The 144,179-nt window shown below is 32.9% G+C and overlaps 2 protein-coding genes and 1 long non-coding RNA gene across 3 annotated transcripts; 1 reads left to right on the forward strand and 2 right to left on the reverse strand.

Moving 5' to 3' along the window:
- Positions 1-11,554: 11,554 nt before the first annotated feature.
- On the reverse strand, positions 11,555-12,433 carry LOC140438646 (histone-lysine N-methyltransferase SETMAR-like). Its single transcript, XM_072528301.1, has one exon. The coding sequence runs from the start codon at positions 12,431-12,433 to the stop codon at positions 11,555-11,557; it is 879 nt and encodes a 292-aa protein (XP_072384402.1).
- Positions 12,434-23,272: 10,839 nt separating this feature from the next.
- LOC140438229 (carboxylic ester hydrolase-like) lies at positions 23,273-79,421 on the forward strand. Its single transcript, XM_072527930.1, has 11 exons — positions 23,273-23,383; positions 28,748-28,885; positions 31,337-31,468; positions 35,354-35,507; positions 38,320-38,517; positions 48,748-48,941; positions 53,743-53,935; positions 71,078-71,235; positions 75,269-75,392; positions 75,481-75,607; positions 79,133-79,421. The coding sequence occupies exons 1-11, from the start codon at positions 23,330-23,332 to the stop codon at positions 79,305-79,307; spliced, it is 1,647 nt and encodes a 548-aa protein (XP_072384031.1). The 5' UTR covers positions 23,273-23,329; the 3' UTR covers positions 79,308-79,421.
- Positions 61,956-62,479, reverse strand: LOC140438228 (uncharacterized). Its single transcript, XR_011950462.1, has 3 exons — positions 62,431-62,479; positions 62,257-62,368; positions 61,956-62,175 (listed from the first exon to the last, which is right to left on the reverse strand). It is a non-coding gene; the product is annotated as an uncharacterized lncRNA (long non-coding RNA).
- Positions 79,422-144,179: the final 64,758 nt, after the last annotated feature.

The following is a 144,179-nucleotide window of genomic DNA, read 5'->3' on the forward strand; positions in this document are numbered from 1 at the left end:
AGATTGAGGAGAGAAAAAAGATAGAGTCAGTTGGTTTCCAAGTCTGTAAGAGGAACAGGGATTATTCTCTGGCGGTTCCTGAAATGTAGCAAGCAGTAGTGTGGAATGTTAGTGAGTTTTTGTGGAGTTAGTGTATCTGACAGGAGCTGAAGCAGCAAAATATTGTAAGTCATATTTCTCTACTTATATTCCAAGAGTCACTGTTCAGGCCAACGAGAGATTCAGTTTATCGTAAAGAGAAGATATTCCAAGAGTCATTTTTCACTCGGGCCAACGAGAGATTCAGTTTATCGAGAGGAGAAAAGGCTATCATAATTTGAATGATTTGTGCTTTTGAAGGAGATCATTAAGGACGATATACTTGCAACAATCTGTGTAAGATTGCTGATTACATAGGGAGCGGTTGAGAGGAGATAACACAGTCTATAAGGAACAAGGATTTGGACCACTCATCATCAGAGAGAGATATTTTGTTTTCTGCAGTTTTTTCTTTTATTGATAACACAATTTTTACACTTAATTTAGAAAGGATATAAATATTTTGATTAGGAGAGTTAGAATAGTTCGGAATTTTGAGATTTCAATTAATATTGTTTGTACCATTAAATTTGATGGTTCTCGTATGTAGAACAAAATTTTTGAGAATCATTATATGAGATTTGTTTATTGAAAACTTTTGAGTGTGAATTATTTCATTATTTTTATTTCAATATATAGTGTTAGATCCTATGTGTTTTTATTATTCCGGTATTCTCTGGACCTTACCTTTCACATGTAATAGCATAGATATTGAAGCACGAATTTAACCCTGAGATAAAAGAATTAAAAATTGTGATAGAGTCATAATCATATCATTTAAATAATTTTAATTAATCAAAAAAATTAATTAGCTAATTATTGCTTGGCGCACCAAGACTTTAAAAATCACAATAACTGGCTTCCAAAACGTGGGGCTTGAAAATATCGCAGCTTTACATTTGAAGGAAGGGAAAGAGATCTGGAATAAGTACAGGTGATCCAGAGATAAAAACATATAACATTGAGGGAATTTGAAAGTATTTTGACAATTTTTCCAGAGAATATAAATTTGATTTATTGATTGATCGTAGTTAGTGGATATTTACTGCTTTTGAATTATTTGATTTTATTTTCTTTACCAATCGTACATTTGATATTTATTTTGAATTATTTGAATTTTACTGATTGCATATTTGATATTTGTCGTGAAAATTTAATACATTTGGGGAGAAATATTGTCGTGTTCTGAAACATATAGAGTGTTGTAAAATTTCACATTTGGCGGGGACAAAAACAGTAAAGAAAAGAAACAACATGTCGACCACAAGGAGTCAAAGCAAAATGCAAGAAAGGAAGGAGGATAACAGAGAAGAGGAAACAATTGTTGAAGAAGGATCGGATAATGAAGGAAATGTTACAATAGTTGAGGAAAAAAAAGAATTATCAGGAATAGAGAAATTATTAGCAATGATGCAAATACAGACACAAACAATGAATGAAACATCACTAAAAATGGATAGAAATCAACAAGAAACAAAACAAACAATAGAGAAAAACCAAAAAGAAACATCACTAAAAATGGAAGAAAACCAACGGGAAACAAAACAAACAATGAGCAATATAGAGCAGCGTCTGGAAAACTATGAACAGGAAATTAGAGGATGTGTTGAGGGGATAAAGAAAGAACTGATACAACAAATAGAAGAGATTAATGAAATTAAAAATGATATGAAAGAACAAGAAATGAGAATTAAAGATAATTTGGAGGAATTAGAAAGCAAACTTGAAAATGTAATGAAAGATAGTAAGACGGTCCAGAAAAAGGAATTAGAACAGTTAGAAGAAAAATTTGAAATGGCATTACAAGAAGACAGGAAGGAAGTAGAAAGAAGATTAAAGCAAAATGAAAAACAAATGGCAGAAATTGAACTAAGAGGGGTAGAGAGAAAAGAAGTTATCATCCATGGAACAAGCGAGGCGAAAATACAATTTGGCGGGGATATTCGGAAAACACACCCAGTACCGTTTGTTAAAAATTTGAAAACCAAATTACAACATATTAGATATTTTGACGATTGCAAAGAAACAATTAGAAACCATTTGAAAGAAGGAGCAGCGTTATGGTATGAAAGCAAGGAAGATGAGTTTGAAAATTGGACAGATTTTGAAAATAAATTTCTCAACTATTTCTGGGGGAAAAATAAACAGAGAGAAATCAACCAAGAGCTACAGAATGGAAAATATCACGAAAAAATGGGAATATCTGAAGAAAGATATGCTTTGCAAATATATAACAATTCAAAATATCTAGAATACAAATATTCTACCGAACAGCTGGTAGAAATGATCAGCAGACATTTTGAGGAAACGTTGGAAGATCACGTGATTTTGAGAAACTATCAAGATATTGATAGTTTGTGCCAATTCCTTCAATTAAAAGAAGCGAAAAGAAAAGAAATGAGAAATAGAAGACAACATGACCAATATAATGGACCGGAAAGAAGGTATTCATCAAATTATGACCAGAGAAACCGACATCCCAGATCAACAAACGAATATAGGCCGAGAAATTACAATAATTACAATAGACAACAAAATTACGATAACAGGAATGACACACAACAGAGAACATATGAAAATCACAACAGGAATAGAGATGCACAAAATCCTCCGAATAGGAATACTAACGAACAAAGGGCTGAACAAGAAAATAACCTATATTTTAAGAGGGTCGATGGTAAAGAACTCTATGTAATCACGGAGCAAATGGCAAAAGAAGTTTTTTTAAAGTTACACTGTGACAACGGACATATTGGAAGTAGAAAGGTGTGGCTTATGTTCAGGGAGAACTACATTTGTCGACAGGACTATACAATAGCCAAAGAGGTGACTCGAAATTGTGTGACATGCCAAAAGTGTAAAAGTAGGAACTTTAAAAATGAAAACGTCACAAAAAACGTCGTAGCTCGGAGGAAACTGGATATTGTTGCTATTGATATGTTGAGCGATTTGATACCAACAACTCAACGGAATAAACACATATTAGTTATGGTGGATCTTTTCTCAAAATATGTTAAATTGTACGCATGCAGAACCACAAAAGGAATTGAAATACTTAGGAAAATAGACAATTTTGTAGAAACGGTGGGAAGACCAGACAATATTTTATTGGACAATGCGACATATTTTAGGAACGAACGTTTTAAAAGGGAATTAAGAGAGAGGGGCATCGATACAAAATTTATAAGCATCCGTCATCCACAGAGCAATCCATCGGAGCGTTTTATACAAGAAGTCACAAAATTTCTACGAATTGCCGCGGAAGAACATCATCGACATTGGGACAGAAAAGTGTTTGAGATCGAGACCTATTTGAATTGTGCTCCAAATACGGTTACCAAAGAGACGCCTTTATATATAATGAAAGGAACAATGCCTACAAGACCGTGGGAAGACACCGCCCCCAGACAATACGAAGAAGTGATCGAGTTGGTTCAAAGAAGATTGAGACGAAGTGGAGAGAAATATCTCCAAAGACAAGAGAGAACCCGAAGAAGAAGGCCGATCAAATTCCAGAAAGGAGATAAAGTTTTAGTGAAGGCACTGAGGGTGTCGAATTTACAAAATGGTGTTTGTGCTAAATTGATGCCGATATTTGAAGGTCCATATAGGGTCAATACGGAAAATGGGGTGAATAGTTATGAATTAGCGCACATAGAGACCGGAAATATACGGGGTATTTTTAACATTCACGACATCTATCAATATCATGAATAGATTTTAATAACATAATGAAATGATTTGATCCTGGAAAACTTTTGTCATTTTAAAATTTAACAAAGAGTTTTCGGCAGATCAAATGGCGGGGATTTGTTATGATATGTAAAATCAAGAAAATATTGGTTTGTTTAAAAATATTTCAAAGTTCAAAAACATTAAAATAATTCAGATAAGTAGGATAATATCCAACAAACATTTCGGAGAAGGAAAGTTATTAAATCTTTGAATTACCTGTACCAAACAAAATGTAAGCTTTACATCAATCATTTCTTTGTTATACGTGAGTGACCCGCATAAGTTTAAGTGAAAGCCAAAGAATTGAACGGGGTTTTTCAAAATCCATTAATGCAGTGATTAAAGACAATAGAAGGGATTATAGAAAGAGGTTTTTGTTAGTTTTTAAGATTTATAGAAAAATATTATTTGTAAATAAGTTTTAGGAAATTTATAATTATAGGTAAAAATTTGTTTGTTATCGAAATGAAGAAATGGGGGAATTGTGACGAGTTGTGATTGGCGGAGATTGAAAAAGGTGGGATAAGTGTATGGGAGAAAGTTTAGCGAGATTGAGGAGAGAAAAAAGATAGAGTCAGTTGGTTTCCAAGTCTGTAAGAGGAACAGGGATTATTCTCTGGCGGTTCCTGAAATGTAGCAAGCAGTAGTGTGGAATGTTAGTGAGTTTTTGTGGAGTTAGTGTATCTGACAGGAGCTGAAGCAGCAAAATATTGTAAGTCATATTTCTCTACTTATATTCCAAGAGTCACTGTTCAGGCCAACGAGAGATTCAGTTTATCGTAAAGAGAAGATATTCCAAGAGTCATTTTTCACTCGGGCCAACGAGAGATTCAGTTTATCGAGAGGAGAAAAGGCTATCATAATTTGAATGATTTGTGCTTTTGAAGGAGATCATTAAGGACGATATACTTGCAACAATCTGTGTAAGATTGCTGATTACATAGGGAGCGGTTGAGAGGAGATAATACAGTCTATAAGGAACAAGGATTTGGACCACTCATCATCAGAGAGAGATATTTTGTTTTCTGCAGTTTTTTCTTTTATTGATAACACAATTTTTACACTTAATTTAGAAAGGATATAAATATTTTGATTAGGAGAGTTAGAATAGTTCGGAATTTTGAGATTTCAATTAATATTGTTTGTACCATTAAATTTGATGGTTCTCGTATGTAGAACAAAATTTTTGAGAATCATTATATGAGATTTGTTTATTGAAAACTTTTGAGTGTGAATTATTTCATTATTTTTATTTCAATATATAGTGTTAGATCATATGTGTTTTTTATTATTCCGGCATTCTTTGGACCTTACCTTTCACATGTAATAGCATAGATATTGAAGCACGAATTTAACCCTGAGATAAAAGAATTAAAAATTGTGATAGAGTCATAATCATATCATTTAAATAATTTTAATTAATCAAAAAAATTAATTAGCTAATTATTGCTTGGCGCACCAAGACTTTAAAAATCACAATAATATATATAAATAATATAATAATAATATTAATGACAGTAATTCATGAGATATCAGATATCAATTTTTACTTCTGTCAATTGAGTAATGTCAGGGTCCCGTTTTACTTTTTGGTAAGTTTTTTTTATAAATTTTACAATAACTTTTTGTTCCTAAACTTTAGAATGTTCCTCTACATTTTAGAATTTTGACAAAGGAAGGGTTTCCTGCCGAAATGTTGATTTCAATGGCACAATAAAATCTAGTTTCAAACTTAATATTACTTATTGAACCTAAACCCAACAAATACTAATTTTATATTAAATGGTTCAAGAAAAAACTCCATAAAGCTATATATATATATATATATATATATATATATATATATATATATATATATATATATATATATATATATATATATATATATATATATATATATATTTAATGCGATCTTAAGATATGCAGATAATACCTTAATATTAGCCTGCTCAGAAAAGGAGCTCGTCCAAATAACAAAAAAGTTAACGAAGTTAAAGAGATTTGACTATCTCGGATTCTTCAGTACAAATAAAGGAGGCTGTGACAAAAAAATCAAGCAGACTGATAATAAAATGCAACACATCTAAAAAATTAACTTGTATGTGGAGAAACTCGTAAATTCCAATACAGTAAACTAGTGATGGTAAACGTGGTGATTTTTAAATCACGCCGTGATCAGTAACCTTGATTTTTTAATAACGGTGATTTTAAAGGGTGACCGTTTTACCGTTCTTTTATATACATTAACAGGTAGTTACAGTAATCTTAAACTTAACAATACGATCGCGATTTTAACAAACGCAAATTTACACTACTAACAATAAAGTAATCTATTTAAATTACTATTAAACTTAATTGACAACGCGATATTTTAAAAGGAAACTAAAAATTAACTCCTTACTTTAAGAGTTTCACTTAAATTTTTTTAAAAACTTTGTAGAGTGTTTTTATGATAAAAAAAATATTCAATACGTTCAATGACGCTATTTTAAAATAATCATTTAAATGTAGTAGTAATAGGTAATAACATACAATATCTCGTATATCATTGTTCCCAAAATTTACTTCAATTAAATCTCATGTTAGTCACCGTTTCTCGAATCACGTTCATCGCAAAAATATTTTTTTTGTTCTTGGCTTGGACAATTGGTCATTTAGCCAGTCACAATCAGCATGAGCTTTATTATCGAATTTAAATATGCATATAAATATTTAAAGAATTAGTGAAACATGATTAATATAATAATAATAATATAATTATTCCGTGCTTAGCTAATGTACATACTATGTTAATAAATACTATATTATACGATTATACCTTTATTATAATTCAGTTTTTGACAGACGTGAAATACATAGTATATACATCTTACAAATAAAAATATCTACCTAGGTACTATGTAAATAAATACAACTATGGTAATATATTTTTTTAATCACTACGTTAGGATATAAACCCAATTCAACACCTCGGAGATTTAAATCCTCTTAGTGATTGTTTTACTATATTTTTATTTTTTTTTCCTATTTTTTTCTTTTTTTTTTATTTTTTTTAATATATTTTTTATAATCTTTTTTTTATTTATTTTTTTAATTTATTTTTTTTAATCTATTTTTTGAAGTGTTTTTTTTATATTCCTTTTTTAATTCTTTTTTTTTAATTTTTTTCTAAACATAGGTTACAAATCTAATTACAGGCATATTTTACTATCAGACAAAAAGTTTATCAAGCAGTCAAACATTTTCTTTTCATTAAGTGATAGTAGAAGAAGAATATTAACAGGAAGTAGGATGTTCTTGTCCATCATTCTTTTAATTAGGTTGTTGGTGGGTTGTTTATACTTTTGACATTCAAAAAATATGTGGTTTAAGTCACTTTTAATCTGACATTCTTGACAAATATCGGAATCTAATATATTTATTTTAAGTAAATGGGCAGGATAACATGCATGACCAAATCTAAGTCTACTGATGGTAGGTATATATTTGCGAGGGAGGATGAAATTCTTAAACCAAGGTTTTTTTTGGAATATTTGGTTGTATCAAACTATATTGTGTTGTTGAAATACTACAGTACTTTTTCCAGTGTGCTTTCCAGTTGTTCATTTGTTCAGTTCTCGAAAAAGCAAAAGCATCTATAATGCAAGGATGATAGTTGGTTAGTGTTCCATGAATGATGAAATTTTTAGCTAACTGGTCTACATGTTCATTATATGTAAGTCCTAAATGTGCTTTGATCCACATCAATTGTATTTTTTGGGTGTATTTATTAATTTCAAATAAGCATTTCTTAATTAAAAAAATGTATGAATTAGAAATACTACATGGTAGTTGCGGTTTTTGAATAGCTGTAAGTACAGATAATGAATCAGATAAAACTACTGCTGAACTATATGACGCAAATTTAAAATAAATTAAAGCTTTATATCGCAAAAATCATAATATTGATTATATAAAAAACGTTTTGTGAGATGGTGATTATGAAATTGATATGTGACATATGGGTTACTGATAACGGTTATTGTAGTTAGCACGGAATTGTGACACTGTGTTACTAGTAACCAGCTTAAATGATCTACAAGCCTTACTAGACCGAGTGAGAACTGTGAGCGGAACATACGGACTGGACCATAATATTAAGAAAACCAAATTCATGGTTGTCAGCCGTGCAAATTTAGATCCCAGGGCGTTAATGGCCGGTAGCGAAGAGATCCACTTACCTCGGAACTACCCTTAACTCATAATGAGACAACGTTCAAGAGATTAGATCCAGAATTGAAATGTCACGGTCTACATTTATTCAGTTGAGATCCTTGCTGTGCTGCAGTGATCTCAGTTTGGGAATCAAGATGCGGATAGTGAGGTACTACATTCTTCCAGTGTTACTATATGGAGTTGAAGCCTGGACACTGACGCAAGCCACAGAAAAGCGGATTGAAGCCTTCGAAATGTGGATCTACAGGAGGTTACTAAAAATATCATATGTGGACCATGTCACCAACGTTGAGGTCCTACCGTACATGAGGAAAGAAAAAGAAGTACTTAATTTAGTGCAACAACGTAAGCTTGAGTACTTCTGGTACGTCATGCTGAACGAAGAAAAATATCGAATTCTTCAACTCGTTATGCAGGGTAAAGTATTTGACAGGAGAGGACCGGAACGCCGTCTTATCTCGTGGTTAAAAAACCGTCGTTTGGGATGACCTCCGCGGAGTTGTTTCGCAGAGCAGTTAGCAAAACCATGATTGCCTTGATGATCACCAACATTTGGACCGGATAAGGCACTAAAGAAGAAGAAGAAGAAGAAGAAGAACGGAACTGTTGGTTACTGGTGATTTTTAAATCACCTTGATTAAATCACCGGTAGTAAAATCACGTTCTATTACTAAAATAAAGTAAAACAATTAAACACATTTATCTTTTCTATTGTTATATCTGAGACATGGACGTTAAAACTCGTCAAGCTAATAAAAATATATGCTTTCTAGATGTGTAGGACAAACAGATGTTGAGAATATCAACAAAATAACTAAAGATCAACAGGGAGTAACAATAAAAATAAATGAGTCCTACATTATATATACGTATACTTTGGATACACGGCAAAAATAACAAAATGATTAGAAAAACTAATTATTGAGACAAAATTAATGACAAAGAAGAACATCATGTATTATCCTTTTAATACATGAATCCTCGCAAGCATTCTGAGAAAAAAACAAAGAACAAAAGAAGGATAGACATCCATGATTCCCACAGTTCTTACAGAAATCAAAAGCAAAAAGGAAGGTTTGACATAAATTGCTAGGTGTCAATTCTTATTACACACAAGGTATCTCTACTACCCTCTGGGTATCCATACTATTCGAAAAAGTCCTTAACTATTGATACCAATAATAATACTATTGTGAATAATATCTTATTATAAGAAAATATGATTGATATTCTTCTTCTTCTTCTTTTTATGTAGACATGACTCTGTATGTTTTTCAATGTGACTCCAGTAAGTTGTCGTTCCATCGTCTTCATGGTCTTTCATGATCGTTCCATTCTACTTTTATATTTCTTAGTTCTTATCATTTTTTTAAGTGTTCTCACCTCTGCTGTTTCCTTTTTGTTCTGTCTGTGTCAGGTCGTGGTTCTGCAGCGTGCGTCATTTTATTGATTCCGATACTTGTTTTGTAAATTCTGCCTTTCATTTATTTCACGATGGTGTCGATGATGTCATGTCCCATTTTATGTTTTTCAGCTCTTACTCCAGTTCTATCATCTTTTGGTCTGATATAAGAGTTCTAACATTGTATGAAGTAATATGCATTTGTCGCTCTTTGTAGTAGCCTGATTTTTTCCGGGGATTCTTATCACCCTCTGCTACCTGTTCCAACCGCTACCTTGGTTGGGGATGTTGCCGGAGCCTGAGGGCCGTTCAATAGTTTCGTTTTTTCATGGAAAATAACTTTTGGGGTTTTAAGCCATCAAAAGCTTAGCTAGTGCATGTTGGCGAGTTGGTTTGGAAGTAGGGGGAGGAAAGGGTGGAGATGTGAATGCTTTGGGTTTGGACATGGTTTCCATGGGGATGGGAGGTTGGGGAAATCCATGAGCTGGCGTGGGAAGGTGTGCTATTCCTGAATGCCGAATAGACCATCGCTACACTAACATAATCAAATATAACTACCAAGATGCCACAGTTGGCGTAAGACTATCTGAACAAGGAACAAATAAATTCTGTATACAGCGAGTACGGCAAGGAGACACAGTCTCTCTAAAGCTATTTACGACACTTTTAGAACATACTTGTAAGAAGGCACATCTGAACGAGCATGGTATCAACATAAATGGAAAGAAGCTCAGTCAATTGAGATTTGCAGATGATATCGTCCTTATTGCCAATCGTATGAATGATGCCATAATAATGTTTGAAAAATTATATCACGCTTCCTTGGATGTCGGACTAAAGATTAATATGAACAAGACGCAAATAATGACAAATCTGGTGCTAAATCGAAATATTGCTGTTGATAGAAGGGATATTGTGCAGACTACATCGTATAAGTACCTAGGACATGAAATTCGGTTGGGCAGAGATAACCAGACATGTGAGCTCCCACCTCGCATAGGATTATCCTAAACAGCGTTTGGTAAATTAAACTATGTGTTTAAATCAGATTTACCCATATGCCTTAAAAGGAAAATCTTTGACCAATGTGTGTTACCTGTACCTATAGAGCGGAACTATTAATACTCACAAAAAAGGTAGGAGACCGAATCATTAAAATGAAATTAGTCAGGATACGCCGCCAGATTATCAGACAACCGATGGACAAAACGTATTTTAAAGTTGAGACCAAGGGAAGAAGCAATACGGAGCAGAGGACGTCCACAAACTAGATGGACTGACGACCTGAAGTGCGTTAGCAATAATTGGATGCAAGTGGTACATGACAGAGGCAGATGGTAAGAGCTGAGGGAGAGCTATGTCCAGCAGTGGACGCATAAAGGTTGATGATGATGATGATGATAATGACTTGATCTTCCACTTTACATCCAACCAACTCCAATTTACATCTTAGTAAATTTGCTGTTGTAACCATGCATTTTGTCTTTTTTTGGGAAAATTAACATGTTAAATTTTCTGGTGGTTATATTAAATTGGTGCAGCATGCGTTGTAAATAAACTTTACTTTGAGAGAGTAGTATTGCGTTGTCTGCATAACAGACTATTTGTTGTTGTTTTCCCATTTGGTATCCTTTTTTAGTTCTTTTTTCATTATTACATTCATATTAAAGTTGGAATACAACAAACCAGCATATACAGTGTGGATATTAAGTCTTACCCCCCTTAGTGAACTTCGTTATTTAAGACAAAGATGAAAAACGCCCGGACCCGTCAATTTTTATTTTAATAGAGGTATTTTATAACATAAAAAAAATTTTTACCCCTTTCATCTCCTTCACTTGACAGCTACCCCCTCAGATTTTTTAAATGGCAATGGAGGTCGTGCGATAGTTCGTTGGAAAGGGTTTGAAAAGAAGAATTCTAAAATGTATAAGTTTGAAATTTTGTATGGCATAATGGTTTTATTTAAAATAAAATATACAAAAAATAATGTATTAAATTACATCTTTAAAATTAAAGGAACTGGCAAATTACCCTAAAGAAAACTTAAATTACTGCAGGAGATGCTCGAAATGTTCTCCATTTACTTCGTGGCAGAAGTAGATTCTTTGTTTCGTTGCCTCCCTAACCCTTCATATCAATCCTATCACATTCTTTGATTATTCTTTGACGGAGTTCATCAACTGTCGTCAACTCGCCCCCATACAGTTTGGATTTAAGGTAACCCCACAGGTAAAAATCTAGAGGAGTAAGATCTGGTGATCTTGGTGGCCATTCAATGAATTTACGACGTCCAATCCATCTTCTCGGATACAAATTTTTTAAAAAATTTCGAACGCCAGCATCGTAATGAGGCGGAGCTCCATCTTGCTGGAAAATAATATCTTGGGTGAATTCGCCTGGATTGTTTCTAAGCACATCATGAATTGCAGGAATTATTTGTGTTTCCAATAGATTAAGATAGCTTTCCCCCGTTAAATTGCCTTCAATAAAAAAAGGGCCTATAATGTGATCCCCTAGTACACCTGCCCAAACATTTAATTTAGTGGGAAATTGAGTATGACACTCTCGAAACAATCGAGGGTTTTCGTCAGACCAATATTTTACATTTTGTCGATGTACATGACCATTTAAATAGAATCGGAAATACAAATGTCTTAAATAACTTGGATCTTGTGAAATATTATTATCCATAGTTTCACAATATTGCAGTCGTCGATCTGGATCATCCTCTGTCAATTCGTGTACCATTTTCATCTTATAGGGATGAAATTTTTGCTTTTTTAAAATGTTTAAGACAATCCTGTGACTTAATTCGCATTCGCGAGCAACATTTCTAGTTGATCTGGATGGATTTACTACAAATTGAGACAAAATATCTACTTGCTTTTCCTCAGAAATCTTTTTTCTACCATCCCGTTTCTTGTTTTCGACAGAATCAGTTTCACAAAATTTGGTGTCTATAGTAATGTCGATCAATTGGACGATTCGGAAAACGTTCATTAAATATTCTCACAGCTTCATGGTAGTTACGGCCTGCTTCGCTAAATATTAAAATTGCTTCACATTTGTCTACTAATCTACGAGGTGGTGCCATTTTGATTGTTTTGAATTTTTAATACTAAAAATTTACAGTTTACCACTAAAGCTCACCAAATCTCAAGTTCTTGTCAAGATTCTTTACAATCAACAGTGCTAATTGCTTGGTTTTTGTGACAGTTGTCAAAACCTATACACGCCAACTAGATTATTTAAAAAATTGTTCTAACCATGATATGTTTTAACGACACAAAAGTATTTATTCTGCAAAAAAATAATTCGGTATAAACGTTCAAGAATAAAAATTAAATAAATTTTGTTATACCGAATGTCCGGAATATAACGAACGAATACTTGGGAATAAAACTGTCAAGCTACGGAAAAGTGAAAGAAGAAGTACAAGAACAAGTGAACATGGCAAACAGAGCAGCAGGATGTCTCAACAACACAATCTGGAGAAACAAATACCTCACAACGGAAACGAAAACCAGGATATATAAATCAACAATAAGACCGATAATGACGTACACAACGGAAACAAGAGCAGATACGGCGAAAACACAAAGACTACTGGAAACAACAGAAATAAAAGTCTTACGAAAAATAACAAACCAAACTCTAAGAGACAGAGTAAGAAGTGAGGAAATACGAGCGAGATGTGGTATACAGGAAATAAACGCGTGGACCAAAAGAAGAAAAGTGGAATGGAATCAACACATCGAAATAATGACAGAAAATAGAATATTACGAATAGCAAGAGATAAATCGCCAAATGGAAGAAGATCATTTGGACGAACGAGGAAAAGATGGACAGATAACGTCAATTGAGGCTAAAAACCGAAATAAAACAGGCATTAAGCCTATTTATAAAGTAGGAAGAAGAAGAATATTAAAGTTAAAGAGTAGAAGACTCAGGGAATATTCCTGTCTTATCCCATTGCCAGCTTTAATGGGGTCAGTTAGTTCTTCTTCTAGTTTTACTTTTATTGTGTTGTTTTGGTAGATATTTTCGATCGTTTTGATTATTCCTAGAGGTATCTCTCATGCGTACAATAAGTGAATAACGTCCTTTAATTTGACCTGGTCAAATACCTTCTTAAGGTCTACAAAACATAGATATGCCAGTTTGTTGTATTCTAATGATTTCTCTTGCACTTGCCTCATTATAAAAATATCGTTGGTGCGTGATCTTCCCGACCTAAAACCTTGTTGTTCTTTTGTTGGTGTTATAATTTTATCCAGTTTATTTGTTATCACTTTGGTTGTTAATTTTAGTGTTGTTACCGATATTTAAGGACATAATTATATAATATCGAAATATGTAACACTTATTAGCCTCAATTTATGATTTCATATTAACAAATGTTATATGTACTTACAACAAAACCGTTTGATTTATTTAAGCATTTACAATGATTATTTTGTTTTTTCTAATAAAGTGTTCAATAATGAAACAACAAAGTTAGAAACTATTCGAAAGTGAAGTAGATGCCGTCTGCCAAGCCGGTTCTTCCAGTCTCCACCAGAGAAGTTATCGGCAAATGTCGGACGCCAAAAGTTAACTGGAAAGGCGACTTGTCGACGGCCAAATGTTAAATCACATTCCAAGTTATGCGATTACGTCCCTAATAAAAGTTTTGGTGTTCGGAACTGGTTCGAGTAAAGAAAATTATGCCGGTCACATCTGCTACATCCATAATCGATATTTGCCGGCATTTTACCGTGCGAAGGGATGAATTTTTCAATAGCCCGCACAAATTTTTCTACTGCTTCACCGATCCTTTTCCTATTTTTGCGCCTTATTGGCCGTCAGAAGAGGATTTCAATTATTCGGATTGAATATAAAATCGCAGCGGCTATTTGTTATTGTCATTTTTTATACATACTGCTCCAATATTTTATATGGACGTATACGCGTTAGAATATATAAAAAAGTGCTTTCCAGTAATTTATGAGGTAGGCACAGACTAAAAAATTATATATGGTATTTGTTTATCGTGTTACAATTTTTTTAAAATTTATGTTTTATTGCTGTACAGTGGAAGTATATTAGTAACTGTGTACAAAAAAAGGATATATAAAAAATGAGAGAAAAAAAGAGAAAAGATTTTTATCTTACACAAACATGATTAAACTAAAAAATGACAGTGATGAGTGTCTTACCACCCGGCTTTTTAACGTAAGAGATAGAAAACACAGTTACCTTGTGAAATAAAAAGAGATGAAACTCGTAGAGGTGGGAAATAATCGGTAGAGACCTATAATTTACATTACATTACATTACCACTATCGATAGTCTCACACCTTTAGACGTTAGCTTCGAGCTAAATCACCTCGGTCATAATTATTATGTGTAACGTCGTATGTGTGACCTATTTCCATTTTTTAATTTCGCATAAAGTAAAAATTGATTGACCACAATAAAGCAAAAGTGTGAATAAAATAATTTAATTAATAGTGATTATTTAATCTAAAGTTTTAAATTATTAGCCAAGAATAATTTCTACTATGATTTGAGGAGTTTCATACACTCTTGTCACAGAATAATTATCAATCCTTCGTGGATTAGTGGTAAGAATTCGACACTGCGACACAGACGTCGCAGACGATTAGAGTTCAAAACCCACATGTGGTTTTCTTTTTTTTTTAATAATTTGAAATTATGCGCTGATCGTTTTGCTTTGAATCACTAAACATTTATGTCAGTCGTTACTAGTATTAAAAGTGTTGTTAAACATAAATATCTTATTGAAAAAACAGTATCGTCGTACTTTCGAAAATAAAGTAAAAATTTTTCAAAATTAAAAGAACGTTTAAAGAATGTTTAAATCAGTAAAAATTCTACAAAAATAAACTGTACAGAGGACAGAGAACTGTAAATCTACCTGCACAGAGAAATTTGTATTAACACTGAGAATTTGTTGATGGGTTTGACATTAAACAGTCTTCACCGGATTATTTTGCATTCACAACTGAGGACTGTAAAACTGGAATTGAATTTGAATTATTTTGTATTTCTATTTTATAACATTGGAATAAGAATAAATTGTAAATAATGAGTTTTTCGAAAACTTGTTACGTAATATGTATCATATTTCCTATTATTTTTTGATTGAGTAAAACAAAAATTTTATCCTTGATGTGAATTGAACCCCAATCTTCTTGTCAATAGACCACGTCTCTAACTATTACACCAATTCCACATACAATAATTGTTTTCGGACAGAACATACATACCTTTAGTTTAGTCAAATATTTCAGTTGAGTTATTTTTATTATTAAATAAACTTAAAGATTTATAATTTAAAATCGCTACTAATTAATGTTTTTTACTATAATATATCTTAATTTATTCAATCATTTATTCTAACATCAAAAATTATTAAAATAAAATATTTTCGAGGTCATCCGTATAATTATGACTGAAGTCAAATAGCCACGTCTAATAACTAGCTTTATCTCGTACTATCTCACAACTTAATCTGTCTTCTATCCTTTCCGCTATTTAGCCGGGTGGTAAGACACTCATCTCTATATAGTCAACTTTCTTATGATGAATGGAGTGAGAAAAAGTGGTCTTAATTAAAAAAGAATTTGGCTTGGACACCATTCAAATCTTGAACCCTATAATAAAGTAAAAATGAGATTTGGATCGATAGAAAGACGAAAATAAAAGTTTGGACGGTAAAGGTAGAAAAAAAAATTAATAAAACGGACATACTGAGAAATACATGCATTTAAATTTACCAGCTAAATTGGGTAATTCAACTAACAAAGGCGGTGACACAACTCCCAAATTACAGCTTCTTCTGCAATAGGATTGCCACCGCTGGCCTATTTATAAGAGAAATTCCAATAACAAAGTATCGGGTAAAGTATATTCCAATAACTAACAAAGGTCAATTTTTTGATGATCTGATTTTTGACGGAAAGGATATTTCATAATGGTGTAACGCTTCTTTGATGAATTTTCGATATTTGCAGACAATTCGTTTCTCTAATTAATGAGTTTATTATTTGACGGTTGTTTTCGTACAGAGCAAAAACGATTATAACACAACAAATATTTTACGTATAATTTTGGTAGAACTTCTAAAGCATACAAAAGGATATTATTTCGGTATGAGTATGCTTGAATATGGGTTTTATTATCGGCTTTACTGTAAGTCAAATTGAATGCGTCGTAAGCTATTTTAGAATATATTTATAATAATTAAAGTGTTTATATAGAATGATTTAATATTTACTTATTAGAATAATGAAATTTAGACAAATATATTAACCATCAATTCGGCACGTTACCAAGCAGCTGGCAAAATAAAACAGGAATAATGAAGCCAAAGCTCAAATGGTATGGATTGATCCTGAGACAACGTCCTATAGAGTTTCTCCAGAGGTTCTGTGGTTGGCGGTTACTAAGAAAGAAGGTCCCAAGGAGTATGTATCCAAGAATATTATAAGAGATATGTATAAAGAAGTATCAAAACGTCCTTAGTAACTTTGTTATATACTTTTTTTGATCAGTTTTCGAATTTTATATTTTAAATTCCATCATCCTTTGCTATGATGCAAGTAGACCTGCTGAGCTCTCTAGTTTAAAACAAGCCCTCATTCAAAACAGTTATCACGGAAATCACATGAAAAGAAACATCCACAGTTATCAATCTGCCCCTCAATCTCAATCAAAAGGCTCAGAACCTTATCAACAAAATTCTTAAATCAAGAGGAATCTTCTTCTTCTTCTTTAAGTGCCATCTCCGCGACGAAGGTTGGTAATCATCATGGCTATTCTGACCTTCGAGGCAGCTGCTCTGAACAATTGCCTTGAGCTGCAACCAAACTACTCTCTCAGGTTCTTCAACCAGGAAACGCGTCTTCTTCCTACGCTCCTCCTACCCTCTACTTTTCCTTGAATTATGAGTCTCAAGATGTTGTATCTTTCGCCTCTCATTACATGTCCGAGATACTGCAATTTCCTTTTTTTTATTGTATTTTCCATTTCCCTCTCTCTGCCTATTCTCCTTAACACTTCTGTATTCGTGATTCTATCTACCCATGGAATCCTTAACAATCTTCTAAATTTCCACATTTCAAACGCGTTAAGTCGATTTATTGTATTCCGGTTTAATGTCCATGATTCAGGTCCATAGTAGAGTACACTGTGTACATAGCATTTAACTAGCCTTATTCTGAGGGCCAATGTCAGATCTTTGCTGCATAAAATCTTTTTCATTTTCACGAAGTTGGCACGTGCTTTTTCAATTCTGACTCTTATTTCTGCAGTATAATCGTTATTTTCCGTGATTATCGTTCCCAAGTAAGTATATCTTTTTACTCTCTCAATCTGCTGGCTGCCTACCGTTAATATTTCGTTTGTATTGTTGTTCTTGCTGATTTTCATGAATTTGGTTTTTTTGATGTTAAGAGAGAGTCCGTATTCTCCACTATATCTTAATAATTTGTTCATTATTCTTTCTAAGTCTTCCAAGTTGTCGGCTATTATGACTGTATCGTCGGCATACCTAATGTTGTTAATTAAACTTCCGTTCACTTTTATGCCGACTGTCTCGTTTACCAAAGCTTCTTGTATGATTTCTTCAGAATAAGCATTAAACAATAACGGCGAGAGTATGCAACCTTGCCTGACCCCTCTCCTTATCTCCACTTCTTCTGACACTTCTCTTCCAATTTTCACATTTGATCGTTGGCTGTAGTATAAATTTGATATCAATGTTACATCCCTCACATCCAGATTCTTGTTTTTGAGTACTTCTATTAGTCGGTAATGTTTTACCTTATCGAATGCCTTGTTGTAGTCTATAAAGCATACATAAAGATCTCGATTAATATCCAAACATCTTTGGGTCAGCACATTAAAAGAAAATAGTGCCTCTCTTGTGCCCATTCCATTCCGAAATCCAAATTGGGAATCACTAATATCCATCTCCAGCTTAGCATGTATTCTTTTATGGATAATTTTTAGCAGGGTTTTTAAGGTATATGACATTAGACTGATCGTTCGATAATTACTACATTCTTTGGCATTTACTTTCTTTGGTAGACAAATAAATGTTGATGTCAGCATTTCACGTGGAATGATTCCTGTGGTATAGATTGTGTTCAGTAGTTGGACTAAAAGATCTATGTTTTTTTCATTGACCAGTTTTAGCAATTCACTTGGTATTTTATCTGGACCAGCAGCTTTATTATTTTTCATGGACTTAACTGCATGCATAACTTCTGACTTTGTTATTTCAGGTCCCTCGTCTTTACTCTGATTATCTTCATATATATTTTCCTGTCTCTGGTCATGGAATAATTCCTCTATATATTCTTTCCATCTTCCTAATTTTTGTTCTGTCTCCACTAAAATGTTTCCTTGTTTGTCCAATAGTATGCTTGACGTTTTTTGTTTTGCTACCCCAGCTAATTCTTTAACTTTCTTATGGAGATTGAAGTTATCATATTTGTTGTGAAACAAGAGGAATGAAGACAATATTTACCCCCCAACAAAAACTTTAATCTCTTGTCCGATCAATCAAAGACAACATTCCAAATGAACAACACGTAGTTTATGAAATTCTTTGTGCAGACTGCTCCCGATCCTATATAGGCCAAACAAATCGTATAATCCAAAATAGGATTTATGAACATTCAATTTCCGTTCACAATTCCGACTCAATTTCAGCTCAATACCATCTTCATACGGTCACAAAATTGATTTTGAAAACTTTAGAACCATAGCCTCCACTCCGTTCTATTAACCAAAAATTATTCGAGAAGTCATAGAAATTGAAAAAAGGCCAAATTCTCTCTTTTAAAGCGATGACTTATAAAGCAAGTCCTCTCCACTTGCCAATCAAAACCCTACTATTGGAAATAATCTTATCAACCTCCGCGCCAATCCCTGCGCCAATTTCCACGCTAACACCCACGCCAATCTCCACCCAAACCACGTCACTATCGACCGTATAAATGAATCGTCCTCAGTTCCCAGTAAGAGTAATGCATTAGTTAGTGATCAGTGTCAGGGCACTCAGGAGATTGCGATATCGAAATCCCTGAAGAAGATATCAAAGAGGATGTGGAAAGCTCGGCGCAATGATAATCGACGTTGTTTAACCTGGAAGACAGTTGAATTTAATATTAAACCTTGTAATATTATTAATCTTAGCTCTAGGTTTATATATATATATATATATATATATATATATATATATATATATATATATATATATATATATATATAAATTACTACTGAGTTCTCGGGCAGAACCGCGTTGAGAATTTAAAACTCGACGTTTCGGCACCCATTTTGGAGCCATTATCAAGAGTGATACGGTTCGGTTCGAGTTCGGAGTCTCAATCTGCCTACTCCCCTCACTCGAGACGCACCAGTATCGTGTTCTATATTGCAAGAACTGTCTCTCTGCACTGAGGTCTCAATCTGCCTACTCCTCAGTGTCGAGTGACAGTCACTGATTCAGCGACCTGAAAGACATTAGAATAGGGTATTTTTAGTGAAAAAGTTTTTTCATCGTTGGCCTGTGTATATTATCGTCAGTTACAGTTTTTTTCAATACAAATAATAATAATTAAAGAATCAATTAATATTTAAATGGGAATAAGCCACAATTAAAGGTTAAAATACATTTATTGACGTTTCAATTTCCACTTCGGAAATCGTTCTCAAAATACAAACATTAGTAAATTAAACAAATTTTGTTTAATTTTGACAGTCACTCGACACTGAGGAGTAGGCAGATTGAGACCTCAGTGCCGAGAGACAGTTCTTGCAATAAAGAACACGATACTGGTGCGTCTCGAGTGAGGGGAGTAGGCAGATTGAGACCCCGAACTCGAACCGAACCGTATCACTCTTGATAATGGCTCCAAAATGGGTGCCGAAACGTCGAGTTTTAAATTCTCAACGCGGTTCTTCCCGAGAACTCAGTAATTTTCATTTATCTGACCGCGGAAACTTATCCGAACATATATATATATATATATATATATATATATATATATATATATATATATATATAATATATATATATATACATATGTATATATGTATATATAATATTGGTCTTACGGTGGCTATTTGATTGATTCAGATGCCTTAATTTTCTGGACTTAATCTGTAGTTAATATTCAGATATTGAATTTTCGGTTGAATAATTTTTTGCTACTATTTTGTTCTGGTATCACATTAAATATTGCTGTTATAAAGTTTCTAGCGATAATGCCGACATCATCTACTAGTGCTAGTATCTAAACAATTTTTTATGAAATTTTTTTTATTTTAATTTAATATTACTGCGTGAGCTTTTTTAATAATATGGATTGTATCTTTATTTCGTTTTGAATTAGAAATTTAGTCTGTATACTAAGTATTTTTTAATATATTTGTATTGGGAATAAACCACAATGTTACTTTAAAATACGTTTATTTTAACTTTCGAGTTCTTCCACTTAAAACACCGTTCTCAAAATACAAAACATTAATAAATTAAACGAATTTTGTTTTTTTTTACTTAACAAAAAATTCTTTTTATTTAATTTTATCTGTGGTTAAAGTAGATGATTTTAAAGTAACTTTTCAATATTTTTGAGTTCCGTTTCTGGGATGGATCATTAGATTACATACATAAAATTAACTTTTAAGTGGGTGATCGACGAGCGAGCCATAATACCGCGGTTTTAAGAACGACGGTTTTACTCGCGGCTCGTTGGTGCTGATCGACTAGCGAGCAAAACAGTCATTGTCAACCGTCCACAGCTAACATGTCGTGTTCAACTGAAAGTGAAGTTTTATGTTACCTCGCTATAGCATACTACGAAATTACAAAAAAAAAGCGGAGACGCCCTAGACGTTAGGTATTTAAAAGTTTAACATATGCGGTAAGTCGAGTTGTTTTGTTTTTGTATTCTGGCGATGTACATTTCCATAAACAAACACAGTCTCGTAAACAATATATAAATTCTAATAAAAAGTCGTGGCTGAGAGTTCGCATATCCATGATTAAAAACTGATCTTTTCACTTCAACGATCTTTGAAAACTGCCGGTTTTGCTCGCCAGTAGTGATACACACGCGGTTTTAAATGACGAGCCAAGTAAAAAATAAAACAAACTGACAAGCCGCGAGCCAGGCTCGTAGGTATATAAAACCGCGGTATTGCAATGATACACTGACGAGCTTTACGACGGGCCTTTAAAGGCCATGATCGACAGGCGAGTAAAACTGCGGTTTTGTGGCTCGTCGGTAAAGCTCGTCAGTGTATCATTGCAATACCGCGGTTTTATATACCTACGAGCCTGGCTCGCGGCTCGTCAGTTTGTTTTATTTTTTACTTGGCTCGTCTGAACACAATATGTTAGCTGTGGACGGTTGACAATGACCGTTTTGCTCGCTAGTCGATCAGCACCAACGAGCCGCGAGTAAAACCGTCGTTCTTTAAACTGCGGTATTATGGCTCGCACGTCGATCACCCACTTAAGAAAGCCAGCCAGAAAAGACATGTGATTATTCTTTAAAAAGACAACCACATGCATTGATGGCATTAAAATTCTCCTGTTGATTAACTTATAGTAAATCATGAGAAAAAAACCGGGAAAATTCCTCATGATACTATCTCGATATGGTAAGTATTTGGTCTTACATTTAGTTTACTTTCAATATTAACATCAAACTCTGATTTTGCATGCATGTTATTATAATGTGGCCTCGGTATGTTATTGACTTACTAAAAAGGGTATTTTCTTCTTATTTATTTTCTCTTTTTAAATGGGTAACCAGATGTGACTGCATTATGCCGAGAATTTTGTGGCGCAATGAGTTTCAAATAAGAGGCGCTTCTTTGATCTGTCTTTTTTAAACATCTGTTTCTTTTAGGATTATGCTTGAATTTTTATGCTGAACTCTATGTTCATTTTCCCATGCGTGTTTCCAAATTTAGTCTATAAAGTCTATCAAATTATCTATTTTTGATACAATATTGATGTTTACTTATTTTAACATTTAGTGGTCTTGGCGTTTCACCTCCTAAATAAAAATATTCACACTCATAAGGTATTTTATAAATAAAATTTTTTGTTCTTTTTTGTTCTTTTTTGTTCATTTTTAGGTTTAGATTTAAATTAAAAACATATTTCAATGTGATTGTTGTTTTGAATGTTGTTGAACTGTTAAATTTATTTCCTATCTTTTTAAGTTCTTCCGATAATCCTTTTATGAATGGTACTGCTATTTTTCTGATACTGTGTTTTGTAAGTGTTACAGGATTCCATTCTATGTTAATCTATTCTCTATTAAGACAATAGCTTCAGATCAAAGTTTGTTTTATTATCGCAATGAACTCTGCTGGAATACTGAAGAATGTTTATTTTATGTTCAAATTGTCATAATCAATTAAGCTGTTAAAATTAAACTATAAACAGATTTTTTAAATTCCAAGTGACAGAAAACAAAATAATAAGTTTAGTTTGTATTTTAAGAACGATTTCAGAGGTGAAAGTCAAAAATTAAAGTATGAAATATTTTTAATTGTCATCGCGGTTTATTCTTAATAGTAGTTGAAATCATTGTAGATTATACAGTAAACATTAAATTCACGGTCAAATTCGGGAAATTTGTGTATTCCTAAAATTTTAAAACCTTTAATTAATTATTCTTTGCCTCTATAATCTTCAACAGTCATTTATTATTTTAATTATAATATCAACTTTAAACTGTAATTCGACGGAAGTAAATATGTAGTTAGAAGTAAGTATTTGCTTATATAATGCTGGTCTATATGAATGCATTGTTTATTTGTTATTGTTTTTAGTAAAATACGAACACCATTCTTGTACGGCCATGCATTTAAAAATCGTCGTAGTGTTATTGCAATTAGTGTTTGTAGTTTTTGCAGTGAGTAAATTAAAAAAATATATTGAAGTTACACATAGTTTTATTTTTAAATAAAATATAAAAATTACTTTATATCTGCATTTTCTCTTAAATTCTATTGAAATTATTAATAAATTCATTAGGCGAATTTTAGCATTTTCTGAAATGCCCTAATCTCCAATTTATTTTAGTTGATAGCTTTTTAACCACATCAATTTTGTTGAAGTTGTATAATCAACATCATCAGCGTAATCTAACTATTATGGTAAAACCTCCCTTACATGATCGTTCTTCATTTATCCCACGATGTTATAGTCCCATCTTAAATTGGGAAGCTTTCTTGGTCTCTTGACGCCTCTTGGATACCACAGTGTAAACCACCCACATTAAAACTTTATAAAATAGTTTTTGGTTGCACCTGCTTCTAATTTGCGTTTAAAATCTTTACAGGATCGTTTTTTTACTTCGAATATTACATTTTGTATTATTTTCCTCAGTTCTTTATATTGTTTATAGTTTTCGTTTGCTCTATTACTTATATTTTCTTCATTTATTTTTTTTAGTTGTATTTGACGTCTAATTTTTTCCGGTTATTTTATTTATTTTGTTCTTACTGTAACTTTAATTTAAACCACATATTTTTTGCTGTAGTTAGCATTATGTCTCTCAGTGTTTGCCATTCACTACACATTTTTTGTCTGTATCTGTTTGTGAGTCTCTTATTCCCATTTTTTCATTAATTGATTTAGAGTATTTCTTGGCTATTGTTTTATTTTTCAATCCGTACGATGTTATTGTTTTATACTGTTTTATTAAGTCACTATTATTGTCTTTTTCTTTTGTGTTTTATTTTCTCTTTATTATTGCTACCAGCAGATAATGATAGCTGTTTATTTCTTATCCACGTCTTAATCTCACATCAATTATTTTTTATTTGTTTTCAGTTTGTGTCAGTAAACAGTTTATAATAGACTTCTCCTCTACTGAGCTCTTTTCTTGTATGTTTATATATGTCTTTATTCTCGTAGATAGTATGTCTAACAATTAGGTTATGTACTAGACAATATTCGAGGAGTCTTCTTCCCTGGTTATTTCTTGTTGATTCTCTGTATTTTCCTATTACTGATGTAACCTGGTGATCTCTTTTGCCTCTTCTGCCATTAGGATCTCTTACAACATATTATGTTCCTTGCTAGCTTCATTTAATCGTGATGGTTCTTTCCAAAAATGTTCTTTTTGTTCTGCTTTTTCATCCTTGTTCGATTTATAAACGATGATTAAGATCTTTCTTTGCTCATTATTTTTAATTTTACCTATCTATATTTCGTTCTAATATAGCTTCTCATTACCGCAAAAATAAATTTTATTTTATTGGCGGTCGATGTATAACTTATAGCTCCGGTTGCTCTTTCTTTTTTATCAACTCCATCAACCTGTGTAATATCACAGGTTTTTTTCTAGTTATATTTCTTCTTTGGTTTTTTTTAGTTTAAACAATGGTTTCGTTTAAAGCTAGGGAGTCTTAATTTGTTTTCTAGAACCACATCTCTAGTACTTTTTATTTATTGTGTAATGTTTTGGTATTACAGATCCCTAACTCAGTAACACATATTGCTTTACTTTTTTTATATTTTCCCCTTAATTTTCTTCCATTTTAGTCTTCTGTTCATTAGTGCTACCTCGCTGTTCTTATTCTTGCCAGGTCGTCATCTTCGCTTCGTCCAGTTTGCTATTCAGTTTTCTGGATGCATTCGTCGCGTATATTGTATGACTTTCCAAGAAGTTAATTCATTTCTCGCTTTGTCCCATCTTCATTCCGTATTGTCTAAGTTTCTGGAACGATACATTTCCATTCCTTTCACTGTCTCTTTCTACTTAAACCTTTTTCTTAATTTTCTCTGTAAGACCCTCTCTTTTTTGAACATATCTGGTTGTTGTCTATTTTGGCCCTTTTATTTCCTTTTAATTTATTTTTGTTGTTCATTACAATATTATTTTCTGTTTCATTACTTAATTTTATCAGGCAAATTTTACTTCCTAATCTCTTGGTATCTTTTATTCTTACATTCTTTTTTTCTATTATTACCTGTAAATTTAGTTCTCTTTCTCTAAGGGTTTTCATTTATTTTTTCAGTGTATTAACAGGTATTCCTTGGTTTTAACTGGTAGCCGATGTAGTACTATGTTGTTTCTCCTATCTCTATTTTCTATATTCTCTAATCTTTCATTTATTAATTTAATTTCATCTTTTAATACCTAGCTTTCTTTTTTAATTCTACCGTTTTCTTTATCCACGGTTTTCATGTTCTTCAGATATATTTTATTTAATTTATTCTAATTCTTTCTAGTGTAGTGATTGTTGTATTGGCTTTAATCTACTACATCATGAACACAGTCAAATATATAAAGATTTATAGATAAAGATAACAGTTTTAAATATGTAAAGAAAAGATCTTTAAAATATTTTAATTTATTAGTATTATTGTGATTTCTTATTATTATGATATCCTAATTTTGCTGTTTTCTTCACACTTTATTCTTTGTTATTATCTTTAAACTAAGTAGTATCTACTTAAATACAAGATGCTACGTCCGTTGACCTCCGCTTAGGAATGGTGCCATTTCATACAGCATTGGTACTCAGATTGTTTACATTAAAGTTCTAGTAGCACAGTTTACAGTAGTAAAATATACGAGAGTGCATAGACCAAATAATACCTGTTGCAGATCTACTCATAAAACAAGCATAAATGGATGAACAGTAGCAGTGCTTTTATCTTTACTTAAATACTGATAATTTGTTTCTGCTTAAGAGTACAAAGCTTTCGATCTCGTTCTCTTAAAATATTCCCACGTTTTTCGTCAGTTTTCAAAATAATCATTTTCATGTATATTAATTATGTTAATTAGTGTATATTATTATTATTATTTATGTCTGAACGTGATATTCTAAATTATATTTTAAAATTATTATTAAATATTTGCTGGTAGAATATATAATGCGACTAACTCATGTGCGTAAAAAAACATAAAGGAAATAGTAATAATGAAAAATGATAAGAATGGGCCAATTCTTAATGAAAGAATTTTTAAATTCTTATCCAGGAAGTACATTTCCTGGAATTACCTTTTTATTTCTAATCCTCCTCTATATGTCTGCCTTTTGAACAAGCATCATAGCAAACTGGATCTTCAAAAAAAACTGGATTTTGAAAAACGCACACCTAACAAATATTACAAAAAATGGTGTTTTATGCAAGCACTATTTACAATAAACAACCAACTTATACACAGAATTGAGAAATTTAAATATCTTGGAGCTACCTTAAACAGTAAGTGGTACTGCGACTAATAAGTGAAGATACGAATAGCAATAGTTATAAATATTTTTTTAATGGAAATAAGAAACATTTGAAGGTTAAAATAGGTTTATTGACTTTTCAAATCTCCACTTCGGATATCGTTCTCATAATATAAAATGTATTTTGAGAACGATTTCCAAAGGGGAGATTGAAACGTCAATAAGAAAATAGCTTCAAAACTATAAATACTTTTACGAAATTCAATTACTACCTTTATTGGCGCGAAACTTCTTTGGGTCACCGTATTCGCGTTCTAAAATGTAATGTAACCGTATTAAATCGTTCGAAACGTGATGTCTCAGAAGGTTGCTTAAAATTTCATGGGTCAATTGTATTACAAATAAAGTGGTCTTAAAAAGAGCTTATCATCATTATCTAGACTAAAAGTTTACTGCTGAACATATTTCTCTTGTTTGTGTTTCCAACCCCGTCTATCTTGCGCCACCCTCATCCAGTTTCTTGCTTCTCTTGTTTTGCCTTGATCTTCATTCCAATAACCTCCTTGTCCATTGCCCATCTGTCATTCTAGATATTTGTTCTGCCCATCTTCATTTTAGTTTAACTATTCTTTCGATGACGTCAGTCAGCTTGGTGCTTCTCTTGATCTCTTCGTTTTTTATTTTGTCTCGTAGAGTTATTCCTAATTTAGATCACTCCATTCTTCTCTATGTGACTCTTAGTTTGGTAGCCGATTCTTTTGTTAAAATAAGTGTTTCTGTTCCTTATGACAATACTGGGAGGACGTATTGATCAAATACTTTTTCTAAGTTTTTTATGCTGCCCACCCAAGACCGATTATTCTCTTCAGTTCATGGGTCTGACAAATATCTCGGATATATATGAAAATTACTAAGTTCTCGGGAAGAACCGCGTTGAGAATTGAATACTTGACGTTTCGGCACCAATTATCCGTCTTGATAATGGCTCCAAAATGGGTGCCAAAACGTCGAGATATGTCAAAATATATAGCGTGTCCCAATAAAAAACCTAAGTTGGTATCATATTTGCTTAGTGAGACTCACTAAAAAAATCTTCTAGGCGACTGAATCCTTCCATAAAATATCTATCAAAAGTCCAATAGAGTTTTTTTTTAATTTTTTCTTAATTAAGAACATATATAACCCTATCCTTTCGACATTTTCAATAATAGCCCTATATATTGCAAATGTAGGGAGCGAATAATAAGTTAATGTGTTCTTTTTACTTGGATTTAATTTGATTTGTTGATTGAATCGTTTAACGAAAAAGAAGTCATGACATCTTAACTACTTTTTTTTTATTTTCTCTAGTTTTCGGTTTAGTATGCAAAAGATATCAATTTGGGACACCATTTACTGAAATATGAAAAAAGTTTAATTAATCTGGATTAACTATCAATAATAGAAATGACTAATAAATAGAAATTCAGAACAAAGCCAACAAAGAGAGCAAAAGTGTAGGAGCTTTAAACAGCATATTAAAATCCATAGCTGTGTTAAGGAAAATCAAAGAAGGGCTCTATAGAAAGAAAGACTTAAAAAAAAGGATTTAAATTTGGTAAATGAAAATACTATGCAAGATAATTGGAACGAGCATTGAAAGGTGGTGAAGAAGAACAAATAACGAAATAATGGAAATATAAAACATTACGTCGATTAATCCCAAATCCCAGAAAATCAGGTGTCTGGTTCATGTAGAGAAAATGCATTAAATAAGAATGCTAAAGATTCCAATAATATTAGGAATAAAAAAATAAAAAGAGGAAGATCCGGAAGATTACGGCGAAAGCATACGTTACAAATTGGAACTTTAGGGCACATAATAAAGAACGGGATAAAATCTTTAACCAATACTAAAAACTACATGACGTGTACAATTAAAGTAACATTCAATTAAAAATTTTTGATTTAATGACTATAATATAGATTATTACTATAAATATTTTAACAAATTGTCAAAATACCTTTAATAATTCATTTGTAAAGTAACTAAATATGTTGTCATGAATATTGATGTATTGCTGATATTAATAAATATTTTAAAGGATGACGATGGTACCATTGTAACAATTTCTAATGGTAAAATACAAGGAAAAACAAAAAAGAGTTTGGATGAGCAAAAATACTATGCTTTTGAAGGGATACCTTATGCGGCACCTCCCACGGGAGACAATAGATTTAAGGTAAGTTTATCTAAATATTATTATTTAATTTCTTTAATTTACATGGTACAACATTGTGTGTACTTTTTTACTTAAAACAAATGTTCAATTATTGTATATTGATTCGTTTATTTAGTATATCCCCAGTTGTTTCCGGTTTGCTACCTCATTACAGTTGGACCTGAGTTTTGTGATTTTTTCTCCTTTACTACAACTCAAGTAGCAGAAGTTGGAACTGGCTAAGTATGTAGACTTGGATTAAAGAATCCTAGAACCAATTTTTTAAGTCGAAATGGTAATAATAATGCTTGATGAATTTAAGGGCTCTTTATTTTACGTTGTACTGTTACAAAAGATATTTATGTACAAATGTATTTAACTAAAACTTCTTATTTTTCTGCTATGTGAGAACAAAAATTTACGTAAAGTGCGTGTATTCGAGAAGTGAATTGAAATTTTTACTGTCCGGCCCGAGAACCGAAAGAGTAGTCTGGTGCCACTGGGATGACCATTACGCGTGAGAAACGAGAGAGCAGTCTTTTTACACTAATGTTGAGAGGTCAAGATGTACCTACTGTTAGGTATGGGGACTGAAAATGGAGTCTCTGAATGCCGCTTTAATCCAACATTTTATAGGAAAGAAAACTGCCAAATTTCAACCGTCTTTAACGAACTTTAAACGTTTTAACAGTGAGTTATAATAAGCCACTTTTTCTTAACATTTATGAAGAAATTACATAATAATAAAACAATAAAACTAAAAGATTTATTGCCTTTCTACGAGATCCGAAAACAAATAAACATTACTAATCCAAAAATTGTTTTTTCTAACGAATTAGCGAAGCGGTTGGTACTAGGAAAAAACATTCATGACCATGTGTCGTAAAAATGATAACTTTTATATTAAGAAGAGAAGAATTGACGGTAACATAATATCCAAGCGTGTTTAGATACCAAAAGAAAAAAACTTGTTTTAGGAGGAGGCTTAATAGAAAACGGACGAAACAAAAAACTCTTGTTTGTTTTATTTAAGCTAAGATATATCAGAAATAAATAGAATATATTTTCATGTTTTACTAAGAATTGTAACAAAAATAATAAAGGATAATTGGAGATATGTTAAGACTTTAAAACTAAGGATACAAGCTTTATCAGTTTCTGATGTTTTTAATTCTACCAAACAAGTATACTAATTTTTTTGTATAACGAAATAACGAAATGATTTTCCCTATTTTAGTAGAAAAATTAAAACAACTCACAAGGAACACAATAGTAAAATTTACTGACACAAAATATGCATATTTTGGACTACAGTACGTTACCAAACTATGCAAAGTTACTTAAAAATCATGTTTCCAAAATCTGCACAACCACCATATATAATCATTCGCATTGTAGTTCCATCTCACTATTACTTCTTATATTGTAACTATCTGAACTCACTCACCTACAAATCAGATGGATATAATCATCAATATCATATCATACACATTAGAAATAAAGGAAGTCTGCCCTACAAGAATTTTGGATGTTTCATGCCTTTGATGAAGTCTGACTAAAGCTATGAATTGAAATAAAAATTACCAAAACAGTGTTCTCTCTCTATTAAATACTCGAATCCTATATTTCAGAAAGATACTATATCACTGAAGGGATTAAAAGAAACCATGAAGGTTGGACTGTATATTTGCGCTGGTTATGAACTTCTTGTTGAATAAACTTAAATAAATTAATTAAAACTTTGACAGAATGAAAAACGTGTTTGTCAACTTGAAGTAACAGTTTATTCTCACTTTTACAATGTTGCCGTTCAGACAATTTTGCGCTAATTGGCGTGTAATTTCAAGTCCAAACAACCACTCTTTGGACTAAAACAAAATAATTCTTATTCACTGGAAGTACCCAGGAAAGTGGTGTGGGTCCAGTCAATTTTTTTACGCAGATATATTGTTTCTATGAAAAAAATGACACTATAGCAACTTTATCAAATGATACTGCTAGCCTAACTGAAGAAAAATCAGGACACAAGCTACAAAAAACTTAAAATTAGCCAGGTTATAAAATACAGGAATGTAACAGAGGGCAAACAGTTACGAAATTTGGGTAGACTTACATATAGGAGTGGATGGATTAAGGCTAACAAAGAAAAGGAGAGAAATAGAGTGATAAATCATAAATCACAAAGAGGATAGTATGAAATTCTGACGACTACCTTTCCTGATATTGATTTTTTCAAATAGTTAGTCCTCAACTTTTATTTGGTTTTTATATTTCTTCTACAAAACTATTCTTTATTTCGATGTCGACAATCTTAGGCCAGTTATTCAACTGGATACACTATTGGTAACATTTATTTCTGATTCTCTTAAATGCTTGGCGTGCAACCATTTTATTATTTAAAACCTCATTATTATATATCATATTATTACCTTAAATTTTTGAGTAAAATATTTATATTGTGTTAATTTTAAGGCTCCACAAAAAGTAGACGACTGGGATGGAACTCTAGCAACAAAGAGAAATGAAAAAGCTTGCTTACAAATTATTGCAGTCATTCCACAGGGATCTGAGGACTGTCTGTATCTGAACGTATATACTCCTGCGGTAAGATAAATGAATTACATATTATTACCATATTATAATTAATACAAACATAGATTTTGTTTTCTTTTATATAAGATTCCGTGTAAAACGAACAAAATGTTTTTATTTTTCATTTAAACAGGCGGATATTTTCTGCCATACTAAGTTGTGAATTAAACATACCAGACCCAAACACAAAAACATATACACACACAAAATCAGTAAATCAGACAGTCGCACTAGTGGATAACCTACTGCCTTAAGAGATTACTCAGAGAGTTGGCAGACTCTGGTGATTATAACCTTAGCGTGGTAAGGACACATTGCCCTACCTGCAGTATTTCTTCCCAACTCGAGGGAACAAAGATGGAAAACAAGATAATAAAAAAATAAACAAATCGCCTACAAGTAAGCTTAGAAATGAGATTATAGTGGCGAAGATTCTATCTCCGTCCCAATTACTTAGCCAGAAGACGTTCCGCGAGGAATGAACTTAGAGCCAGGTATCAAAAACTACCTTTCTGATGCTCAATAGAAGAGAATGAAGAGAGAGGCAAAATTGCTGCTGGGACATGTAACACAGCAAATCTACACAAAACTAAATCTGAGGTACTGGCAAAACCTCTATACTGGCAAAAAGAATAAAAGAAAAAAAGAAACCTCAAGAGAATACCATTAACCTTTCCTAGTAACAGAGTCGTTAAAAAATCAAACGACTCTAACCAGAAGACTAAGTCGTATAGCAGTGTCACAAAACAAACTAGGATTGCAGTAACCTGATTGACAAGCTGGAACAAAAAGCTGCAGTTCCATAAAATATTATTTTGAGGAGAGACCATGTGGGTTAACTGTGCTAGCGAGTGCAAAAAAATTAACAATAATATGCTCAAAAAAACCAAAAAAAAACCTTAAGATAAAACACTTGTTGGTAAAAAATAGGAAGATCTGGAAAAAGTAACAAATGCTAGTCTATTACAAAAAAAAAAGTATGAAGAAGATAACTCTCGGACTTGCATACCTTTCATATCATGATCCAAAACAACCACCACCACGAGAGTTGGAACAGCTAGTGAGAGAGTACAGAAAAATAGACTGCAATTGATTATCTGCTATGATACGAATGCTAATCTGACCTAGACTAATACAAACACCAACGAAAGAGATGTGTCAGCACTACTGGTTGATATAGGATATGATTAAAACATACCAACTTTAGAAAACAATCCAACTTTCGTATTTCACAAAGAAAGGATGTAATTGATATAACAATGGCAACGACTCATGTAGCTACGACTGTTAAAAAATGAAATGCTACAGATGACGTGTCTTGTTTGGACCATTTAATATCTGTTTTACAATAAAAGGTATTAAGTCTATTAAGGAAGAATATCAATTAGACCTGGAATATTGCTTAGGCCAGTTTGAAGGCAAGTTAAGACATACACTGGACCTACCATGGCCGTCGTACAATTTTAAGAAGTTATCATGCTGGCATTCTCAGACAGTTGTCTGGATATAGTAAGGAATTCCAAAAAAATACTCTAGTAAAATGATAACCGTAAAAATCAAAGGACATAAGTCGGATGAAAATTTAATTTTACCAAAAGATGCAAAAGAATAAAAAAGTGCAAAACATAAGGAGAAAAAGAGAATCGTGAAGAGAGCATTCCAAGGATAGAACAGACTGCAGTCATGTCAAGGATTAATGAAGCTCACTCAAAGAACATTTAGATAACTATTCCTCACTCCAAAATAAGGCAAGTGAATGGATTCAGAGTGTTGAAGAGAGCCTAAATGAATTTTTCAGGGAGCACTCTCCTGAGCCTTAAACACAACTCATGCAACTAGACACATAGCAGCAGACTAGACTGGATATCATGGATATATGGTTTTAAAGAAAATTTGTGTGTGGTAAAGAAAGTGGTAATCCAGGAAAAAATCAAATTGTAAATACGCTTATTTGTGCCATATAAATAATCGGATGCAAATTGGATTTATCCAATATTTTACAAAAATTACCTTCTGTTTAAACATTGTGTATGATCGTACAGGCTACCTTAGGGCTAGAATACATACCAAAAGCATAAAGATTCGTACGGGTGGATTTTATTTTTAAACCTGGCAAATCAGCCAAAAAAAGCCAAGTCTCTAAGGCCAATAAATATGATGTTATTCGTATTGAATATTCTAAAACAACTACTCGATAGGAATTTAAAGATGGTGTATAAGATGATGATAAGAGATGGATAAAGATGAAGTCTGATATATTAAGGACAGTATGCATATCAACAGGGACTTTCTTTGGAAACGGTACTACCCTATGTATAGAGGTGGGAGTACGTTCTGAAAAACCAAGAGGTGATGTTGGGTTCATTTCTTGTTATAAGGGAAGCATTCAACAACTTCTACGAAGCAATCACAAAAGTAATTCTTTAAAAACAAATAGACAAATCAAGCTGTAGATGGATATATCCTATACTCATGAGCCATATGATATAAGTAGTATTACTCACGGATACAGTGTCAGCAAAAGTAGCCAGAAGTTATCCGCAGTGAGGATTCTCATCGTTTCTCTTGTGAAATGTGACACCTAGACTTTGTAATGACAGGAGTAACGTCCTGAGCTATGCGGATGATCTGGTCATTTTAGTCCAATACAAATTTATTGGCTCAGTCAGACATAAAATGCAACAGGCTCTGATTGTAGTTACAGAATGAACTATTAAATATTTTTATATAAGCTTCCAAAACTCCAAAATTATAAAATTTAACAGAAGGATTTTAAAGCAATAGCTGTAGATATAATTAAGTGAAACAACCTGCATTTGTTTTATGTACTTTCGGTTTTATTATTGTATTAAAAGCGATTGATTATGTCTAATTATAAAATTTTATATACCTCTTCTATAAAAAACAAGTATCGCTTAATTTTACTTATACAATTCATTTTAGACAACATTTTAATAAACGGAACAAAGAAGACTTCGTTATTTGGAGTTTTGTTTTCTTTTACATTGGCATTAAAAAATACCATCCTGTAATTAACAAAGTGTACTATTTGGATGAAAATTTAAATGAACAATGGAAACACTCGACGGGAACGGCAATTAAGATAAGGATCAGGAAGGCAAGATCAGCTTTAATCAAAATATAAAAAAAAAACTTAACAGCCACTGATACAATAATAAAAATTCGTTTACTAAAAAGCTACGAATTCTCGGTTTTTCTATACGAAGTGGAATCATGGACCTTAATGGAAGCGTCACTAAAGAGACCCAAAACATTTACAATGTGGTGCTATAAACCACATAGATAGACAAAGTTATCAACGCAGAAGTTCTGCACAGAATGAGTAAAGGAAGCAACATAGTCATATCCATAACATGTCACATATTGGAATACCTAGGTCAAATAATGCGTAATGAATAATAATACAACTCACTTTGGAATATACTTCAAGGTAAGGTGCATGGAAAAAGAAGAAAGAAGAAAGAGGAAAGAAGAAAGAAGAAAGAAAAAAGAGGAATAACAGGAATATCCTTGTTGCACAACCTACTACAATAGTTTAACTTGGTCTCTACCCGACTTATAGTTTAGCAGTCAATAAAGCAAAAATAGCCATGTTAGTGTCCAACATTCGTAACGGATAGAAGATTTATAAAAGTACAAAGTATTTTGTTAAAGAAAAGACATTGTTTTTTGTTATGGTTTCAATTAACCAATATATTTCGAAAAAAATTTCCAGTTAGAAATTACAATATCAACTAAAGAATTTATTTTATAATTTCTGGTATATTTTTAAAAACACATTTAGTAACAGACTTGTAGACCTTAATAGTGTGTGTTTTTATTATCTTAGGGTTTCTCGCGTTTAATTACTTATACTCTACTGAATATGTATTTCAGGATTTAAAAAGCAGCAACAGTCAGTCTCTACCAGTCCTGGTATGGTTCCAAGGTAGTGCATATCAGTCCGGTTCTACAGCAGATGTTAAACCAGTTTATTTCATGGATTATGACGTTATACTTGTAACTGTCAACTATAGACTGGGAGTATTTGGTAAGATTTCAAAATATTTGTCGATCAGTTATTTAAATTTATTGACCAGGTACTCACTGACGCCCAATTCTCTCAGCCTGGACATGATTTTTTCCCATAATGCCGTGCTAAAGGCATTCTTGACGTCAAGCAGGATGAGAGCCACCCATCTCTTTGTATCCTGCGTAACTAAAGAGGTTACTTCTGTGACCGCATCTATGGTGGACCTTTTGGCCCTAAAACTATATTGGCGGTCGCTCAGCGCATGCTTTTCTTCTAGCTCTCACTCAAGGCGGCCTTTTACGAGCTGCTCGTACAATTTAGCTATCGAACTAAGAAGGCAAATTAGCCGAAATCGCACCTCTTCCTCTTCACCTCTACCTTTCGGGATAAGAACAACCTTAGTTTCTTTTATCATTATTGGAAACTGCTGTTGTTTAGCAATCTCAGGAAAACCTGCGGGTATCTTAGTGCGGCGAGTCCTATTCGCCTTTCGAATCTTCATCTGTCTAACAGCCTCGCCGAGTTCTAACTCAGTAAAAGGTTCCGCATCTACGAAACCAATAACCCTTTCACGCCTATACTTCACCTGAGGAAAGAGTTCCTGTATTAATAAGAGTTTCTCCTCCTCGTGCAGGGGATAGGGTGTCTTTTTCCCCTTCCATTCGTTACAGACAATCTTGAAGCCCTGCCCCCAGATATCCCGTTTGAGACCCTGAAGCAGGTAACTCCACCTTTCTTTCTTTGATCTTTTTATCTCATTCCTGTATTCATTCTGCATTCGCTTTACACAAGCCAACTCCTGTAAATCATTCAGACCCTCAATTAATTCTCGCACATCCTCACATCCCGGACCAATCAAGCCAAAAGCGTCTACAAAAACCTCCTCAATTAAACATGTCTTTTATTTGATATCCCCATTTTTACGTTTCTGTCTTTTGCTAGCTATTTCAAAACTCACATACTTCTGTAAGCTAAGCGATTCTTCTTCCAAAACAGTCCAGATTACGACTCTATGTAAAAATGTCGCTGAAACCAGTGTGATATCCAAAAAGAATTCACTATTACCTCTTACGAATATAGGTGCCTTACCGTCATTTAACACGGTAAGCACCATGGCGTGGATTCATTCTGATAGGTATTTTACTCTCCCATCTCGCATGCACTCGTGGGTTACATGGACATCCTTCGCATTCAAGTCACCAGCTATGAGGACCGGTACAGTCTCCATCCTAGCCTCTTGCATAACCGAATCAATGTATTCTTCATATACTCGAAGCGGGATGTTTGGTGAAACATATCAACTATACACTACCAGGTCTCCGACATATCATTCTTAACGGAGTGTCTAGTAATGCAAGCTCCTCGATTCACCACGTATACGGCCACGTCAGATTTCCTATCTTTTTTGATCGCCTGTCGAGAGACCAACTTTACATTGGGCTTCTGAAATAGGATCATGTCATAATCTCTCCTTTATGCGAGTGCCTCTGCAACGTCATGAGCAGCCCTCGTCTTTCCCACATTTATTTGTAGAAACTTCGTAATAAATGGTTCTTCTCACCCACTGTTTTCTCCTCCCTTCTGAAAGGTTCTCTCTTGAGCTTCCGTTTTTCCAGGATGATTTTCTATACTCCCGGTATCGTAATCTGTTGGCTTTGTGCGCGGATTCTTTTTTACAAGTGAGGCAAAAAGCCTCCTTATTACTGCATTCTCGTGCCTGGTGACCCTCTTTACCACATCTGTAGTAGCAGTGCGCTCCGTTTTCTCCTGTGCAGTCGATTTTACTATGCCTGAACTGCAGGCATCTAAAGCACTGCTGGATATGTAGTCTTTATCGTATCTTGCACGAGTTCCAGCCTATAGGTATGTGTTTCTTTATAGTGCTTTCTTTGCTGCGACCCGCGTCAGTTCGACCATGATGTTTGTATTCCCGTCTCTATTTTCCCTTATAAAGATGAGTTTGACGTCATTGGGCCCCCTGCTTCCGGTATATCGCCGGACCTGCCTCAGAATTTCTTCCTTTGTGACATCTATGTCTATGTCAAATATGTCCACCTGAACCTGATAACCCCGGACGTGTTTCCCTCCGTACGGGTCACAATAGTCTTCTTCAGGTACTCGGCCTGTTCTTTCCCTGCTACTTCGAGGATAAGGTTTCCGCCCCTGGTCTTTTTAGCGCTTTTGACACTAATCTCCTGCTTCTTTGTGTCTTCGCTACCCTTTATTTGTTTCAGCAAATCTGCGTAAGATTTTCTGCCTCCCTTCACGATCACCTTCTGCGTCACCGCCCTATTTTCATTACCTCTAAAGGTGACTTCAAGGAGCTTCCTCTTCTGTAGCCGCCCACTGTTTTTAGGGATGCCTATCTGGTCCCTACAATCTCTTTGGCTTCCCTCAATTTAGACAGAATTGCCAGTAGTCTCTTGTCCCTGTCCATTTCTGTCTCCCCTTTTTCCACTTCCGTCTCCCCTTTTTTCTACAGGGACGAGTTAATACAAACGAGGAAGTCGTTCAAACTATTAAAAATCGAAAACTTAAATATTTTGCACATAAGAGGATAAAGACAGAGGCTGCTGCAGTGGATTATGGATGGTAAAATTGAAGCTAAAAGACAGAGAGGAAGAAGGCGAAGACCTCTTAGTTGAGAAAGATGGAAGATCCGTTTAACTTAAGCTCCATCTTACTTTTTAGAGTAGCCATTAAAACTACTAGAAGCAGAAACCTATACCATACTAACTACCTTTATTTGCTTAGTTCGTAATTATAATTACGATATTAATTTATTAATACCTGACCTTTAAAATTTATCATACATAAATTTGTCTTTTAGGATTTTTATCGACTGGTGACGATGTGGCTAGTGGTAACTGGGGTTTAAAAGATCAACGTTTTGCTTTACAATGGGTAAGGAAAAATATAGATCAGTTCGGTGGTGACCCAAATAAAGTAACTATAGGAGGACAAAATGCTGGTGCAAGTTCAGTTGGCTTCCATATGTTAGCAAATACTCGTAGAAGGATAAAGAAAGGTAAAAGAGCAATCATTTTTTTTATAAATTTGAAAAATAGAATAGAACATTGACATGGATTACCGCAAATACGTGACTTTTTTATGTCTTTCTTTATATATACATATATATATATATATATATATATATATATATATATATATATATATATATATATATATAATATACATATATATATATATATATATATATATATATATATATAATGAAATATATATATATATATATACATATATATATATATATATATATATATATATATATATATATTGTGACGATTGGGGTTTATAGAAAATAATTTATAAGTTATATACTACATAATATTAGATATAAAAAAGTATTTGATTATTTTAAATAAGTTATATACTAGAGAAATTTACAAAAATATATTTATGTGAGGGCATTTTAAGAAATTAGCATATAATAATTGTAAAAAGTTGTATTTTAGTAATTTTAATGTTGTAAATAGATGTAAGTGAGCCATGTGCATAGGCAACCAAAAATACTCTCGGAGTGATTGACAGATAGAAATTAATCATAATTGGGAATATAAAGTGGGGTTATAATAATATATTGTTTGAATTGTGTATTTTATTAAATTAGAGTGTTAGTTACTAATTTGAATGTTTATTCTGATCTGAAAAGCCTAAATGTCAACAAAATTATCAATGGAACATTAACGAATTCTCCAGAGTGGAGAGTGTGACCATTGTTTAGAGTCGAACATTCTCGAAATAATGATTATGGCGGTGGATCGAACAGATATTTTTTTCGAGAACATCTATATGAAAGTAATGGAACAAATTAGAACATGATCTCTTACCAGATGGTTCTGGAATATCCAAAAGGATATAAATACCCGTGATTTGGATTCAAGATGGCAGTTTTTAATCAGAAGTCAGGCCAGTTTATTATGAAAATTTTTAATCAGAAGTCAGCCCAGTTTATTATAGAAGTTTTTAATCAGAAGTCAGGCCAGTTTATTATGAAAATTTTTAATCAGAAGTCAGCCCAGTTTATTATAGAAGTTTTTAGTCAGAAGTCAGGCCAGTTTATTATGAAAGTTAGTAGAAAGACACAATTAGTTAGTGAAGTCAATTGTTCACAGTTTTAGTAAGTCAGTCAAGCAGTTTAATAAGAAATATGAAAGTTAGTTGGAGATAGTCCAATTGTTTAATATAGTGAGTTAAATGAAGATTAAAAATTATGCATATATTTAATGCACATTTATAATTATACACAAATAATTATTGAAGATTATAAAAGTATATTAGAAGAATATTGGATGGACATTGGAAGGAATTAAAATTATATTATGATTGGAGATTAGTATAAATCAACTTATAATAATTGGATATTGGTATATTGAAAAGAAGAATAAATATAAATGGTGTTTGCTGGTGGTGTATAAATGCTGGTGAAGAAAACTATATCTTAAATTGGTAGAAGCTGATAATTGGAAAAAGTAATTTCACAAAAAACAAGGATAACTGAAGTACGAAGACATTCAGTGGTGATTAGAATCTATATAGTGGAAAACAGTTCATTTAGGCATTCAGTGAAAGAAAGGTACAAAATTTTGTTAATATAATTTAGTTAGTGTCATAACAATTTCAATTTTGAAGATAGTTTGTTTAAATTTTACATTGTCTATAGAATTTAATTAGTTTTATAAGAGTATCAATTTAAAGATAGTTTATTTTAAATTTACATTGGCTAGGTTAGATATATATGTGTGTTCCATAATAGTTATAATAAAGATAATTTAAAAAAGTACTTACAAACTAATTCTTTGAGAACCGCGATAAAAACCCTATATTATTAAAAATACTCATTGCTCATCATTCAAACAAAAAACACATCATAACAATTTGGCACCCAACGCGGTGGCTCTCTATTTAAAAGAATTAGTTTGGGAAGATAAGTGCTCTCATATAATTAAATTAATTATCAGTAGAAAGAAAAAATTATAGATTTTATTTTTAATTATATTTGAACAAGTAAAGTCTCAAAATGTCTCAAGGAAAGAAAGGTACAAGAAGCAAAAAGAATGAAGAAGATGTGGAAGTAGAAACACAACCTATACAAGAGGAGAGTTTAGTTCAAGTTCCACAAGATACTGCAGAAATGAATCCAGAAAGAGAGGAAAATGTCAATATGGCAGCTTTGATGTCATTAATGATGCAGATGAACAAGACAATGAAAGAGAATACAAAAAAAATGGAAGAGAATACAAAAAAAATAGAAGAGAATTCAAAAGAAGTCAAAGAAGACATGAAAAAAATGGAACAGAAAATGGAAGAGAATACGAAGAAAATGGAAGAGAATATGAAAAAAATGGAAGAGAATTATAGAAAATTAGAAAAGAAAATAGAAGATAATAATAATAAAATTGTAAAGCAAATAGAAAAACAAATGGATAAAAAACTTGAAGCTGCAGAGAAAAAAGTAGCAAATGAAATAAAAATTATACGGAATGACTACAAGAAAAGGATAGAAAATGAGAGGACAGAAGTAAAGAGGATTATTCAAGATAATAAGATAGATATAGAACAGAAAATAGAGTTACAGAAATGTAACTTAGAAGTAAAAATTAACGAAGACAGGAGAAACACAGAAGAAAAATTAGACGATATACAACAAAATATCCAAATAAATAGTAATCAAATAAGAAATGTGGAACAGAGAATAGATGATATTTCACAAATGAGAGACATAGGGAGACCTTACTTAAATTTAACAAATGAGACTGGGATTAAATTCTCTGGTAATATAAAAAATTTGCATCCTAGAGTATACATAAATAGTTTAAAACATAAATTAAGATTGGTGAATAATATTAATGATATTAAAGATTATATTAGAATGACATTAAATGACAATGCAGCAACTTGGTTTGCTAGTATTGAGAATGATTTAGATAATTTTCAAACATTTGAAAATAAATTTTTAAATTATTATTGGGGTGAATTAGAGCAAGCCAAGTTTAGAGAAATTCTATATTTTGGAAAGTATAATCAAAATTTAAAATCAAATATGGTAGATTATGCATTGAAATTAATAACAGTTGCAAAATATTTAGAACCACCACTTAGAGAGGATGAAACAGTCTTAAATGTATCTAGACATTTTGATGCTGATATTGTGCAAACCGTAACTGTACAAAATATTCAAACAATAGATAGTTTTATTAATTTTATTCAAAGAATACAAAGAGGCAATATGACAAGTAATAATAACAACAGAAAAAACAACAATAACTTTCAATATAATAAAAATGGTAATCAACAATATAGACAATCATATAACAATAATACTAGGTATGGTGATAGTTTACAAAATTTTAATAATACTAACAGTAATCCAAATAGACAGAACTTTAATAATAATACTAGTTATAATAGACAAAATTTTAATAATAATACTAATTATAATAGACAACATTTTAATAACAGTACTAATAATAATAGACAAGATTTTAACAATAGAAGAAATACAGAGCGACCTAACTATAACAGACAGGTAAATTGTGTTCGAAGGAATAGAAGATGCGAAGACAGGGAACGAAATAGTACAAGGCAAGAAAATGTGAGTAGAAGTCATAGTAGGGAAAGACATAGGACATCAGATCCAAGTGGTCAGATACAATCTGACAATTCTAATAATCAAAATTTTGTGCAGTAAACTTTCTGAATTACAAGTTAGGCCATTGCTATTATGAAAAACCTTCTGAATTTATTTCTTTAGATGAAGAGAAAATTATTGAATCTATTAATTTAATTTATATAAATGCTTTGGCCAAAAATAAAATGATTAAAATTATGATAGATACTGGTTCAGAAAGTACTTTAGTCTCGGAGAATTTTATTTTTAATACATTAAAACTATCAGATATAATAAAGATTCCAAAAATTAAAATTATTGGTGCAAATAATAAGAAGTTGGGTGAAATTGATAAACTAGCCAATTTTAAAATTAATATTCTTAATAAAGAAATTAATATGCAAGGATTTATTGTCAAGGATTTATGTGTTGATATATTAATGGGAAATGATGAATTGGAAAAGAAGAAAGTAAAGATAGATTTTGAAGAAAAAATGGTAACTTTGGAAGGGCAAATAATTAAATTTATGCAGAAAGATGAGGTAGAAGAAGGAATAAGAGTTGATAGGATATTATTAAAAGAAAATAATGATGTTTATGAAGAAGAAATGTATTTTGATGATAGGGAAATGTCCCAGAAGAATGTAAAGAATAATTATTGTAATGAATATTTAAGGAATGGAAATTTTAAGCAGATGGATGCCTACGAGGCGGAGTGCGTAAAATTGGAAGCAAGGAATAATGAGTACATATTGAAGAATAATGTGATTTGTAAAGAAGAAGATATGATGAAAGTTTTAAATTGCCCTGAAGAATATAAATCAATAGTCATTTCCATATTGCAGCAACACAAGGGACTTGTCAATAAAGAAAATAGAATTGCACAAAATTATATCCATAGTATAAAAGTTAAAGAAGAAAAAGATTTTAAAACAAAATCATACCCAATACCATATAAATACAGAGAAGAAGTAAACAAAACAATTAATAATATGTTAGAAGATGGGATCATTGAGAAGGCAGACACACGTTTTATTAACCCCATAGTAGTAGTACGAAAAAGATCAGGTGAAATCAGGTTATGTTTGGATGCAAGGAATATTAATAAGATTACTGAAAAGCAATTTGAAGCACCAATGAGTATAGATGGAATATTAGGAAGAATTACAGGAATGTCATTTTTCACTAAAATCGATTTACAGCATAGTTTCTGGTTAATACCTCTAGAAAGAAAAAGTAGACAGTATACAGGATTTCAGATAGATGGAGTAGTATATCAATTCAAAGTACTACCATTTGGACTTCAATCATCTTGCAGTGTTCTATGTAGATGTCTTCATGATATTTTGGATCAATATGAACATTTTGTAATTCACTACATTGGTGATATATTAATTGTTTCTAAAACGGCTGAAGATCATGAGAAACACCTAAAAATTATAATAAACAGATTAGATAAAGTTGGACTTAAAATAAATCAAGAAAAATATACAATTTTTCAAAAAGTAGTGATATATCTAGGTTATAAACTTAACACTAACAGCTTACTGATATATCCATTTTATTCAATAGACTTGATTTGTTAAATATATGGTAGATTTCATTATTTTGAATCAATTTGACATCATACTTGTTGAATTTTGTATATATGGAAATTAATTTGTACCCTAAAAATCATAATTTGGGGTTAGACACAAAATTGATACTATAATTGCTATAAAAATGTCTTTCTAATATAATGAAGTGGAAAAACTTACCAATTTATATTGATGAAAGTTATTTTGAATGGAAATAATTCCTATATTTTGTCTATAAATAAACAGAACACAATATCCATTATATTTTTAATTAAGGTTATATTTTATTCTCTCCATTTGACATGACAGTTTGACCATAGAATAGCCGAACTGTGATCCGTTGTTCTCTGTTTGACATAGACAGCGAACAGGGATGTATTTAACACATTTTAAATAAAAAAAAATTGAATTATTAATTTATTAAATTTAATAAGGTATGAGAAAATTAATATTTAAAAAAATAATAAGTAAATTATTTATTTTAAATATTATTTTTGGGGTATTGTGACGATTGGGGTTTATAGAAAATAATTTATAAGTTATATACTACATAATATTAGATATAAAAAAGTATTTGATTATTTTAAATAAGTTATATACTAGAGAAATTTACAAAAATATATTTATGTGAGGGCATTTTAAGAAATTAGCATATAATAATTGTAAAAAGTTGTATTTTAGTAATTTTAATGTTGTAAATAGATGTAAGTGAGCCATGTGCATAGGCAACCAAAAATACTCTCGGAGTGATTGACAGATAGAAATTAATCATAATTGGGAATATAAAGTGGGGTTATAATAATATATTGTTTGAATTGTGTATTTTATTAAATTAGAGTGTTAGTTACTAATTTGAATGTTTATTCTGATCTGAAAAGCCTAAATGTCAACAAAATTATCAATGGAACATTAACGAATTCTCCAGAGTGGAGAGTGTGACCATTGTTTAGAGTCGAACATTCTCGAAATAATGATTATGGCGGTGGATCGAACAGATATTTTTTTCGAGAACATCTATATGAAAGTAATGGAACAAATTAGAACATGATCTCTTACCAGATGGTTCTGGAATATCCAAAAGGATATAAATACCCGTGATTTGGATTCAAGATGGCAGTTTTTAATCAGAAGTCAGGCCAGTTTATTATGAAAATTTTTAATCAGAAGTCAGCCCAGTTTATTATAGGAATTTTTAATCAGAAGTCAGGCCAGTTTATTATGAAAATTTTTAATCAGAAGTCAGCCCAGTTTATTATAGAAGTTTTTAATCAGAAGTCAGGCCAGTTTATTATGAAAATTTTTAATCAGAAGTCAGCCCAGTTTATTATAGAAGTTTTTAGTCAGAAGTCAGGCCAGTTTATTATGAAAGTTAGTAGAAAGACACAATTAGTTAGTGAAGTCAATTGTTCACAGTTTTAGTAAGTCAGTCAAGCAGTTTAATAAGAAATATGAAAGTTAGTTGGAGATAGTCCAATTGTTTAATATAGTGAGTTAAATGAAGATTAAAAATTATGCATATATTTAATGCACATTTATAATTATACACAAATAATTATTGAAGATTATAAAAGTATATTAGAAGAATATTGGATGGACATTGGAAGGAATTAAAATTATATTATGATTGGAGATTAGTATAAATCAACTTATAATAATTGGATATTGGTATATTGAAAAGAAGAATAAATATAAATGGTGTTTGCTGGTGGTGTATAAATGCTGGTGAAGAAAACTATATCTTAAATTGGTAGAAGCTGATAATTGGAAAAAGTAATTTCACAAAAAACAAGGATAACTGAAGTACGAAGACATTCAGTGGTGATTAGAATCTATATAGTGGAAAACAGTTCATTTAGGCATTCAGTGAAAGAAAGGTACAAAATTTTGTTAATATAATTTAGTTAGTGTCATAACAATTTCAATTTTGAAGATAGTTTGTTTAAATTTTACATTGTCTATAGAATTTAATTAGTTTTATAAGAGTATCAATTTAAAGATAGTTTATTTTAAATTTACATTGGCTAGGTTAGATATATATGTGTGTTCCATAATAGTTATAATAAAGATAATTTAAAAAAGTACTTACAAACTAATTCTTTGAGAACCGCGATAAAAACCCTATATTATTAAAAATACTCATTGCTCATCATTCAAACAAAAAACACATCATAACAATATATATATATATATATATATATATATATATATATATATATAATGAAATATATATATATATATATATATATATATATATATATATTTATATATATATATATTTATATATATATATATATATATATATATATATATATATATATATATATATAATATGAAATATAAACAAATAATTGTTTTAATAGTTAACGTGAAGTTAGGTCTAAGTGTCAAAGCTTTGACAACATATTAGTTATGACAGTGGCCTAACTCACATAGACCACTATAGCGCTTTAAAAATTACACTTAAGCCAAAGTAGTTCTGTGCTGTCATCTACTGTATTTTATTTAAACTAATTTTAGGCCACTGTGGCAATATCCGATTCAACATTTACTTATCTCTGGTTGAATAAAATGGATATTGAAATATATGCAGTTAGGCCATTCTGGTTCTAATGGATTTATTTATAGTCTGGAATTCCTGCCAATTATCCAGTACATTTGGTGCAGTTTTAATACCAATTGTTTAAATTTTGTAAAGATACGTGTGTTCCACGTCATACGTCGATATAAATGCATACCATAGTACTTTATGTCATTGGTTTATTGAGACCTTATACCATTGATTGTGACCGGTGGACAGGTATTCCTTTTCATTGTGAAGCTTATGTGTTTAAATTTAGGTTCATTAGCTTTTATTTTCCATTTGTTCAGCCAAAGTTTGTAATTGTTGAGAGAATTTCGTAGGTTTTTCCTAGCAGTGTCTGCATTTAATGTAATCCTAATATTACAGTATCATCTGCAAATGTAGCTAATATCGTTGAGTGAGATTCTAAGAAATCTGTGGTATATAGTTAATAAAGCGAAGGTCAAAAAACACTGCCGTGAGGTACAACTGATTTAACTGGGTACAATAAGTAAGTTAGTAGATATTATTTAAATAAGATTCCAGCACATCATAAAATCTTTGCGGTCGATGCTTATTTTATATAGTAGGCTAGTGTGACAGATATTATGAAAAGCCTTATTTATATCCAGAAAGGCTGCGAAACAGTATCGATTATTTTATAGATCTTAATCAATGAGTTTTACAATTTTACGTTGTATACCTGTTGAATAGTGCTATGTTTGCGACTGAAGCCAAATTGGAAATCAGGTATGATCTTTTTGTTTTCTAGGGTGGGTTGAAGTCTTTTTAATTACAATTTCTCAAATATTATTTGGTAATCTTAAACTACTTTTCATTATTGCTGTTGTTGTCTCAGGTCTTAATATAGCATTGAATATCTGCAGAATATAACTCCTACAATTACTGGGTCTTCCTCTTCTGCTTCTTGATGTTCCTATCCGTTACGAATATTGGCGATCATCATGGTAATCTTTATCTTATCTGCAGCAGCGCGGGAAAGCTGCACAGATGTAGTATTGAACCAGATTCTAAGTTTCTTTAAACAAGATGTTCTTCTTCTTCCTGGACCTCGTTTTCCAAATATTTTTTACAGGATGGCTTGAAGAAAAGCATATCTGGATTCATTTCGCATAATATGTAAGAAAAATTGTAACTTTCGAGATTTGATGGTGGTCAGTAGCTGTCGGTTCTTATTTATTCTTCTGAGGACTCCTCATTTGTGACTCGGTCAGTCCACGAGATTTTAAGTATTCTCCGATATAGCCACATCTCAAATGCTTCCAGTTTTCTGCAAACATCTTCGTTTAAGGTCCACGATTCAACACCATAAAAAAATGACAGAGAAGACGTAGCATCGCAGCATTCTTACTTTTGTATCAAGATAGAGGTTGTGACTCTTGAAGAAGGCCCCCATCCGATTGAAAATGGATCTAGCTTCTCCGATGCGTGCTCTAATCTCCTGGTTTTTGGTCCATTCTTCATTTATTATGGTGCCGAGGTAGTTGTAGTGCATCACTCTTTCTACAGGGGATTGGTTGACGTATAGTTGACCTTCTGTTATCCTTTTCTTGCTGATTATCAAAGGCTTTGTCTTCTGAACGTTTATATTGAGTCCATGTTGTTGACTGTAATATGTGATTTTGTTCATAAGAACTTGTAGGTCTTCTAAGTTGTTTGCAAATACTATGGTGCCATCTGCATATCTGATGTTGTTTTGCCGGTACCCATTTAGTAGAATACCTTTTACAGTTTCGTGCAAAGCTTTGATAAATATTCAAATGATGAGTAGAGATTGAAGATTAGAGGAGACAAAATACAGCATTGCCTCACTCCACGCATGATTTTCACATAGTCAGTGTGTTCACCTTCAACTCTAAGATTTGCTGTCTGATTCCAGTAAAGATTTCTAATTATATTCAGATCTTGGGTACAAGTACAATTACTGGGTACAATAACTAATTAACATTAACTTTTTATTCGTTTTAAATTAAATGATATTTCCCCAATTATACAATTGAAATTTTTGCCAAAAAGTTCGTACGAAAAATAAATAAAATAATACTCTTGACACATTTTTTGTATATAGGTATGATATTAAAAGGTCCATTGCTATTTATTTTTTTTTTGTTTTAGTAGTCTTCTATTAGACAATTCAAAAAGTATTCGATAATCACTTTCAATGGCATTTTGTTCTTATCTCCGCTTTTAGTAATTTCCGTATAAAATGTTTTTTCGTTGACTGTTGGTAACTTTTATGGCATATATTTTTAATATTTTTGCATATTCTCCGTTGGCTAATTTAATAAATAATATCATTTATCTTTTGTACACAGTATTCAAACAATTCGAAATTATTATTAATTGTAAGGGGAAATTATTCGTTTCGCAAATTTTCCCTTACAAATATTTTTTTAATGTTTTTTGTTTATTAAAACTAATTTAATAATATCTTTTATTAATTTATGGGCACATGTTATTTTTTTATAGGGTTATTTAGATCAGTTATCTCAGAAAGTGGATCAGCTCTGTGTCCACAATATTTCCAATCCGATCCAAAGAAGTACGCAGATGAGTTGGCTACGCTAATTGATTCTTCTTTTAAAGGAGACTCAGAAGACTTGTTAGCATTACTACGAAAACAAACCCCTGAAAAACTTACTAGATTAGCCAATGCCATAAAGGTAAAAATAATAAATCACTAATAACAAGTGCCTTATTAGTTGATTTATTTTTAAGTTATTACAGCTTTTTCTAATAGAAAAATTTAAAAATATTATTTACATAATGTTGTTAGATATTAGTTATTTCTAAGTAATTATCGTTTTAATATACTAAAGATTAAACTTTTTATTAGGATTTTGTTTTACACGAACAAACTTTTTGTATTCCATCATACAAGTTTGTCTACTGATTTGACACGCAATGCAACGTGGTATTTTTGAGGCTATCGTTGTTATCACCCTAACGTCCGAGATTCTTTTTCGGTGGCAGAAACACGCGCAACTATTAGGCACAAAATAGAGACTTTATAAAAAATGATCAAATTTTTCCCAGTCAAATAATACGATGAAATCTTAAGTTTATTAGGCTTCATGTGTGTAGGCAATTTAATATATCGTCTTTCTATTGAAGGTTGGCAACAATCTAAGGCAAGTAATTTTGCAGGTCAAAACGGTGAATGTGAGTCCAAATTAGTCCAATCATTTATATTTTTTAAACAGAAATGTTTACATTTTCCCAGTCCCCTATGGCCTTCCAATTTTCCTTCGACTATTACTTTCAAAAGCATTGCACTACTGATCTGATTTACTGTCCTCAATAATGTATTAACAAGATGCCCATTATTAGCAAATAACCATTTTCTCTCCCACACAAAACAAGATTCACATGATTTTGCGGATTTTAATTTTCTGCTAAACATCACTGTTTGGAAAATGTTGAATGCCGCTATTTAATGGATTGTTTTCTTTTTTTTTTTCATGTTAAATATAGGCCACTAATATTGTATGACTGCCTTAAAAAATTTCGCTTAAATAACTATTTCCTTTAGATTCATAATAAACAAGAAAAATTGAGGCGCTCACTAAAGTATTGTTTTTGTTCGCAGAATCCGACATTTTTGATACTCACTATGAGCAAAATGTTTAGCAATCTAAGTGTACGATAAAAATGTAAATACCTATTCTTGTTTGTTAAGGAAACGCCTTTTATAACAAATAATTCGTGCAGTGTATTTTCTGTCACTATTTAATTAACATTCTGCACTAAATTTAAGTCATCGTTGAGAGTATCCCAATATATCTTTCCTTATTCTTATTACTTTAATTAATTTTTGACTCTTTTATCTACAGACTTTACATTTGTTCCGAGTTATTGTAAATATTTCTGTGTAATCGATGTCAAAATAATTAAAAACATAATAAAATATGTCTACACAAGATACAGTACCTGCCTAAATAGCTAAATAATCTAAGACTAATAGAGTAGAAGTAAAACGCCACAAATTGGCACCCCAACAAAAGTAAAATACCACAAATTGGCGCCGTAGCAAAAATAAAATGTCGCTTCAGCAACTATAGACACAGATTCAGTAACCGGTGGATATATTGCAATTCTAAAGATCAGTTACACCAGCCTTAGTATCAGCGTACTTCGATTTTTTTAAGATCACAGAAAACCTGAAACGAACCAAACCCGAATAGAAACATAAAAGGAACCAAATATGAACCAAACCAAATAGCAATTGAACGCGAAAAGAAACAGAATTGAAAATAAATACACATCTAACCTGAAAAGAAACCGAATAGTCACGGTACAGCAGCAGGCCAGTTAGTCAACCGTTTACCGAATAGCGCAAAATCAGTAGTTGTCTGACTATGTTCAAGGTAATAGTACACTATGTTAGCAACTGCAAGAAAATGCCTTCAGTGTATACCGCAGCAGATGCAATCAACAGCAAAATACAACCATCCACTATAAAAAAGCCTTGGCACACTGTCTTAATTGATTTGATGGCACCATGTTTAATATTTATGAAAGCGAGTATTTTATTGACAATCCTCTAAGATCAGAGGTGTACGAAGTAAGTTAACATCACCGAAACCTAACACTACCTATCATTTGATACGCGCTGGAGATGAAATACTAGCAAAGGTATAAAACATCGTAGATACTGACAGAGAACTGAGTTCTACCAGAGTACTGATATGGTAAGAACTCCAAACCGGGCCTTTGAGTAGTGATTAACGGCCAACCACTTCGGGAGTTCAAGCTGGAGTACTGATCTAGTAAGAGCTACTATCCCGGTTTTTGGAGTATTAATTAGTTCCTTTTCTTTCCTAGTCCTATCGACTAGTGAGTGATTCGGTCACCTTTAACTTAGACTAAGTAATGAGTAGTCTTTCCCTGATATTTGGATAATGACCAGTACATCTTTTTATTATTTTAATTTCCCTAGCATCGGCGCCATATTTATTTTTCGCTAATATCAACAGTGGTTCGTAGCGCCGTTGACACATTCACCAGTATTGGTAATTTATTTTTATTGTACATATTAAATAGGAGATAATTTTATTTTGTTATTTATTTTAAATGTATTTTTATTTATACTAAACTTGTGTTTTACTAAGTCTGGTGTCTAACAGAACATCTTAAATCATACATGCCGGAATTTACAAGAAATGCGAAGAAAATGTCGGTGAAATGCAATTTGAATTTCGCAATTCCATGGGTACACGTGAAGCACTTTTCACCTCATAAGTCCTACTTTAGAGATGGGAATGTCAGTTGTGATGTCTATATTTGTTTTATTGACAACGACAAGGCATTTGACCGTTGTCAGCATCAGAAGATCGTTGCCGCCCTACAAAGAGTAGGATTAGATGAGAAGGTCATTTGGATCATCATGAATTTATACTGGAACCAGCATGCTTAAGTGAAGGTCGAAGACCAGCTGACCGACCAAGTGAAGACCATGCGAGGAGTAAGGCAAAGCTGTGTGCTCTCGTCGACTCTTTTCAGTATATACTCTGACGAAATGTTTTCTGAAGCCCTCACAAACCTAGAGATGGGAATCCGAGTGAACGGTGACTACATCAATAACATCCGCTACGCCGATGACACTGTGTTATTAGCAACCTGCCTGAATGATCTACAAGCCTTAGTAGACCGAGTGAGAACTGTTAGCGTAATATACGAACTGGACCGTAATATTAAGAAAACTAAATTCATGGTTGTCAGCCGTGCAAATTTAGATCCCGGAGCACTAATGGTAGGTAGCGAAGAGATCCAAAGAGTCGACAAATTCACTTACCTCGGAACTACCCTTAACTTACAATGGGACTACGCTCAAGAGATTAGATCCAGAAATGAAATGGCACGGCCTACATTTATCAAGTTGAGATCCGTGCTGCAGTAATCTCAGTTTGGGAACCAAGATGCGGATAGTGAGGTGTTATATTCTTTCAGTGTTACTATATGGAGTTGAAGCCTGGACACTGACGCAAGTTATTGAAAAGCGGATTGAAGCCTATATGGATCTACAGGAGGATACTAAAAATATCGTATGTGGACCATGTCACCAAGTCAATGTGGGTCCTACAGCGCATGACAAAAGAAAAAGAAGTGCTTAATTTAGTGAAACAACACAAGCTTGAGTACCTCGGCCACGTGATGCAAAACGAAGAAAAATATCGAATTCTTCAACTCGTTATGCAAGGTAAAGTATTTAACAGGAGAGGACCGGGACGCCGTCGTATCTCGTGGTTGAAAAACTTTCGACAATGGTTTGGGATGACCTCCGCGGAGCTGTTACGCAGAGCAGTTAACAAAACTATGATAGCCTTAATGATCGCCAATATCTGGACCGGATAAGGCACTGAAGAGGAAGAAGATGTCTAACAGAGAGACCCGTCGCAACTTTCTGAATAATCTCAATAATTTTTTGGATATCCCATATACGTTTGATGTTCTTAACTTGATTATCCGTTTCCTTTGCATCATTTGTCTTCGGTATTTAGTTTATGGAATTATTATTTTAGGAGTTCTAGTTTATTTAGCGTCATCATCATCATCTTGGTGCTACAGCCCTTAGAGGGCCTCGACCTTTTCAAGCTTTCTACGCCGTTCTATTCTGTCCCTCGCTTGAATTTTCCAGTTGCCGACTCCGATCTTCTCGTCATCTTGTGTTACCCCGTCCATCCACCTCAGCTTTGGTCTACCCCGTCTTCTCATTCCCACGGGTTGCGCTGTTAGAATCTTTTTTATCATGTTTGACTCAGGGGCCCGGGCTACATGTCCTGCCCACTGCAGGCGGTTTCGCTTAATTATAGTGGTAATATCTTTACCACCAAACGTATGCTTGTAGATATTCTGCAGTTCAAAGTTATATCTACGCCTCCATATTCCGTTCTCACAGACCGCTCCGAATATCTTGCGTAGCACCTTGCTTTCAAAAATGGATAGAGCGGATTCATCTGTTTTCGTTAGCGTCCATGCCTCTGATTCATATGTGAGAACGGGGACTATCAGTGTTCTATACAGCCTTATACGAGTTTTTTGAGACAGACGTTTGTTAGCTAAGTACTTTGATAGACCATGAAAGTTTATTTAGCGACCTTCTTTATTAATTCGTGTAGTTGTCCTAAGTAGTTTATTGGCTATTTGGTTCACAATACAAGCTCTCCAGTTCTATGTAGGCGATTCCCACTAATTCTTTTATTCACTCTTATGCTGTCTTAATAATCGCTTTACTTGTTTATGTTTTTAATGGAAGCTTCTTCCAGATACAGCAGATGACAAATTTTTACATCTGAAATTTCCAATATGGACATATCGCTAGATTGCTGTGACATGCTAGTTTTTTACTTATACAGCTATATTATCAATATACTCTTGTATATTTTACTAAAATCTTCATATAACTCACTTCAAACCGATTTAAAAAAATTGTTAAATAAACATTAATTTACCTGTAATTTTTAGTTACGTCATTTACCTGTGAACGATCCCATTCAATCGATATTTATCTTTAATATATGGCTACCAGTCATCGAAGATGGTGATAGTGATAGCGCCTTAATATACCGTCCGATGCACAAAGATTTTATGGATGGAAAATTTTCGGATATACCTATGTTAATAGGATACAATTCAGAGGAAGCTATTTATTATCCGGGTAAGTTTGTAATAAGTAGCATTTAATAGTAGAGGTCAAACTAACAATTTTCTAGATATAGTAAATCTTTTTTATTTAATTTATTATATATTGTTGGTCAATATCAATGCGGATTTACTGCTGGAAAGTCAACTACATATCAAATTCAATCACATAGGCAGATTCTAGAAAAGTCACTAGAATTAAACATAAATACACACCATATCTTCGTCGACTTCAAAGCAGCCTATGACAGTGTGAAAAGAACTGCATTATATAATGCAATGATAAACTTTGGGATCCCACCTAGGTTACTTAAGTTGACCCAACTAACAATGCAAAACGTAAGCTCATGCGTTAGAATTGAAGGAGAAAACTAAGTTCTTGGACATTAAAAATATTCTAAGATAGGGGGACCCGCTGGCGTCTCTCTTTTATAATATTGCCTTGGAAAAGACAATCAGACAATTAAATATTAGAACGAATGAAACTCTTTTTAATAAATCGACGCAATATCTCGTATTCGCTGACGATATAGTTATAGTGGGCAGAAGTATGAGAGACAAGGCTTGCGTACGCGGCCAGTAAATTAGGACTTGTGGTAAATGAAGAAAAAACTAAATATATGTTGGTTTCTAAGAATCCCTGAAATATCCAATAAATAATTCAAATCAACAACCATACCTTTGAGCAAGTCAAAGAATTCACATATCTTGGATTGCTAGTAAACGTAACAAACACGACAAGCGACGGAATAAAAAGACGATTAGCAATAGCAAAAGAACTGTTTACGGTCTCCAGAAACATATAATAAATAGAAATATAAAACGTGCAGTAAAGCTCAATATATATACGACCTTAATAAGACCGGTTTTGATATATGGGGCTAAAACGTGTACCTTATCTCAAAATGATAAAAGAATTCTTGGTATTTTTGAGAGAAAAATTATTAGAAAGATTTTTGGGGCCGTAAATGAAAATGGTCCAAGAAGATACAACTTTGAACTATATCAGTTATACACCGATCCAGATATTGTGACATTCGTTACAGTGCAGATGGGCTGGACACATTGCTAATATGTCAGATCACGAATACACGAAGAGCTTAACATTTTTAAAACCAGAGGGCACAAGAAGTAGAGGACGACCACAATGGAGATGGATTGATAATATGGAAAAAGACCTACAAATTCTAGGGGTCAGAAGATGGACGGAAGTTGCCAGGAATCGACAGAAGTGGCGAGTTCTTTGTGAGCAGGCCAAGATCCACAACGGATTGTCGAGCCACTTATGATGACGATGGAATATTTTCATTAGAAACTTGCCATGTAGCTCTCGCTCCCTCTGGGTGAAAAAATTATACTATTATAATTGAGATTTCAGCCATTCAGCACTTACTCTAAAGGGAAAATTATATTAAATTAAAAATTATAATAAAATACGAAGCTGGTTGATGTCCAGAGAAGATATGCGGCTTGCAATCCCTCCCAAGAGAAAATTCGCTTATCCCAGATACATAAGATATCTAAACGTGACCTGATATTCTGTACAAATTTTTTCTAGTACAAAGTTTCTGTATTATTTGTAGGTTGCAAGAGCAGTACCGATTATTGCATAGTCTTATAAAAATGTTCAGAAAATGCAACAGCGGAAAAATAACAGATGATGAAGACAATCTTGCCATAACCAAAGAAGATAAAAAGAAAGTATGGGAAGAATACATAAAGAAACTTTTCCGCGACCTTAGAACAATACAAGAACCCACTATTAGAGAAAATTTAGGTCCCAAAATCCTACAAGAATAAATAACGGCAACCCTCAGATAAATAAAGAATGGAAAGGCACCGGGACTTGATGACATTCCTGTAGAACTGCTGAAGCTGTTAGATGCAGAACAAATAAAAATACTAACTGAAATATTTAATGAAATACATAAGTCAGAAAAAATACCAGTAGAGTGACTCAAATCGGAGTTCGTACCATTGCCTAAAAAACCAGGAGCAAAAGTTTGTGAAGACTATAGGACCGTAAGCCTAATGAACCAAGCTTCTCAGATATGTAGGCCTGTTTCTTTACCACCTTCATTAGCGGTGTCATCTTCTCGGTTTTCTAGAATGTCTTTTTACCATTTAAGGTCTTCTTCTTCTTCCCACGTATTTTCAAATTCTTGTATCAGTAAATGTTTTAACGACTTTTGTTTTCTTTTAGTGATCTTTATAATCTGGCGGTTTCTGATGTCAACTTTGAATCTCTTTTACCTTTATAAAGCAACGTTTTAGGAACTTCAGAGTTACTTTCGAACCTAAAGTGTTCAAAGCAAGTAGTGGTTATTGGTGAAGGATGATTTTTCTTCAATATAATTCTTTTAACATCTGATATTCAATCAATTTTTTTTAAATAGGATTGCATTTGTTTAACATCATACAGAATCCAATTAGATGAAAGGCTTTTAACAGCTCCAAAACAGCGGTTAGTTTTCTTATATTCTTCTTTTGTCTTTAGAGAAGCACATTTTCTTAAGTTCTCTTCAACGCGCCCAAATACTCTGTCTGCTGGTAAAAAGCTGTGACCTCTAACAGGGAATGTGAAAGATGAGGTTTTCAGGCGATTTTTTTTTTCAGTCAATAATAGTGGGCAAGGATAACATGGTCGTTTTTATTTAGCTCTTCACATCCGTCACAAAATAAATGAATTTTTTGTTTAATTTCAAGATTTAATAAATCCAAATGACAAAGTAAAGCAGATGATACTTCCATCGATCCTTGTCCAGCCATATCTTTTGTCCATGTGTAACATACGGAACTTTTAGCGTGCATGTCGACACAGCATAAAACTCACACAGTAAAAACTCACTTGTTGAGCATAAAAAGTGTTCGTGGAAGGGGCTGCACTTGCTGCATATCAAAGCAAAAGGTAATTGAATCCGATGGCACTTACTTCTCTTGCTAACTCATAAAAAGCTTTGCCTCTTTTATTATGAATTCTATACGGTAACATCAAGTCATTTTTTTCCTTGTCATCCTTTGCTATTTTAATTTTTTGCTTTAATCAAGTACACAGAGAACAGCAATCAGATGCAAGGAAAGAGAATCCGATATAGAATGTTATTCTAAAAATATTGGCAAACATCGTCAAACTGGAAATATGGTTATTATCTGTACATTGTGAGTTACAGAGTTTATGCAATTTTGATATATTTAGGTTGGCAGATAAATAGATCCTCTTTGATTTTGATCTGTTATAGTAACTTTCGCAGCCTTTTAGGTTTCCAATAAATTCAATAATATTTTTCTTTATCTTTAATGTTTTATGTAAAACCTTATCTCCCCCTCTTCGTTTTTTTTAGTGCAACAGTATTGTGTCGTTGTTTTTACAAACTGTATTTACTCTTCGCTCATTAATTTCTAGACCTGTTGACAAAAATTTTAGACAAACTCTTGTGCGTCTGGTACCCTTTATGGGTGTTAAATACATGATAAAGAGTATTAAATGAATATTATAATATAATAATATAATACATAGTTTTGTATCTTGCTCCGACTTATCAGTTGTAGCTTATAAAGATTACCTTAATCATCTTATAAGAGACACAAATAATTTAAATCACCATTTAAAACTATTAGAAATATTAAATGTTAATGTGTTTTCACCTTTTACTTTTTTCAACCGATCTTTTAGACACTTTAGCCATTCTTTTTCGACTTCCCTTATTACCATCTTTTACAGAAATACTAGGATATAACGTCCTTCATTTTAGTAAATTAACATGCAGTGTCTGATGCAACTGTACAAACAAACAACTCCCTTCAAAGTACTTTGGTAAACAAAATACATTCTAACGCATAACAAAATTCTGTAACGCATCACAGTTCTCACAAGAGAACTGTGATTGCAGGCTTTTGGTAATTTGCGCAAACTGAACAAAACTTTCTCAAAAATATTTTTTCAAGCATTTATTGCAGTTTGGTTAAATATGATGGATTTATGTCAGTTTGCTTGGTCTTAAAATGGAATTTAATGCATTTTTGTTTGGTTTTGAATTATTTATGTAGCACTAAATATATTTAGCCCAGTCTGGTTAAAAAAAGGTGGAAAAATGTTTCGCAGATATCTGAAACTTTTAAGACATAGGTGGGGGCTACTAGATGATGAATATATGAAAAGGTACTCGAATTTTTACCTTGCGTTTTTTTTAAACAATAATTTATGGTCACAATTTGATTTTTTGTCTATAAGTTTTTTCCCTTATATTTTAAATAAACAATATTTATCATTTTTTATATCAAAAATATCTTTATTTTGCCGTTTTTCAATTAAAATTAATAAATAATTTACGGAGATATTTACAAAAAAGCACTTTTTTTCACTAATTTATAAATTTTATTAATTTTTTATTTTAACAAAATAAAATGTTATTAATACATTTAAACGTCGAGGAACTACCGTCTTTTAAATTTGTGCAAAATTTTCCTCCAATAGGTCAAATAGTTTAAAAGTTATTTAATGTATTTATCCCTGGGGATAATTATTTAAACTATTGAACTTGCCCTATGAATGATGCTAGACACATTTAGCCAATTTCATAGGATTTTTTTAGACTTAAACTATCTCAGAAGTTAAATGCATATTGCGTTTTCATCGAAATTATTTACAAAATAAACGTTTGAAAAAGGGGTATGTTTTTTACTTATAAACAATTGTAATAACTTTTATATTTTTTAAGCTACAGACTTGTACGTGCAACCATTGAATAGCTGGTAAAAAAACTCACATTAAAAAAAACCTATGACCAATAGGAACGAAGTTAGCAACTATTTTTTAAAAAATCTTATCTCCATTGTATATAAACATTAAGAAGTAAAATTTGCACAAATTTTTAATGAAAATCTAAACTTTAAATAGAAACTTATAACTATAAAATTCATCCAATTTTTCGAAACCTACAGCCCTTCGAAACGAAGGTACTTTCGAAAGATCGACATAGAAAAGTGAAGAGGATAACTGTTTCAGCTCCGTTTTTTTTTCGACATCGGAACTTTAAATTGAAACACGTAGAAAAAATTTACATTATCTCGGCTTCCATTGTAGCTGGTAGCCTCTTTTTTTATTCTGGGGTAGCTCGTCAAAATATGAATAACTACATAGTTTTCACTGGCCGCAAAATATGGTAAATCTCGGAAAAATTGAGTCCATTTGAAATTCACCGTAAAAACTGACTTTTTTTTAAATTTGGCTGGAATAGACTGTCGCAGTATTAATAATGATGACATAATTTTCACCCCCTCCCCCCAGAAATATCGGAAAATCCCGGAAAATCAACATATATTTTTTTTTCATTTCATATCAAGGATGTAATAATACTTATATATTTTATAAATTAAATTTCAGGTAATTTTTTACACATTATATTATTATATTTGTTATATTCATTATAATTGTTTGTATTTTTATAATTAACAATATTGATTTTTATTCTATTTTTCGTACAAATATGATATACAATATTAATCTAATCTGCGTTACTGCTTTGATAAAATAAGTCGATTTTTTCATCACCTGTCTTATTAAATTTTGCAATGTTTATTGAATTTTACTTTTTTTATTTTCTTTACATACATTGGTTTAAAAGTTAAAATTTGGTTAATTCATTCGACTTCACTGTCAGCTCTGAACCTTTTTTTTGCAGGTTCTTTGTCTTCACTTATTAAATCTTCACTTATTAAATCAGTCTCTAAATATACATTTTCAGAATCACTGTCGTCGTCAAACGTAACTGTACCGAGGTTGCAGCATATTTTCTCCTCTACTTCTTCCTCAGTACAATTTACGCACAAGTTTGTACAATTCAAACCACGTTTTCTGCACCCACATCTAGTAGTTTTGCAACCTGTGGTGCATTTGCATGTAATGTTCTTTAATGTCTCTTCGGGAATTAAATTATCTAGAGTATAAATTGGTTTAAAACCTGTGGCACTTTGTCTCCAACCATAGGCACAAGCATCTAACTAATTACCTAACCACATTTGTAATTAAGAGTAAACCCGAAGAACATGCTGTTTCTCTGCACTTTCAGTTGGTGGCAGAGTTTCTAGTTTAAAAGTATTTATCGATATTTCTGCTGAATTGTAAGTATCTTAAATCACTTAAAGAAAGTGTATCGTTGTGTTTTTTTTTTATAATTATTTATTATAATTAATTATTCATTCAATAGTTTTAAATATTACTTACAATCTTCAATCAAAAAGTAATTAAATACGTTTAGTTAAAACTTTTTTGTTCAAAATACACAAAATATTTTACTCAAAGAAGTATAAGTATATTGCTTTGTAAAGCCACTACACTGAGACTGACGAAATTTTGGAGCGTGGAGCTGAAACAGTTTCCCCTCCACTTTCTTATGTCGATCTTTCGAAAGTACCTTCGTTTCGAAAGGCTGTAAGTTTCGAAAAATTTGATGAATTTTATAGATTCAATAAGTTATTACAATTGTTTATAAGTAAAAAACATACCCCTTTTTCAAACGTTTATTTTGTAAATTATTTCAATGAAAACAAAATATGCATTTAACTTCTGAGATAGTTTAAGTCTTAGGCCCATATTTATAGTCGGTACTCAAGTATCGGTCGATGCTTGAGGTCGACCTTGAGTCGTTTTTGTGTTTTATAAACGAATCTCAAGTACGAAATCGGGCTTGAGTACACAAAAATGACAGCTCGTGCTCAAGCATCGGATCGACCTGCCTTGAGCACGGGATCCTAACCTAACTTGTTTGTTTATTTTTATATTTTTTTCAATTCGCTTTCAATACAATATTTTTTTTTGTTTTTTTGCGATGATTTATGGATATTGTTGTTCAACATCCAGGATAAAGTCATGGCAGCTTAATATTTGATCAAAGTTGATAAGAGTTAAAATGGAAACAGGACAAATTCCAGTATTATTAATAGGTGAATTATTATGAATAGTGAATATGCATGCAGCACAGGCACTATCTACTTACTCCAGTATTAAAGCAAGGTATTTATTGATAATAGGCTAAACAAAAAAATAGGTTATTTGATAGAGATATATTTTTAGCTAATGATCAACAAAATAGATATAATAGTGCACACATGTAAGAAATGTTACCAAAAGGCTATTTAGAACCTGGAAAATATGGTTTCCCTGTCTGCAATGAGGCCTACAAATGAAATTAAATACATATCTTGCAATAATAAGTGCTACAGTAGTACTCTGCAATATATCTTTACAGGAAAATATTGATAGTGATGATGATTTTCTAGAAAATACTGATGTGCCAGTAAATAGAAATGTTAATGATGTGGAACAAGGTTTAAATTTTAGGAGACTTTTATTCAACAATGTTATGCATGAGAATGTGAATATATTATTGAATACTTATATTATGTTAAATGTAATTCTTTTTTATTTTATTTGTCAAAATGTATTTTTTATATGTAATTTAAAATAAATGAGAGTTATACTATACTCAAGTATATCTTTTAAGGCAAGTATATCTTTATTGATTTCAAGTTGTCTCCCTCCTTTTAAATAAGTGTTTATTCCTTTCATAAAACCTTTCCTTATCAAATTTAAAATTAATTACACATTTAAAATATTAATATTCTTTATTTAAAAATATATTTATAAACCTTCACGATAAGTAAATTTGAAAGTAACAATTTATAAAACTAAAAAATGGAATATCATGCTTGTTAAATATAAAAAATATAATAATCGCTTTACAACCACCATAGTATACATTAAATAAAATGACCAAAAAATATACACACAACTAGTATTTACATTTAGAATTTTTAACAGTTTTCAATATAATACATACATTAAGTACAAAATAAGAATAGTTATATATAAATGATTGTTTTAAAAATCCATAACTATGGATTACTATTAACCTTTGGAATAATTCAAACCTTTTTTTGGCAAACGTTTTTTATTTGCTATTATAATAGACATTACTTCATTGGTACCTAGTAGTGTTTATTATTATTACATATTGCCATAAGTACATTTAAGATTACTTACCATTTAAAGAACATTGACATTCTCTAGGAACAACAGGTGTCATATTACAAGTATTACTTGAAATTATTATTAAATGTACAGGTAAGATTTATCAAAATTATCATACATAACAACTCTTTATTTTGAACTGGAAAAGCAATGGAGGAAGTCAGATACTTCTGATGTTACTGTAATTACACTAACATGTCCTCCTAGCTGGTGGGCATCCTTTTGTCCTGCAATTATACTAAGTGTGAGTATATAGTAAATTTACCTTTTCCAAATACTGTGCTGTCCCAGGGACAGTCGATGCTTACATATCTATATGTCGGGAACAGCAACTTTCACAAACTCCAGCACTACATCAGGCTTTGGTTTTTTCAAAGGGTCATCACCTGTAGCCAGCATGCTGTTGTTTCTCTGCATTTTCTACGACAAAAACTTTGCTTAAATAATTAAAAGTATTTTACCTCTGTTTCAATTTGTTTTACATTTTTCGTAGCTGTTCTGAAGTCCTTAATATATCTGCCTCAGGCTGGCACAGGGACGTATTTATAGTTTTTTAATGGGGGGGGGGGGATCCTAATTTCCAAATTAAGTAAAACCGGGGCTTGGTTTTAAAATACCTTTGAAAAAAGTAATAAAAACAAATTTCTAAAAATTTTATTAAAACTTAAAATACCGTTTTACAAAATTAAATTCATTCTCTTCCTTCTTTCAGCTAACTTATTTACAATTTCTGAGGAATTTAGACCTATTGTCACATTCCGATGAATACTCATGAGAGCTAATCCTGTAAGCCTCTCGTCTCCCATTCTATTTCTAAGATAAGTTTTTAACCGTTTAAGTGATGAAAAAGTACGTTCAGGTGTGGCAGTAGATACTGGAAGTGTTGCTAAAATTTGAAGAAGTTTCCTAACCGTTGGAAAAAAAATTTCATCACATCGGTCCATAGCTTCTAGTGCAGTAGACGGCTGTTCTTGATTGCACCAGTGGTTGTGCCAAAGCTCATACTCACTTACTAAATGTTTTATTTCAACTTCCCTGAGAAATATTTCTCCGATTCCTGCTATACATTTCTTTGCTCTCTCAGTATTTTGGGTGCGATCTGGTAGAAGCAACTGAATTCCTGAAATTGCTTCTTCGTGAGGTTTAAAGTGAGCATCAAGCTCGGTCACTACATGTTCTATAAATGGATAAAATATATTTCGCCGATAGTAAACTTCAGCAGTGTCCCCTGGTATATTATTGCGGTTCAATTGTCTCCTACTTACTCTTGGAACAGTTATATCTGCTGAAATTAATTTTTTTGCTTCCTCAAAAAGATTTGAGAATTCACGTTCGTTACGAAGGTTCTGTAAAGTGGTTTTTATTGTTTTTACGTAACTGCAAGAGTCGGTTAAATCTACATTGACTTTTTGTAGGGTTCGGTTTAAGCTTGACGTATAGGAGAAAACCTTCCTTAAAATAGTTAGTGAAACTATAAATTGACTGTTTTCCATTGCGACTTGTAACTGGTAAGCTTGGGTTGCAATTTCCCTTCCAGATTCTTGAAGTTCTTGAAGCACGGAATTTACTACAGGAAACATCTCAGCAAATCTTTCGACGGCTGTATGTTTTTCTGTCCAGCGTGTCTCACAAAGCGAGATAAGCGTTGAATGAGGTGCTTCAATCTCGTCCGCAGTTCTTTTTAAAAGTCCATCCCGGAGTGCAGATTGCCGAAAGAAGTTAATTATACTTTTAATAGTTCCGATGCAGTTTCGTATTGCAGGGATCTCGCATGAATGACCCAAAATTAAGTTTAATGTGTGCGCCACACAGTGTACGAATAGTGCTCGAGAATATTTGTCCATGATTATTGTTCTTACTCCTTTAAATCGTCCGCTCATCACAGCCGCACCATCATAGCCCTGGCCAACTAAATTCTCCAAATCTAATCCAAACGACTTAAGTTTATCGATGATTGTCGTAGCTAGAGCTAATCCTGTTACTTCATCAACGTGTATAAATTCAATGAAATCCTCTCGAATAAGTGCCTTTCCAGAAGAGCAGTCTACATACCGAAGGCAAAGTGAGAGTTGTTGGTGACGCGAAATGTCTTGAGTTTCGTCAGCAAGTACAGCAAAGAAACCTGATTGTTTCACTCTATTTATTATTTGCTCCTGAACAGCATTTCCACACAAATCAATAATTTCATTTTGAACGACGGACGATGTGTACATAGCCCGAGAATGATTGCTTTGAGAAATAAGGTGATTTTTAAGTACTTCATCACCAGCTTGCGCACGAAAACGAAGTAGTGCACGAAAATTACCGTCATTATGTAGAGGATCTATAATACCGATTTCACCAGAGTCTTGATTTCCTCTCAAAGGCAATTCCTGCCGTCCGCAAAATAAGATTGTGTCCACTATGGCACATAGCCTCTCTCTATTTTCTCGGGCAATTTTTTTATTTTCTTCATTAAACGACTCTGTAATATCACGAGTTTGACCTTCCATAACGCTTACAAAATTTCTTGCCCGTTCAACAGCATATTTATGATAATTTGTATTTCGATGATGTTCCATTTTTTCCAGAGCTTTTTTCCAGTTATTAAATGGTTTTGTGACAAAACTTCCAAGTTTTTGATCACCGCGACCACCTTCGGTCTGTCCAAATAAAACGCACATTTTGCATAATGATCCTTGTAACATATTTGAATATACTAACCATGGATTCTTTTGGGTCCAATGACGTTGAAAACAAAGTTTTCTTTTACCACAGACGGGGAACTTAAAAGTCTCTGGAGGGGTCCAAGTTTCTTTTAAAACTGTTAATTTTTCTTCGTCATTTTTTGGATTATTTGATAAATATTTACCAAAATCGTAGTCCATACCAGAATCCAGACCAGCTAAAAAAAATGCTTTAAAATGGTGAGAGATTAAAATTAAAGTAACTTACCATTGCTTGGTTCTCTGTTTCTATCTGAGGTGGAGGGAGTTGGAGCATCCCCATCTGTACTAATATCCATACTCGGCGTAGTTAGGATTTTATCGTTTTGAGGATTCGGTTCATCATTAGTTTTCCCCTTCTTTGGAAAAAATCCCAAAAGCGACTGCTGTAAAGTTCGTTTCATACTTCTTTCACTAAAACATTAATATTAAGCAATATCCAAATAATAATTATTATATTATCTATATATACGTAACGACACTGTAGATACTTACACAAACACCACAAAAATTTCGACAAATACAACAGTTTACTGGATTTGTACTTGTACGATAGCAACAAAATAAAGAAAACAATACACAAATCCACATATGCACCGGCCGGCCGACAAACAAGACTGGCACTAGACAGACAGCACTAGACTGCGACTCATATATAACCACCGTTCAGTGATAAAATAAGTTGGGTCACTCTCGATTTAGCGCCGGTTTACCTGCCCCCGTCGTCTCACGCCCCGTACCTACCAAATTCTCACCGGTCAGTCCACTCTAAATTTCTATCGTTCAGGCACCGTTCAATGTATTTGCGGAGCGTTCAATAGGGTAAGAGCACCAGTTATTGGCCTCTTAAGGAGAGCACGTCGATATATATCTATGAAATGTTTTGTCACTGTGGCCTATTGTAACTATTTTTAACACCATGGAATTTTATTATTATTTCTACATATTGCAAAATTTTATTACGTTAATATTTCATGTGTGAAAATATTTTATATGTGTTCTTTTGTAAACGTGCAAATGAACCAGTTATTGGCCACCCTGTTCCAGTTATTGACACCATATGCGTTAGTGATTGGCCATCATTTTTTAAAGAGATATTTTACCAAATAATTCGTAAGTTAAAATAGATAGATAGGTAGGTGTTTGGGTAAGCAAGGATTTTGTGATGAATGTGGACACAAAAAAAGACACATGTCAAAGTAAACTTTTATTTTTTATTTTGGTAAGATTCGCAAACATATACTTGATCTGTGTCGCCATAGAATCTTGTTATGCAAGTTACATGATATGTTCTAAGACACATTTGGCATCTAATGCCTTCTTTACACTCTGTAATATTTAGTACACATAGATAACACGCACCTTTAGTAACTTTTTGGTTTTTAAAATGTGATGGAATGTTTGATACCAAGTTTTTATTTTTAAAACGCGGAAGAACGTTTGATACCAAGTTTCGATTTTCAAAGTGTGAAGGAATATTTGATAATAAATTATCAGATAGAATTGTAATTTTTGTTGAGGACTGATCTGTATTATCATCAAATAATTTCCGTTTGGGTACAATTTTTTTCTCAGGGCTTGGAGATTTAGTGTGGGCGAGAAATATTTGCGGATATAATCTCAAATTCACTTCTGGTGTAGTTGAATGGTTGAAAATGTCAATATTATCTTGGTTATTTACAGAGCTTGATGATTTTGTGTGAGAATGAGATTCTGGTATAGGAACTTTGACAAATTCAGGTAGTGGTGGCTCAAAAACCTCAATATTGTTACTTCTACTTTCCTGGTTTAGAGGAGAAAACACTTTCAATGCATTTTTATCTTTTTTTGATAATTTTCAATGATAATGTGAACTTTTACACCTTTTTTTAATTTTGTTAAGGTCATTTCTATGGGTTGTCTACTTTGCTCTTCAGACTTAAAAGTTTTAGCTAATTTTTTGGGATTTTTATTCTTCGAGCTTTTTATTTTTTTTTTGATTTTCCTTAATACTCTGTTTTTCTTTTCTTTCAAGTTTCCTCTGTTCCTTTTTACGCCCCTCTTCTAATTTTTTTCCATTTTTTCTTTTTCTATTTTTCTTCTATCTGATGAAGTTAGAACAAATGGAAGCTTTTGAGTTTCCTTCTTTCCTTTTCGTACTAGAGTATCTGGCCATATTAAGTAAGTCACAATAGATTTATTTGTAGCATTTACAGATATATTTTCAGAAATGTTTAGGGATTTCTCGGGTTTTTTGGTTTTTTGACCTTTTTTAACCGTTTTTGTCAAACTTGATTCAGCTTGATTTGTATATTCTTGTATTCTTTGCATGTTGAAAATTTCATTCTCAGGTACCATCAAGGTTTCGTTCTCGATTTTAGGAATGTTTACAATTTCAGTATCATCTATTATTACAGGTATATCATTTATATCGAAAATTACTTCACTTGTATCTAAAAATTTTACTTCTTCGTCTAAAATATTTTCTTGTTCGTCGTTTGTAGAAATTTTTACCGATGCTAAAAAGATTTGTTTCAATATTTGGTAATCATCAGATAGAGTTTTACAATTATTTCGACAAAGCTCTTTAATTTTGTCATTGCCAACTATTTCAAAAAATTATTTATAAGAAATTGTTGTATTTGGATCAATAAGTGTTGGTAAATCATTGTACTTATTCAGATTATCTTCAGTTTCAAATTCTTTCACAAAATATTTTGAATAGTCAAGAGCAGAAGAATTCCAAGGAAATATACCGCATGCCCTAAACCCACTTCTGATAACATCTGGATTTAACCTATCTATAGCAGATTTTAAAACAGGGGCAAACTGTACTTTCGTTAACACTTTTTGGGGGTTGTCTCTCCTAAACTGAAGCACAGCTTTGTTCCAAAATGTTTTTAGAGGCTTAAATGCAGCCACATCCGCTGGTTGCAATAATCTCGTGGCATTAGGATATAAAGCTACAAAAATAATTTTTAAATCTGTGCAAAGTTGACTTGTCTGTATAGTTTAATGGGTTTTATGCCCATCAACAAAAAGTATCACCGGACGTGTAATATTATTTCGATCTAAATAAGGGTTAAATATATTTCCAATATATTTATAAAAGTTTTTGTTGTCCATCCAACCATTTTCAGTTAAACCAACACCCCACGAATTCGGCACAGTACTTAGTATATCATTTGGCAATCTTTTATGGGGATAAATTATCATAGGAGGTAAAATATTGCCTATTGCAGAAAATGTGAACATAACTGTTAAGTTAACCTTTGGGTTATGTTCAATTTAATAGACGTTTCTGGAACCCTTCATAGCCAAAACCTTTTTATTTTTGGGACATAGATAAAAACATGTCTCGTTACCATTGAAGATTCTTGTTGGGACTTGAAGAACGTCTGAAAGTCCTTTTTTATTTAGATAAGATTTTATGTTGTCAAACCATTTGGTAATATCCCTTTGGTTAATGTTTGAACTTGCTGATGTCACTCCCTCTGAAGTCCTTAGCGAAATGTTGGGATTGCGCTTTAGAAATGCTGATAGCCATGTTCTACCTGGTCTATTTTCAACAAATGGATTAACTCTAGGGTTACTCTCTAAAAATGATTTAACGGAGTCCTTAATGTCGTCAACACGAACAGGAAATCCTCTATTTTGACAATGAAAAATCCAGAGTTTCAGTTGTTCCTCTTCATCCTTCGAAAGAAATGGATCTGGTCCATGGGTTATCTTGTAATGAAATTTTTCACTTTTCCGGTAACTTATAGTGGCTCTGGGAATATTAAACATTCTTGAGGCTTCTCGCTCACTCATACCATTTTTAATTAACTCTAACGCTTTTTTAACATCGTCTTCGGAATACTTTTTTTTTTAATTGTTTTCAGTTTTAGATCGTTTTGGCATATTTTCTAATTTATGTTAATTAGTTATTGGCCACATATAAAACACTAGTTATTAACATATGTCAATCACTAGATTCTTACAAAATCTAATGTTTGAGTTATTGGCCATCTAGGCCAATAACTGATACATTGATAATTTCATGTATTAGTAGTTGGCCACCTTAAAATTTACGTTATTTGTATAAATAACGTTATATTCGTTATGCAGTTTGGAAGAGGACATACACTATATTCTCACAAAAACATAAAATATAAAGTAGAAAGTAAATTGCAGTATATAGTACTTACCGACCAACACAAGTTTCTATAGGTAAATAACAAAATTTCGGTTGCAAACTAGCGGCACAGAACAGTGTCTCATTCAACATCGAATACTGACTAAAATTTAATGGTTACCTTGAAACTAGATGTGTCATACTCTAGAAGACATGTTGGCAAACTTTAAAAAAGTAGTTAGAATTAACAAAATACCAACATTTTCCTAATTCTAATCAAAACATATTAGTAGGCCAATAACTAGCACATGGCCAACAACTGGTGCATTTACCCTATCATTTATGACTACCGGCAAAAAATCTTTCGGCAAGAGCCGAGATCAAAAGAGTGAACCTACTATTTGGAATAGGTGTACGGTGATATAACTACTAATAGCGTTCTAATTCTAATAGGTATTAGTTTATCTGTATCTACGCTGCTACTGCGGACCGACAGCATCCGTGCGCTGACTCATTAATTTATTTTTATTTTTTATACATGTAATATTGGATTAAAAGTAATAGTTTTGCATGGACTGCAAGGAGGGGGTTTGAACCCCCTAAACCCCCCCCATAAATACGTCCCTGGGCTGGCAGTTATATAATAGGCTGTATTTGTACTCACAACCCTTATTTTTTCATTAAGGAAGCACCGTCGATCCTTTTATTCTCTACAGTATTATTTTCTTTACCAGCTGGATTATAAACACCTTTCCTTTTGTTGAATAAACTGCATATTTAGTACAATTTCCGCTCATCTAAAAATGCACATAACTGAAATTTATTCCCTCGAATGCATATTTTTTATAATATATTACATATCTTAAAATAATTTATTAAAAATTAATTTTTTTTAATACACAACATGCCTCTTCTTCAATAAAGTTAAATTTGGCGCTAAAAATCGTTTAGTGACAATGATAATAATTGACAGAATCTTCCTTTTGTTGGATGTTACCAATCAAATTTACTTAAAATCCCTAATTTTCGTGCTTGAGATCAATCTTGTACGAGAATACCCGAAGTATCGTTTATAGAACACAACAAATACTTGAGCATGACTTTGACGTAAGTTCGACTTGGCGGAGCACGTGCTCAAGCACGAGCTTGAGTACCGACTATAAATACGGGGCTTAAAGAATCCTATGAAATTTGCTAAATGTGTCTAGCATCAGTCATATGGCAAGTTCAATAGTTTAAATAATTAGCCTTAAGTATAAATCAATTAAATAACTTTTAAACTATTTGACCGATCGGGGGAAATTTCGCACAAATTTAAAAGACGGTAATTCCTCGATGTTCAAATGTATCAATAACATTTTATTTTGTTAATAAAAAAATTAATAAAATTTATAAATTAGTGCAAAAAAACTGCTTTTTTGCAAGTATCTCCGTAAATTATTTATCCATTTTAATTGGAAAAACGAGAAAATAAAGATATTCTTGACATAAAACAAATGATATAAATATTGTTTATTTAAAATATAAGGGAAAATACTTATAGACAAAAAATCAAATTGTTGCCACAAATTATTGTTTAAAAAAACGCAAGGTAAAAATACGAGTAACTTTTCATTTATTCGTCATCTAGTAATCCCCACCTATGTCTTAAAAGCTTCAGATATCTGCGAAAAATTTTGCCGTGAAATCGATGATATTTGTATAACCAGAATGGGCTAATTGGAAATAAAGCACATTTCCTGAAATTAATAGTTCACAATGTAGATTGACCTAAACCAAGTACTTTGGTTTCCATGTTTGTCGGTCCTGTGCCAGTAAATCCGGTTGTCGCACTCCCATTTTCTGTAGATCTTTTTTGACTGCATCTATCCACCTTTTTTAGGCCGCCCTACAGACCTTCTTCCCTCTGGCCTTTCCCAGAACACATTGTTTATAAGGCGAATGTCGTTACTACGTATCACATGCCCTGCCCATCTGAATCTATTGGCCTTTATATATCTGACTAGATTTTCTTTTCCGAATAGAGACTCTAGCTCGTTATTGTATCTGCCCCTCCATTCGTTTGTCACGCTGTCTCTACAAGGGCCATATATCATTCGAAGAATTTTACGTTCCCACACCAGTAATTTATTTGTTTCTCTTTTTGTTAGCGTCCAAGTACTTTGTAGTAGTTACTTAAAAAATGTCTAAAAATGAATTTATTGCTTTCTGCTTAGTTGATCCTCATTTGTATTTGGTATATATCTAACATATTATTTAGTTTTTACATAGTATGTACAATGTACATACGTAGCATGTTTTTACCTAGTACTAAAAATATTATTTCAGATTATGTAGCAGCGTTAAATTTTGCCTCAAGAATAGATAACAATCCTCAAACTCTGGTATTTGATAACCTTAATGTAGAAGATAAAACTCAAGCTGGAAAAGATTTAAGAGCAATATATACTTCCTCATTTAAAGACAACAAAGGATTACTCTTGGAAGTAAGTGCGTTAGTTTTAATTTTTTAGTTTTTAAATGAGTAATAAAAAGTAATGGGTATATTATCATGATACCTGACATTATTTGTGGATAATATCTCAGGTGCTGCAATTTATCAAAGTTAGGGGTACGGCATTTTCGCAAATAAAAAACATGAATTTCGCATTTACTTTTTTATAACTACAAAATTATGCATTTAATTTTAATTACGAGTAAAACAACAAAAAACAATAATCAAAAGCTAACATCGTTATAATTTCGACATTCGACTCTTTAAGAGCTGTTCTTCGATCTGTAACTACAATATTATATTTGCTGAAGAATCGTTCTGCATCTACGCTGTTCGTTGGACTCCAGATCTGTAATGCTGGTTTAGAAAATGACGTAAAACTGCACTGTATAGCAAGAAAAATATCCTTCACACAATCCTAACAATTGAAGGATTAATCTATGAAAGTGAGTATATCCATATATGTACTGCAATTGCGTCATTGTTCTAAAAAAAAAGGAATTTTAGAAAAGCTATCTGAGAGTACACTCGGGTTCACAGTAAAACTTGAGCTATACATGGGTTAAATAACTGTCCAATGTGTAAGAAAGCTTGGTTTGTGTCTTTTAAAGTCATATGAAGAGTTAGTTTATTAAAGGCTTTGTTGTTTGCTTTCATAAGCATTTCCTTCAGTATAGCGTCAATTTCTTTATTTTCAGTGAGCAGTCGAGATGTTTTCACATCAAAATAACCTTGGCAATGGTGTTCAAGTAACGATTATAAGTCCTCTAATTTGTTCCATAAAAGATGAGTGAATGGATAACTGGCTCCTTCCAAATCGTCTATTCATTTCATTAATTTTGGACAGAACTCGGTGGTGAAGGTCATTTGAATTTCTAGTTTGCGTCTGAAAGTTTCATCTGCGTAATTGTCTTTGAGGAATATAATACTGGAATTTTCATTCTCTCACACATCAAAAAAATTGAGTATGTGATTAAGATATTTACTTAGATACGACACTGCTGAGAATCAAGAGTTCCATCTAGTTACAACTGGTACTGGATAAACTTTTGCTGGGAGATTGGGCACGTTTTCTTTTAAATAATTCAAGTAAGAATTCTTAATTTTTCTTGAAAGTTAAAAGGCTAACTTGACTTTTGCTGTAAAAATGTAAAAACTCCTTACTCCTTGAACTCTCCTACAAAAACATCACCAACAAGATTAACTTACCCAACACTGGTAATGTAAGATATGTGGCCCTATTAGAATTTTTAATAGGTTAAAGCAAGCATACATGTATCTTGCTGAATTTAATACCAGGCCTTTAACTTGTGAATAATCAATTTCAAAGTCTTTTAATGTATCTATAATTGCCTGTGAACACGTTATTGCATTGGCAGTATCAAGGAAGTTAACATTAACGCTAAAAAACATTCTCGATGTTGTACAGAATCTATAGTTCTGAAGAGAATAGCAAAAATACATCTTCCTTGTCCATCCGAGGTTTTGTCTGCTACTACTACATTGGGCTTGTCTTTCAGTCCAAACCGTGGTACTACCTTTCTCCTTAAAGTGTCCGCACATGGAAGAGCCCCTGATCCCGGCACATATTTAGCAATATATTCACGCACGGCTAGATGATCCAATTTATGAAGTGGAATGTTGGCGTTCAGACACATACTAACTGTATCCTCCACAAAAGTATCATTTTCTTCTTTTGCTCGTTTCTGTCTCGCAAAGCCACTAGCAATTGACATTTGTCGCTTAGTTCCTGAAGTAGATGCTATAGATTTTTTCTTGTTAATGTGGTTAGACGATTTTACATGTTTCTGCAGTGTGTCCTTTTTATCACTTTCCAAACGAGTATTACAATACTTACATATCACAATATTTGTGTCACACAAATATAGGCCATCTGTTGCAAATTCTTTGATTCGATCACTCAAAATTATTTTAGGGCGTCCCATTTTAGAGGATACTTTAAGTAACTTTATTTTACTATGAAAACTTTTTTGATAGATACGTTCCCACTCAGTAAAAATTGACGGAATGAGCACTGATTGTCCTGGTTGACTAATTTATATGTTTAAAAAATAAGAATTAGCCAACTTTTATCCCTACTTCGATTTTTACCGATACAAAAGACCGAAATGCAGATAACAGTTGGCTTATTTATATTTCTCAAAGAATTAACATTGAAAAATATCCTTGCCTTATCTTGTTTTCATTTATTTAATGATAAACAATAAAAGATCCTTCTGTTTCAACACTTGTTACGACAATAAACAATCCTTTCAAAAACTAGAATAGAAAAGTTTCTGTAAAATCTTTCCATATCTTCGTAGCTACCTACTTATTAAGAGGTGAGTTGAGCACCTAGATATTTCGCGGAAATAAACAAAAACTCCATATTTCGCATTAATTGCATATGTGTTCAAAATTTCGCCGAAATTCGCATCTATTTCGTAAAAACGAAAATTCCATACCCCTAATCATATTTGATCACAGTTACCAACAGTAGGTAATTGTTATATTAATATAACCGCCAACATTTGTAAAAGTAGCACCAGTTGAGAAACTTAAAATTTTCTTACCTAATATCAATACAAAAGAGTGTATTGGAATGTATAGAAAGCATTAGAGTGAAAAGAATAAAGAAAATAATGGCAAAAGTCGAAAATAAATACAAATATCCAACTAACTAAAAACATACACGATTTACAAACTTTATTCATGTAATTACAAGCCGAAAAACGTTATATTTATGTAGTATTTAGCAACTATTTTCCCCCTTTTATATAGGCTCCTAAGGCCTGTTTTTTCTTCAATGTTGGTCTTCTGCATTATTTAACTTATGACACCATCTCTTGCTTGGTCTTTCAATACTTCTTCGAGCATTTGGTGATTTGTCTCGTGATATTCTTACTGTTCTATTTTCTGACAGTCTGCTTATTTGTTCGTTTCATTTCTATTTCTGGTTTGTTACCCTTGTATTTATGTCTTCTACATTACATAACCTTTTTAATGTTCTCGTTCTTTTTCTATCAAGTACGCTTTTCCCGAATATTCTTTGGAGTATTCTCATATATGTCATTTCTAGAATTTGTTTCGTTTTGGATGTATTGGGCCGACACATCCAGTGTCTTATGGTTTTTGCTTTTGTGTCTTGTCTTAGGTGCTTGTTCTTCCAGACTGTATCATTAACAGATCCAGCTGGATTATTTTCTCTTCAATCTTGTTATCGGACTTCTCCAATATCTCTTTATCTAGTTATATCTACCCACATATATTTAAATTGTATTTCCTGCCTGATTTTGTTGCGTCAATTTCGATTTTACATCGTAGTGGGTATTTCGATGATGTCAAATATTTGATTTTTACCGCTGCAATTTTTATATTTTATTTGACTGGGGCTAGTTAAAAAACATTCAGCTAATTGCAATTCAGCAGTTAATTAATTTATTTTTATATCAGACCAAAAAAATACTTCTCCCTCTCACAGTTAAATCAGTACAAAAGACTAAAATATTCCTCTCAGAATATCGCCCAAATATCCAATTTTTAGTACCTTGCTCAAGTTAAGTAACTCAGAATTTGCCCTTCTTAAAACTTCCTCGTTTGAGGAATTTTGTAATTTCTGATAATTTAATAATAATTACTAACGAACACTAATGTAAATTAAAAACAAAATGTTTGGTTAGTTTTGTTATTCGGATTTGGTAGGACTGTTTCATAGACCTAGTTATCTTAAAAAAAAACTTAGATGCTCTTACTTGGTAGATTTCGTTAAAATAAGGTTTTACTTCGAAATTGATGTCTCATTTGGGCAATATCTTATTGTTAAATTCCTCCCTCAAGCAGTTGTCATTCTACTTTTTTTGCAATATGTGGTCGGTACTATTTGAAAAAAATAACAGGAGGTAAACCTATGTCTGCAGTACTCAAACTTATGCCATTTTCTCTCTATTCTTTTGCGGAAAAGAAGTTATGCCTATGACAATAGACATTTTAGTTTTTGTACTAATTTTATTTTTATTTTATTTTAGTTCTTTAGTGACAATTTGTATTCAACTCCCATAATACGTCAAGCAGAGTTAGTATCCAAGAAATCTCCGGTTTATCTTTACGAATTTGCCTACAGAGGATCAAACAAAGCGCTTCGGTTTGAAGGTATCGAAATTTTTAATTTTAGTCTTGTATCCGAACAATGAATGAAAGTTTAATTTTTTACCTTTTTTTAATTGTTTAATTGTTCTAGATGCCGATAATGTTGCCCATACATTTGAATTAAGATATTTGTTTGGCGATAAAAAGTTCAACAGACAAAATGATAAGTTGGTACATGAACGCATGATGAAGATGTGGACAAATTTTGTTAAATATATGTAAGTACAATCTTTCATAAGAGAACTGTTATTCGGTTGCACACTTTTGTACGTTGCAAAAAGCTAATGATTAGGTACAGAACGATTTATAATTGATTTTAATCCTTATATCTACTGAGAACTGTATAGGTAAAGTATAATGTAGGTAAGTTTATAACGCCAATAATATTACAATATTTAAAAAGATAAAATACTTTAAAAATAGCAAGTAAAAAATTTGGTAAATATGAAAAATTTATTTATAAAATTCTTTATAAAAGGTATAATATTAAAAAACCTTATCGGGCTACATCAAAGAACGTTTTTGGAATTCATATTCCATCATCATGCCATCTAGATGTAGATGTTTTAAGCCACTAAATTCTTGAGTAAAAACCCTTTTAATATTGTTAAATTAACTTTAAGTTACATTATTTAACTTTATAAACTAGAATGTTTGAGTTACAATAGAAATTATATAACACGGCAACGTAAGACTCCACTGGAGGTTGCTAGTCCTGAGACCAAGTGACTACCAGGACTTGTTCATATTCATTGTCATTAATTCATTCATTGAAAAGTCATTTCAATCAGTTTTTTAAGATTATACCTTTTATAAAGGAATTTTTAAATAAATTTTTTGTGACACATGGTATACAGCCAGCTACAGGAATTTAGTTTCCTTGTGGATTTTGGTAAATATGTTTGACTAGTTCGTTTTAAAATAAAAACGCGTGAAAGCTGTACAGATGTGTTGAACCAGGTTTTGAGGTTCTTTAACCAGGATCTTCTTCTTCCTCGAGCTCGCTTTCCAAATATTTTTCCTTGCAGGATGGCTTGTAGTAGGGCATATCTGGATTCATTTTACATAATGTGTCCGAAGTGTTGTTACTTTAGAGATATGATGATGATCAGTACTTTTTGGTTCTTCTTTATTCTTCTAAGGACGTCCTCATTTGTGACTTGATGAGTCCACGGGATCTTAAGTACTCTTCGATATAGGCACATCTCAAAGGCTTTCAATCTTCTGCACATATCTTCGTTCAGTCCAAGGTTTAATACCATAATAAAGGACAGAAAAGCATCGCAGCATTCTTACTTTTATACTGAGAAGGGTTGAGGCTCTTAAAAAAGGCCCCCATGCGGTTGAAGGTGGATCTAGATTTTCCGATGCGCGCTCTTATCTCCTGGTTGTTGGTCAATTCTTTATTTATTGTGGTGCCGAGGTAGTTGTAATGTGCCGATGTGTTTATATTAAATCCTTAATATTGACTGTAATACATGATTTTGTTCATAAGAACTTGTAGGTCTTCTAGGTTATCCGCAATTACTTTGGTATCATCTGCATATCTGATGTTATTTTGCTGGTACCCATTTTGAATATAAACTTTTTCAGTTTCGTGCAAAGCTTCGATGACTATTTTTTCGGAATTTGCATCACCTTGGCGTGCTGTACTCGATCAAACGCTTTCTCGTAATCAGTCAGGCAAACGTATAGGTCGCAGTTTACGCCACTGCATCTTTGGAATAAGACTTGTATTAAAAACAAATCTCTCTCGTACTAGAGCATTTATGAATCCTAACTGGTTAGAGGAAATTTAAGTTTTACACAGCCTATAAATTCTCTTACCGTACGATAAGTCATGAGGCTTATCGTACGGTATTAGTCGCATTTTTTGGCTCCTGGATTTCTGAAAGTGCAATAAACATAGACTTCAGCCATTCTGTAGATATTTCTCTATATACAGAGTTGTATATGTTATTAAGTATCTTTGTTAATATTGCGATTGATTCGTTGTCCATTAATTTGAGTAGTTTCGCTTGTATGTTATTGGGGCCAGCTGATTTTTAAATACCTTTAAAAAAATAACCTTTATCCACCTCTAAGTATTTTATTTTATTTCTTTTATTTAATTATGTTTATTTTTTTTTTACTAACCATTTACACTAAAAAATATAAAAAGCACAAAAATATATACACGGAGTGCGTGAGGGCCTTATACACCTGAAAATGCACACCGTACCATAATTTTTTCGTTCTAATATTTTTTATCCTGACTTTAAGTAACAAGCTTCTTTTCAATGCAGCAGTCGAAACTACAGATTAAGTGAATGCTCACGACTTTTACACACGTACACACACTAGGCAAGATGCCTATCAGGTATAAGAGCCTATCAGGCAAGTCAAATGGACCTACAGCCGCGTAACCTGAGCATTTAGGTCACGTGCTACAAGCGTCGGCTCTGTGACCAGTAATTTTGCGGAAGAACAAAATTTATTTTGCCAAATTGGCGGCTGAGTAAGCGAACATACAGATTTTTTGGATAGATTTTTTGGATCAAGTTTGGTTGACGGCTCTCTAGCCGGATCATACAGTTTTGGGGAGTTAAGTCGCACACCCAAGATATAAAAGTATGTTCCATTACCCAGGGCATCCAAAGTAACATTCAGTACATAAGCGTCCCCATTCGTAAGTCACAACTATGGGGAGGTGTGGTGGCAAGGCTTGAGAGTCAGATATGCACCAATTTATGAAGACGTGAGACTGGTTTAATCTTCGAACATGTGGGTCACGTTGTTCAATGGAACACACATATGTCCCTCGGGCCTGGGTTGTACGCGCGCCTGTTTGTGTGTGTGTGTGTGCTTTTTGGTGACAAAGTCGCTTCTAAAGCAGTACTTAATGCACGTTCTAAACTTGTTCTTTTCGGTAAGTCTAGGAAATTCATCACTGAGGTAGTTGACAGTGACGTTTTCAGTGTCTCGAATGCTTTTTGTCATTTTGCTGTCAATTTAAATTTAACATTCTTTATGGATAATTTATTAAATATTGTTCTGAAGCTATTTTCTTATATGTATTAAATATTAATGTATTTTATGATGCCGCTATTATGCAAAATGGTTAATAAGTTTCTTATAATAATTTGCAATGTTTGTTCCTTTAGCATTCTTTGGAATTGGGTATTGTTCCATTGCTATGATTTTCCCAGAACTGTATTTAAAGTATTCTGCTATTTAAATTTTTGTACGCTAATTATAGTAGTTATTACTTGACGAATTAATATTTAAAAAAAATTTAAATATTAATTTTTTTTTATTTATATTTAGTTTTAAAATTAATTTTCTTAATGTTTCTGGTTGTGGATATACTAGATATAAAAATAATCTAAGCAAGAAATTCAAATACAGCTAAAACTGGTTGTCATCTGGACAAGACGAACTTATTGTAGGAATGTAAAAAAAGGCTGCTCATAAATCATACACCTTTCATAAACCTTTTGAAAAAAATTTTAAGTTACTATTTTTTATTCTGGATAAGGGAATCTCAATATTAAATTCAATGATTTTGGTAGTTAATCGATAATTTTATTTATTCTAAACCACCCTTTCTACATAAAATCCTTGGTTGATAAATCTTCGATAGGTCCGGTACATGTCAAATAAAAGCTTTGTTTAAAAACTTTTACTCGTCTTTTCTTTTCAATAATTAGTTTTAGAATACCTTTGATAGTATTAAAAAATCAGTTACATTAAATGTATTTTAGGAATCCTACTCCTGATGACGACGATGACCTAATAAAATGGCCAAAAGTGAAATCTTCAAATATGGAGTACCTTATAATTAATTCTACTTTGGAGATATCTTCACAACCAAAAAGATACAAAAAGTGGAAGTCTGTTTTGGGTGAACATTTATCAAGTCCCTATTGGGTTTATTAAAAAAAAATAGCAACTTACAGTAACCTGAATTATTTAGTATACAAACATTCATTTTTTTATCATTTAAACTGTTTTTGTTCCTGTTCATAAATTTACATAAATATAGAAAACTTTTTTTATTTTTTTTATAACTCTCTAGTTTGGAGTCAACTAACTTATGAAGCTATCTTCCATCGGGCTCCTCCCCATGTAAATGATACGAGGCATAGTTGGTATTGAATAATTCAAATATTTGTAGCAGAATAAAATTAACCATGGTTATTGACAGATCTGCCTGACTGCAAGGTATAGAAAAGTGCTCTTGATGAATAATATGACTCTAACTCAAAGAAGAGACAATAAAGCGGCAACTATGATAATTTATTTTTTAAAAGTGGCATTAAAAACCAAAGATCTTGTATACTATTCTAATCTCCCTTAGTTACAAATCACACAAATAGCGGGTGAATTAAAAGGTTCCTTGTACAAGTTGCTTTTATGGAGATTGTACCATTGATTAGAGAAAAGTAAAACACAAATAATTACATGGAATGTGAAAAGTATATTTCACGGTAAAAACCAACAAAACACAATTAAGAAAGAGGATACTATGTTAAAAATGGTGCACACTGTTTTAGTTTTTGAGATCAGGTTCCTCCAAACAATTTTCAACAAATCAATTTTATTTTTCAAAAATTGCTAGAGAATTCTATTAGAGATATAAGTAGTAGTTTGGTATTAGTCCCGAAGGTCCGCGCGACCTTAATGTAAGTAGAAAAGAGGGGAGAGCGGAGCGCGCCACGCGGTTAATTCGGCCACTCAAGCGGGCCGGTTTACTTTAATGGGCTTTTCTCGAAACCATGTTTTTTCAACTCGTATTTTGAAACTATTGATAATTCAAATTGATAATTGTCAATGATAGCGTGAAATTTGTGATATTTTTTTATGGAAAAAACCTTGTTTTAATTATTCCTATATTTTTGATAAGTTTCTTTTGCTTCTTAACTTTCCGGTGCCTAAGAAAAACTACAAAAAAATGTGTGATTTTAACTAATTATTTTAATAGTTAATGTTTTCTGTCAGCATATGTAAACACGCTATTTTTCAGGGTATCATAATTTTCGCAAGAAATTTAAAAATTCACAATGGGGCTAATTTGATCAGGTGTGTGGGCGAAATGGATCTTCACCGGGGGCGGATTTGAAAACATTTTTTCTAAAGAAATCCTAAATTAGTGCTTTCTTTTTAGGAAAAATGGTTGAAAATTGTATAAGAAAATATGGTGCTCGTCCACATATAACGGGTACTAGGACTAAAATGAAGTAAGGGTGGAAAATGCCCTTCAGAAAGTTCTGGGAAGGATAGTCCTTACGTTGCGTTGCCAAAGAATATAAAATTCCCTATGAAACCCTTAATAACAGCTATAATGGTCGACATGGAAGACAAAATGCTAAGCAGACTGTATTTTCCGCGAACAAAGAAACAACCATTATACAGCGTGCTGCAATATGCGGCGAAAAGAGGGTAGGGGGTTTTCCACTTGACTTGCGAGATATAATATATTTAGCCAAAAGTGTTTTGGATGCCAAGGGGCGACAAGTGCCTCTTTTCAAAAACAATTTACCTGGAACTGTTCATTACCTATTCATTACTGAGACGGCATCAGGAAAAAATTTCTCAAAAAGTGGCGACCAATATTAAAAGACCTAGAGCTAACATTTTAAAAGAAACTTTAGTTGCCTACTTCGAGAATCTGCGTAGAGAATTAGAAAATATTCCACCTAATAACATAATCAATTACGACGCGAATGTACAAGATAATCCCGGAAATAAGAAAATTATATTTCAACGCTTCAACAAATATCTTGAACGGGTTTTTAACTTTACTAAAGCAGCAACGAGTATAATAATGTGTGCTTCGGCTTCAGGATTGTTGTTAGCACCATATATAATTTATAAAGCAGAAAAAATGTGGTTACAATTGACTGAAAATAGTCCGAAATGATCACCTTGCTATACTGATAGATGCTCCTCTGTAGGTTCTCGATATAATCGCACCCATCATGAACGAATAAATTCACAAACATTTACGGATTGGTTTACTTTGACCTCTTTACCACAAGGAAAACGTCTTTAAGGGCAAAAAATCATCAAAGGAGATAATTTTTTCTCACATTTTACCGATGAGGTGATATCTTTATGCGAACAAAACAATGTGGGCTTTATATGTTTGGTCAAAAACTTAACACATTTGACCCAATCACTTGATGTCAATTTTTTTCTTCCTTTTCAGACGGCGTAGAGGAAACTCTTAGTGATTGAAGAAACCGTCATCCCACAATAAGCACAATATATAAGAAAGATTTTCCAACCTTGTTAAACACTATTCTTTAGCACATGGACAAAAAAAAACAAAAACAGCGCTATAAAATGAATTATTGTTTCCTCTTTTGCAACCATGGAAATTTACCCTTCATTCCCCAAGAAAGTTTTTAATAAGCTACCTAGAGAAGAAGAAGAATTAAGGACTAAATCGACAACCTTTTGGTACACTATCTAAAGGCGAAAATATATTCAGCTGCACGTTAGGCTAACGTTAAGCCAGGAAAAATGTGTTCTAGCTCACCAATCTAGTGAAACTGAAAGCGACAGTGAAGAAGAGCCACCAAGTGATAACGAATAAGAAAGTGAAACGTCTAGCTTGGATGAGTTTGACAATAATGATGCGGTTGAATATTTTGCCTATAACAAGGATGGCATCAAAGAAGGAGTTTTTTTGTTAGTAAAGATATTGGAAGGAAAAAGGAAGAAGCAATTCTATTGCTATGTGACTAAAATTGATAAAGTCAATGAAAAAGACCTAGACGTTGTAGGATATAAATCTACGGATGAAGTAAAGAAAATCTTCAAACTGGTCGAACACGGTAAATTTTCGGTTGAAGTTTCTGATATTATTACCATTTTGCCCTATCCTGAATTCCTTAATTCAACAGAAACAGCATCTATGTTTAAAAAACGGGCTGAAGTAATGTATATGGAGAATATCACTTTAAACTTAATATACATCTGTTCAAAGATGTTTAAAATTATGTTTCTTGGTGTTCTGCATTGCAGTACTAGTCCAACTTTGTTATTTTTTGGTTTAAGCATATTAAAATTTACTTTCCATGACCTGTTTAATAAGATTACAATTTTTAGAAAATATTAGTTTTTAATGAATATGGCTCTTTGGTTCAGTTTTTTAATATAATTGATAACTATTGTTTGTGAAACCTAATTTAGGGCGTATTAGCATATTCTAGTTTTTTGTGTGAATAAAATAAATCTGAAAAAAAGAGAATTGTGGTTTAAATTGCAATGATCAATTTCGCCCACTACATATTTTTCAGAGTGCATATATTTTTTGAAAAATATTTATAAAGTGGGGTGAACATGATCGGCTGGCATTACATTTTATGCTATGTCCATTTCCTTAAAAATGGGTGATCAATTTCGCCCCATTTAGGGTATAAAATTGTTCATCCAGTTGTTTGCATTTTTTAGTCAAAATCTTAATCAAAAAAATATTTTTTATTGAGAAATATTTAATATAGATCTTGTTGAATTATACTAAAAATATGTAGTGAATTTTACAATTTACTAGGATATTTTTGAATGAATAATTTTAGAGTGATCTATTCCACCCCCTTTTACGGTACTGAGATTCAGATAGTATATTGAATTTTTTAAAAAAAGTCTTATCTTAATTATTTTTCCTAATATTTTGCCTATTTTTGAGATAAGAGTGATGCGCCTGTACTTTTGCGTATATGCGTTTTGCGTTTTCTTTCCAGATTTGTATGCAAAGAGTCATTTGCTATCAATGTATCCGAAAATCACAATCTGTTGCAGTTTTTTTTTATGCGCAATTCTAATAAGACAGAGGTTAAAATGTATGTATATATATGTTTACATAGCCAAGAGCATATATCTTTAGACATATGCCTTTTCCTCATTTTTCCAGAGTTCCCTATCTTGCTCCTTTTGCATCCATCTTGAGCCAGCATGTTGTTTTATATTATCAAATCTGACCACTTAAGTTTGGTCTTCCTCTTTGACGTTTATATCTTTATGTATCATCTTTCTGCCTTAGGGCATATCTAGCAAATTTCCATTTAAGTTTTCAGTTGTATTTGAAAGCACGTATAACACACTGGTCAAAAATAATCGTTTTTAGGTACTGGGGGTATTTTTTGTTCTTTAATATAAAAGAGATTTTACCCGAAAGTGCTGCCGAACCAATTTTCTCCTTCATTTAATTTTTTTCTTCTCATTTTTCTTGTTCAGTTTTGTGATATGCACAAAATAAGTACACATATTTATTTACCTGTTCTCAAATTGTTTGTTTAACTTCTTAAATAATATTAAGTTCTTCGTTTTAGTTGGTCATCATGTTAGTTTTACCACAGTTCATTAGTTCATTTCTCATTAGTTTCACTATAAGTTTTACTATTTTTTTTTATTCGTTTTTCAACTCTTCAAACTATGCTTAAATACAGCAGACAAACAGAAGCCAAGCCATTATCGGAAGCTAACAAGTACGTTCATTAAGCGATCCAACTGCACGAAGCCAACACTACATACAACAACAACGCCATAAGTTTCATTTTTACATTTTTCAAAGCTATAGGCAGGATTTGTTTTATTTTTATTTAATATTAAAATTAATTTAATTTGTAAGATATAATAGATATGATTATTTTATATCGGTTATCTGTCAAACTCATTTTTCAGATTTGAAATTAAGATAAAACGTTTTCACAACTGAGAGACTGAGCTGAGCTATACATAGTCTTACATATTTGACTGCTAAAGAAAGTTGTAGTTTTATTGTTACACATTCACTCTCAACTTTTGATACAGTAGTTACATTGTTACAATTTTATCAAACCATTACGCACGTGCAATGAAGTTCTGGGAAAATAAGAAAGACTAATTTTAACATATTAACTTCCAGCAACAATTCTCATCTCTTTGTCTTAAGAGTTTCGACAGTTTATTATTAGTGCTGTCATCTCATTTCAATTACTACTATATACACAAATGAGTAATTAATAGTCAGACGGTCATTTTGAGCGTGTCACGAGACCGGTTGGCATCGAGTTGGGTTGTGTCAGAAAGTGGACGTCTAACAAATTGGAGTAACTCGACTTGTAACATAATACGGATGCGTAATTTGTATTAGCAATGGTAACTATGTTGAACGAGAATTACTATCGGTCGCCTTTGTTAAATAGGTTTGCGAATTCGCTTTTAGGTTACAAAGGCAACGGTGACAGGTGCAATTATAACACTTTGCTGTCCTTTTAAAATATTTAGCGGATAAGAGGAATGTAGAAAAATAATTCATTTCCACTTTCTCTGTAGTTATACGCAGTAAGAGCAATATCATTTTTGCGTTAACTAGTTAAAACCATTTTAAGTAATCTCAAAACTACGTTGAAGGTTTAAATGAGATCTGCTTTGGCATATTATATTACCTACACCACTTTTGTAATTTAATCATAAATGTCCAATAAATTCAACTTGAAAATCAAGTTTCTTATGGGTTGGAGTCAATAAAAGGGGCTATTGGTAAACTATTTTAGTTTACCAAAAGCTCCTAAAAAAATACAAAAAATCTTACAAAGTGAAACTAGAAAAATAAATTTTAACTCACCAAATAAAATTGGTTTTTTTACTAAATCTAAACTGCTAAACATCTTAAAAACTATTTTAAAAAAATATCCAATGAATGTTTCTCTAAATTTAGTAATTTTGAAAAACTTTTTTTAACAAAAATAATTGAATTTATAAATAAGTTAGAATAGCGACCAATTACAAATAAGCCTCAATGTCATGAATGCCAACTTACAAATTAAAATGTGATATTTTAATGAATAAACTATAAAGAAATAATATAATTATAAACTTTGCTTAGATTTTGAATTTCTGATCTTTTCTTTAAATTATTATCACTTCCGCTAATACAAACCATTTCTAAAAAAGTCCTTTTGAATTTATTACTTTCATTACATAAAATTTTAATGTTATCAGAATCCATAATATGGCCTTTGTTGATTACATGCTCTGCTAAAGCACAAGATGGTTTTTTAATTCTACAGTCACTTTTGTGAGAAATAATATGGTTTGACAGATTCCTTCCGGTCTCACCAACATACACAGCTTCACACTCAGTACAACTAATGCTGTATACAACATTTGTTTTATCCTATAGATAAATTAGGTTTATCTATAGGATAAAACAAACTAAAAAAACTATTCGTTTACAAATTGGCAATATATTACCGTACCGTATTAGTACAGATTATTCCATGCGAATCCGAGTGTGGTATCCATGTCAAAGAAGATCGCCAAAGAAAGTTTTGTAATTTGAATTGCCAATTGAACTAACACTGTTTTCTTGCAATTTTGTTTATGCAATGGAAAATAAAGGAAGCCACTTCTCTAGCTTAGAGAAAGATATCATTTTAGATCTAGCAATTAAGTATAAATATTCGAAAATAAGCAAATGGATGATGTGGCAAACAAACAAAAAGCCATTGAATGAGAAAATATTAGCAAAGAATTTAATGCTATGAACCTGAACACTCATTGAACCTTCATGCAAATTAAAACGTTTTATGAAAATATCAAAACAACAGTTAAAAAGAAATAAGCCATGGAAAAGGTAACAAATATAACAATCATTTTAAATAGTTTTTAATAGATGCAATAAAATTTCTGTATGTAGAAAGATACAAAACAGGAGAAGATCCCGATCAAACAACTGTATTATTACCTGGTGATGAATAATTATTAGGAGCGCTGAAGAAACAATTTTAGGACCATTAAGCCAGAGGGAACACATGAACGGAATCCAATTTAACATACGACATAATTTTTCACCCATTTTCCACTAATTTATTACCCCCCTAATATTTTTTCACCACCAAACCACCCTTAAAGGGAGCGATTCTACTGGCTTAAAACTTGCTTATGGTATATTTTTTCACCCAATTTTCACTAATTTATTACCACCCTCATATTTTTTCTCCATTAAATCTCCCTTAAGGGGAGCGATTCGGCGGGCTTAAGGTTCAAGCTAGCAGAATTAAAAAAAAACTTTTGCCTATGCTATATGCTTTATCCATTTTTCACTAATATATTACCTGACCGATCATTTTTCACCCTCAAACCTACCCCTAATGATAGCGATTCCGCTAGCATAATATTCAAGCTAGCAGAACTCCAAAAAAAAAAATATTTATGAAATGCCACAGTGTTCTGCTAGGTTTTTACAAATTTATTATCAGTAGTAATATCCCTAGGACATTGATAACAGACGAGATAATTTCATGACAATCGAAAGCTCGTTCCTTGGTAACAGCACGAAGCCGAAGGCTGAGTTCTGTTACCAAGCAACGAGCTTGAGAAATTTGTCATGAAATTATGATACATTCATCAATGTCCGAGGGATATTCGGCGGATAATTTTTCAAAAAAAAAATCATAACTCAACATAACGAAACATTTATTTATTAAAAGTACAGTTAGTGAAAGTACAATTATTAAAATTTAAGTTAACATTAGATTCGTTGCTGTTGTCTACTATAATTTTTTCTTTGATTAGCGCATTTATACTTTGAACATTCTCATTGCCGAAACGTGACATTTTGAAATTTATTTGGATGAAGTTGTCAAACTCGATCGTTTTGTCATAGGGATTGAAAATTGCACTGAATGCAATTATCAGTCTAATGTTGACATGATTGGGTGAAATTGTTCCACATGACACAAAATGACAAAATTTGAATGGTTGTTAGAACAGTCGAAAAATTATCACCCTAATAATTATTCACCCCTCAAATACTCCTTATAAGAAGTCAATAATTCTGTTAGACTAAAATTTAAGTTGAAAATCTACTTTATTTACTTTTACAATTTAACTGTCCTCTACTTATAACTTATTCAACCTTCAACTGCCCCTTATGGGAAGTCAATAATTCTGTTAGATTAAAATTTTAGGTAAAAAAATATTCTTTTACAATTTCACTGTCCTTTACTTATAACTGAAATAAAAAAAGTGTTTACTAACCTTTGACTCACCTGATAATTTTCCACCCCTAAACCAATCTTATTTGCAAGCTAAACGCTTCCTCTAGCTTAGTATTCGAGCCAGTGGAATTAAAATTTTGAAATACCATAGTGTTCTGCTAGGTTTTAACGAATTTATTACCAACCGATTTATTTTTTACCTCCGACTAACCCGTGTGGGAAGTCAATAATTCTGCTAGGTTAAAATTTAAGGTGAAGATTTTTTTTATGACTTTACTGTCTTTATTTAGAAGTAAAATAAGAAACTGCTCTGATAAGTTTTTACTAAATGTTAACCAACTACAATAATTCCATCAGACACATATTTACGCTAGCTGAATACAAAAAAAATCTTTTCGGAAATACGAAATACTATAGTGCTGTGCCAGATTTATACTTATTTTTTACCACCCTAGTAATTTTAACCTTTTAACTACCCTCTATGAGAAGGCAACAATTCTGCTAGGTTAAAATTTAAGGTGATGAAAAAATCTATTTTTACAATTTTACTGTGCTCTACTTGTAACTGAAAGTATAAATTACTTGTCAGGTGTTTCCTGAATTTAATCCACCCTCATAATTTTTGACGCCCTAAGCTACAGTTAATGGAAAACATTTCACAAGCTTCACATTTACACTAGCTGGACAAAACTAGTTACTACACAAAAGTGCCCTCTTAGATTTTTACTATATTTTTACCAAAATAGTCGATTTTTTGTCTCGACTACCCTAATTGAAATAAGGCGTTCTTAAATTTTACGTTTATTTTATCCTTTTTTATTTTATTTTACCCTTTACCTTTGCTAAATATTACATATTTTTTTAATGTTTAAATATTGAAAATATGAAAATACTTTATTCCAAAAATTATAAATTTTAACTGTTTTAAAAAATTGACTGACTGTGAGTTGTGAGTACATGGCTAACCGAAATCGAATCGTCCCTTTTATGAATATAAAATAACTGAAACCAAGTTGAGTTTAAGTAAATACAATGGAATCGTTATATATTTCGCATAATAATTACAGGGTAAGAAATATTCAAATTGCAATAATTTTATTACATCTTTTACATTAATTAGCTAATTGCAAGACTGGTCGAGACACCTTGCGCACCTATTGTTAAAAGATTAAAAGATTTGTATTTACTAGGTACCTGAAAATTTATACTAACGAATTTATATTACTTAAAAAACATTTTAGGAGATAAATATTTTAAGAATATTCAAATGAGACGGAAATTACAGGTTTGTCAGAACAGCTAATTTAGATTAGCACCATTTGACAAATTTATAGATATATATATATATATATATATATATATATATATATATATATATATATATATAAATATTAATTTTATGTCGATATTAAATTTATTGTCAGCAGGATATAGGCAAAAATTAACGGGCTATAGTTAAGGGGTGAAAAATTACTAGGGTGGTAATAAATTCGTAAAAACCTAGTAGTATTTTAAAAATAATTTTTTAATTCCGCTGGTTCGAATATTTGTTTGCAAATAAGATTGGTTTACGGATGGAAAATTACCAGGGTGGTCAAAGTTTAGTAAAAAGTTAACAGAACACATTTTTATTTCAGTTATAAGTAGAGGCCTGTGAAATTGTAAAAAAGATTTTTTTACGTTACATTTTAACCTAATAGTTGAGGAGTTAAATAAACTAGGCTGGTAATACATTCGTAAAAACCTGTGATATTTCAAAAACATTTTCTTTTAATTCCTTTGGTTCGAATATTAAGCTAGCGGAAGGTTTCTAAATAAGATTGGTTTAGGCGTGGAAAATTATCAGTATGGTCAAAGTTTAGTAAAAACTTAACAGAAAACTAAGTAAGACAGTGAAATTGTAAAGGAAGATTGAATAAGTAGAAGAAGAAGAAGAACAGTATTGTTGACTTATCATAAGGGGTAGTTAAGGGATGAATAATTATTAGTATGGTAATAAACTCGTAAAAACCTAGGAGAACACTGTGCCACATAATAAATCTTTTTTTGGAATTCTGCTAGCTTGAATATTATGTAAGTGAAATCGCTTCCATTAGAGGTAGGGGAAAAAAGTTCTTTTTTTGAATTTTGCTCGAACTTAAACCTTAAGCTAGCAGAAGCGCTTCCCTTAAGGGTAGTTTGGTGATGAAAAATTATTAGGGTGGTAATAAATTAGTGAAAAATGGCTGACAAAATATGGCGTAGGTTAAATTAAGTTCTACTCATGTGTCCCCGCTAGCTTAAGGATCCTAACAATTTGAACTTTTCACAAATCTGTATGATTCGAGTGCTTCATTTTAGGAAGGCAGGTGGTAAATTTGTTAACTTTACAATATACTCAAAATACTTTTCTTAGAATCTACAAATGACATTAATCCTGATATAGTTTCCATATAAAAGTTGGAAATAGAAAATTTAGGTAATTTATGCATACATTTCTGCATATTTAGATTGAATTAATACAAATTTATTGTAGACGACTCTAAAATGACTATGAGTTTTGAAATAGTTTACAGTGCAAGCCAGTTACGAACTTCGACTACTGATGATGCACAAATTGCTCCAGTTTTGACATTCCATCTATTGTTTTAGCAATCAAACGAAAACTTTGTGATTTATATGATAAAATTGCATTTATTACAACAACACAAAAAGAGAAAATATTATAAAAAAAGGACTATATAAGAGAGCCAAATAAAAATGAAGAAGATATATTTCAAACTGAACTAGATATAAAAGAACTAAAACTGAAAAATGACCAGACTGTATGTTAGATAGATGAAGCAATAAAGAAAGAAGCACCTGAAGTTGTTAAAAAAAAATGCAAAGTTGAATTTGCAACTAAAGAAGAAGAATCCAAGTTTCGCTTTTAAAACGATTTTGATATTTAATTTTGTAGTTTAAATTTTTGCCTGTCATTTGTGTTTGATAAATAAATTTAACCATTTAATAAAATATTTTATTACTTTGGTGGGGGGTTCAGCACAATGTTTTGGATAATTACATATTATAAAATTTATACAATTCTTTTAAGAATATATTTTAAAGAAATTTGAATTCAAATCAGTATCGTTAACAAGTTACAAAATTATTGTTGATTAAAAATATGCTGTATTAAATGCCTTCTAATAACCTTTTTGTGCATTGTCTCTTACAGGAATTTCATCTTAAAAGTTTTCTTCAAATGCTTCTTCATTCCATTCATCTCCATATACAATAGCAATATCATGTAAAACATATGTTGCAACAATGACTATTCCTACATTTCTGTAGCTAAAACAGAAAACTTTTTAAAACGTCATTCAACCTTTCTATAATTTTTCTGGTTTTTATGTAGGCATTTATAGCCTCTTCACGATAGCACGATAGCTTTTTCAGCTTTAAAGGTAGTTTGACTAAGTGAAGTTAATAATAAAAAATTGATGCATATGTAACCACTTTCCCCAAGTAAATACCAATTCAGATATTCACCAGCTTTAAATTGGGCTCTCAATAACCTGGAGTTATATATATCGTACTGTCATGTACACTACCTGACCATCTAGCAACTGTATCCATAATATTATTATTATTATTATACATAAGCGAGGGCAGAGGAACTAAGTCCCTATTATGCCCAAAAACAAAGAAATTTCATTAATAACCTACTAGTAAAAAACAAAAATTACAAACAAAAGAAATTTACAATTTTTATTTTAAAAGAAAAACAATATTTTAACTATAATGTAAAACAGTCAAGTCTGTTTTTGAACGAGTTGGTAGAGGGAGCAGAGACAATGTTATCGTTAAGGTTCTTCCAGCACTCAAAAACTCTATTTGGTAAAAAGTTCTGCCTTGATCTTGTAGAAAAATTTTCTTTCTTCAGTTTGAACCGATGACCTCTGAGGCGTTCATCTTGATTAATGGTAAACATTTCATCGAGATTTCCAAAATTGAATTTTAGTATTTTAAAAGTTGTAATTAAGTCTCCACGTTGTCGGCGAAGTTCAAAAGAAGTTAGGTTAGCCATACTAAGCCTTTCTGCATAAGAAGGTCTTCTCGGTCCCAAAGAAATTCGAGTGGCTTTTCTTTGGACGTTTTCCAACATAGTCTTGTCTCGAAGCAGATCAGGAAACTACGCTGGTCCAGCGCATTCAAGTATGGGTCTTACGTACAGAGTGTAAAGTTTACAGAATGATTGCATTAAAACTGTCGAAAAACACCTCCGATTAAAATACAGTCTGGAGTTCGCACGTTTACAAATAGAGGTAATATGGTCGGACCAAGTTAGGCTGCTGTTTATGATAACACCAAGATCGTTATACGAAAACACAGAATCTAATGGCTGCCCATTAACAAAGTACGGCACAAGTGGGTTATTTTTACCAATTCGAAGCACTACACATTTTTCCGCGTTTAAGGGTAGTAACCACTGGGAACACCAAGTTAAAATAGAGTCCAAGTCTATTTGGAGGATTAACTGGTTTGTGATTGGATTGGCATATATTTTTGTGTCATCAGCGTAGAACGATATTTTACTTGAGACATAATTAGGAACATCGCTAGTGTAAACCGTAAACAGCAGAGGTCCAAGGACGGAACCCTGAGGCACTCCACTTTCCACTAACCTGTCCTGTGAGAAAGATTCGCCAACTCTAACTTTGTAATATCGATCTGTCAGAAAATCATCTATCCAACGAAGTAAAGTACCGCGAACTCCGAAATGTTCTAGCTTATGTACAAGTCTGCGCTTAGCTACACGGTCAAAGGCTTTAGAGAAATCTAGATAAACAACGTCGACCGGCTGCGAACTGTTAAGGGATGACGTCCAGTCGTTAACACAATGCAAGAAATTGGTTAGAGTAGAGCGACCAGAGACAAATCCATGTTGTTGTGTTGGAATAACATGTTCCTGGAGAAGGAACTTGGTCATCTCCTCGGAGATAATGGCTTCCATAACTTTGGCAACTACTGGCAGCAAGCTAATCGGACGATAATTGTTGGGGTCGAGTTTGTTGCCTTTTTTAAAAATAGGGGTAACGGAAGCTAATTTCGAACTAGGGGGTAAGGAGTTCTGGATGAAAGAAGTTTGCATAATTAACGTTAAGGGTATTGCAAGCGTGTCCGCTTAGCAACTGTATCCATAATATGTAACTTATAATCACATATAATTTGTGCATGAATAGAAAACCACTCCTTTCTGTTACGACATAGTTCAGAGTTTTCTCCACCAGGAGAATTAATATCGAATATGTGTACAATCTATATCTCTTATTACTTCTAGGAAGTTTGCCACTGCATAAAATTCTTACTTTGACGTAGCTATATCTCTGGAATTCTTAGAAATGGGTATGTACTCTTCACAAACAAGTACTATATGATGACTCACTTGATAAATAATTCTACAGACTGTATTTTTATTTAGATCTACAAGATCACCAAGAACTTGTTGAAAGCAACCAGTTGCATAATATCTTATGAGTATTGAAATTTGATTTAATAGAGACACCGGATTATATATTTTTGTCCTATAACAGAAATGTTCATAAAAGCATTCCAAAAGGACCAACACTGTTCTTGCTTAGTTGATATCTAAAAATAATAAAATGCATTTCTCGTCATTTAGATAAATAATGGTGTTTTACCCATAGACATATCATACAAGATAAGACTTATTGTTGCAACACCGGCCCGTTCCCCCAGTTCGATAGAGAAAACTGACGCAAAGCAGTCCCTGCATCTCTTTCTACTTCGCCAGGTTTATCGACCCGTGACCTAAATGACCAATGAGAAGGTCACGTGGTCGATTAAACCGCCCATTAGACAGAGATATCGGGACTGCTATGTGTCAGTTTACTCTGTCACACTGGGGGAACGCGATAGTATTCTTGCAGTCAGTATATTTTGTGTTATATGTCTATCTTTATACCTTGCTTTAAAATCAACTTTGTTACACTTATTATACAAATCATTTCGGTCTCTTACAGATCTTATATTTGGTAACATATGGATTATATCTTCCAAATCGTCAGAAGATGAACTCGACGACGATGATGATAAATCCATTTTTTAAATTATACACTATAATGATACTTTAAATAAAAACTACTCTAAGAATACTAGAAAATATAAACAGTGTAAAAGTGAGGTTAAAATAGTCTAATATTTGAATAACCGTAAAAAATGGGTTGCTTACTCTTAACAGCTCAAAAATTGTCGGTTTTATTCGAGTAATAGTTGGTGCCACATAATATTCTAAAATAAACTGGCAATCCAAATTAAAAAATCAATCGTTTATTTGTAGGTTCAACTGGACATAATTATTTTATACACAAAACATTTTTTAAGGTAATTTAGAGCTACTTATAAAATACTTGGGAATCCACGGAATCTTGCGTAAAAGTTCTGTGTCTTTTAACTACAAAAATACAAAACACTTTAAACAAATCCAGACCTGCCTACCTGAGACGATGCCATTCAATGATTCATGGTTGGAAAATCGGAATTTTGCTTTGTTGGTTTGGAGTCAATTGCCAGAGGTTAGTTAAAATGGATTGAGGTTGCGGTAGCGATCGATTACAGTTTTGTTAACAGCGTGGTTCGTTCTTTTAAAAAAGCAGTAACTTACAATAAATTTATATTTTATACTTAAGCTTTTATTTATTTTAACATTGTCTTAAGTAAAATTAAAGTAATTATTAATAAAATTCGTAAATGTGTATAGGATAGTATAAGAGTAATAAAGTAATAATTAATTGGTGTATTAAAATTCACGAAAGATTTTCGTTTGCCGCCATTTGCGTTAAAGTAAAATGTTTCCAACAAAAAAAAGAAGAAGTTTGCCAACTGAAGTTTAGAGTTAGTAAAAAATGGATAGTTATACTAGAGAACAATTCGTTTTCATTGTTGAGCAATTTTAAAAAGAATGAAAGTTTGACGGTCACATTTCGAAATTTCGTACAACATATGGTCGGAATCTTGATTACTTCGGCAACTGAGAAGAGAGTGAATAAAAGCTTTAGGAAGACTAGATCAATTGATTATGCTAAATATACTATGCGTTCAAAAAGAAGCCGCTCAAATATCAAAGCAGTGCATGATAGTGTTGGTGAAAGTCCCGGAACATTAATTCGGCCTCGTGGACAAGAATTGTAAATTTTAAGAAGCTTTCTACGGCGTGTACTCACTAAAGATCATTATCATTCTGGCTTTACAACCTTACGTGGGCCCTAGCCTCCTCAAGAATTTCTCTCCAGTCGTCTCTATCCATCGCCTTTCTCCGCCAAGCACGTATTCCAATATTTCTCATTTCTTCATGAATGTGATCAAGGAACTTTGTTCGAGGTCTTCCTCTTCTTCTCTGACCAATGGGTCTATCAAGGAGCGTTTTTCTAGCTGGGTCGTTTTGTTCCATTCGCATTACATATTCTATCCACCTCAGACGTCCCATCTTAATATGTTTTACGATATCAGGTTCCTGGTATATTCTATAAAGTTCTTAATTCTTCTAAGTTCTTCTCTTCGTTCGGCCCGCGGAGATAAGAATACGACCGAGGTCAGAAGGCCCTGCCTGTCGTAAGAGGCGACTAATGGGTAGGAATTGAGAGGTGGAGAGCCGTCGCTTGAGGTGTCGGGTTTGTAGAAACGCACACGAACGCTTAGGCGTCACTGTCACCGGTCTACACTCCTAGTATCCGAGACGAGACTCTCGTGGGACCACTCTACTCTCATTCCAAGAGAACCAGGCGAGGTTGAACGAGCTGGGCCCGTACACACCTCTCTTGGCCTTGCGTCAAGCGTGGTGTTGGTGTCCCGGCACGTACCCGCCAGGAGATTCAAGAGTGGTAGAGTAGAGATCCTCGGCGTCGACCTGTCTACGTGCGAGGTGGAAATTCCTCTGCCTGCGTCACCTATCCGCCTGTGGGAGGGGATAACGGGTAGGTGAGGTAATCGCAACAGAGCTACTACGGGGAAGGTGGAGCCCCCCGAAACGTGCCTGGCGTACGTGGCGTGGCACCTTCACTTTGGTGTCGGACTCGTAGGGGCAGTGAATTCGTTAACGGTCGTATGCCGAAAGGCCAGGTAGACCAGGGTCCTGCCAGTTTTTATAATTGGAGGGCACAAAGCTATTGCAATGTATCGTCTTCTCCACACTCCATTGTCATTCACTGCTTTATAGATTCGCCTTAGTACTTTCTTTCGAAACATCCTAACATGTTTTAATTATTTTTTGTTAGTCCAGGTCTCTGTAGCATATGTTAGGACTAGACGTATTATTGTTTTGTAGAGTTTTATTTTTGTATTTCTCGATATAATTGTCGATTTAAGGAATATATTGAGCCCTAAATAGCATCTGTTGGCCGTGCAAATTCTGCGATTTACCTCTGCAGTAGTATTATTCTCAGTGTTAAGGAGCGCTCCCAGCTATACAAATTCGTTCACTGCTTCGATGACGTCGTTTTCTATAATGAGTAGTCGTAGGATTTGTGGTTGCGTGCCTATTTTCATATACTTCGTTTTGTTGGTGTCTATTATTAAACCCATTTTTTAGCTGTCTTTTAATGCTGCATATGCCTCTCGTACAGCGTTTTCCGTTCTCCCAACAATATTGATATCATCAGTATAGGCCAGGATTTGAATTAATTTATTATATTATATTGAACCAGTGGTTGTGATTTGTGACACACGTATTACTTTTTCCAGAGCCAGATTGAACAGTATACAGGAAAGTGGGTCTTCCCGGCGCAGCCCATTATTTGTTTTAAAAGGTTGAGACAGTTCCCCCTGAATTCAGACTCTACATTCAACTTTTTTTAGAGTTAGTTTTGTTAAATTTACCAATTGATTTGGTATTCCTAGCTCTTTCACTGCTTTGAATATTCCTCTTCTATTCACAGAGTCGTAGGCTGCTTTGTAGTCTATAAATATGTGATTAGTATCAATACCATTATTTAGTGTTTTTTTCAAAATTTGTTTCAGGGTTGCAATCTGATGAATTGTAGATTTACCACCTCTAAAACCAGCCTGGTATTTTTCTACTATCCGTTCTGCATATAGTGCCATACGGTGACATAGTACTGTGGAAAATATTTTATACGCTGCATTTAGAAGCGTAATTTCTCTGTGGTTAGAACATTCAAAGATATCCTCTTTTTTGTGTATGGTGCAAAGTATTTAAATATTCTAATCATTGGGGAGGGATTTCTGTTTCCATATTTCTATAATAATCTGCTGTAATGCCATTATGGTATCATGGCCATCTTCTTTATATAGTTTAGCTGGGAGATTATCTATTCCGGGTGAATTATTTCTGACTAGTTTTTTGACTGCATCTTTAACTTCAATAATCGTTAATCGGTGGTTTCTCTTCCCTGTCGTCTGCTCCCCTTACTTCATCTCTTTCGTCTTCGTGTTTTTCTTTTCTTCCCCCATATTAAGTGCCTGGTTAAAGTATTCCTCCCATCTACTCAATACATATTTCCTTGTTGCTAATAGGTCGCCATTCTGACTTCTGCATTGTCTTGTGATTGCCTTGAATTCTTTTCTGTTGATGATATCTTTCTTATAGAATGCTCTGAATTTCTTTCTCTGTGTTAAGGTTTTCTATATATTTAAGTTCTGTATTTAGGTGGTTTCATTTTTTTCTGTTGTATATCCTCTTTTCTTTTCTTCTCTTTGTCTGGTAATTCCCTACCGTTGTTCTAGTTCGTCGGGTGAGCCTCTTTCTGTAGGCTTCATTTTTTTCTTTTGTTGCAATCTTGCATTTATCGTCAAACCAATGATTTTTACGGGCACAAATCTCTGTTCATACTCGCTGAAGATCTCTACCTCAAAAAGTTCTACTAACTCAAGAACTGAAGCCTAGTGACCATGCAGAGAAAAGATAGTTTGTTAAATGGACTACTGAATATTAACAATTGGTTGCTGATTTTTTAGCAAAATTATCTTAAGTTATGAATGATATCTTAAGTTGATAGCTTTTTAATTATCATTTGGCATTTGGGGTTTTGAGAACCCACACGTGACTGTCGAAAAAAAAAATCATTTTACAACATGTCACTGTTTGGTGTAGAATTTTAGCTGGAGGCATCATTGAACCCTACTCGTTTCTGCCTAAATTGGAGTATGTTAATGTGGAATACATATGGTTTTAACAAGTTATTGCTACGTGCCATACAGCCAGTGAAACAATTCAATTAGTGCATGAAAGCATATATCTTAAAGATAAGGTAATCGAGGGAAAAGACTGTGAGGCAGCGGTTTCCTCGGGCTGTAAGCCGTGGATATCCGATAATACGTAGACTGTGATTTAACAGAATCGAATATTTGAATAGAATATAAAACTAGATATGGAACAAACGATGAATACAGAGCGTTATCGAAAGAAATCAGAAAATAGTGCCGCAAAGATAAAGCTGATTACATTTCTCAAATATGCAGAGAGATAGAGAAACATGACTGTCGAAATAAACCGAGGGATTTATTTCAGAAGATTAAACTCCTTATCAGTGGCTCTCTGATTACCCTAGAGAACCTACTCTCTTACTCGCTGAAGTCAAAGATGCAATTAAACTGCTAAAGAATCGCTATCTGTGTCGCTATTTTTAATTTAGGAAAATGGCCATCTGATTGGTGTACCTCAATTTATACCTATATTTATATAAAAAGGAAATACTACCAGATGTGAAAACCACCGCACACTGTCATTAATAATAATAACACATGCTAGTAAAATCTTGTTGCATATCATCAAAAACAGATTAAAAACCTATCTACATTACCAAATAGCTCAGGAACAAGCGGGGTTTGTAAAGGGTAAAGGTACACGGGAACAAATTCTGAACCTGAGACAACTCATTGAAAAATCTAGAGAATTTCAAGTACTTATGATTATATGCTTTGTTGACTATCAAAAGGCATTTGATTGTGTAAGCTGGATAAATCCGTGGTGCATTTTAATAGAAATGGGCACACCAATGCACGTGGTGACACTTATTAAAAATCTATACCAGTCCAATATAGCAACAGTAAGACTAGATCAGAAGTTCTCAAACCAATTCAAGACTGAGAGAAGTGTTAGAGAAGGATGCGTGTTTATTTAACATTTATGGTGAACATGTCATTAGGAGGGCTTTAGACGGATGGGCCGGTGGAGTAACAGTGGCTGGTAGGAAAATCCTCAATTTAAGACTTACGATGAAAGAGCAAAATCGGCGGGCTGACGAGATCAGGCGTATCACGAAAAATTGGAAACAAAGAGCACAAAATCGCAAAGAATGGAGGAGTTTAAGAGAGGCCTATGTCCAGCAGTGGACGTGATAAATAAAGGCTGGATGATGATGATGATGATGATGATGATGATGATGATGATGATGATGATGATGATGATGATGATGATGATGATGATGATGATGATGACTACACTTATAGCAGCAAATGAGCAAGAAATGTTTAATATCCTGCGAAGAGTTGAGTACGAAAACAATAAAGTTGGACTGAAAATCAGTAAAGCTAAGACAAAAATAATGGTGGTCGACAGATTACACAATATTCATCTGACTAGCATGTTACAGGAATACCAAATAGTGGACAGTTTTGTCTATTTTGGGTCTAGTATAACTAACGATGGTAACTGTAAAGCAGAAGTTCGGAGACTTATTGGTATGGCAAAAAATGCGATGAGTCGCCTAACTAACGTTTGGAAAGACCGATCTATCCCTCAAAATATCAAGATGATACTGGTCAATGCCCTTGTATTCTCAATATTTCTGTACGAGGCAGAGACTTGGAGTAATAGCGGACGCAAGCGCCAAAAAATTGATGCCTTTGAGATGTGGTGCAGGAGAAGAATGCTGAACATACCTTGAAAAGTTCATAGAACAAACGTTTCCATTCTAAACCAACTCGAGATTTAAAAAAGGCTTCTACAATATGTCTGCAATGTATTCTGCAATTTTTCGGTTACGTGGTTCGCAGAGGTGACGACAGTTTGGAGAGATTAACTGTTTCTGGAAACGTTCTGGGGAGAAGATTATAAGGACGATCACCAGCTAGATGGTCCGAACAAATTAAGAATTTAGCTGGAAATTCATTCTGCGAAGCTCGTAGGGCAGCTGAAGATAGAAACCAAAGGAGATAATTTGTTAGGAATATTGGAAGAAATCACGATCCTCAGTAATGGAAAAACGACAAGAGAGAGAGATCAAACATTTCTTTTATGAAGTAAAAGGTTAATGTCAATAAGCCTACAACCTCTTATGCATTAGAGAAGAAAATTTAACGCTGCATCAACGTAATTCAGCCATATCTATACCAAATGGGCACCGAAAATTGCGACGAAAGAGTGCCAAGAAAACCATGGAGACAATTTGCTACTGTTCTATTTGATACCCAATCCTATCCTATGTACTTTATGTTTAAAAATGAAATTTTTTTTATGTTTATGAAAAAAAAAAAACAGTGTTTTCTATTCTACTCAAACCTCGAGTAAATTTTATATAAACTCGAACTCCGCCAATGTGTAGGTTTGTAGATAGAAGCTTACGATTCATTAACAAATCAATTAGTAATTAAAATATCGCTCTTGTAAGCTTCATAACATTGAATATAATATAAAGTAATACTTAATAATTACTATATTGGCTTTATAATACTCCCATTATGAGTATTTTAATATTCCTAAAGTTGAAATCTTAAACATAATTGGTAAAATCTGTATTTGGGATTTTGAAATTTACGAGAACTTGCAACTATTCTACAAGGTGCGCTGTTATCTAGCAATATCATAAAATGCTTATCCAATGCTTGTTAAATAAATGTGTACGCTATAACGAGTCTCACGTCTCCGATTTATTTTGCGAATAAATTTGCCTGTTAACACTAGAAGAGCCAACGCCGTCAATTTGACGGTTGCGCTTAGTACAATGGAAATATCTTTTTTCCATGTTATTAAAGCTCATGATATTTGTTGAATTTTAATAAGTTTTTGTTCTTTATACACCACTAAAAAATTATGTTAATTTCGCTTTTACATTTTATAATATAATGACATACATAGAAGAGCCAGCATCGTCATTTTGACGGCATGTTTTCTCGCGTTCCTCAAATAAATTCCTGGTAACCCGAATAGTTGTTTATTATTCCAGTAGGGTAGCTTTATTTTGCATATTTCTTTCATTTCGAATTCAACTTTATCAGTGTGTGGACCTAAATCGTATATCGGTACTTCTAGCTGTTCCATAGTGCCTTACCATCATTTTGTTTAAGAATTTTCATATTTGCTATTTCTAACATTATTTTTGTCTTCTCTGTTCAGGTCGTCTTTCTGACGTTCATGTTTTATGGTGAGAAATGTATTTCTCCATTTTGTTTCATACAGGCAGCCTGCGGCTCTGTTTGCCCTATTCACTTGATCTTTCACTTTTGTTATAAGTTTCCCGTAGACATATAGTGTGATGACTAGATATTTAAACTTCATCACTAGTTCCGTTATCTGATCTTCTAGCTTCAATTTACATCTTAGTAAATTTGCTGTTATAATCACTTATTTTGCCCTTTTTTGGGGATTTCCATACGTTGAAAATCATCTTCAGTTTATTGCGTCGTCTGCATACCAGATTATTTTAAGTTGTTTTTGTCCTATTTGCTATTTTTTAGTTCTTACTTTTTGTATTATTTGGGTCAGTTAGTTCTTTTCCTACATTTATTTTTATTTTGTTGCTTTGGTAGGTGTTTTTGATAGCTTTGCTTATTCCTAAAGGTATATCTCTTGCGTACCATAAGTGGACAACGTCCTTTAATTTGACCCTATTAAAGCTCTTAAGCTCCACGAAACATAGATATGCCTGGTTTGTTGTATTCTAATGATTTTTCTTGCGCTTGCCTCATTATATATATTATAAATACAGCGTTGGTGGATGATCGTCCTGACCTACCTAGAACCTTGTTGTTCTTCCGCTAGTGTTATTGTTAAAATCTTAACATGTCACCAATAATCACTCATTATTTTTGTTACAATTAATAATAAAACACAAAAATATATTCTATTTATATCTGATTTAATGCTTTCTTTACCTCTTTCCCCTCAATATTTATTTCTTCGCTTGTCCTCACTTCTGGTGTTGATGATCACCTTTAGCAAATAGGGATCGAAACGAATTTAACATGCTTCTTTCAGAGTGTTTTTTTCCTTTTTATTAGTTCGTTCAGCTCTTTTCATTGTTCTCTGATCATTATACAGATTTCTTTTTGTGTTACATAGAATTCGTAGTGTTCCAACTGTTTTGAGAAGCTTTGCCAGTGTTCCCTTTATATCTGTCCAACTAAAGTATTCGTTTCATTTCTGGTTCGTGTACAGTGGTTGTATGCCTGCTGCATTTATTGTGTCCTGTATTGTAAAAAACCATTCTTCTTTTGTTCACATTTTGTCTTCACTTCCTCTCCAAACCATCAAGTTTTCCAGTTTGATATGATAATTTTCGTTAATTTCCTCTCTCCAAGTAATTCTGTTATTTTTTAGTTTTTCCCAGCTTTCTTTGATACTGTCGTTATCTAATGCCTCATCATCAGAAATCTTCTTTAATATTCTTTTTCTGTATAAGTATTTCGCGGACTCTATATTTAGTCCTTCGACTCTGATTATTGTTTGTGTTGACGCTGCTGCCTTCGGTGTAAAGTATTTCGTAATAATTTTTATTTGACATCATCTTCTTAATGTGCCTATCCGTTACGAATGTTGGCGATCATCATGGCAATCTTTATCTCACCTGCAGCAGCGCGGAAAAGCTACACAGATGTTGTATTAAACCAGATTCTGAGGTTCTTTAACCAAGATGTTCTTCTTCTTTCCGGACCCCGTTTTCCGAATATTTTTCCTTGCAGGATGGCTTGAAGGAGAGCATATCTGGGTTTATTTCGCATAATATGTCCGAAGAACTGTAACTTTCGAGATTTGATGGTGGTCAGTACCTCTCGGTTCTTATTCATTCTTCTGAAGACCTCCTCATTTGTGACTCGGTCAGTCCACGGGATCTTAAGTATTCTCCGATACAGCCACATCTTAAATGCTTCCAGTTTTCTGCACATATCTTCGTTCACCGTCCACGATTCAACATCATAAAAAAGGACAGAGAAGACGTAGCATCGCAGCATTCTTACTTTTGTATCCAGAGAGAGGTTGCGACTCTTGCAGAAGGCCCCCATAAAATTGAAGGTGGATCTAGCTTTTCCGATGCGTGCTCTAATCTCCTGGTTGTTGGTCTATTCTTCATTTATTATGTTGTCAAGGTAGTTGTAGTGTGTCACTCTTTCTACAGGGGATTTGTTGACGTAGAGTTGACCTTCTGTTATCCTTTTCTTGCTAATTATCATAAGCTTTGTCTTCTTAACGTTGATATTGAGTCCATATTGTTGACTGTAATACGTGATTTTGTTTATAAGAACTTCTAGGTTGTCTAGGTGTAGGTCTTCTAAGTTGTCCGCAAATACTATGGTGTCATCTGCATATCTGATGCTGTTTATCCGGTAACCATTTAGTAGAATACCTTTTTCAGTTTTGTGCAAAGTTTCGATAAATAATCTTTCAGAGTACAGATTGAAGATTAGAGGAGACAAAATACAGCCTTGCCTCACTCCGCGCATGATTTTCACATAGTCAGTATGTTTACCTTCAACTTTGAGATTTGCTGTCTGACTCCAGTAACGATTTCTAATTATTTTCAGATCTTGATTGTTAATTCCTGTTTCTTTTAGTATTTGCATCATCTTAGCGTGCTGTACTCGATCAAACGCTTTTTCGTAATTAACCAGACATGCGTATACGTCGCAGTTGACGTCTCTGCATCTCTGGAATAAGACTTGTACTAAGAACAAAGCCACTCTAGTACCAACAGCATTTGTGAACCCGAACTGGTTGGGGGAAATTTGACTTTCACACAGCTTGTAGATTCTCCTACGAATTATCTTTAGGAACAATTTTAGGAGATGACTCATGAGGCTTACAGTACGGTAATCTTCGTATTTTTTTGCTCCTGGTTTTTTTGGAAGTACAATAAACTTGATTTCAGTCATTCTGTTGGTATTTCTCCAGAGTTGTATATGTTGGTGAATATCTTTGCGATTTTTGCTATTTCACATAATACTTAATTATGTTCGCTACCTACATCTGCTGAGTTGAGGCACTTTACGTCGATTATTTTTAATGTATGTAATATCCCTCTCAGTAATATCCCTCCAGAAATCGTTTTGCTTAATTTTTTAACTTTCTTCGCTCCTTTTTATTTTTTTCACGTTCCTTTTCTTCTAGTTCTCTTTTACAAACTAAAGAAGAAATTGCAAAACTAGATCTTTGGGTATTACGTATTCGTTTACGTTCGAGAGTTTTGGCCCAAGGCAAACAATCTTCCACGTTACTGCTCTTATTTTTAAAGTTTTGCCTTGTGGAGGGAACTGAATCAAAAGTTGAAATGGCAGCGGATCTTGTGATTGTTTCTTGAGTATTTTCTGAGGAAAGTTCTAAAATTTGTGCCACTTTTGTATTTTGTTTAGGAACTTCTTCCAAAAGAACAATAGGTACAGATTCTATATTGTAAGTTAAAGTCATTGCTGCTCTCTCTTCTACTACAGACATATCTTTCAAAAACATTTCATCTATTACAAATTGTGAATTATTGCCTTTTTCATTATTTGGATTATTTTTATGTAAAATTTTAAAAAGATTAAGTAGTACCCTGAAACTTTTGCTAGAGTTTTAATTTTTTCTGGCTTCTTTTAAGAGCTGTAAAGTATTTTCTTCGCATATGTTGCAAAATTCGGTCAAATTAGTTGATTCTATTGTGGTTTCGCCAAATTTATCTACGGTAAATTTTTTACCTAGGCATTTGCTGTAGTCAATACTATCCGCGTTCCAAGGACAGAGGCCACACACTAAAACCACTTAAGATAGCCGATGGTTTAAGAGTATCTACCGCTTCTTTTAAAATTGGAGCAAAGTTACTTTTACTTAGTTGTTTAAATGTATTTTGTCTCGTCCAATTCAACAAAGCTCTTTTCCACGCATTTTTAAGTAGCTTGAAACTAGAGACGTCGCCGGGTTGAAGAATTTTAGTGGCATTTGGATATAATGCCACTAAGATTATTTCGAGTTCGGTACATAGTTGACTTAGTTGGTATGTTAAATGTGTTTTGTGCCCATCTACAAACATTATAATTATAAATGTAACATGTTGTTTTACTAAATAAGGATATAATATCTTAGATATATAATCATAAAAAACATCTGCTTGTATCCAACCTTTTTCACTAGTAGCAATACCCCACCCATCTGGAACACCTTATGCGATACTTTTGGGTAGTCTTTTATAAGCATAAACGATCATCGGTGGAATTGTAACTCCCGCAGCAGAAAATGTGAACATGACGGTAATGTTTGTTTTCGATGTTCCTTGCTCTATCTGATAAACGGTTATGGCACCTTTTGGTACAAGAACCCTATCTTCTTTCGGAATAAGGGTAAAATAAATTTCATCTCCTTTGTAAACTCTGCTAGGATCAGAAAGAATGTCAAAATAGTTCTTTTCCGTTAAATGTTCTTGTATATTATTAAACCACTTTCTTATATCATTTTATGACACGTTTCCACTGGCATTGTTTACATGTTCAAGAATTCTATTTGTTAAATTAGGGTGTCTTCTTAAAAACGATTGATATTAATGATCCCCAGGAAGATTGTTTTTAAATGAATTTGGTCGGGGGTTCTGATCCAAAAATGACTAAGTAATAGCTTGGATGTCCTGTTTTCTATTCAGAAACCTTTGTCTGGGACAATCTACTACCCATTTTTCTAATACAGTTTCTTCTGAAACACTTAAATAAGTATTTGGACCATGTGCTACTTTTTTAAAATTTTCCCTTAGTCTAAATTGCAGAATAGCTCTGGGTACCCCATATTTAACTACCGCCGTCGCCTTTGGCATGCCATTAATTATTTCCCTGTAAAGCTTCTTGAATAATTTCTTCATCAAATTTTTTTGTATATTAGCTTTTCTTTTGTACTTAAGGCATTTTTTTGTTCCTTAAATTAAAAATGCCAATCACTAAATGTAAATAAATATCTCGGCTATGTAATTATTGGCAGCACTGCCAATCACTAGCATTTGCTATAATATGACATCCAATTGTTGGCATTAACAAAAATATTTATGCTATGTACGAGGCATGTTTTTTAAGTAAGTACCGTTTTGCGATTCCGCCGCCGCAGCGCTACGGTCGGCGTTCCGCGCATGAGCGCTGGTTACCTACATCTCTTGTCTACGCACTAACGCCATTACAGTCTGATTCTTCATTGTATACTTGTTTACTCCAGTGTTTAAGATGCCTCCAACAATCGTGAGTCACGCTGATTGTGAAGTACGGGCTGTTATACGATTTCTTAGTGTTAAAGGCGTAAAACCGATCGATATTCATCGTGAGATCGTTGAAGTTTACGGACAAAACATTATGAGTGATGGAATGGTAAGGAAATGGGTGAGAGCATTTAAAGATGGCCGCACAAATGTGCATGAAGAAGAACGGAGTGGGCGTCCTTCGGTCGTTAATGAAAATTTGGTGCAGAAAGTGGACGAAAAGGTGAGAGAAAACAGACGCTTTACAATTTCATCATTGTCCGACTGCTTTCCTCAGTATTCTCGTAGTGTTTTGTATCGCATTGTTACCGAGAACTTGAATTACCGGAAATTGTGTTCACGTTGGGTTCCAAAAATGTTGACGGATTTGCACAAAACCCAACGTTTAGGCAGTGCATTGACTTTCCTTGAGCGGTACCACAGTGAAGGTGAAGATTTTTTAGACCAAATTGTTACTGGTGACGAAACGTGGGTGGCCTACGTAACACCAGAATCGAAACAACAATCCATGGAATGGCGACATTCATCATCACCCAAAAGTGTGAAGTTTAAGCAAACAATTTCTGCCCGGAAAATTATGTGCACAGTTTTTTGGGTCAGAAAAAGAGTATTGCTAGTGGAGTTTCTGCCTCGTAATGAAACAATCAATGCAGCGTCTTATTGTGAGACATTTAAAAATCTGCATCGTGCAATCCAGAACAAAAGACGTGGCAAGTTGAGTAAGGGTATCGTTTTGCTGCATGACAATGCCCGTCGACATGTGGCTAATCAGACCAAAGATCTCATCAAATCATTTAAATGGGAAACTCTAGATCATCCTCCATACAGCCCTGATCTGGCGCCCAGCGACTACCATTTGTTCCAGCACTTGAAGAAACACCTTGGCGGTCAGCGTCTTCAAGACGATAACGAAGTCAAAACATTTGTGATGCAGTGGTTAACAAGTCAGGCGGCAGAATTTTATCAGGAGGGTATTCAAAAACTGGTGCCACGTTATGACAAGTGTCTCAATATTCACGGAAATTATGTAGAAAAGTAGATTAAGATACAGGCTTTTATGTAAAAGAAAAAATTATTGCCATATCTTTGCACGTGTTTTTTTAATTCCAAAACGGTACTTACTTAAAAAACACGCCTCGTAGAAAATAAGAATAAAAACGAGAAAACAGTACAATGTAATATAGAGATTATTCTGATATATCATTCTATCACAGCCAATATTACAATTATAAACTTACCTCTAACACTGATAATGCCTTACTAAAATCAGGTAAAATATAAGGATAACTTACTTCACTCTCGAATAGTTGACGGGATATTGACGATTATAGTATTCTACGCTCTACCATAAATAATACATGTCAGATCATTATAAAAGTAAAAGTAAGTACTTACAGTGAATTTCTCCTTACTTATTTAAAAATAAAGTGTCCACTGCCAATAATTGGGCTAGTGCCAACAATTGGGTGGTTTACCCTAGGCTTCTGTTTTTAGATAAAACATATCAACATAGAAATCTATATAGTATTTTTCATATAAAAATGCGTGCACGTCGCAATTTATATAAAGTGACGTCACTTATATTTAATATTTCCAGAACGTCAACCTTAGAGTTCAAATTTTCCTAACACAGCTAATAATACGAAACCCATACGGAACTGCTCGATCTTTCGTAGTCGTCAACATGGTATAATAATCAGAAAAATGTAATCATCATTACGTTGGGAATTTTAGAATTATATTGATTAAATAACCAAAAACATTTGTTATTATTAATAATATAAATTTTATGAAATAACCCTTTAAGTCTAATATTCCACAAAATAATAATTTTAATTAAATATATTAGACAATTTTACGCAACTGATATGGGAATACTTCAATTTTTTTGACAGTTCAGCGTGTGGCAAAATTGTTTAAAGTGTTGCCGCTTTTTTAGAGTAAGAATTTTGTTTATGTTTTGATATTTTACACAATTCGATCATAATATATTATATATTAATACATTGTAATTATAAATACATATTAAATTTAGATTAGTAGCTTTAAAAAGTAATTATTGTTGTGTATTGTGATTGTGCTATGTCAAAACAAATAAATAGTCGGTAGAAAGCTGATAAGCTTTCATATAAGATAGATTATTTTGAACAAGAAATAATGGCGGGACGTTTTTACTATTAATAAATAGAGGTAAGTTTAAAATTTAGAATATATAATTTTGTATTAAAATGTTTTCTTATGTATTTTAGTGTGCTGGAGTATTCTTAAAACTAAGTGTATTTACTGTTATATAAGAGTTTGACAAATAGTTGACATTTTAAAAATTCCTCACTTACTAACTATTCAGATGTTTTGGCAACGCTGTGGGGTTCTGACGTCGTAAATCTTAAATGACGTGAACGCATTTTTATATGAAAAATACTATATGAGTTTATTATTCTTAATAAATTTAAAATTTTTTAAAGTTAGAAAAAGGACTTTTATTTTACCTCTAGAGATTTACTGCACAAGAATAATTACGGACGATAGAGGGTTAAAATGGGTTAAAACCACCTCTGTTAACATTTTTCAAACTCTAATTTACTGTACAACAAAAATTCATTCGGCGTAACACAAAAGAGTTGTGTCATTTATTTTTTAATTATTTCTCTTATACGTACTATAGCAGCACTAAGAGGTAGAGAGCAAACATAATCCCCTCTTGTATAACTTAATTTCTGAAACAAAGAACAATGCACGCCTGGCTGAATGTGTGGCATAAACTAAATTAGCTGAAAACCGTGTGATATATTTCAAAATCCGAGAAGGTTAGATAAGCACTAATTATTTTTAAAACGAAAAATTTAAGTTCAGATGATTTATATAAACAGTAAATTATGCTCAGTAGTAAACAAAAGTTTACTACTTTTCTGTCTATACGGTCTGTAAACTATACAAAGTAACTAATAAATGTCTTGGTTTATTATTGCACCCAAGAATAGTAATCTTTAAATTTTCATCTTTTATTTTTAAGTTAGGTTACAGATAATTATAGATTTAAGACATGGAACAGACGTAATAAACTACAGAAGTTATAAAGGCGTAAATATATACTCAGATCATTGCCTGGTAATCACAACATTGAGGGTTATAATTTCAAACGTCAGAAAAAAAATCATAAAATGGATAGAAAAAAATTTTATGTGCAAACGCTGAGAGATGCAACAATTGCAGAACGATACTTGGAAAACGTGTCACCAACAGGCTAAGGAATCAACATGTAAATGAAGAAAGCCTGAAGATCAAAATAAAAGCAGATATTAAAGAAGCAGCAAAAGATCAAATATCAACAGAAACTTGTGCCCATAAAAATCATTGATTTGACACTAAATGCAAGAATGCAACAAAAGAAAAAAAAAGGTCTACAGAAAAATGCTTACCCGATGAACTAGAACTACTGTAGACCATTAGCAAACAACAACGATGAAAAGAAAAATGGACATGTTATCTATAATATAAAAATGAATCGCAAAATGTGTTGGTAAGCGCATAACTCAACAACGCATGGACCAATCTTAACAATTCTTTTTTTAAAATCCACAAGGAAACTAAGTTCCTGTATTGTATTCTGTACTGTATTCTTTTTTTAAAATGTTCCTTGAAGTCTAAGGATGGTTTTTACGGCAAGAAAAATTCGAATAATTTCCGGAAAAACCCTCCTTTTCTTTTTCCCATACAAATATTTTCTAACTAAATGTAGAGTCAATTTGAACTTTATTGCTATTCAATAAAATTTATATTAAATTACAAGCACTCACTGTTGTCTAAAGAATGTAGGTGTGTTCTAAATCCTAACGTCGAAGAGTCAATTTGCGCTTTATTGTCGCTGCACAAAGTTCAAATTCAATCAAATGTATGTGTGTGCATTTGTGTGTGTGTGCGTGTCCGCGTTGGAGGATCTAATGTGTTTACACAAAAGTGATATGGATTTGATTGGCCTCGCAATATTCTTTCTTTTGTTTTAGTTTCGGAACGCGACATAAATTGCATTAGTTTTCACGGCGTTGCATCTGTCAAACAAACCGCGTTAAAAAACGTTTATTACCTTAAATAATTAATTTATTATTAATTTAATATATTCTATACACATACAGCATTGTTTTGGCTTAAAGGACTTGACTCCAAGTCATATCAAATTAAAAAAAAAAATAAAACTAAAACGTAGTGTTATATCCTCTTTGATTATATTCCCTTTCACAGACAAAGTAGAGATTTTACAGACAAGAACAACCTGTCACATTGCCGGTGTACATTGGTGTACACACACGTGTTGTTTTTCTTGGATTTTCTGTTACCTTATCTACTCAGTTTTCTTATGTCAACTTGATAAACGAAATTAATTGTCCAGTTTTCTTCGATTTATTTTGGATTGATTGTTTTATATCGTGTTTTGTGCAAAGTGTTTTAATACCTGTGATTAACATTTATTAAGTATATTCTCCTATAAGACTAAGTAATTTAGATAGAAGAACCCGAAATGCTACAAACCAAACTAATTACCGGAAACAATACAGGTATAGAAAAATCTTTTTTGATTTCATTGATATTAGCAACAATTCGTTTACAAAATAAAATTGCACTTGCACTCGCTTCATCGGGAATCGCAGCAACTTTGCTTGAAGGTGGTCTAACAGCTCATTCAGTAATACAATTGCCATTAAACATGCAAAGCAACGAAACTCCAACCTGCAACATTTCGAAGACTCTGCAATGGCAAAGGTTTTGCGGCAATGTGAATTGATTGTTTGGGATGAATGCACGATGGCACACAAAAAATCTTTAGATGCTTTGGATAGAACATTACAAGATCTACGGAGCAATCATAACCCATTTGGTGGTGCAATGATTTTATTAGAAGGAGATTTTCGTCAAACATTGCCAGTGATTTCACGATCAACGCCAGCTGATGAACTCAATGTTTAAAGTCCTCCAATTTGTGGAAACATGTCAAGGTATTACACTTAAGCAAGAGTATACGTGTCGAGTTGCAAAATGACCAATCTGGAGACATATTCTCTAAACAACTCATTGACATTGGTAATTGCAAATTTCCTATAGACACCTTGACTGGTTGCATTAACTTTCCTTAAAGTTTTTGTCAGTTAACTCGATCAAAAAATGAACTTATTCAAAAGGTGTTTCCAGATGTTGCTCAAAATTACAGAAACCATGATTGGTTTAGCGAACGGGCTATATTAGCTGCAAAAAACATAGATGTAAATGAATTAAATTTCAAAATTCAAGAACAAATTACAGGCGAATTGAGGATATATAAATCAGTTAATTCGGCTACTAACCAAGATGATGTCGTCAAATATCCGCCTGAATTTTTAAACTTGCTGGATTTACCAGGATTGCCACCTCGCAATCTTTAATTAAAGGTTGGATCGGTAGTTATAATTTTGAGAAATATCAACCAACCGCGTCTTTGCAACGGCACACGCTTAGCGATAAAAAAATTATTGAACAACGTGATAGAAGCAACTATACTGAAATGAAAGTATAAAGGAGAAGACGTTTTGATACCACGCATCCCAATGATTCCGACTGATGTACCATTTGAATTTAAACGACTACAGTTTCCTGTGCGGCTTGCTTTTGCTATGACCATAAATAAGTCCCAGGGGCAATCATTAGGTGTTTGTGGTATTAATCTAGAAAACCCATGTTTCTCACATAATCAATTGTATGTTGCCTGTTCCCGTGTTGGAAAACCATCAGATTTGTTTGTATATTCACCAGGTAATCAAACAAAAAACATTGTATATAATAAAGCACTACAATAAAGATTAAACAGATTTTTGTTAATAATTATGATTCCACACACCGCCCTATTATCATGGTAACGGTTCTGTTCAAAAAACTAAACCATTTAAATATGAAATTTAAATATATAAAAAATATTAACAGAAAGAAAAAAATCAGAGAATTCTATAAGCAAGTTAACATCAACGATAAAGAATTCAAGGCAACTGAAAATTAATAAAGAAGTAATGGTGACCTATTAACAACAAGGAGAGATGTAGGGAATCGATGAGTGAAATACTTTAACCACCAAGTACTTAATACAGAGGAGGAAGAAGAAAGACAAGAAATATGGGAACAAAAATTTCCCCGTCCCCAGTGATTAAAATATTGGATTACTGTGAACCATACATGAAAAAGGAGATATGTTTGAATGTTTTAGCCACATAAGAATTATGCTTCGAAAGGTTCGACACGATCTTGGTTGGATTTCAACTTGGACCAAGTGGACTTGTACAAGTGTACTTGTACCAAATTGGTTGCCACGGTTAAATGTCACGGTCGCTTATTTTTATATTCCTTTATCCGTATATTCCATAGTGCTTACTCAGCTTCGTATAACTCCATGAATCTAACACTCTCCCTTTCAGACCCTTTTCTTTTTGTGTTTACTTCTCGTTTTAGATTTTTCGACACCAACGCCATTTTAATTTTATAATACCACACTACTTGGGTCCAAGGAAGTTGGATAGTGTCCTACTTAACTTGGATAAAACCTGTTAATACAAATGTACTTGACTGAACACGTGTATCCAAGTCTACTTCCAAGTACACTTAGATCGTGTCAACCCGCCTTAATACATGTAGCATATAAAATATCCTCCACTATACTGTGCCACTGTATGGCATCAATAAAAGCAGAACAAATAATAGGAAAATACCAGGCAGGTTTCAGAGGTGGTAAATCGAAAATTTATCAGATTGTAACCTAAGATAAATTTTAGAGAAAAACACAGGAATATGGCATATATTATACTCACCACATATTTATAGACTACTAGGCAACCTACGACTCTGTAAATAGAAGAGAAGAGTACCAAATCAGTTTGTACATTATTTATTAAAACTAACTCTTAAATAGGTTGAATTTAGAGTAGGAATCCAGGGGAAACTATCTGAACCCTTTAAAACAAATTACGGGCTGCTTAAGGGAGACCCTATTTCCTGTATACTGTTTAATCTATTTTTGAAAAAAGTAATATTTATGTCACAAATCACAACCACTGGTTCAATATATATATATACCAATTCAGTGCAAATTCTTGCCGATGACATCAATATTGTGGAGAGAACAGAAAACGCTGTACTAGAGGCCTATGTAGCACTAAAAGAATCGGCAACAAAAATGGGTTTAATAACAAAACAAAGTGAATTAAAATAAGCACGAAACCACAAATAGATATAATAGAGCCAGTGGTCAGAGTAGAAGAGGAAATCCAAGAACAACGGTCCTTGTTAACATCGATGAAGACTTGAGAAATACGGGAATACGTGCTTGACGGAGGAATGGGTCTACTGGAAAGACATTCTTAAGGGGGCTAGGATACACACAGGATTGTAAAGTCAGAATAATGATAATACAGATATCAATTTGTTGTCAAATGGTCATTGGTCTAGGCAAATACGCATACATACATACACACACATATATACATATATTGTTCTAAAGCTATTTTCTTGTGGCATTTTAAAGTAATTACTATTTTAATGGGAATAGGCTACAATTAAATGTTAAAATAAGTTTATTGACGTTCCAATCTCCACTTCGAAAATCGTTCTCAAAATATAAACATTAATAAAATAAACAAATTTTGTTTTATGTTACTTGGTGAACAATTCTTCTAATAATTTAATTAAGTATATCTGACTCGTTTATATTGACCATTCAGACATATATTATACATTTTAAAGTAGACGACTTTTAAATGATATTGACAATATTGCTAAGTTGCGATCCTGGGATGATTTTATTTTAAGATACTTCATTCGATTACATGAAATCAACTTTAACTTGAGAACATCCGTCGGAAAAAATAATAGCATGTGATTCGCCTTTAAAAAGACAACCACATGCCATGATGATAGTAAAATTCTCTTGTTAGTGATTCCATAGTAAATCATGAGGAAAAAACCAGGAAGAAAACCCCATAAAACTATCCCGACATGGTAAGTATTTGGTGTTACATTTAGTTTACTCTCAATAAGATTTTATATGTGTGTTGTTTAAAAACATAAATGATGTATCCTTGATATATTACTGACTTACTAATAGTGGTATTTTCTTTTTATTAACTTCCTCTTTTAATATGGGTAACCAGATCCTACTGCATTGTGACGAGGAATTTGCCACACAATTGGTTTCATTTAGCATAATTAGAGCCGCTTCTTTGATTTTTCTTATTTTACCATTTGTTTCTTTAGGACTATACTTAAATCATTCCATTAAACCCTATGTTCATTTCCCATGCGTGTTTATGTAACTGAGATCTATCAAATTCCCTATTTTTAATATAAGATTAATGTTCAATTATTCGAACATTTATTGGCCTTGATGTTTCACCTAAATAAAACTGATCGCATTTACAAGGTATTTCATAAATACAATTATTTGTTCTTACTTGTTCATTGTTAGGTTTAGTTTTAGATAAAATAGATCTCAATGTGTTTGTTGTTTTGAATGCACACACACACACATGAGTTCATCCCAACCCCTATGGAACATGAGTGTACCACTGCTAGACAGTGGGACCCCCATGTCCGAAGATCAGACCGGTCTCGTTCCAAAAGAGCAAGTCATTTTGGCTCGGTACCTATCTGACCCCCAGGTTTTTCCACCACCCCTCCTCTACGTCTGACATACGCAGAGGAGGCTTGAACTGTTACGTCGGGCGATTTGGGAAAAGAAACACCCTCCGTTTTCCATGACTTGTGGTTAGGCCACCTATCTGTAGGGGTAGCTTAGTGTAGCTTTTCTCCCTATTTACTTTACTGAGTTTACTATGGCTTTACTTTGGGCTCTGTGACCCTAAAAAATGTGTGTCCGATCAGGGGGTCGACAGCAAACTGTCGGCCCCCTGTTCGGTTGTTGTGTGCTCGGTCACACAGTCGTCAATTTGGCAAAACAAGTTTTGGTCTCCTTGCCGACTGGGCGATCGATAGGCCTGGCCATCGAGCCCGTGCTTGTCGCACACGACCTCGATGCTCAGTTTTCGCGAGTTGCCTGTGGCAACTTAGTCCTGAAGGGCTATTCCCGAAGGGTCTTTTTCCTTAGGGGCGTGCCTGAGGGGCCTCAGCCTTGTGGCTTTACTTATTAGGATTTTGTCCTGTTTATTGATTTTACTTTATTGGCCTATACAGATTTTTGTTAGTGGGTTTTTGGGTGAAATAAAAATAGGGGTAGGGGTTTTAATGGGTGGGAGGGATGTGCATTCCCAAGTGTATAATGCTCTCACACATCCCGTGTATATGTTTTTGGGTTTTTTGGTTTTGTTTTTAACTGGTTAGTGAAATAAATATAACTGAAATAATAAAAAAACAAAAAAGAAAAATTTGGGGGATTGGGTTGGTATTTAGGGGTTTTTTTTGGTGAGCTAAGCTCTTTTTTGTTTTTTGATTTTTTTTTTGTGTTTTTGTATTTTTGTGGGCCAAATCTGCTAAGCCATAGATTAGGGCTTCTCATGTGAATATCTTTCTTTACGTTCAATTAGGGTTTCCCCTGTATCCAGCCAGCTGTTGTTTTGGCTGTCTATGTACTGTCCTTATATTAGGATCGTAGTTTGTCAACTCTCTTAGCGAACGGTTCGAATGGTTTCTGAGGTTTTCAAAAAGCTCATATGCATGTTCGACCATCATATTCAGGACGCTCTTTTGCTGCGAATCCCTATATACGTACCTTAGTGAGACATATTTAGGAATTTTAAGAGCCTCTCTGATCATGTAGTTCTGTACAGTTTGGATTTTCTTTCTGTTTGTTTCACATGCATGCCCCCACGCTGCTGAGGCGTATGTGAGGGTTGGCAGAATGATGGCATTTGCCATTCTTATTTTCGTTTTGAACCTCAGATTACTTTTCCTTCCTATAAGCGAGGAGAGTTGACTTTTAAGGATTTTTGCCTTTTGAACTGGTTTGTTTATGTGTTTACTAAAGGTGAGACGTTTATCTAGCGTTACTCCGAGATATTTGGCGTCGTCTTGCCATTCGACCGGAGTATCGAAGATAGATAGTTCCCTGTTGGGGATTCCGTGCCGTCTTTTGTACATGACTGCCTGAGTTTTGTCCGGGTTGACGGCAATTTTCCACGTAACACACCAAGATTGCAAATGGTCTAGTGCCGTTTGCAAGTATCTAGTGGCCAGATCAGGATTTCTGCTGCTAGCAGCTATAGCAGTGTCATCGGCGTAAAGGCTGAGCATAGTATGTTGATCACCACCAGGGGTATCTGAAGTGTATATGGTGTACAGGTAAGGCGACAGCACGGCTCCCTGTGGCACTCTAGCCTCCATGATTCCGACTTCGGATAGGGTGGGCCCTATTTGAACTCTGAATCTTCTGTTGGCTAGGTACGAGGAGAGGAGACATGTCACCGCTTCACTGTACCCTATATCGTTCATTTTATACAGCAATCCGTCGTGCCATACTCTGTCAAAGGCTTTACTGACATCTAAGAAGGCGGTTGCTGTATATTTTCTTTCATTATACCCCTTAGTGATGTACTCTGTCAATCTTAGTATTTGCAGTTCGCAGGAGTGATTGCTCCTGAATCCGAACTGCGCTTCAGGGATTGCATCCATTGCCTTAGATTCTTCTCTTAATCTTGCCAAGATGACTCGCTCAGCAATTTTGCTTACTGATGATAGTAGGCTAATGGGTCGGTAGTTCTGTGGAAAAGTTCCGTCTTTACCCGGTTTCTGTATCATTATAACATGGGCCTCCTTCCACCTGTCACTAAAGTATCTTAATCTTATGATATGATTGATTATGTTCGTTAGATGAACGATTGCTTTCACTGGCAGATTTTTTAAGGCCCTGTTTGTGATGTTATCTGGGCCTGGAGCCTTCTTAGCGTTGATCATTTTGATAAACTGCTGGATTTCCTCGGCGGTGGTATGCCTGAAAACTATGTCGCCTCTACTTCTCTTTAGACGTCTGCTCCTTCTTTCTACTTCGTCTTCGAAGTCTGGATCTTCATCGGGATGGTAGTTGTTTCTGCATCCTCTTTCTAGTGTATCTTTCATGACCTCCGCTTTGTCTTGTTCAGAATAAACTAGGCCGTTTTTCCCATGTAAGGTGGGTATTGGCTTTTTATCCTTTCGCAAGACTTTAGAAAGCTTCCAGAAACCTGATTTATTAGGGTCTAGCTGTTGGATGAAGTCGTCCCAGCTGCTATTTCTGTGGATTTCCAGCTGTTTTTTAACCTCCCTATTTAGTTCATTGGCAATTCTTTTATCTTCTATGTTCCTAGTCCTGTTTGCCCTTCTTCGCTGTCTGTTTTTCTCTCTTATGATAGTTTTCAATTCGTTGCTGATGTCTCTGAATCTTCCTCTGGGTGTTGTTGAGGTTTCTTCTTTTGTGCTGGTTTCCAGCGCATTTTGTATGGTTCTTTCGAATTTCAACACATACTCTTCTAGTTCCCGTTTGTTGTTGATGTCAGGAACTATTCCTATTGTTTCAGAGACGATACGTTTGAAGTTGGGCCAGCTTGTTTTTTTTTTCTTGTATGGCTGCACGTAGTTTGTTTCTACGGCGCCTAGAGTTAGCACGATTAGGTTGTGGTTGGAGTCTCCTTTATTGAGTGAGATTATATCGTGTTGTTGTCCCATGTTGTGAAGAATTGCAATGTCCAAATAGGTACGTAGTCTGTCCCCTCCATGGAAGCATGTGGGCTCCATAGGACCTGTGACAACTGTATTTATTTGGTTTTCCAGATATTCACACAAGAATCTCCCGTTTCTATTACTAGTTCTGTCAAACCAATTGGGCGATCTCGCATTTAGGTCACCAATTATGACGGTTGGTTCTTCTGTATCAAGATTGGCGTCCAGATCCTCGCCCTGGATCGGCTCATTCGGTCGGACATAAGCTGAGACAATCTTCAGCGTGTCGTTGGCCGTAATGATCCGAACTATGGTGGCTTCCATAGTGACCAGACCACCTGGTGTAGGAATTGATTGGTGTTCTATTCCTTTTTTCACCATAATGGCCGTGCCTCCAGAACGTGATCTATGGTCATTCCTGTAGACGCTGTAACCCGGAAATTTGGTTTTCACCCTTTCCGTAAGATGAGTCTCTTGTAAGGCTACAACGTCTAGATTGAGCCTGTTGGTAAACTCATCCAGATCGTTAATTTTTTGTCTCAATCCGCCAAAATTCCATGATCCTATTTGTAGATCGTCCAATTGTACTGGCATTATTGGTTTGTACCGAAACTGCTCAAGGCACTCATAACGGTTGTTAATTTCTCAAACATTGTTGAGACGTGGTTTATTTTTATTCAGCACGTTTGTGTTTGTATTTGCCTCCTTTTCCACATTATTGTTCTTTTTTGCCATTTGGGCATAACTTACGTTTTGTTTTGTGGGAATACTTTGTGTATTCCTATTTGTTGCCTGTTGTTGTTGTGTTGGCTTTCTTTTAGGTACTTTTTTGCACCCTCTGTAGTTTGCCGTGTGAGCCTCGTTGCAATTAGCGCACTTTGGGGGAGTGTTTCTATCCTTTTCGCAGTCTCATGACTTGTGATTTTCTCCACATTTTACACATTTCGAACCGCAGTAACAAGCCTTCGAACCATGGAAGAAACCCTGGCAGTTGTAGCACTGCATGATCTCTTTTTTGTTTTTATACTCGTCTTCTATGTACACTTTCATGTAACATAGGTTGTTTATGTTCTTTATTTTCTGGTCATCTGATTCTTTGATCGTGACGTAGAACATCGGCATTGGCTTTTTGTCTCTTTTCGAGATCATGCTAGTCACTCTTATGACGTCTATGTCTTGATCCTCCAATGCTTGGTGGATGGTTTCGACGTCAGTTTTGGCTCCTAAACCTCTGAGCACTACCCTTTTTGTCCTTTCCAGGTCTATAGGATACGCGATGTATTCTATATTTTTATTTTCTTTTCTTTTTAGTTCTTCGTCAAATTCTTCCAGAATTTTGACCATTTTCAGGTAGTTAACTCTATCCTTCGTTTGCATAATAATGCTTCTTCCTGATTTCGCAAATTTGTTTGAGGAACTGATACCTCTGTTTGCTGCTACTGTCAAGATTTGCTGGCTGTAATCCACAGACTTAAGGATTATAGCTGGAGGTTTAGGCTCTGCTTTTTTTGTTATTTCAGCCTCTTGTACTGTTTCTGTTTCAGAAACAGTTTCCGGTTTTTCGATTTTTTTGGGCTTTGGTTTTGGTTTTGTCCCTGTTTCAGTTGACTTATTTTCTTTTGTTATTTCTGCTTGTTCGCAGTTGTTTTTTGGAGTGACTTTGTCAGTTTTTTCTACTTTTTTAGTGCTGTTGTTCTTCACTGTTTTTGTTTTTACGGTTTCGTCTGTCTTTTCGACAGGTTTATCGGCTTTTTCGCCTTTTTTGATTTTCTGTTTTGTTGTATTTTCCAATCTGAGCTTGGTTGGTTTTCTTCTATGTCCATTATTGTCTCTATTTCAGAGTCTTTTCCCTGGTCTTCAGGATCCTCACTACGGGTGGCTGTTTGCTTTTGGCTTGGCTGTTTTTTTATCCTGTTTGGAGTTTATGTCGCTAGATATTTTTAGTATCTGCGTTGTTAATTCGCTATTTTGTTTGTCTTTGAAGTCAATGGTTTTTTGTAACTGATTTATCTGACCACTTAATCCCCGTATTTGGTCTCCGTAGGATGTGTGGAGATATTGTATTTCTTTTCTTAGTTGTTCTATTTCTTTTGTTAGCGTTTTAATCGACTGTGCCATTGCATTATCTTCCATTTCTTTTGATTTTTTGGTTTTTCCTTCCTCGGAGTAGATATCTCTTATAGCGTGCTGCCTTTTGTTTCTTTGCTTATTTGTAACAAACTCATCTACGGCGTCCTGAGCAGTTCCTAGATTGTCATTATGGTTAATTTTCTCTACAAAATTAAGTGCCTGAGGGGCATTTATAATTGCTTCGTACGTTACATTTTCTTTTAAGTTAGTCAAAGTGTTTATAATCGGAGTTAGAAATATTTCGTTATCCTGAAGGGAATTTATTTTAATGTTATAGTTATTTTCTAGTACCTGAGGGGTCTGTTTTTCATTTATACTTGTGTTAAAATTAGTTTCTATTGCCTGAGAGGCATGTAATCCGGAATAAATTACCGTTAGCGGTTCGGTTTTATTGTCTTGTTGACGCTTTACGAAAGATTCCGTGACTTCAGGGTATTGTTGTTCGCCCGCATCTGCCTCCGATTCAGATGTGGGCGCTGGACTGCAGGGGGCGGAGTCAAAAGCCGTATCATCTAAGGACACTAGCTCTGAATCCGTTGATGGATCAGGGGAAAGGGGAGGAAGGCTTTCGACCTCGTAAGCGGAAGCGCTTGGTGATTGCATGTTGCAATCGACGGAAATTTTGGATTTACTATTTAAAAGATTCTGTTTTTTGTTTTTCCAATCGACCGCTGTCGATTGGATTCTGGGTGTCTCCCAGGCCCTTACACGGTTGTTTACTACCCTATTAAGGCAGGGTTTCTCTTGCTGTTCTCTGAACACAGGCACAGGGGCCGTTTCTGCCAACGTTAAATGCAATTATTCAACGTTCACAGTGTCATCCCTGAACGGACGCTGTGTTTAACCCGATTTTTTTCTTTAACGGTTCCTCAGAGGTCTAAACTCCGAGAGGAGTTGGTAAAAGTAACACCCCTCGGTTTAGTTATATTCTGATTTACCATTCATCTGCGTATCGATAATACACGGGACGATTTTCGCTCTCGCTACTTCTCGTCTGTACCTCTCTCAACGCTGGCCGTCGCGAGAAACGTACTGTTCGACTGCTCTAGTCGAACTCTGTTTTGAATGTTGTTGAAATTTTAAATTTATTTCCTATTTATTATTTATATCCTATTATTATTTATTTAAGTTTTTCTGATAATCCTTTTATGTATGGTATTGTTATTTACCTCGTATTATTCCTTGTGCATGCTATAGGATCTCGTTCTAAGTTTTTCTGTTCTATTCGGTCGATTGCTGGAAATTTAGTATTTATAAACGATTAAGGATAATTAGTTTTTAATAAAACAGATGTTAACAAATGTTTTTCTTCTAAGAACGAATTTTCGTTAGGACAAGCAATTTTGGCTCTATCGTATAAAGATTTAATGACTCCCTTTGTAATATTGATATTGTGATTTGATTTGTAATTTAAATATCTTTTGGTGTGTGTTGGTTTTCTATACACCTAATTCTCATATCCAGTATCGTTCTTAGAGATTAAAACATCCAGGAAAGGTAGTGTGTTATTATATTCCTTTTGCATGGTAAATGTTATTGTCTCTTTTTTATCGTTTATATACATATCTCCACTATACTGTGTGTTTTAAATTTTATTTAGAAATAATATTTGTCTCAAAATCTTTCATAAATATATCGGGTAATAATGGAGATATATATATTACTAATGTAATCTTTTCTGGAATGCCTGGACAGTGATACCTGCAGTGACAGGTATCAAAGTTTATGGGTACAACAAAGGAGCTGTTAAGGCCGATATACACATCATGAATCTGTTGCTTGTGTGAGTCGATTTCAAAAGGTAAAAGAAATAATAGACTTACTCACAATCAATTTAATTTAACTATCCAGACGACCGGTTTCGCTTTCTACAATATGTAAAGCATCTTCAGGTCTCGATACAAAGTTAAATAAATGCTGAAATAATAAACCCATATTAGGATGTTGTCTAATAAAGATAAACAAAGATATATGATATAAATTAAAGTAATTATGCCAATATTACATGTCTGTGGTTTTTCAAAATGAATAAAATGTTTAAGCAGACAAGGTAAGACCCGCAAATTGGTAAAATAGTCTATTAAACTGTAATAAATTAATAAATGAACAAATAAATTAAACATTACTTACATGCCGGTACTCTATTAATTGATGGTTGAAAGAACATGGTTCAAACTGTCCTGTATTGTTGACTGGAGAACTTAAGTCTGCAATTGTAATTGTTTCACAGTAAACGGGGAAGTTCTCGAGGAGACAGATTTTATCCAATGAAGTAGAGATAGGTGTAATGTGATTGTTTGTTTGATGAAAGTAATGTTCTATACCATTGAGTACTTTATTTAGTTAAGTTTTTATAATTGTATAATATTGTATAATAATTGTATAATTATTGTTTAATAATTGGACAGGGTGTTAATATCAGTCGGCTTACTATAACTTTTGTATACTCAATGACAATTAGAAGTGTTACACCTAGAAGGAATAAATTATTGAACTTAATTTTTTGGCAAGAGAATGACAATATTTAAAACATGCTATGATAACAATATCAATGTTTTATCTTTTCTACTTTTTGTAAAAATAAAGTTTTACCTTTAAATTTTTTTGTGAAGATACCGATTTGTAAAAACCGGTTTGTATAGAAATTTTTAGTTATTATTCTTCAGTCTAATTGTATTCAGTGTAAGAAAATGCCTCGAGTTCGAAGACATAAAAATTACCACCATGTAAGCGATCTTGACAGGGGCAGAATTATTGCGTATAGAGATATGGGTTTGTCGTATCGCGAAATAGGCCGTCGCGTTGATTGTACGGCAATGACAGTTATGCGTGTCTGTCGTTTGTGGACATACGAAGGTAGAGGACTACGAAGAAGACCTATTGGTCAACCGAGGCGAACCACAGAGCGTCAAGATAAGCGTTTTAGATTACTTGCTCTGCGAGACCGTTTTGCTACTATGCGTCAAATTGCTGACCAATAGTTTGGAGTAGTAGGTAGACCTGTTAGTATGCGTACACTATATTGCCGCATTCGAGCCTTTGGACTGGTTTCATTCCGCCACGACTAGTGCTTCCTTTGACTGCGGATCACTGTCACCAACGTTTGAATTGGTGCAGAGAACGGCAGCATTGGGTGGCAGAATGGCGTAATGTAGCATTCAGCGATGAATCAAGATTCTGTTTAAGAATGCATGATGGTCGTAGGATGGTAAGACGCTACCGTGGAGAGCGACGAGATATCGGGTTTGCTGTTGAGAGACATATACACTGGACAGTTGGAGTAATGGTTTGGGGGGCTATTGGCTATGGTAGCCGATCACCACTTGTGTTTATTCGAGGCAATATGACAGCTGCGCGTTATGTTAATGACATCTTACAAACCACTTATCTCGACGGCCGTCGAGACGTCCTTTTTCAGCAAGACAACGCGCGTCCTCATATTGCTCGTCAAACTATGGACTTTCTCCAAGAATCTGGCGTTAATGTTTTGCCGTGGCCACCCCGTGCTCCAGATTTAAATTCTATCGAACATGTATGGGATATGATGGGAAGGAGACTGTCCACTTTGCACCATCCTCCACAGACTCTGGCACAGTTAATACATAAAGTTCAAGTTGCTTGGAACGAAGTGCCACAAGCAGACATCGATCATCTCATTTTGTCAATGCATAGACGTATACAGGAGTGTATTCAGCTACGGAGTCGCCAAACACATTATTAATTTTTTTTTTTGATTACTTGTTAATAAAAATTCTTGACAACATTATCGTTTCATTCTTGATGTAAATCTACCATGTTACCAAAAAATTAAGTTCAAGAAATTATTCCTTCTGGGTGTAACACTTCTAATGTCACTGAGTATATTTGAAATGCTATCTGCCGGACTATTACTTTTAATTCAGTGCCCGTCGAATTTTTTTTGTTAAATGAGAACTTAATTTGTCGTTTTTGCAATTGAGAATTTTAAATGTCATTAATTTTCATTATTTGTATAATCGTACTGTCATTAATCTATAGTTATCACGATGATTTACAGCATACCTAAACGCGTGAAGATCATTTTCATATTTCCTCCCAAAACCAGTTTTATTTACGAACAGCTCAAATATTTCATGAAAGGCATCCAGACAAAACTGTAAGTCACGTGTACGTCCGCGATTTAGTTGAAAAGTTTAAAGAAACAGGATCAGTGCAAAATAAAAAAAGGGATGCTCCAATATTACTAAATGAAGCGTCCTAAATTGAGGTTCTTGGAAATTTTGCAATAGAGCCTACTGCATCAACACGTCAAGTATCTGCAATGACAGGACTTTCACAGCAGTCGGTTAGAAAGGTGTTGAAATTACATAAGTTTCACCTGTACAAAACACAAATTCTTTAAGAATTAGGCGATGACGATCCAGACCGACAAATTAAGTTTTGTCAACTCATGACTGAAAGAATTCGCGTTGAACCGAGAATGTTAAAAAATATTTGTTTCACTAATGAATGTACTTTTATGCTGAATGGTAATGTAAATTAACAAAACTGTCAGTACTGGAGTAATGCGAACCCGCATCCATTCAGAGAAGGTCACAGTTAACACCCTGAAAGCTGAATGGTTGGGCAGGAATATTAGGCGATGCTATAACTGACCTCTTGTTTATACCAGGCAATTTAAGTGGCGACATTTATCTCGATATGCTGGAAAATACCATCGAACCTTTAATTGTGCATGAATTAGAGAACCAAAGGGATGATCAAGTCAACCTAGCTCTAGACGAAGATTTGCTGCACTTCCAATAAGATGGAGCACCTCCTTACTATGCAGCTCTAGTTAGGAACTGGTTGGATACTAATTATCTAAACAAATGTATTGGAAGGAGAGGTCCTATTGAGTGGCCATCGAGGTCACCAGACTTATCACACCCTGACTTTTTTCTATGGGGTTACCTTAAGTGGGTTGTTTATAAAACTCAACCTGCGTCACTTGGGGAATTGCGAGAAAGAATTACGCAAGCATTTCGCGCTATTACTAGAACAACATTTGCCAAAGTTTGTGTAGAATTTGAAAATAGGCTGTACTATTGTTTAAAAAACAACGGAACTCACTTTACTTAATTAACATTTTTAACAAATTTGTAGTTTAACAAAAACCTCGTTATATTTTGCATTTAAAACAAAGTTTCACATATTGCTTCACTCTGTGTAATTATTATTTATACCATCGGATAGCATTTTTTATAGTATTTTGAATGATGTATCACAAGTACAGGTTTGCAATTTAAACTTTTTTTATTGTGGTGAAGGGGTTGATGGGGGTGAGTTTTATTTTATGTCATTTTAGTTCCCCTTACTATCCTAGAAACTGTTTCAAGCATTTTTCGATATCATCTTTTTTTCGTGAGATATAGTCCATTGTAAGTTTTAAAATTGGCACACTGTATAATCCAGTCTCTATTTATAAGAGTACCTTATTGAAAATAATTGCAAAATCTGATTTACAAGCATTTAAATCGATTTTATTTTCTTTATTGCCTAGTAATTTAATTTTGATATAGTGTTCAGTTAGTTTTACTCAAAGGTTCGCATTAATAAGAAAAATATTATTATCTAATAAGTATTAATAAAATGATTTATAAACTAATATTTTTACTTGGATACCATCCTTGTCGAGCGGAATAAAATTAATTCTAACATTAATACTTTGAAACTAATTTCAATATAGATTTTTATTAGTACGGATCAATCGCTTAATGATAAAGTCGCGTGACCTAACTAAAAGAATATTATTTCAATACAAAAAACAATACCAATATTCCATTAAAAACCAATAAAATTTTTTTACAAATGGATTATTAGCATTTTAATTTAGATGTTTGATTCAAATCTTTTAAGCTAAATTAAAAGAACCATGGCATGACATTTTAAAATTAAATACATAATAATAGTATTTTATTAAATTATTGAGATATTATCTTCATAACATTATGTTTTCAGAATCGTTGACCTACGACAAAAAATTTCCTACCACAACTTAGTAACTCATATTTAACTGGTAACTTTAATAATAAGGAAAATATTTTCAAACACGTGTTTTTGCAATAAATTACCAAAAACACAAAATTTGTTTAAAGTAGTTTAATTAATTAAAATAAAATTAAAATTTTTTTGTTTTTTTATATAAAACATCTACTGGTGCGTTTATGCATTACTAGTAAATACCATTCAATGTTTTTTCAAGCGTTTTCTTTAAGGAATTTGATGATAACTTAAGTGGGTCTATTGTAGTCTATTGTACGGAGCGGAAACTTGGCGAATAACCGAAAACAACAGAAGAAAACTGGAGGCAGTAGAAATGGACGCTTTTAGAGGATCAGTAGGAGTGTCACGCAGAGAGAGAATACGTAATGATGAGATAAGACAGCGAATGGGGGTTGACTATTCTCTCTCTAACAACAGATATAGAAAGAAAACAGATGATATGGTGCGGACACGTCCAGAGGATGGATAACTCAAGACTCCCAAAAAATAATTATGCAATGGATACCACCAAACCGCAGAAAGAGAGGAAGACCCAAGAAATCTTGGAGAGAGAGAGTAACGAAGGCGATGAGCGCAAGAGATCTTAGAGAGGGCCAATGGGATGATAGAGTGTCATGGAAATTAGGCATCGGACAACGTCGCAAGACGTTTTAAAACCGATTGATATATATATATATATATATATATATATATATATATATATATATATATATATATATATATATATATATACATATATATATACTTAAGTGGGTTATTTTTGTTACCAAATCGGACAAATTTAAAAGAATATTTCAAATTTTAAAGCGATACATGTAGATGGACATTATATTTAACGCACATGTGAATTTTATGTTTGTGACAATTTCTGCACCACTTTTTTGCTTTTGATGGATGATTCGCTGGTATATATATTCAGGGTTTCTACAATATTCACTGTCTTCCCTTGCTCAACCGTTTCAATCTCTCTCTCTGTTGTCACATTCTCCATCGTTTAGGTCTCTCTTACTCATGGAGTCGTCTACTTCGTTTCCCCAGGATCTTCGGGGTCGTCTTCTTTTCCTTCTTCCTATGGGGCTCCATTCGGTTATTCTCTTTATCTGTCTGCTGTCGACAGTTCTTTTTACATGTCCATACCACATAGTCTTTTTTGTTCTATATATGTTAGTATGTCTGTTTCTATTGATGTTCTTTGCTTTATTTCGTCATTACTTCTCCTATCCATTCTTGTTACTCTGCAGCATCTTCGCTGGCATTCCATCTCTGTTGATACTATCTTACTGCTATTTTTCTTATTTATAATCCAATTTTCAGCCCCATATCATATATTGTAATACTTCGCACTAATGTTTTATAAATCTGTGTTTTTGTCTTTATATTTAGGTGTCTATGCCACCATACTGAGTTAAAATGTCGGATTTCTATTCTTGTTTGTCCTAATTTTTGCTTAATCTTCCTCCTTGTTGCCTTTTTCGTGATTATAAACCTTAACAAAAGTATTTCAATTTATCCTTTCATTTGATTGTTACATTGTCGGTTGTCTTTAATCTGTAGATCTTTTATGTCTTCTTCACTTGTAGAGAGATACTCTGTTTTTGCAGGGTTAATATCTGGGCCAACCTTAGTATATACTTTTTGTAGTTTCTTCATCATTTACCTGAGGTCTTCTTGGCCTTGTGCAACCTCTACTTGATTGTCTGCAAAGCTTAATATATATAGGTATTCGTTTCGTGCCGGTACTCCCATGCCTTCGCATTATCTTTTCCATGTAGTCAAGGCTTTCTCTAAGTATATTTTGAATAGGGTTGCAGATGTGGAACAACCCTGCAGGAGCCCTTTTGTTGTGGTGAGGTCTCTTATGATTTTTGTTCCCATTTTAATTAACACTTTATTTTCTTTATACAGAGCTTTTGTAGCTTTTTTGAGTTCCGTCTTTATTTATAATTTGTACATTGCCTCCCATAGTACTGACCTTGGTACAGAGTCATACGCCTTTCTCAAGTTCACAAATGCTAAATGTATATCTCTATTTTCTATTCTCTATCTCTATTCGCTGGTACTTGGACGCCATTATCGGATCTACCTTTTTCCAGCCCTCCCAGAATATTTCGTGCAACTGGTTGGTTCTGAGTTTTGATCAGACGGTAGGCAATATATGATTTAAATTCTAATTACAACATTCGAGATTTGGTAAATTCGTGGTAACACAATAATACTCTCTAATAACAATTAACAATAATACTCTCCAAAGAATTCACACATATTCGCTACCATCATTTTTTCCCAAACTCTTGACATATAATTTTCTTTCTTGACATATAAGTTGATGTCGTTTAAGTGGACCCACCCCCATATTACGATTGTAATGTAAGATAATGTTCGGCTGCATAACTTGAATATTTTTCTTTTCCTTTCTGTTATAATGCTTCACAGAACTTAGATGCTCGACGTTGAAGACATTACTGTAAACCGTTACTACAGAATTATCATTCTATCGTACTAATGAAATTTTAAATTCTCTATAAAAAATTCTACTTCGTTGGTTTCTTCCGATCTTTTTCTTTCGGTGCCGTCTGTAATAGAGGTTAGCGATGACATCTGCAAATTTATCTGTATCCTGTACTTTTCTTCTTAGAACGTCTAGTTCTGTCCAATCCTTGATTCCTTTCTTCTATTTTTTCTTCAATTGTTAGATAAAGGATGTTATATGTATCTATATTTGTACCGATTCTTTTACTATTTTCAAGTAGACAATAGTTTGTTATGTTTTCGTGAATTGTACTATTTGTTGCGTTCTAAACATACAATGACATACATAGCCATCAAAAAGGAAGGAAAATGTTTATGTTCAATCTAGAACTCGCTCGGTTTCTCCCTTTCGTATTGGATATGTATTTTACCAAAGAAAATAAAAGAAAGGGGACTATAATTATGAAACTCTATTTACAAAGTTAAATCAATAAACAAATTATATATACAAAAAAATTATATAAATCCCTAATATTTACAAATTAAACCATACATGGTAAAGGTATAATAAAAGTAGTTATTCATAACCCAGATTGATTTACAAAAAGTAAACGCATTAGCGTTTATTGAAATAGATAATGTTTTATGAAATTTGATATTATTGAATATATTATACACAAATTAAATGTTATAAAATGAATTGTGGATATCTATATCACATAAACTAAACGGCTTGTCTACAAATGAAATCAGCATTATGCTAAAATATAATACAGTAGGAAAGAGCAATGACTTTTACAGCTGATTGCGACATAAATATCAATGTAACGCCAATACGATGATTTTGTATATAAGACAAATAATATTATATTATAAACTATATAAAGATACAAAAAGAAAAACAAAACTACAATTATTATATGTACATAGACTATACTATGAGTTCATGAATAAACATATTTAAATATAACAGCAACAATAGTAGCAAATAGTTTTGGTAACAAATTATCTATACTTTGTCTTAAAGTGTCTATACTTTGTCTCAAAGTGACTAGTCTGTACAGGGTAAGATATGCAATGCTAACCTTATGGGAATTTCGCCAAGACGTTGCCAGTTTTATGCAGTGAGCGATGACGTTCTCTATTGTCTATGTTTCAAAATAAACGGAATAAACCAGGAGTTCTCAACAAGTCCTCACGTACAATTTTATGTAATTTGCAAATATCGTTTGTTAATAATTTTACATAATACTATACATTATTTGTTTCTAACAGTAACTTATCAATTTTTATTTTTTATTAGTAGCAGTAGTATAATAAAATGTGCATTAAATAAACATTTGTTTCAATGTGTAAAATAATTCCGGTAATTTCTACTAACTGCCAAATTTAAAATGTTACTGCTATATTATGTAAGGAATTTGTAATTTTGGTTGATATCAACTGCAAATACGTTCTTCTAAGTTATTCAGTAATTAATAAGCAATTAGAGTAATTCTTGTACAGAATATTTTTAAAAGCTTGATACATCCAGGGCCTTAATTAGTCTTTATTTGTTCTTCGGAGCGCGTAAACATATTCGAGTTACGATTATTTGTACCATCTTGGATGTACTGTTACTGTTTTGTTATTGTTATTATTTGTTGGTGGCTGTTGTTGTGATTTGATGTTGGCAATTATTGTTACTTTCTGTTGTTGGCTATTGTTATATTTGACGCCGAATTTTTATCACAAAATGGAGGAAATTGTTCAGCGGAAACGTGGAAAAGCTCTGAAACTTTCAGAGAAGCAGATACTAATGAATATTATTAATTATCATCTTAACCAGAATAACAACGGTTTTGTATCAAGTGTAATTAGGAAAGTGTCAGAAATGAGTGGCATTTGCGAAAAGACTCTGTTTCGCATACGACACGAATATTCGTCACCTGCTGAATTACAATCTCCAAAGAGCAGGCCCAAGAAGCGAAAGGTTGGTAATTCTCGTGACAAGTACGATGAAGGTGTCAGGAGCCAAATTCGTAGAATAGTTCATAAATTTTTTTGTGACAACATACCACCAACAATAAACACCATATTAGCTGTCGTAAATGTCAAAGAAACTTTGTCCAACTTTTCACGGGCCACGCTACATCGCTTGCTGAGTGATATGGATTTTGTGTTTATAAAATGTGGCAGAAGAAAAGAAAGAGAACTTTTTAACACAGTAAAAGTTAGAAAAACATCATACCTAGGCCACATACTGAGAAATAATAAGTACCAATATGCCCAACTTATAGTGAAAGGAAAAATCGAAGGAAAGAGAGGCCTAGGAAGGAAAAGACTATCGTGGCTCAGAAACATCCGACAATGGACAGGGCTAAATTTTGAACAGCTAATAAGAACAGCTGAAGATAGAGAAGATTTTAAAATTGTAGTAGCCAACCTCCATTGAGGAGAGGGCACTTTAAGAAGAAGAAGAAAATGTGGCAGAAATTCAATTTTGATTGAAAAACCAGAAATCATCTCGTGGCGTCATCGATATTTACGCGCAATTCGTAAATACCGTGCAGAAGGATACAACATAGTGTATTTGGATGAATCATGGATAAATATCGGGCACAGTGTGAAAAAAGAATGGGTTGATAAAACAATTACATCTCATCGCGATGCTTTTGTTCGTGGTCTGACAACAGGATTAAAAGCTTCAACAGCTAGTGGTGCACGGTTCGTTTTATTGCACGCAGGATCTACCAGTGGATTCGTTGATGGAGCAGAGCTCACGTTTTTGGCAAAGAAAAATACTCAAGACTACCACTACGAAATGGATGGACCGACCTTCGAAGATGGGTTCGAAAATAACTTAATGCTAAATTTGCCAGAAAAAACTGTTGTGGTAATGGACAATGCCTCCTATAACAGGATAAGTCTGAACAAATTCCCAACAGTTCAACACTAAAAAAAGATATTCAAGAATGGCTTCTGTCAAAGAACCTATTTTTTGAAGAAGACTACCTAAAATGCGAGTTACTTGATGTAGTCAAGGCCTTCAAATCAAAATATGACAGGTACATAGTAGAAGATATGGCCAAAAAGCACAATGTGAAGATTCTGAGGCTCCCACCCTATCACTGTGAACTCAATCCCATCGAAATGGTTTGGAGTGAAGTGAAACCGTATATAGCTGGACGCAATGTGAATTTTAAAGAAGCTGAAATGCGAAATTTAATTAAAGCAGCGTACCAGGTTATTATGCCAGAGAAATGGAAAAACTACGTAAATCACGTAATAACAACAGAAAAAAAATGTGGGAAATTGACAATTTGTTGGATGATTTAGAACCAATTATTATAAATATAAATAACGCAGATAGTGATGACAGTGACGATAATAATGATGATGATAGTGAAGCAGAAACTAATTGTGACAGCGATTGACAGAAAAAGGAACTAAATATAATGGTGTACAATTACGATTACTTACACACGAAATAAAATACAATGACTTCTTTTATTTTCAACTAATTTATTAGTTTTATTTTCGGATATTTCTACGTTTTGTTACTGCCAACATATACAGTGCGGTTTTTAAAAGTCCTTCCCCCCTTAACTTTTGAACGGAACAATACATAAATAAAATGTTTCTTTATATTTTAGTTTTATTTTATTCGATTTTATTTAAATATATAAACAAATGGTTTGTATCGCTAGCACATACTGTAGAATTAAAAACAAACTGCTTGTGTGACATAAATAAAAGGCATTTCTTAATTTCTATTTTGCAGGAACCATAAAAGTATTGAGGGAGTTAGAGCAGATTCTACCACTACTGGATGGAATGACTCTTTCTCTCAATTGCAGCCTGCACCCCTTACTGAGATACAACTACCTTGTTTAACCGATAAAACTCGTCTCTTCGATGACTAAGTAGCCTCCACCCCTGCTCTATGAAACGACTCTCTGATACTGACTGAAAAACGGTGGTTAGTTTGAAAGTTAATTTTTAAAGTTGACTCTATGTGTGGGGATAATTACCAAAGCGATAGCCAATTTAAACGAAAGACATTAATTTCTTTATACTTCATTATTAAAATACAATGTATGAATGAACAGCCCAATTTATTGCAACATTGTATAACATTTATTATTATTATTTATTGTTCACTAGCGTCTGTGTTTTTGTACATAAAATCTTGGCTTAATATACGGGAAGAATCAAAACTAACAAACAGTCTGTTAATATTTAAACAATGGTTATCTAAATTTGCGAAACTTCAACATCATTAGCAAGAAACTCTTTACATTTTATATGTATAAATAAATCTACAGAAGAAAAAAATTATCAAAAGAATATTATGATTGCTTAGTTTTTCTATTATTGATAGCAGATCCAACAAAGTAGAAGATCAAGTGAATAGAGCAGGTTGCCTGAATGAAACAATATGGAGAAATAAAAATATCGGTAAAAAATGAAAGGCAGAATTTACAAAACAGTCATTAGACCAATAATGACTTGCGGTTAATTTAAGTATAAATATTTATTGCTTAAACTTGCTTAAAACCTTTATAAACAAATTAGTTTATAATTTTTGTAAGAAAATTACAAACGGGTATAACTTTAACACAAATAAAGGTAAAATGTTTTATTCAAAATTTAAATTAGACTTACTCATTTGTATGTGAAAAAGCCGAGTTACGATCAAAAAAGCATTAAAAAGTACTAATTTTGGAAAAATGTTGCACTATTTTTTTTTTATTTATTTAAACACAAAACCACATCAACCGCGCAGGGTTATTAGTGGATATAACAAATACATGAAATATTACATCAAATAAAATTGAATAACTTGATGTCTTTTAAATAGCTTAACACTGTCGAAATTTTTTTGGTGAGAACTGTCTTGAGATCATCATCTGTGAATCCGTGGGATCTTCTTTTTTCCTTCAATTGAAGACAATCAAGCAGGATGTGTTTCACAGTCAGTGGGTTAGAGCATGAAGATAGCTACTCCGCCACTGGTCTGTTGTGCTACTCTGTTTTTTGGAAAACATGGATAATTTCGAAGATTTATATTAACTTGTTTAAAATGAGTTTCTTGAAGACATAAGATCTTTGGGCATAATTCATTTGTTAATAGTTTTAACTGTTCCAAATGGGTATAAAACCCATTAAGATTCCACTGTAAAATAAAGGAATTGGACATGTTAGAATTCTGCCTGAGATAATTGTTCATCTGTTTCTTTTGTGGAAGAGATATTATTGGGCTTTAGTTTCTTTTTTAATCTAGTTATATTATTTTTTAATTTTGAATTGTAGGTATAAGCGTGAACAAAATTAAGGATCTCAATTAGCTCGGTAGTTTCATTCGAGTAATCTTTTGAAATTATTTCAGGGTGTTTGGCATATATTGTATTTTCCAGAAAGTCACATATTTCATTATAATTTAGGATAAATGGTGGTGATCTGTTTTCTATTTTGTCTTTAATTGACTCTAGTGAAAGTAAAAGTTCTTCGCGGAAATTTCTGGTTGACTTTTTTGACTTTTTTTTGGTTTGCTTACTACAGGAGAAGTAAATATCTGTGAATCGGTCTGTGGGGTATTTTCGTTAGTGTCTGGAGAAGATGAGATGTACCTTTTTAGTTGATTAGGGACGTTTGTGTTACTTGGATTTGGTGTTATTTCTACTGGAGTAGGATTTCTGATATTGTTTGAGGTTGATGATGTTGGAGTTTTTAAGGAAGATGTTTCACTTCTATTACTTATGCATCCTGTCAGGTTATTGTCAGTTTCCATAATTTGTTTTGTTTGTTTATTAGAGGATTTTATTGTAATTAATGTGTTTTGAAAAGTTTCTGGGTGTGCACTAGCAGTGGATGAATTAGCTTTGTCAGAACTTTGTAGTTCTGTTTGGATATTAGATGTATTTACTGTAGGTAATATGTTTTGAGAAGTTTCTGAGTGTACATTAGAAGTAGTGAGGTTTGCTTGGTTAGAGCATTCAGCTTCCTGATGACCAATAGTCTTGCATTTTGTACAGTTAAATCCTTTTATAGAAAGTTATAAACGATAATTGGTATTATCATAAGAGATAATGAAAGAATCAGGAATAGATATATTATCTAAAGGTGTAATAAATACTTGCCTTCTAAAACTCAAGACATGATTGTATTCGCTTTCAGGCATACCTACTCCTAGAAAAGTCATTTTTGAGACGAAGTTTATACCCATCTGATGTAGTTCTTGTTCAATTAACGAGTTTGGAACAGTAGGATAAGCATTTGATATGACTAGTCTTTGAGCTGGAGAGATAAGTCTTCTTATTTCTACTTGAGTTTCTTTTATATTAACATATTTGTGGGAATGTAGTAGTGAATCGACTGCATTTTTAGATGATAGATATAGACATATTCTATTGTTGGCAATTCTGGAAGCGAAGGATACGTTACGTGGACCAACTAGTGAACCAACGGCGATGATATAGTCATGAACTTTAGTTCCTTCAATACTGGAAAGTATTATAGCTTGTTCTTTTGTTGGATCTTTAAATGTGTTGACAACACTGGAATATGAGACGTGAGATGAAGTGTGAGTAGTATTCATAGTTTTATTCGAAGTCATGGTTGATTAATTATAAGTCCGGCCCTATCACCGGTCCGAAAAGCGGTGTGGATTTTGACCCAAAACTGGATTTGTTACTATTTCTTCGGAACGTTATAGGTTATACTAATATTAATATAAATACTATGAAGTGATTTTTGGTACTCACGTAACGTTTACTCGGTTGACTTGAAGGTAGCACTATAAAGATTTTCTCCAATAAGTTTACTACCTTTTTACTGCCAAAGTTCACACACTACTTAGTTTTTAACCAGTTTTACTAAATGAAACTGTGAAAAATACTTTAATATTAATTAATATTGAGTATTGTTGAAAGAGTTCTAACTATAATATGTATTGCACTAATTTTATAATATCTCGAGTTGTAAGTATTGAATTAAAGTTTAGTAAACGCTATTGTCTTTGTTTTTTTTTACAAAAATAGTATTTTGTTTTATAAGGAGTATGAATAATACTTTTTGTAGCTAGGTTGTGCGTTTGACATTAAGCCAAGGCACAAAAATTTTTACTAATACGAATAGAACATACTATTTTTTTTTAAAACGCCGAAAATGATTTTTGTGACTTATATTGGTTGCCACTTTGACAAATAAGAAAAATCACGGATTTTTGCACTACTCGTTATATTTGTGAACGTTTCTATTTATTGACGCCCAAAAGTACGAGTATTTTGTCTGATTTGGAATAACCCACGGTATCACGTATTCCTACAGATATTTTGTGTACTGCAAAGACTGTAACGACAGGATTGTTGTCTACCAAGTCCACTGTGTTGTACAAAGCTTTTGAGCTTCTTATTTTTACACTTTTGTGTCTAGGAGTAAAAGATCTTCAGTATTATATCTAGGCGTGAAAGTAACATTTTTATATTGTCAATCACGCTTTGTGACGTTTGAAAAAAAAAGAAATTTAATTTGAAAAAAATGTTTCTACTTTCTTTTAGTTTACGAACTAGAGCCTTATACACAATTAAATTATTTATAACAATTTTTTGACGACTCACATAGAAATCCACCTGCGAAATTCATTACCAGCAGCCAAAAGTACATAAAAAAAATTGGATCGGCTTATCAGAATTAAAAAGGATCTGGTCACCTAACTGGCTTTTAGACTATATACGAGGCTATGTAAGCAAGGCTAACCAACATTTTGTTGATAATTGAGTTACAGATTGTAATCACTTCTAACGACCTAAAGTTTTAAAGCAAAACCGGTCTACCAACATTTCCGTATATTATAACATAAATCTCTCCAGTACGGTGATTTTGCAATATAGAAAATAACAAAAATTTGAAAACACGAATGGGCTAACCCACGAAGTTGTGGAATAGACCAAAATTGTTCAATACATAAATACGTAAAAGAATGCAAGAGTGGGCCAACCATTCTCTGTGTACTATAGACCGGTTTTAACTGCTAATCAAGGGTACGTATTACACAATCTACCCTTCCAGTGAATAGATGTTTGTGTTAAGGTGGAAATTGGACTGTGGAAATCGTATCCTCTCTTTGCGTTTGGAGATGCGCTATGGTAGACAGTATTATACCTACCTACGTGTTCTGCGATTGTTATTCTTAGTAACGGGAGACAGTAAAAAAATCACAAACTAGAGTTACACCCCGGAATAAAAGAGGACAAAGTACATCAGCAAATAAAACGGGTGACGACAAAACTACTGAAGTAAAAGAATTCATTAGCAAATTTCCCACATACGAATCACATTATACGAGGCATAGAAGTGAACATAGATGTTATTTTGCACCATATTTGAGTTTAGGTATCCTTTATAAAGTTCTCAACAGTTCAAGCATAAAAACGTGAATTTGAAGTAACACTAGAGGTTCACCAACGAAAAGCAGACCGTACTAGATGTGGTATGAAACAAGATGCAGAGTATGCAAAACAAAATCTTGAAGAAATTACAGTGATTGCATTTTAACTTGATGCGAACGTTGCCCACACTAGTTATCAGCACTGGAATTTCTTACTATAAACGCCAGTTGTGGACTAACGTCTTAGGAGTCCATAATTTGGTTACTAATAATGCTCATATGTATGTTTGGAATGAGACAGAAGAATCACAAAGACCTCAAGAAATAGTATCCTGTTTACTGCATTATTTAAAAAATGTTGTTATAACAAAAAGCATTAAAATAGCTGTCCTTTGCGATTTTATTGTGTCACATCCTGATATTGTGGTGGAAAATATTGATATAAGTTTTTAGTCAGTGGACATACTTACCTTGCCTGTGACCAAAATTTCAAAGTAATAAGTAAGCAAAATATTTTTTTTTAACATATCTACGTATCTGACGACTGGATAAAGGTAATAGCACATGCACGAAAGAAAGCACATTTTACGGTAATAAAGATGACAGAAAACGATTTTTATTCTACTAAGAAGTTAGAAAGAATTATAACAAATCGAAAACTTGATACACAAAAATCAAAACTCTAATGGTTACAGATTCGGTGGTTGCAATACAAGAAAACAAATCCATTTACAATTTACTACAAATACAGCAATATTGCAGATGTTCTCTTTTACTCACTAGATGTCAAAAAGAGAACATCCAGGGAAATACTTTAGCTAGATTATCTTTATCCCGATGAACGTCCAATAACCGAAGCAAAAAAAAAAGATCTTTTGGAATTACTTTCATTTATACCTCCAATACATCATGGATTTTACACAAGCACCAGAACAATAAGATCCACTAGGCAGCAAGAAAAAGAGTTCATTAACGATGAAGATTAAGTATTTTTGTTACTTTGTTTTTTAATAAAGCATATTTTCAACATTGATATTATTTAATTGTATTGTAGTCTAGGTCTAATGCACATTCCTATTAAAATTTTTAAGGGCACACTGATGCAAAAGCCGTCTAATCCACAAAAAAAGCTTAAATTTTTATATTTTTGTTAAATATACTGCAAGATCTTCCAGTTTTTTGTTATTAGTTAATGACTTGTAAACAATGACTACCTTTTGGCATCATATTTTAATTTTATAAAATTTCAAAAAAACGCATATATTCTTGGTTCATGTAAATCCATTATTCAATTTTGGGGTTAGCCCACTCTTGCTCTATTGCTCTATTGCTCTATTGCTTTTTTTTTCTTATAATAAGAAATTATATAAGAAATATTATTAATTTAGAGATTAAGATCGCTTTTGCTGATATTAACTTTTTTGAAAGAAAATTACATGAGTTACGTACCAAGGCTTATAATATCTTAAATTTCCACACATTTAATGAATTTAATCGTAGACAAAGAATTAAATACAACACAGAATTTCATAAAATTAAAAAAATACAAATTAATAAGTTCAATAAATTAAAAATAGAAGCTTTTGATAAGATAAAATTTCAAGAAAAATGGTTTAAAAATCTAACATCTATTCATTTTCCTTTTGAAATTAAAAAATTTTTAGCATTGGGACCTAAATTTTCTTTATGTCCTTCCAAATCTGATATTAGAGTTCCTAATTTACTTTCTGATATTGAATCAATAATCAGACCACTTAATGATAGTCAAAAGGATGTTGTTAGATCTAAATGTACAAACGTTATTACAAACTTTTTACATAAAGAAGTCAAAGATCATTTTTTAAATAAATACTATGTACAAACTAAACTTTTTCTTAAAAACCATCCTGAAATTTACATTGTCAAAAGCGATAAAGGTAACGTAACTGTTGTAATGTATAAAGAGGATTACCTACAAAAAACTGGAGAACTCTTAAATGATACTAAGTATTACACTACACTTAGAAGAAGTCCTGTTTGTACTTTACAACAAAAAGCAAATTGTCTAGTATCTAAATTAAACAGAAATAAATTTATTGATAATAAAAAAGCAAAAGAGCTCAAAATTTATAATTCTATTGCTCCACGGTTTTATGCTCTACCTAAAATACATAAACAAACTTTATCTATGAGACCAATTGTTTCATCTTTATGTCCTCCTAATGGACCAATAGCACAGCTCCTCACTGACATCTTAACTAATGCTTATAATTTAAACAACAATTTTTACATTAAAGATTCATTTGATTTTAGTTCTTTCATTAATAATTTCCAATTACTACAAAATTATGTTTTAGTTAGTTTTGATGTAACATCTCTTTTTACCAATTTACCTTTAGATTTAATCATAAGTAGTGATGAAAAACATTGAAATGAGATTTCGCAACACACTAATATTGACTTATTACATTTCAAAACACTTATCAACTTTGTTTTTGATTCTAATATTTTTATATTTAATGGTGTCTTTTATAAACAAATTTTTGGTAGTCCTATGGGATCTAGTCTTTCACCCATTCTAAGTAGCTATATCATGGATGATGTTATCAGTAATTGTATTAACAATTGCACTTTTTTCATTCCTTTTGTTAAAAGATATGTAGATTATTTAGTTTTGGCACTTCCTAAACACAAAATTCATGAAACAGTCAACATTTTCAACAATCATAATCAACATATACAATTTACAGTTGAGGAAGAGGTAGATAATTCTCTACCATTCCTTGACATGAGAATTGTAAGAGGTACAGACAATATGTTGAAAACCAAATGGTTCAGAAAACCCATATGTAGTAATAGATTTATAAGCTATTACTCTCATCATCCAAATAAGATGAAAATGAACCTTATAACAGGATTAAAAGAACGTGTTTTAAAACTTTCTCATCCAGATTATCTACATGAAGATCTTCAATTGTTAAAAAATATTTTAATTGAAAACTCTTATCCTCCAGATATGCTACATAGGATGCTTTTTTCTAATATTGTTAATATAAATAACTTAACACCATTTTTTGCTAAATCTCAAAACATTGTATCTAAGAAACAGAACATCTATTATCATTCACTACCTTTTATACCATCATTAACACCTAAATTAATACAAACACTAAAGGTTATTGACAATATAAAAATAGCAACAAAGAACATCAAAACTATTTCATCTTTATATTCCAAAACTAAATATCCTATAGACAAATTTGAAAAAACGAATGTAGTATACAGCATTAGTTGTACTCAGTGTGAATCTGACTATGTTGGTGAGACTGGAAGAAATCTTTCAAATCGCATTATTTCTCACAAAAGTGATTGCAGAATTAAAAAACCATCTTGTGCTTTGGCAGAGCATGTAATCGATAAAGACAATATTATGGATTTTGATAACATTAAAATTTTATGTAGTGAAAGTAATAAATTCAAAAGGACTTTTTTGGAAATGGTTTGTAGCAAAAGTGATAATAGTTTAAACAAAAGATCAGACATTCAAAACCTAAGCAAAATTTATAATTATATTATTTCTTTATAATTTATATATAAAACTTGAAAAATATCACATTTTTAATTAATTTTCCATATATCTGTTACATTTTTTCAGACATCTATCAATGGTGAATAAATCTTCTTTTTTTTGTTACTAAACAAAAAAGAATTTTTAAACAAAATTTTATTTTTGACAATATAATTGTCAACTCCTCTTCTTTATTAATTAACAGGGTGATTTGTGTAATTGACCATTTATTTCATTTTACTGTAGTGTTTATACGGCTCATTTGATTTTTTTAATTTTTGCATGATACAGTACACTACTATCAAGCATTCGACTGGTATTAGCTAAACTAAAAAATTCCAGGACTGGCTTTGGAAAAATTAATTTAGGGATTCGTATTAAATATTACACCCTGTATATATTTTTTTTTAAAATGCAATAAGTGATTTTCAAACTACATAAATAGCCAATGAAAACGACATATGCGACACTTGTTGTCGCACTTTTATTAAATTTTTAGTGAACGATCAAATCTTACCAAAAATAGAACAACCATAATGAAGTATCAAATTATAAAGTAATTAATTTAAACAAATGTTATAAATTTCAAACATTTTAATTAAAATGATAAACTGAGTCACTGCACAACAAAAAACAGTAACTACTAACAATAACGAAGAACAATTAAAAAAAAAACTAAAAATATGTACATAGTTATGATAAACCTATAAATTAGAACTGGAAAAGATACAATAATGGTATCAAAATAAAAATAATTCAAAATAGATTTTCGAAATGGAACCCTGCAGCCTGTACACATTTTTGTTGCCGAATTGTTAATTGACGTATTGAATTACGGATACTCTGGGGATCGTTTCTAATAGTATTACAACAATGTATAATTCTATCAATTAATTGTTGTCCGTTATTAATATTCACTGCGTAAACTAGTTGCTTCAATCGTCCCCAAATATGGTAATCAACGGGATTGAAATCAGGGGATCTTGAAGGCCACGAAATAGAACCTGCACGTCCTATCCACCTGTTGCCATAAACATTATTGAGATGTTGTCTCACTGCCAGTAAAAAGTGTGGGGGTGCCCCATCATGCTGAAAATACATCCCTCGGATAGCAACGTTCGCGTTGGCAAGCAAATTCGGCAAAATATTTTGTAGAAAGTTCAAATAGACCTGCTCTGTTAAAGGACCATCAAAAAAGTGAGGACCTACTAATTGGTTATTTATGACACCAATCCACACGTTAACCGTAAACCTTAACTGAGAACGACGTTCTCGAATAGCATGGGGATTTTCTTCTGCCCACACATGTGAATTTCGTGAATTATTTATCCCGTCTCTGGTAAATTGGGCTTTATCTGTAAATAGTGTCCTGTATAGCATTGGTCGATTATTGTTAATCCATCTACAAAATTCCAACCTATCGATCTCATCTCCAGCATGTAGTCGCTGAACCATTTGAATGTGATATGGGTATAGATTATTTTTTTGTAAGACTCTACTTACTTTTGATTGAGTAACATTGAGTTCTCGACTTACTTGTCTAGTGCTTATTGTAGGGTTCATAGTAGCGGCGTCCATAATGTCATCTCCCTGTGCTTCATCTACATGTCGCTCTGTTGTTCCACTAGGAAAAGTGCCATTTTCTCGCAAATAATTAAAAACTGACCCAAATGTTGGATGACTGGGAGTTCGACGATTAGGAAATCTCCTGCGATATTCTCTACTAGCAGCCCTACCATTCCCATTACAGAATCCATAAACAAATATTATGTCTGCATATTCTGTGGTCGAAAACTGATGTGGCATTTTGAACGAAAGTAACAAAAGCTCTACCAAAACTAACAGAATGTACTTAACGTAAATATGACAGAAGAAATGTGTATTCTTGTACACATAAATAACAATTGATAATGACAATAATGACAATGGGTATAAAATATCAAGAAACGTCAAACGGTCAACGCCAACCTTCTTTTTAAACTTTTTTAGATTTATTTTTATTTAGTACAGTTGATGCAATGTATTATTATTTGACATAAAATTTTAATCATTTACAATCAACAAAAACTAACACATACAAGAGGTTTGACTTTTTAATCAATTTAATTTATTATTTATCGAAAATAATGCCCCAATACGATCTATGAGTAAAAATTTAAAATTGAAAAACAATTGATTCTATCGTAGAGATAATACAAAGTGACAGTAAAGATGTTAATTTTCTACGTATTAGATTATGTTGTAGGAACTCATTTTAATTTAAATGTTTGAAATTTAAAACATTTGTTTAAATTAATACCTTATAATTTGATACTTCATTATGGTTGTTCTATTTTTGGTAAGATTTGATCGTTCACTAAAAATTTAAAATAAAAGTGCGACAACATTGTCGCATATGTTGTTTTCATTGGCTATTTATGTAGTTTGAAAATCACTTATTGCATTTTAAAAAAAATTTATACAGGGTGTAATATTTAATACGAATCCCTAAATTAATTTTTCCAAAGCCAGTCCTGGAATTTTTTAGTTTAGCTAATACCAGTCGAATGCTTGATAGTAGTGTACTGTATCATGCAAAAATTAAAAAAATCAAATGAGCCGTATAAACACTACAGTAAAATAAAATAAATGGTTAATTACACAAATCACCCTGTTAATTAATAAAGAAGAGGAGTTGACATTTTTTAGTGGCTACATGATATGCTCCCTGAGGGACTCTACATATGGTAGAAGTATGTAAAGTTCCTCATGACTCACCCTGTATATATATAGTGTTGCATGTGGTTTTATACTGTATAGTATAAAATTTGCCAATTTTTTTGTTAAATACCTTTTTTGTCACACTCCGTATATTTATTTTCTTTACTTTATACATATTATTAGAGAAATCTTAGTACTAAGAGAATAATATTTTTTGTACTTTTATATATAAGTATCTTTAAACTTAGTATGATTGTGATATATATGATTTTTATATAATTTCTATCTAGTTTATTATTGGCCAATTAAAAAATACTTACTAGAATAAGTTCTTAAAAGTAATGGTAAAGTTATAAGAGTTTGAGATATTTTAAGGTAGATAAAAACTTTTTGGTTGACTTAATATTTTCTACAGGTGCAATCAGGCATACTAGGAGAACAATCTGGTCTGAATTTCCATTTTCGATTTTGCCCTGTTTGATTTTGTCGATGTCGAACTGGAAAAAGTGGAAATCGTGGAAAATTTGTACGTGCCGATGGTCACTGAAACTTGATGTCTGCTAATACTAGAGGATTTTTATCCATGATTCAATAGCTGATATATTAAATCGGTATTTTTAGAATTTGAAATTCGTGCATTTTACGAAATTTGATGTTTTAGGTATTTAAAAAATTATTCTATGTTGACAATAATATTGTGATTCAGGAAATAAAAAAGAAGGAACAGTTCATGTATGATTTTGTCCAAATATTTTTGATTGATTTAATTTTAATACACTATTGTAATTTTTGACCAACACAATAAACAATTCTCATTATATGTAAAATTAATGTGTTGCTAATTTCAACAAAATACTAAACACAACAAATAAATATGAAGCTAAAATGATATTAAACTTATCAAATAATACATCCAGAAAATCACATGAAAAAAGGGAGTACAGTATAATTTAATATAGTGTTAACCATAATAAATAAATCTATTCAGTTAGCCCTCATTCAATAATTAAATACTATTATGAATATTAATTTCAATAGAAACTATTGGAAATAATATCGACACGTTCTACCTATACATTTGATAATAGTGATATGCATAAAACTAAATTAGATTAGTAGTTGGTAATAAAAACTATCCGATAAAAGAGTTCAAAGGTTTAAGATTTTTTGAGTTCTTTTTCGACAATAATACTTTTCAGTACCTTCACTTAATAACAATATAGAGATAATTACTATTTAAATGGAAACAATCCACAATTAAAGGTTAAATTACTTTTATTGACGTTTTAATTTCCACTTCGGAAATCGTTCTCAAAATACAAACATTAGTAAATTAAACAAATTTTTGTTTTTCTTTTATTTAGTGAAAACTTCTTCTAATAATTTAATTTTATTTGACTCATTTATATTGACAATTCAGACATACATTATACATTTTAAAGTAGACGACTTTAAAATGATATTGCCAATATTGTTGAGTTGCGCTCCTGAGACGACTTT

This window comes from Diabrotica undecimpunctata, chromosome 4 (assembly GCF_040954645.1).
Source record: "Diabrotica undecimpunctata isolate CICGRU chromosome 4, icDiaUnde3, whole genome shotgun sequence".
Taxonomy (NCBI): Eukaryota; Metazoa; Arthropoda; class Insecta; order Coleoptera; family Chrysomelidae; genus Diabrotica; species Diabrotica undecimpunctata.

Coding starts and splice junctions, on each gene's coding strand:
- LOC140438229 (XM_072527930.1), top strand. CDS start 23,330: ATGCATTTAAAAATCGTCGTAGTGTTATTGCAATTAGTGTTTGTAGTT. Junction 35,508..38,319: donor CTATAGACTGGGAGTATTTG/GTAAGATTTCAA, acceptor TTTGTCTTTTAG/GATTTTTATCGACTGGTGAC. Junction 75,393..75,480: donor CAAAGCGCTTCGGTTTGAAG/GTATCGAAATTT, acceptor TAATTGTTCTAG/ATGCCGATAATGTTGCCCAT.
- LOC140438646 (XM_072528301.1), bottom strand. CDS start 12,433: ATGAACGTTTTCCGAATCGTCCAATTGATCGACATTACTATAGACACC.